Raw genomic sequence first — 144,179 nt, forward strand, 5'->3', positions numbered from 1 at the left:
ATTTTTTTTGTTTCATTTCAAACAAACTTACAATGAGGGAAAAATACAAAACTTATGGTGAAATGTAAACTCACCTGTTAAATGTCCTTTACTTGATTCCTGATAGACCAGTTCAGACATGTGGTTTTACACGTGCTGGTGGAGACAGAAAATGTCCTCTTTTTTTCTTTCTGATGTCAGCCTATCTATTCTGAGATAACAAGATATGGTGTCAGTAGCCTATTGTCCTAGCTTTCTTTCCCTCAAATGCTATACATTGTTCTCCTTTATTTGCTATATTTAGTATTCAGAATAAAAAATAGACAATAATAAGAAAGAGAAAGGAAACTATAAATGTTCAAATACTTATCCTGATCATGAACATGTTCTTTTCTTCTTCCTTATCTGGTATACCCCTTGTTTCTTTATCTGTGAAAAAAGTGTAAATCTACCCTCTCTCTTTCATTTTAACCACCCTCCTTTTTTTTATTAACTTCAGTGCCGAAATAAATTTAGCAGTGAGAGAAGAACACCTTCCCACTATATGTTAATTAACTTCTCCTCCCTCTCTAATTACAATAATAAGTGTAAAAAAAAAAAAGGGGGGGGGGGGATTCTAGACTGGTCTGTCAGGACTCAAGAAAAGGAAATTAAAAAGTAAGTTTAAATTTCACCTTTCTCTTCATTCTACCAGACCAGTCTAGACAAGTGGGATGTGCCCAAGCAGTGCAGAAGAAAAGAAGACTCAATGGTCCAAAAGTCTTCTTACCAACATACACATCCTCTCATTTGCATGTCCAGTCTATAATGCTTTTCAAATGAATATGAAGAGGACCATGAAACTGCTCTACAGATATCCTGTGGAGACACTAGCTTGTGTTCTGCCCATGATGAGGCCTGGTATCTCATCAAATGGGCCTTTAAATTGGGTGGCATCTGTCTTCCCCAATGTAAGCCACTATAATCATTTCCTTGATCCATTTTGCAATGGATGCTTTGTAGGGATGTGCTCTGAATTTTTTTTAGTGACACTTTCATTTTGTTTTGTTATCCATTTGATTTTGTATTTAAAATGGTTCAGGGGTGTTTATTTTGGGTTTCCCTAATTTCAGAGTTGGCATGCACTAACAGTACTTAGTGCGTGCTAACTGAAAATGTTAAAATAAGTTAAAAAGGGTCAATTGGGGAGCAGTTCATTAGCTAGAAGTATGGTTCTACATTCACATTGGCTGTCTCCTTAGTTACTTGTTTGTGTTACCAAGATTGCAAGGTGGTGTTTGTGGGGGGATGGCCAGTGACTAGTAACATGTGTAAACAAACAAGTGATGTAATAAATAAAAGAATCAAGTTCTAGTTAGCAAAGGCAAAAGCAAGTAATGCAAATGCATATTTTAAATTTTCCAATCTCTTTGTATTTTAGGAAAGGGGCCTTGGCATTTTGGGACATGCATACTTTGAATTCCCCTGGTATGTGTCTATGTGTTTGGGTGGAGTGTGACTGGCAACTGGGATTAATACAAGGAGTGACAAGTGGGATAGAGTCTGAATGGAGTGGTGACTGGAGAGAGAGAGAGAGTGAGAGAGAGAGAGAGAGAGAGGGAGGCAGCCTGGTGTTTGTGGTGGGTCACCTGTCACCCCATACAGTTACCCTAGTTACCTCCACACATATGAGGCTGCATCTCTCCCCTACACGTCACCCCATAGTCACCAATACTTCCCCTCTCACCTGTCACCCCTCCACAAACAAGCTAGGCAGAGAGTGTAGCAAGTAAAGATGAATTAAAGATAGCTATGTATTTATTTATTTATTTTGACATTTTCTATAACGTCATTCTATGTATAGATCACAATGGTTTACAAAGTGACATTCATAGTTATAAATCAATAAACAAACAAAGATTGGTTATAAAGTTAGTATTCATAGGCAGGCATTAATATCTATCAGGTAAAATGTTCTAGTACATATTAAAATTGATCTAGTATATAAGGCAAAGAGTGTGGATAATTAAAATGAAATGACAGTTTTTACATCTTAGTCAGTGGGTTGTTTTGAGAATCTTGCATGCTCTCATTTGATTTATTCTTCATGATTCTATTATTATCTTTTGTCCTTCTTGACCTTGTGGTTCTGTATATTCTGATGTTTTAAAGTTAAATTATATGCATTTTTGAATAGCCATGTTTTTAATTTACATTTAAATCTCTTTCTGTCTTACAGTGTCTTTAAATGTCTATAGATAGATAAGTATAGTTAGTTCCCTTTTATCTCTGTTTATGTATTTCTCCTTTATAGTAAATGTCACTAGTGTCTGGCTGTACCTAGGCTGTTGTGTGAGTGCAAACTTAGCTGTATGATGCGGGGTGCGTTGTCTCTGATGCTCAAATAGGTGCTGGCAGCGATCTTTAGAATTGCTGATTGAGAGCGATGAACTCCTGGCTTGGTTCCTCTGATCTTCTTCTCTTTGGTTCTTTCCAGGAACTTTAGAAATAAACTAACTAATGGCTGACTATAATCATCAAAATCTGCCTCTCACGGTATATCTTCTGAAATCTACAATATGGCCCTAGTATGTGTGCAGCAGGAACCTACCATGTACTGATATTCTAGCTAATGAAATAAAAGAATAAGCAATTGTCCTTAACTATTGTTGTCTTTTATGGTTACAGAATTTTTTTTCAAAATGTTCCACTCTTTCCTTGTATAGAGAGGAGTTTTTCTCAATTTGGAACCTTCTTTAGAATTTTTCTAGGCTTGGTCAAAAAAATCAATTTAATTGACCAGCTTAATGCCTTTGACTTTTCACCAAACAATAATAACACTGGTTCAAAACATTGTCTCTCTTATTTTTCTTAAGAGGAATTGCATCACAGTTTATGGAAAGAAAACTGGGGTGAAGTCACTTCTCCAATGATTCAGTTCAGCTTTCCCCCTTAGTCCCTCCTGGCAAGAGGTTTCACACTGTGTTGTAACTGGTTTCAGAACTATGCCTCTGTTATGATACTGAATTGTCCACTTCTGCTTGAAATCTTGTCTTTCCAGTTTTCCAGTCACACTTTAAATCACCGACAATAGCATGAATGAGAAGTTCTAAGGAAGTTGTGCTAAATGAGGTATATGCAAACAAAGGTTGTGGTTTTAGTAGTGTTTGCTTCTCTGATTGAGGTGAGTCAATTGCTTTGATAACATTAAGAGAGAACCGCCAGAGTATATCAGCATTGCTTTGATAACACTCGGAGAGAACTGCCAGAGTATATCAGCTGACAGCTGAAAGAAATTCTTTTTGGCGCGAATTCCTTGCAAATCTCGCGAGAATCACTATAAGTACTGGGCTTGACGGCGTCTCTGTTTGACACTAGCAGAAGGAATGTCAGAGTGTTTTGCAGGTACGTGATCTCTCTGAAGCGCAATCAGTTAAGTATTTGGCTGTGATTCCTACGTTTGATGCAGATACTATGGCTTTGTTTTATTGAGAAGCAACAGCACAAACTGTCCTTCAATTTGGAATGACCTTTTTATATATTTTTTTTAAAAGTAAATTGGCAAAAGGTTTGTCCTAGTCATATATTTTTATACAATTAATATTATGATGATAACTTATGGTTAATGTGCTATAGACTACTGGCTGTGCAATTCTCAATAGTTTTGAATATATATATATATTTTTTTTTTAATATTTTTTTTAAATTAATAGTAAGAACTTCATTTATTATTTTACTTATTTTTAAACATTGCTAGAATTATATAACAGATGAATGGTTTGTTTAAAATCTATATGTTGTTGTTTCTATTTAGACACTAATGATATTGTGACATTGTGACAGTGTGACAGCAGCCCTGCAGGCATATTTTAAGTCCTGCTAATTGAAGTAAGCACTAACTATGATTACATTGACTCCACTATATCCTCTGATTAAGAATTACATTCATAGAAAGTCTGCCTCTCCAGTTCTATTGAATCATTCATTCTTTGTTTTCTGTCTGCACCATGTTGATGTCCAAATGCAATTTTAATTTGTTTGGATTCCATGAGTTTATATAGCTATACATGTATCAAGCACTTTTTGTTTGTATTCACACATTAATACATGTATTTTATTTTTAATTATTTAATTGTGTTATTTTAATTTTTATCTGAACACCTATACATGTATTTTATTTTATGATTTAAGTACGTACATCTATACATGTATTTTATGTCCTTATTGTTTTGAATTATTTAATTGTGTTGTTTTAAGGTTTTATATTTATTTGTTTAATTTTAGTTGCCCCTGAGGCAGCTCTATGAGCGAAACTCGGCCAGAGTCGGGCATTGAAATAAAGGGCTTCTTCTGATCGTCCGATTCTCATTGTCTTTACTGTATCACAGCCAACTGGATCGGCTTCCGATTTGTTTTTTGGGTCCACCATTACTGTAGCCATTTCACCATTGTTCTGGCTACATATCCCCACAATCTACTACCTGCAGAGAAAACCTGACTAACTCAAGGACTTATTTAGGAGAGATTCTATCTTCTAGTCCTTTGTGTCTTTGAGGGCTGTGCACCCACCTACCAGATTCATGGCTTTACTCGTCACTGCTGTGACTGAAACATCCACTTTTTGAACTTTAAACAAATGTTTTATCATCTTTTCTTTCAGCATTGGCATCAAGAGGAGGAACCCTATGTAACTTAAAGCAAAATCCTTAGGAAAAGGGTTTAAAAGGGGAATATATTACCCCAAGTCAATCCCATGCTCCTTTCCACCAGCCAGGTAGCAGACCAGAAGCTCCCTGCCATGCATCTACATTAGAGATATGCAGGAAAATAGTGGGGTAATTTCATAGAAGTGTGAAGGATGGACAGTTTCTCTGTGAAATGCAGGAAAAATGTTGTATTCATCATAAGCATCTGATTCAAGATATTGGCACCCCTGCCCAGGGTCATCCCTATAGTAAATATTCCTGAGGAAAAGTTAGAGGGTTTCCCTGAGCAAGAGGGAATTGAAGCAGAGGATTAGCAGTTTGTGGATGGCTATAACCAGCAGGTGCAACTGAGACTGAAAACTCTGACAGAAAATAACACCTGCTTGAATAGCTTTGCAAGCCAGGAGGGAAAGGGGTTCTCGCCTTCCAGTCCCAACATCTCAAATATATAAATGAGAATATTGTGTTTGTGGCATGGTTGTGGACCCCTGGTTGTCATGGCAATGACTCCTCCCACGAGGAGAGGCCCCATGGGGAACCACAACAATAGGCTAAACTCTACAGTAAGCAAACACAAGGGAAGGAAGCTTTATTGTACAGCAATGTAGCACTGCCCGAGGAGCAGGCAGCTCTCTTCACCTCAGAGTAGTCTCTGTTGATAATGTTCAGTCCAGACTCTGGTGACACAAGTGCCGAGTTGATCTCACCCAAGGCTGGGAAGCGGAGGGTCTGATAGTGGTCCGCGGAGTGGGGTAGGCCAAGAACCCAGTCCCAGAGAACGTAGGCAATAAAGACAGATCCGGTAGTGGTCCGCAGGATGGAGTACGCGAGAATCTGGCAATAGTGAGATAAGGTAGAGAGACTGAAGAATGAGGTACTCACGACGCTGTTTGAATGCTGTCAAGGTAATAGCTTCTGCAGCTGTAAGGTAGTGAGGCTGGCCAAATGCTGATGCCATGGGCCGTGAGATGCAGGCAACCCAGGAAGATGCAGAAACGAGCAAGGCCCTCAAGGAGCGAGTACCTAGGTGTCCTTCTAGGCAGGGTACCTGGAGAGAATAGAAGAAGGCAAGACCCCTAAGGAGCGGGTGTCCTGAGTCAGTAGTAAGCGAGATAACCCAAAGGGCAAATAGGAGCGGCAGAGCCCCCGAGGAGCGGGAACCCAGAGCGTCAAGGAATCAGCGAACCCCGGAGGGTTGTAGGAGAAGGAGGTCTAAGCAGGCATCTCAGAAGTGGTCGAAAATAGCTGGACCAGAATCCTTGCTAACTCGTAGCAGTGTTGGAGATCGTAGGCTAAGTACCCAGAGATATTGACATCATGCGGTGGGGACATCCCCGAGGTTCCCGCCATGACGTATTCATAAGGAAGGGCAATGCGTGTGCGAGCGCCCTAGGAGGCCTCACGGAACATGGCAAATGCAATTGCCATGCCGGGCCGGGGACGCTGGAGCAATCGTCAAACTGAAGCAGAAGCAGCCATCTTTCCCAGAGGAGAGGATAGAGAGAAAAAAGTGGTAAGGCAGAGAGGGCGCAGCCGTCTGCGACCAACGGGCGCAACAGTATTCCCCTTCAAAGGGACCCATCCAGGCCTCCTTCCAGGGGGTTTGGGTTTCCAAGGATGCATCTGATGAAAACAACGGATTAGGTCCTTGTCGATGATGTTGACAAGTGGTTCCCATGAATTCTCCTCAGGTCCGTATGCCTCCCAGGAGATAAGATACTCCCAAGTCTTGCCTTTCCTCCGGACATCCAAGATGTCATCAACCTTGTATTCGATATCCTCTTCAGCATCCAGGTAAACTGTTTCCGGGGTCTTACTGGAAAACCCAGAGAGAACAAGGGGCTTGTATTTTCATGGATGGAGGTATTTTCATGGATGGAGGTATTTTCATGGATGGAGGTAGATTCAGGCTGTACATCAACTTCCCTAGTCATTGGAGGATGGTAAAGGGTCCAACGTAGCAAGGTGCAAAGCATGCCAAGGGTAGCTTGAGATGGAGAAATTTGGTACTCAATCAGACCTTGTCTCCAGGTTGAAATTGGGGTGCCTTCCTATGGTGCGCAGCATAGGTCTTCTTGGCTCTTTGGCCCACTTTAAGGAGCAGTTTCTTGGGTTGTTTCCAGAGCTGTTGTAACTCTGCTGCAGTGGTCTAAGCTGCTGGCGAGGCCACAGATAAAGATAGCGGCAGAGGAGGTAGTGGTTGATGGCCATAAACAACTTGGAAAGGAGTGGATCCTGTAGCTGTGGCAGGATGGGAATTTATAGCAAACTCTACCCAAGGGAGCAATTCTGCCCTGTCACTTTGTCTTGTGTTCACAAAAGAACATAAGAATTGTTTAAGCGTTCTGTTTATTCTTTCGGTTTGCCCATTAGATTGTGGGTGGTAAGCAGAGGTTAAGTGCAGTGAAATGTCAAATTTCTGACAAAGTGCTCTCCAGAATTTTGCGGTAAATTGGACACCTCTGTCGGGCAAGATGTGTTTGGGCATCCCATGGAGGCGAAAAATGGGCTTGACAAAATGCTTCTCTAGTACATCAGCAGACGGTAAACCTGGCAGAGCCACAAAGTGTGCCATTTTAGAGAAGCGATCAATGGTGATCCAAATTGTATTGTTTCCATCGGAGAGTGGCAAGTCTACTACAAAGTCAGTCGCAATATGCGTCCAAGGTTCTTATGGAACCGGCAGAGGTTGTAGACTGCCCCAGGGGCATCCAACATGAGGCTTTTGTCTGGCACACACAGGAAGACACATAGGCTTGTACATCTTCCTTCATTGTAGGCCACCAATAGTATTGTTGGAGCATGGCAAGTATATGGCTCTGCCCAGGATGGCCGGCCAAGCGGGAGTTGTGCGCCCATTTTAACAATTTCTACCTTAGGTATCGGGCCACTATCATCCTCCCAGGGAGAACTGCATGTGTAGCTGCGAGGACCACCCTCTCGGGATTGATGATGTGACGAGGTTCGTCGGGCACACCCTCTGGGGAAAAAGAGCATTAATGGGCGTCTGCTCGGACATTCTTGTCTCCTGGACAATATTTGAGTAAGAAATCAAACCTTTTGAAGAACAATGACCATCTAGCCTGTCGTTAGTTAAGCTGCTGCGCATGTCGAAGATACTCCAAGTTCTTGAGGTCGGTGTATACTAGAATTTGATGTTGAGGGCCTTCTAGCCAGGGGTGCCACTCTTCAAAAGCCAATTTTATAGCGAGTAGTTCCTTATCTCCAATTCCATAATTTTTTTCAGCTGGAGAAAAATGTCTCGAGAAGAAGGAACAAGGATGGAGAACATTGGAGTCGCTGTACTGACTTAAGACTGCTTCCAAGCCGACATCGGAGGTGTCGACCTTGATGATGAATGGCTGAAGCGGGTCTGGGTGGCGAAGACAGGGTTTCTTTTGGAAGGCTTCTTTGAGAGTCTGAAATGCTACTACTGCCTTGGGAGACCACTTGGAAGGGTTAGCTCCTTTCTTGGTCATGGCCATGAGTGGAACCATCAAAGAGGAATCGTTTTTAATAAATGAACAGTAGTAGTTCATGAAGCCCAGGAAGCGGCATAATGCCTTCAAGCCCGTGGGTTGGGGCCAATCTTGAATGCTTCTCATTTTCTGGGGGTCCATCTGAAAACACTCCTTGGAAACGATATAACCCAGGAAGGATACAGACTCTTGGTGAAACTCACACTTTTCAAGTTTCACATACGGATGATTCTCTCGTAAACTCCTCGGTACCTTCTTCACATCCTCTTGGTGTGTCTGCAGATCTTGAGAGAAGATCAAGATGTTGTCTAGGTGCACTACTATGCACTGATACAGAAGGTCACACAAGATGTCTTCATATTTTGAAACACCGCTGGTGCATTGCTCAAGCCGAAGGGCATGACGAGATACTCGAATTGTCCATCGCGGGTGATAAAGACTGTTTTCCACTCGTCTCCGGAATGGATGCGAACCAGGTTGTAGGCCCCCTTGAGATCTAATTTAGAGAAGATCTTGGCCCCCTGAAGCCTGTTGAATAGTTCTGATATTAGTGGTAGGGGATAACGATCCTTGATAGTGATTTCGTTGAGACCTCTGTAAACAATACATGGGCGAAGGGAGCCAACTTTCTTCCCAACGAAGAAAAATCCCACACCAGCCAGGGATTTTGAGGGTCTAATGAACCCCTTTTGGAGATTTTCTTGTATATAGGCCGACATAGCCTTAGTCTCTGCTGCAGAGAGATGGTATACCCTTCCCTTGGGAAGCTCTGAGTTGGGCTTCAGATTAATAGCACAATAAAACACTCTGTGAGGTGGTAACACGTCTGCTGCTTGTTTCAAAAACACATCCTGGATTGAAGCATATTGAGGTGGTAAGCCAGGCAATGATGGTTTAGTGAGCGTACAAGGCACAGGAGAAACCTTTGAAAGACATCTGTCATGACAGTCAGGTCCCTATCGTGATAGTCCAGCATTGCCCAGTTGAACTGTGGCATATGGTCCTGAAGCCAGGGTAGTCTGAACACCACCGGGTGCATGGCTTTCTCAAGTACAAGGAAATAGATGGTCTCCGAGTGTAGAGCCCGGTACACAGGCCTATGGGCTGTGTGGTAAGCAAGACCTCTCCTGGTTCTCCATGTATAGAAAATAGCAGCAACGGTGTGGCCATGGGTGTAGTAGGAATTTGCAGATGTTCCACCAAGCGTTTTAAAATAAAATTCCCTCCAGCCCCTGAGTCCACGAGGGCAAGTGTCTGAAATTCAAGACTTCCGCAGATGAGAGAGACAGGAAGTGCTAATAGAGTGGGTATATTTAGACATAGGAAGAGTCCTTCCGCGGATCCTAGGTCTACATGTTTCCCGGACAGATGGGACAAGTTTGGACAGCATGGCCAGACTGACCGCAGTAAATGCATAACCCCATGCATTTGCGGAAACGTCTCTCCTTCAAGGATAAATGGCTGTGGCCTAATTGCATAGGCTCATCCTCTTCACTGGGTGGAGTGGGTGCTATGTGCAAAAGCTTAGGTTGGGTACCTCCTGTGATGTGCTTCATGGGACTCTTAGCCGATCTCCAACACTGCTACGAGTTTTGCAAGTAGAATGAGACATACGAACAGCACAGTACACCTTGGTGAAGTTTTGTCGTCATTTGGACTGAGGAAAGTCTCATAAAGATGAAATTTGTTTTATGATGGACTCTATAACATGGTACCATCAAGCTTGGGTCAGAGAACATGGTACAAAATTTCATCTTTTTGAGACTTTCCTCACTCCAAATGATGCCAAATCTTTATCAGGTCAAACTGTGCTGGTTGTACATCTCACTCTAAAGGTGAAACTGGCCCCTAAATCCTATTCCACCACTAACAACTCATTTCGACCTATCAGGTGGCCCTCCTATAGAGATATAAATAGGTGCACACAGTGAGGTCCTCCCCAGGGCTCTCTCACTCTCACTTTCACTCCACTCCTTTCCCTCTCCCTTCTCCCTCCCACCCCAGGCCAGAAATGGCCAAAATGTAATTCCAAAAATGTATCACGAATTGCATTATGCCCTTTTCGCACATATCGCACAGCTTAATGCTACGGAAAAATGTGTAGTTATTTCCAGCATTAAAACCATGCAATATGGCCCTTAATTTTACAAATTTCTGCCCCTTACTCCTCCCCAATCCTGCCCACCCCAAAAGTTTGCATTCGCACTGTGCAGTACAGCATTTGTCACATGCAAAAATGCCATAATGCATTTTCATGCATTACCCTCCATAAGCCAGAAAAGAAAATTGTTTGAATTATGATCATGTTAGTTCCTCTTTATTTTCTTTTGAATAATGCTTACAAAAATTACACAACAAGTATAACTTTACATTATTTTCTTTAAACGTCTCTAGTACTGAGCAATGCAGCTTTGGCCAAGTTACTGTTTTATTTCTAATCCAGCTTTTTAACATCTCATCTATACTAATCAGTGGTGGGTCATTTCCTTTTCTATAGCTTTTTCATACATGATTCTCATTAGAAAAGTTTCATATACCTAGTGGTCAATTTTAAAAGCATTACACACCAAAACCAAGAGAGATGTCACAAACGCACACTAGGGTCACTACTGCTTAACTTTAAATCTGCTATGGATGTCAATAAAAAAAAAAAAATAGGGTAGTCAGCAGGGTTTTAGGGGTCGGGGTTAATAAGGTAAAAGGGAAGCAATTTAGCTAGGGGAGGTTAGAAAGTTCTCTCCTTTACTGAGGTGAACAAGGAATGAAGGAAAAGAGGTAATTGCATCATCGTGCATCTAGTAAAATCTCCCCCTACTTTCGTGAGCAAGGCAGAATTTGTGCAGACAATAATGCGCATGTCAATATGAAACATGCAGACATGTACGCATGAATAACCAATTTTAAAACACACGTATACCTTCATATATGTGCATATGTTTTAAAATCGGCATGTCCGTGTGCACAAGCTGTAAAATGAGTGCACAAGTGCGCCCATGCACGGGTCTTAAAATGTATCTCCTAATACGGATTTAGCTTGATTCAAGGGATATTTAGGGGTGAATTTTCAAAGACTCACATCTGTTTCTGCATATAAAATTGGCAGACATGTGATTAAATAGTCTTTGTGTGGGCCAAGTAGATTTTAAGAAGGCTGGTAGTATGCTTGGAAAGGTATGCGTGGACAAAGAAGGCATTTCAAGGATGTGTTGTATCTGTGGACTTGAGCTGAGGCAGGATTCACTCTACCTGCAGAGGGAAGCCCTGCAGATTCCCAACTTTGGCAGGTGGACCCAGGTGAGGCAGAGACCCATCAGAACTTTCACCTTTACCAGCCCTCATTCTCCATGGGAAGAGCCTTTAGGTGCCAGGGCCAGCAGGACTTAGGTGGCGTGTCTGCTGATGGCAGGGGTGAAGTTCAGTGATAAGTTAGGTCATAGGCAGGTGGGTATTCAGACATGTCCAGTGTCCAGGTAATGGTCAGAGGCAGGCAACAGTGAGTCATATACGAGGTCCAGACAATGGTTAGAGGCAGGCAGTGGTCAGACATGACTGAGGTCCAAGAAATGGTCAGTCGTATCCGAGATCCAGGTCCAAGGAGAAGAGGGATGGATAGACAGAATGGGCAGTGAGGACAGAAACAGACAGGCAACTTGATGGAAACTATTCTAAAGTTCAAAATCAGAGAGCATATAGAAAGACATGGTTTAATGGAACACAATCAGCATGGATTTACCCAAGGGAAGTCTTGCCACACAAAGCTGCTTCATTTTTTTGAAGGGGTTAATCAACATGTGGATAAAAGTGAACTGATAGATGTAGTGTATTTGGATTTTCAGAAGGCATTTGGCAAAGTCCCTCAAGAGAAGCTTCTTAGAAAACTAACAAATAAAAAGTCATGGAATAGGAGGTAATGTCCTCTTGGGATTACAAACTGGTTAAAAGACAAGAAACAGAGAATACGATAGAATGGTCAATTTTCTCAGTGGAAAAGGGTAAACAATGGAGTGCCTCAGGGATCTGTATTTGGACCAGTGCTTTTCAATATATTTATAAATGATCTAGAAAGGAACATGATGAATGAGATAATCAAATTTGCAGAAGATACAAAATTATTCAAAGTAGTTAAATCACAAGTGGATTGTGATAAATTGCAGGGAGGACAATGAGAGACTGAAAGCCTGGGCATCCAGATGGCAGATGAAATTTTATGTGGACAAGTGCAAGGGGATACATATAGGGAAAACTAACCCATTCTGTAGTTACATGATGTTAGTTTCCATATTAGGCGCTACCACCCAGGAAAAAGATCTAGGCATCATAGTGGATAATACATTGCAATCATTGCCTCAGTGTGCTGCGGCAGCCAAAAAAGGAAACAGAATGTTAGGAATTATTAGGAAGGGAATGGTGAATAAAACTGAAAATGTCATAATGCCTCTGTATCGCTCCATGGTGATCACCATATCTCAAAAAAGATATGGTGATCACTGGAATGAAATCTGATGACAAAGCTAGAAAGAAGACAGGAACACTGGGAAGCAACACACACTACTTACAAAGCAGTCGGACCTGTTGCTGAGGCAGTGAGACACAGCAAAGGCTTGAGTATGTGATGTCATCAGCGGGCACTGTGAGGGATTTCCTACTGCGGGCCTTTTAAATGGGATGATGTCGGGCGCGTGGCTTGGAGTCGGCAGCGTCTTGCTGTGATGAGCACTGGCATCTCTCTTCATTGGAACACTGCAACCTGCTGCGAGGAGGACAGGAAGGATCCCGGCAGCATCGGAAACCAGTGGGGCTGGCCAGGGCCGAGGTTAGTGCATCAGTCAGCGGAAGCAGCCCGAAGACTGTGAAATGCAACAGGATGTTGTGAGGGCATTCAAGGGTAAGTCAGAAAGTACAGGCACACTCATGAATATGTTATAAGTGGAATATGTGCAAACATCATAAAAAATGTGCTCATGCTATTACATCCGCTAGTCACGTCATGGAAATTAATTCTGGCTGCTTTTTTTCTGCAGTTTTAGGGTGGGGGATCTAGGGAAAGTGGTGGAGGATGGAGTGAACTGGTGGAGGATAGGGATGTGAATCGGGCTTCGGACGACTGAAAATATCGTACGATATTTTCAAAATTGTCAGAAATCGGGGGCTCCCCCAAAATGATAGGAAAACCCCACGAAATTGTTCGTGGGGGTTCTCTTATCATTTTGGGGGAGGGCGGGAAAAAAGGCACACGAAAATAACCCCTAAACCGACCCTGACCCTTTAAAACTAATCCCTTAGCTTCCCCCACCCTTCCGACCCCCAAAAAAACATTTTACAGGTACCTGGTGGTCCAGTGGGGGTCCCGGGAGCGATCTCCTGCTCCCGGGCCATCAGCTGCCACTAATCAAAATGGCACTGATGGCCCTTTGCCCTTACCATGTGATAGGGTATTCGTGCCATTGGCCAGCCCCTGTTACATGGAGGGAGCACTGGATGGCCGACACCATCTTTAAAAATGGCGCGGGCCGTCCAGTGCTCCTACCATGTGACAGGGGCCGGCCAATGGCACGGATACCCTGTCACATGGTAAGGGCAGAGGCCAAAGGCGCCATTTTTATTAGTGGCAGCCGATGGCCCGGGAGCGGGAGATCACTCCTGGGATCCCTACTGGACCACCAGGTACCTGTAAAAAGTTTTTTTTGGGGGGGGGGTCGGGAGGGTGGGGGAAGCTAAGGGATTAGTTTTAAAGGGTCAGGGTGGGGGTTTTTTTTTATCGGCTCGAGCGCAGCCAATAAACAAAACCGCGATCGGGCCGGACGAAAAAAAACACACGAGGTGAACCGGAATCAGAACCGATTCCGGTTCCGATTCACATCTCTAGTGGAGGATGTTGGTGAAGTGGTGGAGGTCTGGGTCAACTGATGGAGGTTTTGGCAAACTGGTATTTGGAAGTGTGCACACAAGCATTTTCATAAGTGAGATATGCACAAACACTTTAGAAAATGTGTTTGTGCATAGACTGAGGGTTAGTATGCACATATGGTATAATTATTTTGCACATAAAATATTCTTACTTACTTTTATAAAATAGGTGTACAAACTATATGGAACTTCCATAAAAAAGTACATGTACTGAAACATATGCACATACTTTTGGTGATGGAATACAACATATTTTATAAACTGTGTGACTGACTGTCATTTTTTCAAAAAATATGTTTATTGAATTTTTCAATTAACAATAATACCCAATAAACACTAATTACACTGTAAATCCAAAAGTCCCCTCTCATTCCATACAATACAGTCATCTCTCACTGGCCCGAAAACTTCACGCCACATAATTTATGTAAGCCAAGATAAATATATAGCATACAAATTTATACTTTTGAAGTATTAACCACAGGCTGTTTATGAAAATTTTAAATCTAGTTTATATATCTATTGGTAAAGTATGGATATTAGAATCCCATATTTGCACAAAACTTTTACGTAACCCCATAGGACTAGAACAATAGGTTTTGTATTCCAAATATAATAATTCCAGTAGCTCTGCTTTTCAAAAAACACTATCCAGTGCTACCAGATCTAGCCATGTAGATAAAATGCAATGTTAGGCTATCAAACAACAATTAAGAACAAATAAGAGCTTGCTTTTCCCCAGACCTTGTATTTCTCTAGGGATGCCTAAAACATAGAGGTGGGTATTATAGGAAGGAACATCAATGTATAGCACAGGAGCAACATGACCCATATAGTTTTCAAAAACTTCTAAATTCCCCCACAATCCCAAAAACATTGTAATAAGAATGCATTGGTTTCCTGACATTTATGACATTGTACAGAATATGTTAATCCTGCCCTAGGGAGAAAATATTATCCTATACATAATTCTTACTTGGAGCTCTCTTAATAAAACCTAGTCCATACGTTGGTATATCATTAAGTTCCTTTCCAACATGTCCTCCTCAGTAATTTCTTCAGGCAATTCATTACTCCATGAGACTGTCAAAGATTTCAAGACTGAGTATGACATGATAGAATGCAGGTATTTATAGAGAGCAGATAATGAATATTTGTCTACTCTAAAAAGATGAATTAGTCTTTGAAAACCTCCTGAGGCATACTGCCCTAAATTGAGTGTGAACATAGCATGAATAAAACTTCAGATTTGCAATAAAACATGTGTTCTTGCTGATTTAATCACAACCTTTCCACAAAATATTCAAAAGGAAAAAAATTGTTATGATCTTAAGTTAAAAAAAAAGCCACAAAAGTCTGATACCCTGACCTCGCCAATATATAATATACTGTGCAAGTATCTCCTTGAACAAATGAAGTTTCCCATCACTAACAATGTCTAAAAAAAGGGATCTTTCCAATGCAAACTCAATGGATTCCGTGTAATTGGGCATGACCATTTTTTCAGCATGTAAAATATACTTTTAAACCTAACGGCTTCACCTTCTCCTCCTCCACCTGGAGATCTAAGAAAATATTGTTGTTTGCCAACTCATCCCCTAGAGAATGCATTAGCAAGCGATAATAAAAAAAGAAAGGATCACACCTCACTTAAAGAAAAAAAATGATTATACAATAACAATATCACTATAAGGAAAATAAGAAACTAGGCACTAAACATATCATAACCATTAATCTCCAAAAGTAACAAATTGCTGAGAGAGAAAAAGTAGTAAAAAATTAGGAAGCTAGCTTAACATGAGATTCAAGCAGTGATACTTCTATATGGATCAGTAGCTAGACCTACTGGGTTCCAGGAGAGAAAGCTAAAACACTCCTGAAATTAATGAATGGGTTAATTTACTCAGGAAGGAAGAACACAAAGCAGTCATTAGGGATGTGCAGGGAAAAAAAAAAATAATTTTCATTTTCGGGTTTTTTTTTGGGGAGTTTTTTTTCCCCACAAATTTCAGTTTGTGGATTGTTTGATTTGTTTCATTTGTGAGAAAAAAACAAATAAAACAATTTAAAAAAACCAACCAAAAAAGCAAAAAAAATGAAAATGAGGCCTCCCACCTGAAAACATGCTGGGACTAGGATCACCTGCAGGCTCCTACTTACCCAGTCCAGTGGGGATAGGCAGGTGAAGCATAAGTGTAGGCTAAAGCATCAGCCTTGTGTAGGACAAGGTAACCACATGTTGCTACAATCTTGGCCTACTCAAGGCTAACTTCTCTGCCAGATCAGACACGCCTAAGCCTCAGCTTAGGCCAGAGCCTGGACCCAGGCCCAAAGCTGCAAACCAGCCTGGAGGGTTGGTCCCGACCCTGGGACCTTGACCTGGATCCAGGACCGATGCCACAACCTGAACCTGAGGCTGTATCCCTGTGCCTGGGCCTTGGCCTAGGCTGGTATCTGGACTCTGGCCTGAGGTTGCAACCTGGCCAGAGGCCAGGTCCCGATGCCGCAGTCTAGGCTCAAACCCAGGCCTGACACCATGGCCCAACCCGGAAGCCAGGTCCTGATTTTAGGGCTTCAGCCTAGGCCAGGGCCCGATGCAAGCCTGGCCACCACAAACCGACCTGGAGGCCAGGTCCTGATGTCAAGGCCTCAGACTAGGCCAGACCCCAAACCCAGGCTCAACGCCACGACCCGCACAATGCTGCAACCCGACATGGAGGCCAGGACCCGATTCCTGGCCCTGGGCCTAGGCTGGAGCCCAGACCCAGCTTTAATGCCACATCCCAGCCTAGAAATAGGGTCCTGATGCCCGAGCCTTGGCCTGGAAGCAGGCCCAACTCCACAATCTAAATCTGAGGCTGGGTCTTGATGCCTGGACCTCAGCCTAGACTGAAGCCCAGACCCAGGCCCATTGCCATGACCAGACTTGGAGGCCATGTTCTGATACCAGGGTCTTATCCCGGACCCAGGCCCAACACCTGGACAGCAGGCTCGGTCCAGAAGCCTTGGCCTGGAGCCCAGGTCTCACTGCTGATCCTATGTCATCTTCTTCTCTTCTGATGCTATTTTCTGGGGCTGTGCTGGAGGTAATTAATTAACTCTGGCACATTCAGCCCAGCAGATGACACCATTTTGATGTACAGCATTGTACATCATTGTTGTACATGAAAATAGCGCCACCCATTGGGGTGAATGCACCAGAGTTAATTAACTCCAGCACAACTCAAATGGATGACATCAGAGGAGAAGAGTATAATACAGGAGCAGCTGTGAGGCCCATGCATCGGGATTCAGCCTCCAGGCCAGGACCTGGTGTCGGGCCTGGGTCAGGGTCTAGGCCCTGGCATGAGGATCTGGCCTCCGGGCTGGGTTACAGTGATTAGCTTGGGTCCAGGCATTGGCCTAGGCCAAGGCCTAGGTATCAGACCTGGCCTCCAGGTCTGGTCACTGCGTCAGTCCTGGGTCTGGGCTGAGGCCAAGCCATGCCATTGGATACCCAATAGATCAGGTAGGATCTTTTTCAGGTCTTGATTGATGCATGGCTTTGGGATTGGTCTAGAATGAAACCCCGGCAATGTGCTCAGTCCTAGGCCATGGCCCCTACTTTGGGCCTCTGCTTATGCCCTAGGCAAGTCCCTGGCTATGGGCCTAGGGTTAGGCCAAGGTGCTGGTGTTGCCCTAGTGCATAAGTCATGGCCCCTGCTTTGGGCCTCAGCCTATGGCATAGGCTAAACCCCTGTCTTGGGCCTAGGCTTAGGCCTGATACATTCTTTTCAAATGAATGTATTGAATAACATCCATTTCAATCGGGAGCCCCAGATTCAGTTCAGGTCCCCCCCGAATGAAAAACTTGCTATACTGGGTCAGACCAAGGGTCCATCAAGCCCAGCATCCTGTTTCCAATAGTGGCCAATCCAGGCCATAAGAACCTGGCAAGTACCCAAAAACTAAGTCTATTCCATGTTACTGTTGCTAGTAATAGCAGTGGCTTTTTCTAACTCAACTTAATTAATAGCAGGTAATGGAATTCACCTCCAAGAACTTCTCCAATCCTTTTTTAAACTCAGCTATACTAACTGAACTAACCACGTCCTCTGGCAACAAATTCCAGAGGTTAATTGTGCGTTGGGTGAAGAAGAACTTTCTCCAATTAGTTTTAAATGTGCCCCATGCTAACTTCATGGAGTGCCCCCTAGTCTTTCTATTATCCGAAAGAGTAAATAACTGATTCACATCTACCTGTTCTAGACCTCTCATGATTTTAAACACCTCTATCATATCCCCCCTCAGCCGTCTCTTCTCCAAGCTGAAAAGTCCTAACCTCTTTAGTCTTTCCTCATAGGGAAGCTGTTCCATTCCCCTTATCATTTTAGTCGCCCTTTTCTGTACCTTCTCCATCGCAATTATATCTTTTTTGAGATGCGGCGACCAGAAATGTACACATTATTCAAGGTACGGTCTCACCATGGAGCGATACAGAGGCATTATGACATTTTCCGTATTATTCACCATTCCCTTCCTAATAATTCCTAACATTCTGTTTGCTTTTTTGACTGCTGCAGCACACTGAACCGACGATTTCAATGTGTTATCCACTATGATGCCTAGATCTCTTTCTTGGGTTGTAGCACCTAATATGGAACCCAACATTGTGTAATTATAGCATGGGTTTTTTTTCCCTATATGCATCTCCTTGCACTTATCCATATTAAATTTCATCTGCCATTTCGATCCCAATTTTCCAGTCTCACAAGGTCAATTTTCCAGTCTCACAAGGTCACAAGGTCAAACACTGCACATAGCGGCAGTAGCCACAGAGGCATTCACGGAGCGGGATGCCAGTGGCCAGTAGTTGGTGTTCCACCTTCACGGAACGGAAGGATGGAGGGCTGCTATTTCCAAAAAAAAAAAAAAATAAATAAAAACAAGGGTGGGTAAGAGTATGGGTCAAGGGGGTGGCCTGCTTGTTGCAGCGGTTGCTTCCCCCAATTGAGCTGGATGTCACTTGGATGCAGATTCAAAGCTGCTCTCTAAATTGGGTGGAGGGGAATTAGGGCTGGAGGGTACTGGAAGCCAATAGTAACAGGTGGGAGAGAGAAAAAGGGAAAACAAAAATGGATAAAGTGCGTAGCTTGCTGGGCAGACTTGATGGGCCATTTGGTCTTCTTCTGCCGTCATTTCTATGTTTCTATGTTTCTATGTCTTCCTGCAATTTACCACAATCTGCTTGTGATTTAACTACTCTGAACAGTTTTGTATCATCTGCAAATCTGATTACCTCACTCGTATTTCTTTCCAGATCATTTATAAATATATTTAAACGTAAGGGTCCCAATACAGATCCCTGAGGCACTCCACTGCCCACTCCCTTCCACCGAGAAAATTGTCCATTTAATCCTACTCTCTGTTTCCTGTCTTTTAGCCAGTTTGTAATCCACGACTTTTTACTTTTCCTAGAAGCCTCTCATGAGGAACTTTATCAAACGCTTTCTAAAAATCCAAGTACACTATATCTACCAGTTCACCTTTATCCACATGTTTATTAACTCCTTCAAAAAAGTGAAGCAGATTTGTGAGGCAAGACTTGCCTTGGGTAAAGCCATGCTGACTTTGTTCCATTAAACCATGTCTTTCTATATTTTCTGTGATTTTGATGCTTAGAACACTTTCCACTATTTTTCCTGGCACTGAAGTCAGGCTAACCAGTCTGTAGTTTCCCGGATCGCCCCTGGAGCCCTTTTTAAATATTGGGGTTACATTAGATATCCTCTAGTCTTCAGTACAATGGATGATTTTAATGATAGGTTACAAATTTTTACTAATATGTATGAAATTTCATTTTTTAGTTCCTTTAGAACCTTGGGGTGTATACCATCTGGTCCAGGTGATTTACTACTCTTCAGTTTATCAATCTGGCCTACCATATCTTCTAGGTTCAGTCCATCTGAATCATTACCCATGAAAACCTTCTCCGGAATGGGTATCTCCCCAACATACTCTTTAGTAAACACCGAAGCAAAAAAATCATTTAATCTTTCCGCGATGGCCTTATCTTCTCTAAGTGTCCCTTTAATCCCTCAATCATCTAACGGTCCAACTGACTCCCTCACAGGCTTTCTGCTTCGGATATATTTTAAAAAGTTTTTATTGTGAGTTTTTGCCTCCATGGCCAACTTATTTTCAAATTCTTTCTTAGCTTGTCTTATCAATGTCTTACATTTAACTTGCCAACACTTATGAATTATCCTATTTCTTCTGTTGGATCCTACTTCCAATTTGTGAATGAAGATCTTTTGGCTAAAATAGCTTCTTTCACCTCCCCTTTTAAGCATGCCGGTAATCGTTTTGCCTTCTTTCCACCTTTTTTAATGTGTGGAATACATTAGAGATGTGCTTCGTGGTTCGCCTGAAGTAGGAAATTGCCCGAAATTTCCTACTTCGGGTTTTTTTCGGAGGCCCGAAACCTGAAAAGAATTTTCCCCGACTTTCGGGGAAATTTCGGTTTTCGGGTTTGCCTGGGGGAGGGGCACACATTTTTTTTTTTAATTAAAACCCACCCCAAACCACCCCAAACATTTACCTTAACTATAGTTCACCACCACCCCCCATCCCGATCCCTCCCCAAGACTTACAAAGTAAATCCCTGGTGGTCCAGCGGGGTCCCGGGATCCATTTGCCCTCCTCCGTGCCCATGTTTCTGCAGCCATGCTCTTTAAAATGGTGACGCGCAGCCTCTGAACACCATGTCACAGGGGCTACCGGCACCATTGGTCAGCCCCTGTCACATGGCCATCGGCGCCATCTTGTGCTCCTGTCATGTGACTGGAGCTGACCAATGGCGCCGAAAGCCTCTGTGACATAATATGGGCAAAGGCTATCGGCGCCATTTTGATTACTGGCAGCTGACAACGAAATGGCTCCCGGACCTCCGCTGGACCCCCAGAGATTATTGGCAAGCCTTGGGGGGGGGGTCAGGAGCCCCCCTTCTGACCCCCCCAAGGCTTGCCAATAATCTCTGGGGGTCCAGCGGGGGTCCGGGAGCCATTTCGTTGTCGGCTGCCAGTAATCAAAATGGCGCCGATAGCCTTTGCCCATATTATGTCAGAGAGGCTTTCGGCGCCATTGGTCAGCTCCAGTCACATGACAGGAGCACAAGATGGCGCCGATGGCCATGTGACAGGGGCTGACCAATGGCGCCGGTAGCCCCTGTGACATGGTGTTCAGAGGCTGCGCGTCACCATTTTAAAGAGCACGGCTGCAGAAACATGGGCACGGAGGAGGGCAAATGGATCCCGGGACCCCGCTGGACTACCAGGGATCTACTTTGTAAGTCTTGGGGAGGGATCGGGATGGGGGGGGGTGGTAGTGATAGATATGTAAAAAAAGAATTTTAAATGCTTGGGGTGGATTTTTTTAAAGATTCCTTTGCCGTTTCGTTTTTTGGCCCGGTTTCGGGTTTCCTCATTTCGTTTTTTCGAAAAACGAGACGAGGAAACCCGAAATTTACCACGAAGTATCCGAGTCAAAAAACGACCCGGCAGGAAAAAACGAAGCACATCTCTAGAATACATCTGGACTGTGCTTCTAGACTGGTATTTTAACAATGACAATGCCTCTTGCACTTCAGTTAATCAGCCAGAGTGACTCACTGCTCTCTTGATTAACACATGTTGGTACCTAATGAAACCAAATCACACTACCTCAACACTTTTCCAAGGTGAGTAACTGAACTGAACTTTTCAACCTTTTTACTTAGATATACACTGCTCCTAGCTTATTTCTAGCTTCTGGCTACTTTTTTTTTTTAGTATACAAACACTCTAACTTCTGCTTACTAGCTGCCTTACAGACTGACTATTTAAAAATACAAACAGTCTAACGTCTGTTTATTTGCTGCCTTACTGACTATTAAAAGCGCAAACACACAAACACACTAAATAATATTACCAAATAGTTAACTTTGCCCCAATACTTTAAAAAAAGACAATGTCCCAAGCAAAACCTTACTGATTCCTTTCAGTCACTAGCAAGGTAATCCTCTCCTCTCAGGGATCCCCTGTGAAGATGGTCAGGTAGCAGCTAGAGGAGTCATCCAAAGTCAGTCCAAGATCAGAAGCCATAGGATCGCCGATAGCCAGTCCAAAATCAGAAGCCATAGAGTTGCAGATAGCCAGTCTGTGGTCGAAGCCAGAAGAATCACCATAAGCCAGTCCGAGGTCAGAAGCCAGAAGAATCACCATAAGCCAGTCTGAGGTCAGAAGCCAGAAGATCTGTCTACAGGAACCAAAGGAAGGGAGCTGGAGCAGGAACAGGGCTCAGAAGGCAGGAACAGGACTTGGAAGGCAGGAACAGGAAGCAAGACACCAATGAAGCTCTGAAGACTCACCTGAGTGAAGCAGACTCGTTGACATGTCATTGAATGTCCAGGGAAGCTTCCTTATGTAGCAGGTGAGGCTGAAGTAAGTTGCCCCAAAAAGGTAAAAAAAATTAAATTTAGGAGTTGGGGAGGAGAGGGGAAGGGAGGGTAGAGTAGAGGGTAGGGAAGCTCCCTCCTAGTCTGCTCCTTAGTTGGAGCGGACTGGGAGGGAATTGGAGAAGCCTGCGATGCATCGCTGCACAAATTTGCTCAATTTTACCCCCCTTGTGTGCGCGGCCCACTGATTTTATAACATGTGAGTGCCGGCATCCACATGTTACAATATTGGCACATCCATGTGTGCGCCTATATGTCTTACAAATATCATGGCTTGGCATCAGAAGAATGTGTCATATGAGATTTTTAAGAGTAAACTGCAAAATAAAAATCAAGACAGGCATACCTTTATAAAGAAAAGAAATTCATGCTGCATTGGTTGATGTAATCTCTGAAGCAGCTTGCTGAGCAAAACTGGGATGTTTCCCCTTAATGCTCACTTTAAGGCAAATTTTAAAAGGGCCGCGTGTTTCAAGATATATGTGTTTTATAATCCTCACACATATCTTACATGCACCTCTTTGCTACAGCTCCCTGATAGGCCCAGGAGTTGGTCAAGAGAGAGAAAGATAGGGCTCAGATTGACTCTCTATAAATGGACCATTGTAAGGGGGCACTTTGATTTGGTGTGAGATTTTGGGAGGAGGGTTGGGGTTAGGGAGGGAGGTGTTACAGGCACATTCAGAGGTATCCATTGTAAAATTGACATCATAAAAAAATGTTTGACCTTATAAGTGATGAAAAGGAGTTGACTCGTACAATGCAGCTGGCAGACACTGCAGTGTACAAAACAACTCCTCTTGTTAGAATTGTCATCACTTATTAGGTCAAAAATAATTTAATGATGTCAATTTTATAATGGATACCTCTGAATTTGTCTGTAACAACACCGTCCTAACCCCAACGCACCTCCCGAAAATTCATCCCGAATCAAAATGCCCCCTTACAATGGTCCATATCTAGTATATCAGAGTGAAGCCTATAAAGAGGCCCTCTCTAACATCGACTGGACTCCTGCACCCAACAAGGAGCCGTAGCAAAGTAGCACATGCAACATACATGCACCAGCTGAGGAAAATTTGGAGTTACTTGCATCAGTGCTGGCCCTACCTCAGCACCATCAATGCCCTGCTCCTTTTCCACTTACCCTTTCAGGGCACACATACCTCAATGTGCACCTGCCCTACCCAACCATTTAAAATTCCGACAACCCACATACACTAGGGATGTGAATCGTTTTTTGACGATTTAAAACAATCGTCCGATATATTTTAAATCGTCAAAAATCATTAGAGCCGTGATACAATAACAATTCCCCTGATTTATCGTCAAAAAATCGTAAATCGGGGGAGGGGGAGGGCGGGAAAACGGCACACCAAAACAACCCTAAAACCCACCCGACCCTTTAAAACAAATCCCCCACCCTCCCGAACCCCCCCAAAATGTTTTAAATTACCTGGGGTCAAGTGGGGGGGTCCCGGCGCGATCTCCCGTGATCTCCCGCTCTCGGGCCACGGCTGCGTTAATAGAAATGGCGCCGGTGGCCCTTTGCCCTTACCATATGACAGGGCAAAGGTAGCGCCGGCGCCATTTTGGTTCCTGTCACCCGACATCACGAGTGCAGGAGATCGCTCCCGGACCCCCGCTGGACCTCCAGGGACTTTTGGCCAGCTTGGGGGGAGGGCCTCCTGACCCCCACAAGACTTGCCAAAAGTCCAGTGGTGGTCCGGGAGTGACCTCCTGCACTCGCGTCGTATTGCCAATATTCAAAATGGCGCCGGCGCTACCTTTGCCCTCACTATGTCATACGACTTATATTGGCAATACGGCGCGAGTGCAGGAGGTCGCTCCCGGACCCGTATGACATAGTGAGGGCAAAAGTAGCGCCGGCGCCATTTTGAATATTGGCAATACAGCGCGAGTGCAGGAGGTTGCTCCCGGACCCCGCTGGACTTTTGGCAAGTCTTGTGGGGGTCAGGAGGCCCCCCCAAGCTGGCCAAAAGTCCCTGGGGGTCCAGCGGGGGTCCGGGAGTGATCTCCTGCACTCGTGACGTCGGGTGACAGGAACCAAAATGGCGCCTGCACTACCTTTGCCCTGTCATATGGTAAGGGCAAAGGGCCACGGCGCCATTTCTATTAACGCAGCCGTGGCCCGAGAGTGGGAGATCGAGCCGGGACCCCCCCCCCCCCCACTGGACCCCAGGTATTTAAAACATTTTGGGGGGGTTCGGGAGGGTGGGGGATTTGTTTTAAAGGGTTGGGGTGGGTTTTAGGGTTGTTTTGGTGTGCCGGTTTTCCCGCCCTCCCCCGATTTATGATTTTTTACGATTTTAAAAAAAAACAAAACATGACAATCAGATTTCCCTCCCCCCAGCCAAAATCGATCGTTAAGACGATCAATCACACGATTCACATCCCTAACATACACACATGTGACCATTTTTGCACACACAAGGCTTTTAAACCAGACAACCCCACACGCAGACAACGTTTCAGGACTCCAGCATCCACTCAACAACGCCTGACTCAACTACTCGACAACTGACTCATCCACTCAACAACTCTTGTCTCAGACAGCCTCTCAGACAACCCCACACGCAGACAACCTTTCAGGACTCCAGCATCCACTCAACAACGCCTGACTCAACTACTCGACAACTGACTCATCCACTCAACAACTCTTGTCTCAGACAGCCTCTCAGACAACCCCACACGCAGACAACGTTTCAGGACTCCAGCATCCACTCAACAACGCCTGACTCAACTACTCGACAACTGACTCATCCACTCAACAACTCTTGTCTCAGACAGCCTCTCAGACAACCCCACACGCAGACAACCTTTCAGGACTTCAGCATCCACGCAACAACGCCTGACTCAGACAAACAAACTCCTCAGACAACCCCACCATCTTCGCAAATGATGCCAACATTCAATACAAATCAAGCTTCCAATATGCATCCTACCTTCCCAATCCCAATCCTATATCACTGCCTCTCTCAGAAAAGAACACCAACCAGTCAAACATACCATCGTAACCTAAAATCTCTCACACCAATCCTAATCACTCCGATAACCCAGCTCCTAGGACTTACTCTATTTACCCTATCACTATTCAATGCGCAATCCTTAACCAAAAAATCACTAATCCTCAACGACTACCTCAATGACTCTAAGCCGGACATCTGCGCAATAACGGAAACCTGGCTGAAACCCTCAGACACCGCAATAATAAACCAACTTCCAACGCAAACGTACGACATATTCTCTCTTCCCAGACTGAAAAAGAGGGGAGGAGGAATCCTCCTTGCAACTAAAAAAGACCTCAGGTTCTCACACCATCCGGTCCACTCCGACACCAAGCTTGAAATCGGCTTCTTCACATCACACCAACTTCAAATCCTTCTCATCTATGCCCCCCCCAGGACTATTAGAATCTGATGTCTCACCCTTCATCGAAATAACCACTACACTCATCAACCTAGACACTCCAGCAATAATATTAGGAGATTTCAATCTCCATATAGACAACCCTTCTCCCTCACCAAGCTGCCAAACACTGCTCCTAGCCCTCTCAGCGATGGGCTTCACCCAAACGGTCAACAGTCCTACACATAAAGCAGGTCATATGCTGGACCTGATCTTTATCAACAAAGGCATAAAATCGTCCTCCCCGCCAAAAAATCTGAAGGTACCTTGGTCAGATCATTCCATGATCTCCACATCATTTCAGCTAGAAAATTCGAGTGCCCCTAATACCCCATCACCTTCCTTTCTCTACAGGAAAGCTTGCCAATCTGATGAACTCACCAAACAATTAACCAATCACCTCACAGATATAGTCCTCTCAGATCCCAACACGGCCCTACGCTCCTGGAATGCAATCACAGAAAACATAGCCAACAAACTTTGCCCTCTAACAACTAAAAAATCACACCCAAACTCCTCCAAAAAACAACCATGGTTCACTAACGAACTCAGAAGGCTCAAACTAAATTTAAGACAAAAGGAATCCAACTGGAGAAAAACCCCAAACGCCAACACACTCTCAACTTACAAATTCACACTTCATCAGTACAAGGCCTCCACATACAAATCAAAGAGAGACTTTTATGCTTCTAAAATCCACAACTTGGTCTTCGACGCCAAAGCCCTATTCAACTATGTATCCACCCTCACCCAAATACCCTCTCCAGAGTGCCCTAGTAACCAAGCTCAATCTAAAGCTGAAGAACTTGCACTATTTTTTCAAAATAAAATCACGAATCTTCTGACTCAACTTCCTTCCAAAATCGCCCCCCTTCCATCATCTCTACTGCCTCCCATCAAAAACAATCACCTCGTATTCTTTGAACCTACCACAGCTGCCGAAATCCAAACTATCCTTAGAAGAATGAAACCTTCTTCGCACCCAGCGGACCATATCCCTACCAAACTTCTTCTTTCAATCCCAGACACTATATCCAAAACACTGGCAGACATCATCAACTGTTCACTCTCTCAAGGTGCCTTCCCTGAAGACCTCAAACAGGCCTCTCTCAAACCACTCTTAAAAAAACCAAACTTGGAACCAAATGACCCTAACAATTACCGACCTATAGCCAATCTTCCTTTCATTGCCAAGATTATGGAAAGGCTGGTGAATTCCCAATTATCAGACTACATTGAAGATAACAAACTGCTATACGCCTCGCAATATGGATTCCGCAAGAACCTAGGCACAGAATCCCTCCTCACCTCCCTCACAGACCTCCTTACTCTTGGCATAGACAAAGGACAATCCTTCATATTGGTCCTTCTAGATCTTTCAGCAGCCTTTGATACCGTCAATCATTCTATTCTCTTAAACCAATTATCTACAATAGGAATTTCTGGATTGGCGCTCTCCTGGTTCAAATCGTTTCTCACTAACAGAGGTTATAAAGTTAAAATCCAAAATAAAGAATCATCACGTTTCGACTCGACCATTGGAGTCCCTCAAGGCTCCTCTTTATCCCCTACACTCTTTAACATTTACCTCATGCCTCTTTGTCAACTCCTCACCAACCTCAACTTAAATCACTTTCTTTATGCAGACGACATACAAATACTGATCCCCATCAAAGAATCTTACTCAAAAACACTTGATTTCTGGGAGTCCTGTCATCAAGAAATCAAAAACCTCCTCAACAGCCTAAATCTGGTTCTTAACTCCAATAAAACAGAACTATTACTCATTTCTCCGGAGAACAACAATCCTTCAACTTGTCTTCCAACCAACCTACAAACTACTCAAGTAAGAGATCTAGGTGTTCTAATTGACAATAAACTAAACTTCAAAGCCCACATAAACAAAACAACCAAAGACTGCTTCTATAAGCTGCATGTTTTAAAAAGAATAAGACCCCTCTTCCACACCAAAGACTTCAGAACCATCCTCCAAGCTCTCATATTCTCCAAATTAGACTATTGTAACTCTACGTTACTTGGCCTCCCCTCCTCCTACACCAAACCGCTCCAAATGGTCCAAAATGCAGCAGCCAGACTACTAACTAACACCAGGAAGAGAGACCATATCTCCCCAGTCCTAAAAGACCTCCACTGGTTACCAATTCATTTCAGAGTAATTTACAAATCTATCACCTTAATATACAAAATCATTCACCAACACACTACAATTGACCTACAAATTCCTTTACGTCCACACATATCCACAAGACCGACCAGAGAAGCTTACAAAGGATGCCTCATTGTTCCACCTACCAAAACCACTAACCACAGTACCTTAAGACACCGAGCCTTCTCCACAGCAGGCCCACAATTATGGAACACTATCCCACCAGATCTCAGAAGTGAGCCATGCCTCCTAACTTTTAGGAAAAGACTTAAGACATGGCTGTTTAGGCAAGCCTTCCCGAACTCCACTTAACACGCCAACCATTAAAGACTCCACTCAGCAACTATATATTTCGGATTATGTATATATACTGTACTATTGTATATAATTAACCTCCTCTCTCTCTCTCTATTTTTCCTCCTCCCAGTTTACAGCCCCTGTTAATTGTAACTGCATCTCTTCATCACGTTTAGTTATGTTCTTGGTTTGTTCTTCACACCCCTGTTTCATGTAAACCGGCATGATGTGAACGCTTTCATGAATGCCGGTATAGAAAAACCTTAAATAAATAAATAAAAATAAATAAAATCCACTTTTAAGGAAAAAAATATTCACATTCTGTTACTTGATGCATAAACGTTTCCTTTACTTGTTAAATCTAGCAAAAAAAAAAAAAAAAAAGTCAGTACAGAGCCTATATAGCAAACTGCCATATCAAACAAGCACTAATTCCCAGAAATCAAAGATCAACAACCCTATAATATAAAGGCAACATTATAAATATTCCACTACCTCAGAAAACATCAATGCACCTTCTAGTGGAGAAATAAAATAAGTTGACTGCTACAGATCTCTACACAAATGCACACTAGCGGAGTATCTAGCCTCTGTCAATCATGCAGAACAAGGATCCTAACCAAATATAGAATAAACAAGTATAAGTTAGTATTAAAAATATGAATTCTTCTTTGTTCTACTGTCCAGTTCAGCCTCACCACTATTCTCCTTTTGCCTACAGACAGGAAGGGAGAGGATCATAAAAAGAGGAGAGGTGCTGAATTAGGGAGCAGAAAGGAAATGCATTGTTCTGCAGGGCCTGCTCCTAGCTCCTCTCCTGTCCTTAACTAACAGGAGTGAAAGGACTGGATTAGAAAGAAGATTGGCTCTGTTTCGTTCAGATCTGTGGTCTGTGTGCTCCAAGCTCACCCTTTTTTTCCCGTTTCCTGCATGCTGCCTGGAAGGGGAGTGGCTGGAGCAGGAAGTAGAGGTTCCAGGAACTGGCCAATGGAGTCATCATGGAGGAATCTTGTGAGTTTATGCAATGGGCCCCAGCTGTGCAAAGGCCAGGAAAGCTGTCTCTTTTGCCAGTAGGTAAAAGTGGCTTTGAATGTCCTCTATTAGTTTTAAAACTTTTCATAAACTGAATTTCCAATAGCTTTGGCAGAAATGTCTACATACATTTCACTGGAAGTATCTACATATATTTCACGGGATACCTCCGGAATCTCCAAAATACATTTTCTCCGACTTCTATTTTTTCATCTTCAAAGTTTTCAGTTCATCAATGCTTTTATAGCAGTATCATGGTATCTTCTACCAAGAAAGTCCTTTCCTCCATTTCATCCATCTACTCTTTTTAAAAGAAAATTGTCTCAATGTTAATATCCTCGGTTACACCATAGTTTTCTGACATCAAAACCTTGGAGATTGCAACACTTTCATGAACAGCAGACATTTTTTGTGAATATGAAGGGTTTGGTTAGCACTTTTTGCCATTATGTTATGTTGCAAAACCAACTAGTATTTTACCTGATTTACCACTGACCATGACTATGGGGGTCATTTTCCAAGGAGTTACCGCAGGAGATAAATTCGCAAATCGCGCTAACATTCGTTAACGCGATTTGCGAATGCAAATTCTTAATTTCGTATTCAGGGGGACGGAGCATATGTAAAGTTATCGTGTGCGGCGAAACAGCCGCAGTGGTAGCACGGCTCCTAACGCGGCCAATAGCTACAACCATCGTGGTGCACGATATTTCCAGACAGCCTGTTTCAGGAGAGAGAGAGAGAGAGAGAGAACAGTGGTCTCTAGTGAAGATTTGCTGGCCGTCGGAGTGAGGGAACTCACTCCAAGAAGAGATTTGGGCAATATTCTCTCAACCTAGCTGGATGGACACTCTACCTGGGCAACAACAAGCTAGGGTGAGAGAACATTGGCCAAATCTCTTCTTGGAGTGAGTTTCCTCACTCCGACGGCCAGCAAATCCTCACTAGAGACCACTGTTCTTTCCGTACGTCTCATGTTGAATGTGATCGTGGCCCCCAACCCCCTACGCTCATACCTAATCCCCACCCCGAGTTACTAGGTGGCCCTCCCATAGGGATACAAATACCTGTTTAGGGCATAGGCACTATAGCAAGTCTCATTCTCTCTCTCTCTCTCTCTCTCTCCCTCTCCCTCTCTCCCCCCCCCCCCCCCAAACATCGTGTGATGCAATGTTTCCCCGCTGCACGAAAAATGCCTTATTTGCATGGGACATGCCCCCTCATGCGTTACCACTGTGATATTGGAAACTGAGGCCCTATATTCTTAGGATCATTATTTCACAAAAGCAGCAATATTAAATGTAGGCTTTACTGATTTATGGCTCTTTCCTTAGAGGTCAGATCTCTCACCCATCCATTTACCAGCAAACTATCTAGCACCCCCCATCATCTGTTTAAAGGCAAGAGATATGCATGATGCATAGATGCAGCACACATGCATTCTTATTGTGGAATGAAAGCTAAAAACTGAAGAGTTAGATTGAAAGAGAACATCATGGGGCAGATTTTAAAAGGCCTGCACACGTAAATCTCAAGGTTTATGCACATGGCCGGGCCTTGCGCGCACCACACAAACTTTCAAAGGGGTCTGGCCACGCGCGTGAACCCCAGTATGCGAACAAGTGCTGGGCCTCTTCTAAGGGGTGGGCCAGGGGGCAGGGAGGGTCAGGGCAGGGAGTGGACTGGGACAGCGCCATTGTATGCTGTCCTGATGACTCGTGTGCCGGCAGCCGGCTGGCACGCACAACTTACTTCAGCTCCGGCCCTGAAGTAAATTGTAAACCAAAAAAAAAACCCTGACAGATAGGTAGAGTTTAGGTGGTAGGGAGGAGAGGGGAAGAAGGAGAGAGTTTAGGGAAGGGGGTAGGGAAATTCCCTCTCAGTCCGCTCCTATACCCCTACCTAACCTAAATTGGAGTGGACTGAGAGGGAACTGGGGAAGACCGGATTGCATCGTAGCACGGAAATTGCAAAAGTTAACCCCCTTGCGGATGTCACACAACATGTGTGCGCGGATTGTAAAATCCGGCGCACATGTGCATGCTGTCACCCAATTTTATAACATGCGTGCATGTTATAAAATTGGTGCGACCATGTGTGTGCACCGAGAACTGCACTCACATGTTATAAAATCCACCCCATAATATGTAGGCCCCTTTTCCAGATTTACTCTTGTTAGATTCTTCTTTTTCTCTGAGTAACTTTATTTCTTCTACAGTTCAGAAATCAGTTTTCTCTTTAAGATATATTAGAAACTTTGTCCTTTATTGGAAACACAAGATTTGAAGTCATCAGTCCATGCTTTTGTGATATCAAAGATTGATTACTGTAATTCTGTATTCTTGGGAGTCTCTGATATTCAGTTGAAGCATTTGTAACTGGTGCAGAATACGACTGCCAGTCTGATTTTAGGCTTGCGCAAATATGACCATATTTCTCCAGCTTTTAAACAATTACAATGGCTGCCGGTTATTTACAGACTCCAGTTTAAATTGCTTTGCATTGTACCTCGTCCTCTTTCTTCTGGGTTTCATGTTTATTTTTCTAAATTGTTAATTCCCTATATTCCTTCAAGGATATTGCATTCTTCTCAGGCTTTGTTGCTTCACATCCCTTCTCCATTTGTTATTTGCCTAGAATCCACCAGAGAATCCACATTTAGCTTTCATGGAATATCTTACATACAATCTGACATTCGCTCAGTTTTGGATTACTTGAAATTTAGGAAAGCTGTGAAGTCCTGGTTCTTTAATAAGGCATTTGATAATATCTAATATGTTGCAGAGAAGAGCATTATGTTTTGTTTAAATTATGTTAATTTGGCTCTTAAGTATGGAACTGTGAATTTAATTTCTTATTTTAGTTTTATGTTTATTTTTAATTTTTTTTTTTATTCCACATTTTGCACTTCAAAGCGGATTACATTCAGGTACTGTATGTATTTCCCTATCCCCAGAGGGGATAAAATCTAAGGCCTGGATTTATCAAAATGCACTAAATATCGCATGTGATAGGAAAAGGGGTGTGTTTTATGGTAATAGGCTGTTTATTGCAACGTGTGCTTTGCATAAGTATTAGTGCAAACTATAATAACGTTTTTGCACTAAGTGCCAGAATTGTTGTAATTCCTAGAGAGAGAGAGAGAGAGAGAGAGAGAGAGAGAGAGAGAGACTACCTATAAAGGCCTCATACTTGGTAGGTATTTATACCTCTATATGAGGCCCACCTAGCTACTTGAGGTGAGGTTTAGGTATTAGTGTAGGGGTTAGGGGCAACTTTGACATTCAGAGTGCGATGTACGAACAGAACAGTGCACTCTTGTGAAGATTTGATGACCTTCAGGTGAGGAAACTCACCAAAAGATGAGATTTGTGCAATGTTTTTTCAATCTAACTTGATGAACTCTCTACCTGGGTAACATCAAGCTAGGTAGAGAGAACCTACCTACTAGGGATGTGAATCGTGTCCTCGATCGTCTTAACGATCGATTTCGGCTGGGAGGGGGAGGGAATCGTATTGTTGCCGTTTGGGGGGGTAAAATATCGTGAAAAATCGTGAAAAATCGTTAAAAAATCGAAAAAATCGAAAAATCGAAAAACCGGCACATTAAAACCCCCTAAAACCCACCCCCAACCCTTTAAATTAAATCCCCCACCCCCAAATAACTTAAATAACCTGCGGGTCCAGCGGCGGTCCGGAACGGCAGCGGTCCGGAACGGGCTCCTGCTCCTGCATCTTGTCGTCTTCGGCCGGCGCCATTTTCCAAAATGGCGCCGAAAAATGGCGGCGGCCATAGACGAAAAAGATTGGACGGCAGGAGGTCCTTCCGGACCCCCGCTGGACTTTTGGCAAGTCTCGTGGGGGTCAGGAGGCCCCCCACAAGCTGGCCAAAAGTTCCTGGAGGTCCAGCGGGGGTCAGGGAGCGATTTCCCGCCGCAAATCGTTTTCGTACGGAAAATGGCGCCGGCCATACGCGTATGGCCGGCGCCATTTTCCGTACGGAAAATGGCGCCGGCAGGAGATCGACTGCAGGAGGTCGTTCAGCGAGGCGCCGGAACCCTCGCTGAACGACCTCCTGCAGTCGATCTCCTGCCGGCGCCATTTTCCGTACGAAAACGATTCGCGGCGGGAAATCGCTCCCTGACCCCCGCTGGACCTCCAGGAACTTTTGGCCAGCTTGTGGGGGGCCTCCTGACCCCCACGAGACTTGCCAAAAGTCCAGCGGGGGTCCGGAAGGACCTCCTGCCGTCCAATCTTTTTCGTCTATGGCCGCCGCCATTTTTCGGCGCCATTTTGGAAAATGGCGCCGGCCGAAGACAACAAGATGCAGGAGCAGGAGCCCGTTCCGGACCGCTGCCGTTCCGGACCGCCGCTGGACCCGCAGGTTATTTAAGTTATTTGGGGGGGGTTCGGGAGGGTGGGGGATTTAATTTAAAGGGTCGGGGGTGGGTTTTAGGGGGTTTTAGTGTGCCGGCTCACGATTCTAACGATTTATAACGATAAATCGTTAGAATCTGTATTGTATTGTGTTCCATAACGGTTTAAGACGATATTAAAATTATCGGACGATAATTTTAATCGTCCTAAAACGATTCACATCCCTACTACCTACCGAGTATGAGGGTATTATGGCTAGTCTCTCTCTCTCTCTCGCTCTCCCACCCCCTTCCCCATGCTGCTAGGCTAGGTTCTCTCTCCCCTAGCAGCTGAAAACATTACAAAGTCATATCACACGGCTTAACGCAAATAAAAAAGGTGTAGTTAAAATCCACATTAAAGCTGTGTGATATGGCTTTGCAAATTGTGATGTAGGCTTACTTGGCCAGAACATCTCCCCTTTTCCATCACACCCTTTTCCATCACACCCTTTTCCATCACACCCTTTTCTCATGCAAAAACACCTTAACACATGCAAAAACACCATATAGCACTTTGATAAATGACCCCCTAAGTTTGTACATGAGGCAATGGCGGGTAAAGTGACTTGCTCTAGGTCACAAGCAGTGACAGTGGTACTTAAACCCTAGTTTCCTGGTTCATAGCCCACTGCTCTAACCACCAGGCAACTCCTCCACTCCATCTAGGTCGTTGCTGCTATATTTATTTAGGATTATTTTGCTCATTTTGGGGATGTTTTTAAAAGGAGCGCATGCCCACATGCACACGGTTTGGCGCACAACGGAGTTTACGCACGTGGCCAGGCCCTTCCAAAAATGCGTGCGGTGTACGCAAGGCCCAGCTACACGTGTAAACACACACCCCCCCCCCTGTTTTCACACACGTGGCCCTTTTAAAATCAGTCCATACGATTGTATTGTTTATTTGAACTACTGCTTGGGTAACATGTTTCATCAAACAGGATATTACGTTTTAATAAATGAAATGAAACAAAAGGCACATATTTCATGAACTGCTGAGGCCAAGAACATTCACGACAGTTCTTCCAAAAAGGGGGGAAGCAGCATGCTTCTGTACTCGAAAGGATCCCACAGAAACTCAAATAAAAGGCTTCACACTTAAGTGTTGTATCTGTAAATAAAGAGTTTACTAAGCAGGTAGTAAAATGGTATAAGACAGCAACATCGTTTTCAGAATTATAGTTGATTTAGGAATACAATCCAGCCAAAATACAAAAAAAACCAAAACAAACCCTTATCCTGTAATGAATATCCTTTCTTGTCTTCAAGATTTCCAGAACCAATGTAAGTTCTACTTTTCCAAATACAAATTTCCCCATCAACACCTGTAATCTCTGCATCCTCTATGGATGGTTCTTCTTTCCTTTCACTGGTTTGGAGACCCTGCAACTGTTAAGAGACTTCTCTAACAATGCAAATAGTAATGTCTTCTCCTCTACAAAAAAAAAATAAAATAAAATGGGTTACAGTCAAATAGCTGGAGATTTTTAAGTATACTATTATATAATCCCTTTTCACCAGAAACAATGATTTGTCCAATAACTTTCTCCCCTTGGTGTCAAACTCTCCCAATCCCCAAATTTAGTAGGAAAACAAGAGAATAAGCCCTGCATGTTTCTTATTTGATAAGACACTGGAAACAGCGGGAAGTAACAGAACATCTCCAAATAACAGACCCGCAACTCCACTGCCTCCTCCTAGAATTTCTGCTCACAACTCACTGCCGCTCCCCCTAGAGCTTCTATCTTTAATTGAATTTAAAATAAGTTATGGCCTGTTCTTTCCCAATGAAAAATTGCAGGAAAGCACATTAAGCACATCGCAGAAAGGCCAATGAACAGCAAGAACATGACAACAATTAAATATCTTATAGAGTGGTGTGAAGTTATATCCTAATGGTTAGAGTAGTAAGCTGTGAACTGGGGAAACCGCTTGACTAGAGAAGCAGGCTGCGACCAGGGGCAAGTCACTTTATCTTCCACTTCCTCGGGTACAAACTTGAGCCTGATTTACTAAAGGCTTTTTCCCCAATCTGTGTCTATGTGAAAATAAAAATACTGTATTTTATTTTTATTCTTATTTATTTTATATATTTTTTTAATCTTACGTATATTCCAAATGTACCATGTCCCAAACTTGTTTGGAGGAGTGGGTAAGAAATGGCATTAAACAAATACATAGATAAATACTTATTAAAGGAATGTAAGCCCTCTGGGGATAAAGAATATCCACAGTACCTGAATATAATGTACTTTGAAGTGCCAAAAGGCAGAATTTAAATAAAATAGAATTAAGGGAAACCTTTCAAGGGCTAGAATAGGTAAATTAATAAAGTGAGAAATTATTGGAGTCCTTAAATTTAATTTTACTTCTCTCTCTCTTGCCTCATCTGTGTCGACTGGAGCAGGTAGGTGCATAACAAACATACTACTGGGTCTTAACCAACCAATATCAAATTGGAGGAAAGAAAGGAATGCAACACAAAATATTTTATATTCTCTTTTCCTTTAATTATCATTTATTGTAAAGTATAGTGAACTACTGTTTTCTTTCATGGAAAACAGACTGTGCAAGCAGAAACATTGGTAGCTAACAAACTGTTACTTTAAACCTGGACCTTTGAAGGTAAAAGATCAAAGCAATAACCTCAATCACCACTATCTGCTTCCCTCAAAGAATCTTAAAAATTGCAAAGGACTCCAGTCTGTATTCTTAACAGATAAAGTTGTAAAGTGAAAACTAATTTATCTCTGTACACTTTATCCTTATAATCTCTGTAGTGAGAGGAAATTTGAGATACAGAATGAGAAAAAGAGAACGAGAAATATATAGTACTAGGCAAAATTGAAAAGGGAACAAGAGAAAAAGAGGGAATGATACAATATTACAGTTATCTAATCTAGGTGCAAATAGTATTAAGTAAAGCTGATGGATTATGTGAAGAACTGTAGCTTAAAAATTGCCAGTAAGGGCATTTTTTCAGCATTTTCATCATTTCTTTCTAATGAATTTACCATCCTGGCAGATCTGTGATCAGTAACACTTTTTTTTTTACTGAACAAGACTCCATTTAATTCTCAGAAGCCACCCTTGGTTCTCCAGGATCCTTCATGTAGATCTTCATAGCATGAACTTGTAGCACAGAACAAAATGAAACTAGATCTAAAATTCTATGCTTTAAAGAAAGACAGTGTTCAAATGTTGTCTTTTTGTGGATTGCAGTAAGATCTAAGTGGGCACGCCTGAACAGAGTCAACAGGATAAGGCGTGATCTAAGCTTGAGGAGTAGTCAAATACTCGGTGGGTTGCAGAAACCCAAAGGAGCTGTAGATAAAAGGAGGCAAGAGGCTGATGTGCACAAATTGGGAGAGAGACCACAGCGTTATACTGTCGGATGATCTGAAGGTAGCAAAGTAATGTGAAAAGGTGGTAACTAACTAGGACTAGAGTGATTCGAGTCTGTATAGAGACAAGCAAAAGTATCAGGAAAAAAGAGATGATAATGCCCCTGTAGAGATCATTGGCAAGGTCTCACCTGGAATATCATGTTGAGTAGCAAAGACTGTGTCTCAAAAAGGATAGAGGTCACTTAGAAGCAGCCCAGGGAAAGGCAATCAAAATGGTGCAGGGTCTGCATCAAAAGCCAATATGCGATGAGACTGAAGGATCTAAATATGTATACCCTAGGGGAGAGGAGAGATTGGGAGCATACAAAATAAACTTTTAAATACCTAAAAGGTATTAATAATAATAATTCATTTAGTCTTTCCACAATGGCCTTATTTTCCTAAATGCCCCTTTAAACCCTCAATCATCTAACAGTCCATTCTACTCCCTCTCAGGATTCCTGCTTTGGATATATTTTAAAACATTTTTATTATGAGTTTTTGCCTCTATGGTCATCTTCCTTTCAAATTCTCTCTTAGCTTGTCTTATAAATGTTTTACATTTAACTTAACTTGCCAGTGCTTATGCTTTTTACAGTTTTCTTCAGATGGATCCTTCTTCCAGTTTTTGAAGTAAGTTCTTTCATAAAATATCCTAAACCTTTCCAATGAGTTAAATATGTCGATTAAAAGTCCCTGAGCATAACAAGAGGCAGGGTTAAGGAATATGGAACTTGCTGAGTCATGAAATCATGGTAGCTTTGACTGAAGACAGGGTAAGAGCAGATCCTCAAGAGCCTCTGGTGGTTAGGAGCCTGCATAACATGCACACCAAAGGGTTCAATTACTTGCAAAACATTTTTAGCTGGTTAATATTTTACTTTTATCTCATATATGCTAATAAGGCTATTATAAACATACTAATAAAATAATATTTCAAAACAGCTGGTGAATGGAAGATCCAATAATTAAAGACTCAAACAATTTGTTTTAAATTTTTCAAACACCAATAAAATATTTCAAAACAGCAGACACATCAAGCAGCATCCAGAAGTTAAAACCAATAAGGATAAAATAATTCACACTCTCCATACCTGGAAACGTTTGATTTCTAGTCACTCAGATTGTCGTGGAATAGTGAGAAAGAGATGCATAAACTTTCTCCTTTTTCTCTCTCTCTCACAGATTTGTATCTATACATACACATACATACATACATATGTTCTCTCCCTTATACACACACAAGTTCCCTCTTACATAAACATGCTCACATGCACATGCTTCCTCCCTCTCACACTCATTCTCACTCATACATGTGCTCACAGATCCTCCCTCCTACATATACATGTTCACACATTCACACAGATGTTCCCTCTTACATACACATACACACACCCAAGGCCCCTCTCTTTCTCACATATACATGCTCAGCACAAACACATGCTCACAAATGCACTCATGCTCAGTCACACAGGAAGAGACACCCCTTGCTTCAATACCTCAACCTTTCCTGTTATAAAATGAAGAATTTACTGTTCCAAAAGTACTAATATTTAGACCTCTTATTCTATCATCCCTAGAGCTTGCATTTATCTCAGTGTGCTCTCTCTCATACACACTCACACATATGCTCCCTAATTGAAGAGCTGACTCTGCCTGAAAACCTGATAGGCTTGTGGCCTAAGATCTCAGAACTTCACATTACTGTCATTAATAGGGCACACTGAAATATAACAGTATTTACTTGACTATTTACAGCATACCTTTGTGAAATTCTTGTCTCTGTTTTGATAGAGGTTGCTGTATAATCAGGCCCCTTTGAACCTCTCCTGGTAGGTATCTGGTGATGAAGCTAAATTATAGGCCAAATTTTAAAACCCAGCCACACGTATATCTAAGTGGCAGGTTCCTAAAAAGGAGTGGGCTGGGGAAGGCCAGGGGCAGGATCTGGGCAGGGCAGGGGTGGGTTTGACACCAGCCAGGACAGCACCATTGGGTGCTGTCCAGGTGAAGTGCCCACTGGCAGCCACTCAGGGCACAGAACTTACTTCTGCTTGTGAGAGCAGGTAAGTTCAGAAATAAAAAAATGTAGGTGAATTGGGGGGGGGGTTAGGGGTTGGGACAGGGCAGCCTCGGAGGGAACAGAGGCAGCCTGCGTGGCTCGGCACGCGCAAGTTGCACAATTGTGCACCCTCTTGCATGCGCCGACCCTGGATTTTATAACATGCACGTGGCAGCACGCACATGTTATAAAATCGGGCGTAGATTTGTTTGCGCCATATGTTGGGGAGATACCCATACCGGAGAAGGTTTTCATGGGTAATAAATCACCTGGACCAGATGGTATACACCCCAGGGTTCTAAAGGAACTAAAAAATGAAATTTCAGACCTATTAGTAAAAATTTGTAACCTATCATTAAAATCATCCATTGTATCTGAAGACTGGAGAATAGCTAATGTAACCCCAATATTTTAAAAGGGCTCCAGGGGCAATCCGGGAAACTACAGACCGGTTAGCCTGACTTCAGTGCCAGGAAAAATAGTGGAAAGTGTTCTAAGCATCAAAATCACAAAACATATAGAAAGATGTGGTTTAATGGAACAAAGTCAGCATGGATTTACCCAAGGCAAGTCTTGCCTCACAAATATGCTTCACTTTTTTGAAGGAGTTAATAAACATGTGGATAAAGGTGAACTGGTAGATGTAGTGTACTTGGATTTTCAGAAGGCGTTTGATAAAGTTCCTCATGAGAGGCTTCTAGGAAAAGTAAAAAGTCATGGGATAGGTGGCGATGTCCTTTCATGGATTGCAAACTGGCTAAAAGACAGGAAACAGAGAGTAGGATTAAATGGACAATTTTCTCAGTGGAAGGGAGAGGGCAGTGGAGTGGCTCAGGGATCTGTATTGGGACCCTGACTTTTCAATATATTTATAAATGTTCTGGAAAGAAATACGACAAGTGAGACAATCAAAATTGCAGATGATACAAAATTGTTCAGAGTAGTTAAATCACAAGCAGATTGTGATAAATTGCAGGAAGACCTTGTGAGACTGGAAAATTGGGCATCAAAATGGCAGATGAAATTTAATGTGGATAAGTGCAAGATGATGCATAATAGGGAAAAATAACCCATAGTTACACAATGTTAGGTTCCATATTAGGTGCTACAACCGAAGAAAGAGATCTAGGCGTCATAGTGGATAACACATTGAAATCGTCGGTTCAGTGTGCTGCGGCAGTCAAAAAAGCAAACAGAATGTTGGGAATTATTAGAAAGAGAATAGTGAATAAAATGGAAAATGTCATAACGCCTCTGTTAGTATGACGTGCATTACAGTAACACAGGAAATAACTACACCTTTTTGGAGAGAGAGAGAGAGACTCTGTGAGGGCCAATATGTCAGTTAACTATTAGAGAGGTGTTCTGCTTCTTTGTTTTTGATTAGTTAACTATTTATACCATTGTATACCTAGCTTGATGCACTCTCTACATAGCTGCAATCAACTAGGTAGAGAGTACATTGTAGAAACCTACTCTTCTTTTACTTTTCATTACTCAAAATCACATAAAATATTCACTGATGGCAACTGTGCTGTTTGTACCTATGACTGTGCATGTAAATCTGCCCCCTAAACCCTACCCCCACCCCTAAAACCTCACCATGTGTTTCTAGTGCTCCCTCTTAATGGTATAAATAGTTAACTTATATGTGAGGCTCTACAGAGGTTCTCTCTCTCTCTCTATCCAGCAGCATGAGCTACCATTCTTGATAAAAAAACCTTTTCAGTCAGTAACATGCCTGCAGTGGATTACACAGTGTGCGATACAGAAATAACATGGGGTGCGATAAATGTGTTGCAGTAAATACAGATGCGGTAGCAGGAAAATTAGCCTAACCATGCCACCTTTTTTATTGCGGGCGCTGTTTCCGTGATATTTATAGCAATTTGATAAATCTAGGTCTGAGGCAGATGACAAAAAAAGATTACCAAAAATGAGGAAGGAAGGGTGGATAAAACATCTGTCACTCCAAATCAAAAAGGATAAAACTTGGTATTATTAAATTGGTGAAATGCATCCCTTTCTCCAGTTCCATACCCAGGTTTTCTTCCTACAGGCCCAAAGGCCCTTTCCCAAAAATAAATACAACAGAACCAGGAGCAGAGACATCCTGCTCCCTTTAAGGGATAACCAAAATCCACACTGCAAAATAGTGGCACTGGATTTTATAATCTGGGGATTCCAGCACATGGAGCTTCCCACATGGGGATGCTAAATCCCAACAAACTACTACTTCATTCCCCCTCTTAACATGGGACAATCCTCTTGGTAGAGACCCAATAGGGCACTCTACATGTAAAAGTACATGCTCCGTCATCCAGGGCATATTCATGTAGCTGTGTTCTTGGGCGGGGGGAATAATGAAACTCCATTTTTATGTGGTTGAGCACATGTTTTCCTGTGTGAAATCTTTTGATTTCACCTTTGAGTGACAGACTAGTTCATGCATCAGAATGACAAAAGCATATTCAGTTTTAATTTCATTCAGTTCTATCATTTGTAGATTTCTACACTCATTGTAGATATCATGGTGACAGCAGGTTTAGGGTCTGGTGCAGTCTGTCCTTCCTAAAGTGTTAAAGAGAGAAGAGACTCATAACAGCATTGTTTTATTATCCTTTATCGGTAACATCAGTAGCATCGCTTGATTTATTGTACTGCCTGAGATTGGTGGACGGTGTATTAATCATTACTAATGATACATTTCTTACAGCCTTCAAACATAACTCCTTGTATTTTGATCCCATGAGGTCTCGGAAGATGAACAGGTTTAGGCCCATTTTGTACTGGGATGGGTGGCCTCCAAGGAAATATGAAAACTGGAACGTTCATCCTAGTATCATTGCAAAATAACAACACAGTCTGTACAACATAGACTGGCAAAGCAGCTCCTGTGGTAAGAAACAAACTTAGGGCCTCATTTACCAAGCATTTTTCTCCTTGACACAGAATTGGAGAAAAGCCTCAGCAAATCAGGCCCTTCGACAGGAACCAAAAAAGAATTCTATCTCATTCTTCAGAATGTGTCCCCTTATAAAATCATGTATACAGACATTTGATAAAGGAGTTCTAACAATGAAATAACTTAAAAAATGCATTTCTTTGTACCTGATAATATATTCAAAGCAAAGTCTGCTAAAACAAAAAGAAGGAAGAGAGTAAACAAGATAATAATTTCCTGCATGAAAGCCTTTTTTTGTGGTATTATATAGTTGGCAAAACATACTTACTGCTGTTTGAGATAACGGTACACTGTAGAGGACATCACAACACCACCTGTTACTAGGAAAGAGAAACAACAGTAAGACAATCATTTCTTATTAATTTTAACTTCCCAGTGGTCCTCAAAGATTTTAATCTTAGGATGAGCAGTTGATCTAAGAAACTGCATGATTATTTTTTACTCTGTATTATGTAAAAAAAGCTGGGAGGCCAAGACTGATCGTGTTGTAGCTGCAGTAAAAAGGCGGGGAAAAGACAAGAAACCTCAAATGTGTTCAAAAAAGGGTGGCCCTAGCTTTTACAATTATGTGGTGCCTCTTAACCCCTGGCTGTTTGGAGTAGAGTTGGGTTTGTTTTTCTACCTATTCCTGCATTGGAACAGTTAGGCAATGACAATCCCTGCGTTGCTTTCTTAGTTGAACACTAGAGAGGTTTGACAGTGCCTTCTGTAGCCCACAGCACCTGGTCATCTCTGGATCCCCTCTATCCAGGGCCGGCAGAAGCACTAGGCGAGCTAGGCCTGGGTCTAGTGCACCGATTATTAGGGGGCATGAGCCATGTTAGCCATGAGCGGAGGTGGCAAAGTGGAGTGGGCATTCGAATCTCCACTCCTCTTTGCCGCCGCCGCTCGTGAGAAGTAGGAGTCGGGGCTGCGACTGGGGGAGGGAGGGGTGTCGGCATGACCGAGAGGACAGGGCAAGGCAAAAGGTGCCTAGGGCACCTAATCCCCTTGGATAGGCCCTGCCTCTATCCAGGTACTGTGAGGGTGAAGGCTGCTTAGCTTCTAAGACTTAAGGAGTTTGAGATCTCCCAGGCCGGTTTTGCTGGGGATTGAATTTTACAAATTGTCAAAATGCCCAGAACCTACAATTTCAAATGATGAAACTGCATATATTAAAGTTTTTTTTAAAAACCTCATTCAGCTACACTCATGGCATATTGAATTCAATGAAAAGCTAGTGAAATATATTGCTTAGTATTGTGTGACTTCTTTCATTACTATGGTAATGAAATCGTCATTCCATTAGGGAACAATTAGTTTAGAAAGACATAATTGTATCTATATTGCACTAGCAACCTTAACAAAAGTGCAACAGTTACAAATTAGAAATACAAGAATTCATTTTAAAACAGACCACATTCCTTGTAATGGGAAAAGCAAGAGTGAAAGAGAAATGGAAAGAGAGACCAGGTAAAAAAAAAAAGACATTAATCTAATATGCCAACTACATGGAAACATTTTGAATAGAGACAGAGATGGAGATGGGACATGCTCGATGTCCTGAAGAAGCGATTCCTTAGATAAAGGCTCAGCATGAAAAATAATGCTAAGTTACACTTGAACATGAGGAAAAATAGTCAGACTGTAGTACCTGAGAAGCAACATGCTGGAACATAAAGGGAAATAAAAGTAGACACTTTTAAAAAAGTGAGGAAGATGCCAGCCCTAATTAATCTCTGGTTTGGGGATCCAGGAAGGGGATCTCGAGTCCATACTGGCCAGCTTTCTCCTGGGGCCAAGGAAGAGAGTTCATGTGCACATGCTGACCCGTATCTCCTCCTCAGACCCATGCAGGCTAAAATTTAGCCAGATTATGTAGGGGCATTCCGGGAGTGTTCTGTGGCAGAGTTAAGGTAACTGGATAAGTTATCCAGCTAACTGATATTAGAGTTAACTAGGATCCTGCCATAGAGTAATCCTAAAGTTAGCCAGATATAATTAACTGGCTAATGTAGGACTGGATTTTCCTACGGCGCACAGGTTTTTGAATCCCAGTGCTAATGGGGGCGGGGGGCAAAGCGGGGGGGAGGGCGGGCCTATGAAAGCCGGCAGCGATAGCACTTCCGCGGTGTTATCACTGCTGGCTTTCGCACCCAATAGCACTATCGTAAAAGGTGGTGCTATTGGGCATGCTACTGGCAGCGATAAGGGGTCTTACCTTATCGCTGCCAGCAAAATCGTCGCGGAGTTTGCCCCGACGCCGCCCCCAACTCCTCCCCTTCCGGTGCGGACTCCACCCCGATTTAGTTATCGCATTCTAAAAGGGCCTTTTCGCATGCGATCCTGTTACAAAACGACCCCCTTAGTTGGATATATTTAATGGTCTGGCTACACTGTTGAATAGCACACAAAGTTGGCTAGATATGTGAATCTGGATGACTTTGCAAGCCAACTAGTGATTGAATATTACCCCATAGTAAATGACAAATAACAGCCAGTTCTATTTTTTTTTTTATATTTAATAATGATTGGCTTATAAATCATTGACATCAAGGATAAAAAGGCAATCATGAACATGCAGATGAAATGTTAAGGAAAAACGTCCTAAAGGGAGACATAAAAAAGGAAAAGGATTGTTGGATGAATTCTGTACTGTGAGTTTAGAAGCCTTCATGCTCTTTGAGATCAGAAAATAAATGTATGCTTGAGATCCCATCAATAAAAGTTGCACGCCTTGAAATTACAACTGGGGGGGGGGGGGGTCCTTTCTCTGCTGCTGGACCTTTATTTTGGAATTCTTTACCGGATCAGGCAATAACTACTGAGTGTCACAGCGCTTCCAAAAAATGTTAAAGACATGTCTGTTTAATTTGGCCTTTAATCATGACTCTCGCATAGAAGTCTTTGGTTTGAGCTGTTCTACAGCTCCTGGCTGTCACCTCTGCAGCTTCCTGGGCATGCGTTTAGGTGTTTTCCCTTGTCTTTTTTCATTGCATGCTTTTAATTTTATGTTTGTGCTACGTTTTTGTAATCTGCTGTGCCAATGCAGATAGAAATTTAAATACATTTGAAATTCTTTTCATAACCAGTCCACATTAAAGTGAAAAAAAGGGGGTGGGGGGGGAAGCAAACAAAGGAAATAAAATAAAGAATAGGCAAAAATGTTCAACAATTGATCTACAAAGATCCACTTAATGTAATGAACTTGGTGTTGGTGGGGGCCCTTAGAGCTGTGGCGTCATTGACTCAGGCTAGTGGGCGAACTGGCTAGGCCCACGCTGACAGCTGGCAGACGGGCATTGGTGGCAGGCAGGACTTAGGTGAGTTCCTGAGGCAGTCAGGCAGCAGACAGGAGATACCAGAGACAGGCCAGGGCATGCAATGAACAAAGGGTACCAGAGAGAGTCCGGAAGTTGGGACAGGCACCAGATAAGGTTGCGGTCAGGTGCAGGCAGCAATCAAGGATGGTCAAGGGAAGAAGCAAGGATCAAAACTAGAAGATCAAGCCAAGGGGAGACAAGGAAAGACAAAACTGGACGAAGGGAGGGACCGAAGCAAGGCTGGGCAAGGCAAGAAGAAGACAAGGCAGGGCAAGGACGAGGCAGGAACACAAGACTGGAATGCAGGAACACAAGCAACACACACTGAAGGCCCAAGGCGCTACGGAAGACCCATTGCTGAGGCATCTCTAAGCTCTCAGAAGGAGACTTATATATTGGAGTGTCAGTAATGTCATCAGAGAGTACCACAGCTGCCTTCTTTCTTAAGAGTCTGAACTAAAGTGAGTCTGAGGAATGATGCCATCGCAGCATCTTGTGCTGCATTTGGTGGTGTTTGATTGCTGGTGGGCATCCTCGTCACATGGAAAAGTTGACAGCAGTGGGGGTGAGTGAGAAACTTGGGAGGAAGAAGCATATCTAACCTGCCCTCTAAATCATTTACAACCTTCTTAAATTTGGGAATATGATACCCATTTATCAAGGGCAGGTATCATCAGTTGGAATATTAAAGAAGTTATAAAATAACTTTTACACTAAAAGAAGTTTTGTCATAGAAAAATTTAACAAATGTCACGGATGTGGTTGACATAGCCTAGTAAGCAAACCTATTAGTCCCATGCAGAGAGCTGGCAGACTCGTTCCTACTGGGACTGGAGCTAGATATTCAGCTATACCAGCCCCGTTTCCCCACAGCTTAAGCCTTTGGGTTCCAGGGGCCAGCGGGGCTTAGGCAAGTGTCCATTAAGGACCAATCAGAGAGAGTCCAGGTATGGGCAGTGATCAAGGCTGGCAGTGAGGAGGCAGGATCCTGCTGCAAGCCGAGGTTGGGGCAGGCAGAATTCAAGGAGCAGCCAGTGTCTGTGGCAGAGGTCAGTACTAGGTAGCAGGCAAGAGAGTACCCCAGGTTCATAGCAGAGGTCAGTACCAGGTGACAGGCGTAGATGGACGGACAGAGCAAGACACGGGACCAAAACACAGGCAGAGCAGACAGACAAGGCAATCCAAGGCAGGTCAAGGTAAAGCAGGACAAGGCAAAGAAGCAATAAGGAGACAAGGAGCAAGGGCAGAACGAGAAGGCAAGGAGGCAAGGCACAGGATACAAAAGCAAACATGCACAGCAAGGCAAGGAGACCTGTTGCTGAGGCGTTGAGCTAGAGCGTCGCTGGGGTTTCATTGTTGTGCACCACTTTGGAAAACTTGTTTAGTTGGGAAGGCGGTTTATAATTCATTTAAAATAAATAAAGTTAATAAAATACCTAGCAACTTCAACATCATCTGGGAGAGATGAAAGGGTTTTCCCGCTGTAGGGCCTTGAAATGCGGAAGAAGCATGCATGTGCACACCTAGGGAGATGTGCGGTGAGAGCTGCAAGGCAGAAAATGGCAGGGTTCGTGCCACTCGGGAATCCTGGCAGCGCCCAGGAGTCTTGGCGGTGTTGGGGGTAGGTGCGGCCAGTCGCAGGGCCTTCCTGTGGCCAGCCGGACTTTAATTTGAGTTACTCTTGAGGACTGATCCTAGAATAGATATTGCCTTCACTTGACTTAAGTGATTTACAAGGTCCCTCACACTTTAGACTCTGCTCCTTGAGTAAAAATCATAGAATTGAGAAAAAGAATGAGAAAGTGTCTTCTCCATTTGTGTGACCACCTTGCGTACATCGATGAGAGAAATGTTTGCAGGCAAACGAGTTCTGTTTAGGGTTGTAACCACCATTCCATCGTATTCCTAGAAGCACAAAGCAGTCATTTCATTACCATTATGGGCTGAACCGCCGCTCCAGGCAGGTTATCCAATGCTTCATTACCATCCTCTGTTTCTAGGTATCCTCTGGGTTTTCCCCCACTATTTTTTTAAATGTTGTTCCCATTTTTGTCTCCACTGCCTCCTCTAGAAAGGCGATCGAGGCATTGGCCACCCTCCTTGTGAAAAAAAAAAATAGTTCCAGACATTCTGAGTCCACTCTCTTGGAGTTTCACATTATGCACACCCCCCCCCCCCCCCCCCCCAGAATTTCAGTGTCATTCATTACTTTATAAGATCTGAGAAATCACTTTTCAATATAATAAAGTGATGTACATCTTAAAATTAATCATAACTAACCAAAACTTAATCATTGCAAAAATAAAGAATGCAACAAATATATAAGGCAAATATTTTGCAATAAATATCACAAAAATAGAGACAATACAAATTGGAACCCTAAAATATTTAATTGTCTCTTACCTCAGTTCAGTGTGCTGCGGCAGTCAAAAAAGCAATCCTCTACCAAAATACTTTATGGATGGATGATTTTGCAGCACAGGAGAGCATTTGATTATACATTCCTTTAAGTAAGTGTGTGGAGAGAGAGAGTCTGAATTTCTAAGAAGAAGATTCTAAAAGGGATAATTTCCCTCCTTCTTTTCTTCCTTCCCAAATTTCTGATCTCCCCACCCTTGCTCTCCACCCATCTTCCATCGCCATTCCTCTCACTTTCTCCTCTCCCTATTCCAGGTCCTCCTCCTTTCCTCTCCCAATCCCTAGTTCTCATAACATCTCCGTCTCCTCTCTCCACCCCTGAGATCTCCTCTCTATACTGGTATGTGAGATCCCTTTTCGTCACCCATGGGTACTTGCCAGGTTCTTGTGGCCTGGTTTGGCCTCTTTTGGAAACAGGATGCTGGGCTTGATGGACCCTTGGTCTAACCCAGCATGGCAATTTCTTATGATCTTATGTTCTTAAAATGTAATTTAAAAGGTGGAAATGTTTGTCAATGTTCTTCAGAATTTTCACATTTTTCCCTGAGCTGCAGCAGGAAACTCTTCCCATATTGGGGAAGGGGGGTAAAGGTGCAACAGCATCATCAGAGCGGCAAAATCATAAATCCATCACTGACTCTAATGTGCAAATGCCTGGCTTATCAAGGGTCATGCTAGAAGTTTTGTTTCTGTTATGTTGATTCTTAGAACTTTTGGACCTCTAATGGTGTGGCTGCTATCTTGATTTTGGATCTGTGTATCCAACTCTGTTAACATTTCTGCAGTTAGGATCCTGTGACTTTTATAGGATTCTGTATTTTGCTGCTGATGCCCCCAGAAAATAAAATAAAGTCACTGTCAGGAAGTCTATAAGAAACTCCCTCAGACCACCTTAAGGGACCAGATACAGCTGTCTCGCCCATTCTTCCTTAAGATCCATGCAAGAAGTCCTGGGTGAAAGGAGGAGCCCCTCACCAGTGTACAAGAACTCATGTCCTAGAAGGATTAGAGAGGCCCAGTGGAGCAGACAGGAATCTATTCTATGTGAATATCTGTTATGTGAGATGTCTGTGTGCTACCTAAACTTAAGGTGATCTGCATTTGTTTGTTTGACTTTTCTTTCACTGTAACTAAATTGTGCATAAAGGAAACAGCCAGAGTCTGCCTCTTTATTCCTTCAGGCTGTTTCCCAAGCCACCATAGCCAATTTTGCACACTCGCCAAGTTGCAACCTTAATAATACAGTGTCAGACTTCCTTTGTGAATTCTAAGGTTGTGGATTCGATAAATAAGAGGCCTTCTTAAGAAGATCGTAAAAGAACTGTTAATGTTTCACTTTGGGGAAGGTAGTTAGATAATCACAGAGGGGAAAAGTGTGAAGTTTTATTTTTAACCAATCTTTTAGGAAATTCCCACTCCCTCATTCCCTCTGAACCCAGTCCAAGTCCACATCTTATCCAATGAATTTTGAATCCACAGAGCTGGTGTCAAGATAAAAAAAATCCTGACACTATGGGGCAGATTTTAAAAGGCGCGCAAATAGCCTACTTTTGTTTGCGCTCCAGGCGCAAACAAAAGTACGCTGGAGTTTAGTAGATACGCGCGGAGCCGCGCGTATCTGCTAAAAACCTGGATCGGCGCGCGCAAGGCTATGGATTTTGTATAGCCGGTGCGCGCCGAGCCGCGCAGCCTACCCCCGTTCCCTCCGAGGCCGCTCCGAAATCGGAGCGGCCTCGGAGGGAACTTTCCTTTGCCCTCCCCTCACCTTCCCCTCCCTTCCCCTACCTAACCCACCCGCCCGGCCCTGTCTAAACCCCCCCCTTACCTTTGTCGGGGGATTTACGCCTCCCGGAGAGAGGCGTAAATCCCCGCGTGCCAGCGGGCCTCCTGCGCGCTGGGCCGCGACCTGGGGGCGGGTACGGATGGTGAGGCCACGCCCCTGGACCGCCCCGGGCCGTAGCCACGCCCCCGTACCCGCCCCCAAAACACTGCCGACACGCCCTCGAAACGCCGCAACGACCGGGCCCGCCCCCGACACGCCCCCGACACGCCCCCTCGGAGAACCCCGGGACTTACGCGAGTTCCGGGGCTCTGCGCGCGCCGGGAGGCCTATGTAAAATAGGCTTCCCGGCGCGCAGGGCCCTGCTCGCGTAAATCCACCTGGTTTTGGGCGGATTTACGCGAGCAGGGCTCTGAAAATCCACCCCTATGGTTCTATCTTATGTAACCCTAGCAAAGTTTAGATACATATTGAAGTTTTTTAGTCTCATCAGGTAAGGTTTTAGTGCAGACTCCACACCATTTTAATTGTCTTTTTTTTTTTTTATCCTTTCTGAGATATGGCCTCCAAATGTCATAGATCAATGGCGTAGCCATACCATGAGTATTGTGTGAAATTCTTGTCACTCCATCTGAAAAAAGGATACAGTGGGACTTGAAAAGGTGGCAACAAAGGCAGAATAAATGGTTAAGGGATTGAAATAGCTCCCCTATGAAGTAAGGCTAAACAGGTTGGGGCTTTTCAGCTTGAAGAAGAGACAAATTAGGGGACGTATGATTTAAATCTACAAAATCATGAGTGAAGTAGAACAGAGAGAGAATATTACCATTGTAAATAATACTAGGATAGGGTCACTTCTTTAAGGTAATAGATAGAAGAATTAAAACATGAAGGGGGGTCATTTTCAAAAGCGATCGCATGTGAAAAGGGACTAAATTGGGGCGGAGTCGGCTCTGGAAGAGGAGGAATTGGGGCGCCACCGGGGCCGACATTGCGAGGACATCACTGGCGGCGAAAGGTAAGGACCCTTATCGCCGCCAGTTTCATGTGAAAGCCGGAAGCCAGTGCACCATAGTGGTGCGATGGCTGCCGGCTTTCGCAGGCCTGCCCCCCCCCCCACCCCCCCAGTTATCAACGGATTTTCTAATGTCTGCGACCTTAGAAAATCCAGGCCTAAGTTCACTAGCAAGCTGTGAAATGTGTTGCCAGAGAATGTGGTCAAGGCACGTAGCATAAGTGGGTTTAAAAAGGATTTGGACAAGTTCATAGGAGAAAAGCCCATAAATAGGTGTTAACCAGGTGACTCAGAAAGACCCACCACTTGTCATAGAGAGTGAGCAGGAAGAAACTGGATCTTCTTTTATGGATTTGCCACTCTCGGAGACAGGATGATGGGTTCAATGGATCTTTGGTCTGACCCAACATGGAACTTCTTCTGTTCTTAGAACTATACAAACTACTCTTGGTGTGGCCTCATCAATGATTCATAAAGAAGCATTATCACCACCTTTTCTGTTGGTTATCTCTCTCTCCATGCACTGAAGTATTCCTCTGGCTCTGGACACTACTTTGGCTCACTGTTTCACTAACCTGGGATCATCAGACACATCACCCCAAGATCCTGATCACGGCACATCAGCTCTTCACCACAAACTGCATACAACTCCCACAAATTTGTGCACCCCAAGTCCATGACTCTGCAATTTTTGGCAATGAACTGACTCTTAATTTTCTGTCTTCTCCATCAAGATGTCCACATTGTTGCAGATCTTTGTGTCCTTTGCAAAAAGGCTAACTTTTCCCTCTAACTCACATGGTACTCAGAAATGCTGTGACTGTGTGCAATAATACATTTTTAAATTACATTGGAATTCACTAGGCAAAATCGCCACAGTTTTGAGTTCTTATAGCAGAGCACATTTTTTCTCATTGCTCAAGAAGTTACTAGTGGCTCTGTTAGTCATCCTTGGCAGTCCCAGCTGCTTTTGCCAACAGTAAATCCATAGGATATCAGTTTTATAGCTTTTATAACACAATCACAAAAGAAATCTGTCTGTGGCATGCTTTAAGCATGCAGAAATTATTAATATATAACCATAGTTTAGATTACATAAATATTAACATTGATTGAAGTTATTATTGTGTGGTATATATGACCATCTATAATATGCTAAAATAAATAAATTCATGACATATTTATTATAGCAAAACTGTCAAACTAAAATAGCCATTATTTACTTAAATAATATTGCCAAGCAGTATTGTCACAGGGTAATGTGGTTTCCTATGTATTTTAGAATTTAGCTGTGAGTCTTATACTGTAAATAGAGTGCAGAAAATTAACTGTAATTCATTTTCACATTATTTTACTGTAGCTAGATGGAGTATTTTCTCTGTCATATTTATGATATATTATGGAAAGATGAACTGTGCCTGGAGGAGAGGATTTGATAGTCATCGCTTGGTATATGTTAGGGATTCCATTTTGGCTCATTATCTCTATATTTTCTCCATTATGAAACAAACAGGATATTCCAGGTGGTATACACCCTTTTTGTATATAGAAAATACATTTCTGAAATATGTAATTTACTCAATAATATATCATTATATAAACAAGCAATTGAGTACAAACTGGTATACAGTAACATCTCTATTCTGTGGAATTTAGAGCTGTGTGAAAAATTACGCAAGCAGAATATATCTTCAAGGACAAAGTCGCACATTTCCCAAGTCAATACAAATATATATGTAAGAGGGTCCCAATGCCCCCTTACTAGTGTGGCATTAGGTGTCAATGGCCTCTATAAGGAGAGATATCAGAGAAGATGCAGTAGGTAGTAGGCACTTCTCAGTGGAAAGTGTCGCAGTTTAAAAAAGCGCCTATGTCTCCATAAGTACAGGGGAGCCGTTTTTTGAGAGAGTGATTCTTTTGGTCTCTTCACCAGAGGGGAGATGTCATAGTGGGAAAGTGTCTTTTTGAACAAAGAAGTATTGATGATGTATCTAGTCCTAGGAGGTGACAGAGATCCAAGGTCAGGGTTCTCATGTCTCTGAGATGAGAGAGGAGTTTTCTACAGAGGAGTCCAAGAGGATTCATGTGTTTCCTGAAAATCCAAATTCAGTAACAATACTTTGGATTGGAAGAGAGTGGCTGCCATTAAGCAAAATGGCGGTGACCCTTTACCCTTATCATGTGACAGGAGCTACTGGTGCCATTGGGTAGCCCCTGCCACATGGTAGGGGCAATGGATGACCGTTGCCATTTTAAATAATGTCAGTAGCAGGAGATTGCTACCAGGCCCTCAATTGGTCCACCACAGACTTTGGGTGAGCCTTGGGGGGGGGGGGGGGTCTGAAGTGTGGGAGGCTTCATATTTAAATAAATTAGAAGGGTTGGGTGGACTTTGGGGTGGTTTTTTTTGTTTTTTTAGGTGCATTTTTTAACCACTCCCCCCCCAAAATGCTAGGACAACCACACAAAATTTTGTGGGTTTTCCTATTGTTATTTTTTACTTTCTGAAATACAATGAAACAGAAAATATCAACTGTATTTCCTATTTCATTGCAAACAACTGTATATTCACAAGCCGCCACGAGCACATTGCTCCAGCACTTCAGTCTGCACTGGCTATCCGTGGCTTCCAGGATAATATATAAATCTATGACGCTGATACATAAAGCCATTCAAAACAGAGATATGCACTGGTTCACCGATCATCTACAATTCAAAACTTCATCCCGCCCAACGAGATTCCAGCATTTAGCCAAACTAAAGATCCCAGCTCCCAATCTGACCAAACTTTCTAGTACAAAAGAACAATCATTCATCATTGCTGGATCAACAATATGGAACACCATGCCCTCTGAATTATGCCAGGAACTTTGTCACAAAAAATTTAAACAAAACCTTAAAACCTGGTTATTTAAAAAAGCCTACTATTAATGATCTGAGTCCTCTACTATTCTTCACAATTTCCACAGTCTCTCATATATTGATTATATTCTATTAATACAAAGTTATACATGGTATTGTATTCGTTCAGTTACTATGTTATATTCTAAAGCGCAATGCTGAATTATTGTTTGAATGTAAACCGAGGTGATGTTACTTATGTACCCCGGTATATAAAAATCCGAAATAAATAAATAAATAAATAAATATTCCTAGTATCTCCCACTAACAGACCGATGCAATAAGGACACGCTAAAAATGTGCTTCCATTCTGGGAGCCCACTGTTTCACCGCATGCACAACTACTTCTCCTGGGTGCGCTATCAAGTATTCAAATGAAACACAAATGACAATGGCGCCAAAAAAGCGTGCGGTGGTCAAAAATGAGCATTCATAGAACTTCCCATTTTATTGTATTGTACATCCATATAGCATCACGCTTGGGCATGTGGACACGCTAAAGATCTTTCAAAAGGGAATTCATCTGTCAGATGGAATATGAGAAAAATAAATTTGCAATGTATTTCCAATTTGTTCATTTTCAAATTTATCATTGCTCCCCCAATGTGACGTCATGCTATGTATTATAATCCTATCTGGGAGGGATATAAATCGCTGCTGGAAGTTCAACGGTCCTTTTGTATTCAGTTCAAATTCAATCTGTATTCTATACAGACTGCTGTAACCTGGTGCCTGGCATTCATATTCGTTACCGCATGAATATCAAGATCAAGATCAGCATTGCTTTATTTTGAACAGGTAAGAGGTATTTCTTTCTGTTTTTTTCTATGTGAACAGCATGGGTGCCCAAATCATGGATGTCCAGGAAAAGAGCAGGTCATCCATGATTTGTACTCAGTCGTTCTGCTCCTTTTCTGGACTCTCATGACTTGGGCGAGTACAGGCCAGTAATGAATGGTGAAATCATGGACATCCAGAAAAGGAGCAGGATATCCATGAATTTTACTCAGTCACCCTGCTCCTTTCATGGATACTCATGTCTTGGGTGACAAGTACAGGCACGTAATGGATGGTCTAATCATGGACATCCAGGAAAGGAGCAGGACGTTCATGATTTCTACTTGGTCGCCCTGCTCATTTCCTGGCTGCTCATGACTTGGGTGACCGAGTACAGGCCCATAACAGACCCTCAAGTCCTGTTCCTTTTCCGAACATCCAGGTCATGGCTATCCATTATGTGCCATGATATGTGTGCCTGAGCTTGAGACCAACATGGAGTTGGAAACTGACCCAGAATCCTCTGCTATCGTAGCCTTTCTGGCTATGTGAACTTTAAATGCCCTACTGAGCCTTACCTGGGGGAATTCCAAGGACACCTGGACAGCAGTTGAAGTTGGCGACAATTTGTGATGCCTAATTATAGGGTCAAAAGAGCAGAAGGCAATGGTTAGAACCTCAGTCTAGAATGTCATTACAGGGGCAACTGTAACAGGTGCATCTGTAAACACAGCACACAGCCTAAGATATAATGATTGCCCTGAACAGCAAGATTTTAACAAAACAAAGGATTATCTAAAGAGTGATGGTAAATGGGCCCCTACTTGGAGAACTGGTCAGGGTAGTTTAGGGATACTCTATCATGCTGTTGACATGACAACCTAATGTGAATGATACTCCAGGTGGTCACGCAACAAGAATTTCTGGCCTATTACTATATTGTATTTTACCTATAAAAGAAGGATCAATTCATGTATACGATGAGATGCTGGTGGTCAGTTTGTCAGAGAAGTGGCATCCAGCATCTCCCAAGAATACTTATATTGCTCAATAAAAAATTATACTTTCTATAAAATCTAAGTGTTCTTGTATCCATGAAGAAGCGTCATAAGTGTGTTTGGCACATAACAGCCTGTAGTTGGTCACCCAAGTCCTGCTCCTTCCATTAATTGTATGCATTATCTCTGAATGCTAGTCATGTGGCCTTTTTCTTTCTTCTTCCATTACTTATAAGTGGAAAGTTATATTGACATCAATTAGTGGACATTTGATATTCCAACTTGTTATCTTGTATTGAAATGTATTGTTTATTAACTGAATTATGCGCTATTTTTATTTCCATTCATAGTCCCGACGAGCAGAGACAGATTGTCATGGCTGCAAAAGAAACCTTTTCTCAGATGGCGAGAGAGGCTGGAGATCTGGAAGAGCAGGCAGGCCCTAGTGGTTGCCAAGCACCAAAGAAACAAAATGTGATGCTCGCTATACAGACAGAGCGAAGAACCTACTGTGCTGGGCTGTGTGAAAGAACTACAAAGTTCTCTTCAGACCAAACGCTTCTGCTTCTATGAAGAAATGGATTTGCTCTCACCAGATGCTGTGACAGACTCTGGTGAGAGCAAGTCATCATTGATGATAATGACCTTCTCGGCCTGCATGGATGGTGGGGTGGAAAAAATGGGTAATGGGGGGGGGGGTGGTGGTGGTGGCATTGCCGCCTGCGTCTCAGGGGGTGGTTGAGGAGGTGGTGGTGATGGTGGCACCTCGCCATCCTCTTCCTGTTCCTTCTCAGATGTACTGGAGGTATCTGAAATGAGAAATATCAAAGCGTTACTAAGATTCAATGGCAGGGAAAGGGTTCTGAAGGCTGGGCTGGAGGGAATTATTTGTCGATATTTATCAATTGTACACAGTTTATATAAGCCAACACAATTTCAGGCAAACATTTAATAGCTGTGAGTGATTATTATTTATAATTTACATTATTAAACTTCATACAATTATTAAGCTTCATATAATATAGTTTTCAATGTGCTTTGCATAACCATTAAACTGTAATCACTTTTTGTCTCATGTTTCCTACTTTGATTTGAAACCAACAACACAAAACTTCCTGTGGCCCACACTGGGCATGTAGGGCCTGGAGGTAGTCCTGGTCCTCCAGTTGGGGCCTTTGGGCCCTCTTCTTTAAAGCCTCCACCTGGTGGGTGAAGACTTAAAAGAAGAGTACTCCACCTGGTGGGTACCAAAAAAAATAATAAAACATTCAACTATGCATGAAACTGATGTGCGGCCTGCAGCTCACACACTGTTCATTAACTCGCCCTGCAAGTTTTACCAAAAAAGCATCAGCATTGAACAAATGTGATACAATTTATTTTCCGCACTATTGCTATTATTATTGTTAGCCCCCTGAACAATTTTGAAATTCCTGGAGCAAAACAACAAATTCCTGGAGCAAAAGTTCTTAATCCACAGATGGCCATATTGATATTGAAAAATCAACAGGCCTCTATCAAACATTGGTGACCATGCAGCAGCGATCAAGAAAAAACAAAAGAGGAATGGGTCCTATTATTTTCTTCCCCACCTCCCAACTTACCTCTCTGGGGAAGGAAGCCTGGGCATTTAAGCTCATTCTGAGAGCCAGACAGGCGTCATCCACCCAATCTTGGTCCCACCAGCACCAAGGGCAAAAATGCAGGCACCTTTCATCTGTAATCAGCAGCTCTGCAAGGAGTCAGACATCTCCTTCTTTAAAATTTGGGAGCCTCCTGCATGGCATTTCATTTCTTATAAGTTCTGGGAAGGAAAATATTCAACACAGAAATTTAAGGTCATAGTCAAAAGATTAGCTATCTCCAAGCTGTCTCAATTACCAAAGGCACCACACAAAATGGACATCTGGGTGTGGCTACAGGGGATGAACAACCATGATCATGTGCACAAAGGACCATTTCTGCATGGATGTCCATTATCTGCATCATAGCCCTAAAGGGACATATAAATCCCGGATTTGTGCCCTTCAGAGTCCAATGTGTGTCTGTTATCTAGGTCAACTGCTAACAAGCAGAAAATTAGTCTATAAACTTTCTACAACAAACATTTATTAATAAAATTACGGGAAATGGTATCAGATTATGAAAGTGCTCCCAGTCTCATGGGCTCTTGCCCTTACAGGGCTACAACCCCTCTCTTGTCTTTAGCACTATTAAATCACGTCATCTACCTTTTCCACGTAAGATTTTTCTTTTTTCTCCGTGTTGATTGTGAAAAAATTATAATCCACTACCTAATAAAATTGCTTATTTAAAAATCGTGTATGTGAAACCCTCTACTTAATAACTTATCTTTTTTATGGTGCATATACTGCTTAATTCTCCAACTAGTTTTTTAATCCGCCTCCTTGCTCTCAGCTGTTCTGCCGTCCAGCTGTTCTTCCGTCCGACATTGACAATGTTTCGGCGCGCCACTCGCGCCTGCTTCAGGGGCTTACAACCAAATGCCTATAATAGAAGCAAATGTATGTGACTTAATACAACACATCTTTTTTTGATTATGGCAAGGTTCACGTGCCAGCCACTGCATGCCTCCATCCCAGGTGGCTGTCTAGAACCCTCGCCCATAGTAAATGTTACTTACCAAGCAGCCAGCCATTACCATATCTCCCCTTGGAAATGGGTTCCAAGTGATAAATGTGGAAGAATGTAGGAATCATGGCAACTCCAGGAAACCTTGCTACTATATTAAGGATTCAAAGATGCACATTACATACAACTTGCACATTCATCAAATAAAATTGCTTTCAGTTATGGAACAAACTTTCCTCTTCTTACTTTGGAGTCAATGCAATATGGGTGCAGTCTATTGTGTCTAATATATTCATCATTCCAGCAATTGCCATGAACCCACAGTGGATCTCCAGAAGTTGCACTGGGTCCTCAGGAAACCCGATGCACTTCATCATTCGATTCATCATTGCCCTTAAAACCTGTGAGAAGAAGTGCCTTGACACTGGGGACTGATTCATCCCCGCAATGATACCAACCAGATTTTGAAAATTTCCTGTGGCGAAAAAATGTAAAGCACAGAGAAGTTTCATCAACTCAGCCACAGCATGGTTGCGATAGGCCAGAGGGACAAGGTCACTGCGTAGGTCTTCTTAAAGGGTTAAAATTGCCCGTAAGTTGAGCCAGTATCTTTGCACTACATCATGCTCTGGCAGCTCAAGGTGGTTGTCAGTGGGCGAATGATACATTGCTGGCATAGTCTATGGATGGCTCTGGACTGTATCAAAAACAAAAGAATATAAGACATATCATATTGGGTATGACCAAGGGTCCATCAAGCACAGAAAGTCACAAGAATTTTGCAATTCAAGATAGCATGAATGAAGGAATAGTTACTGTTTACTAATCCATGGAAGGACAAAGGACCAGGCTATAGCCAGCATAAATTGATTGGATGTCCAGGAACAGGCCCATGGGGACACACTTCATAGATGACTGTTGGCAACCTTCATGGATGCCCTGAATTTGGAATTGGCCTTTGGCATCCATTGTGGGCCCTTCAGATGTCCAGAATGGGTGTTCATAATCTACGTTGCATGGATGTCCACATGGATGCCTTGGAAAGTCTAAGACCTCAGACATCCATTATAGGCCCTTCAGATATCCAGAATGGGCGTATGTTATCTATATCACATGGATACCCAAAGCATGGATGCCTTGGAAATTCCAAGGCCTTGGGCGTCCATTATCTAGGATGCTCAGACTCTTTACAGATGCCCAAAGCATGGACGCCTTGGGAAGACCAAGGCCTTGCACATTCGTTATGACCCTTCAGATGTCCAGAATGGGTGTCCATTATCTACATCACACAGACATCCAAAGCATGGATACCTTGGAAAGGCCAAGGCCTTGGGAGTCATTATGAGCTCTTCAAGGACACCCATAATGGACTCCCAATTCTTTAATGAGCTATTTGCTTTCCTGTTTTTGTACTGCCACTGGGTTCCCTTGTCTTTTGTTTGTCTGGATAATTTCCCTCCTTCACCTGGCATTCCTTATTCTTGCTTGCACATGCAAGAGAAAGGTCAGTAGGACAAAAAAGTGCAGAAAATCAATTTGATATGGTAGGAATCACACAAAAGCTTTCCTGATATATCAGCTATCAATAGCATCACCACACTAATGCCAGGGACAGGGTAGGTGCTAAAATGTATACGTAAAAAAACTCATTATGGATGCACTAGTTTTGGGCATATATTACTGGATCGGGGGTACTAGCTAATCTAGTCATTAACATGCAATTTACATGCAATCAGCACTATTGCGTACATACTGGTTAACATGCGTTCTGGGTGTGCTAATATATGAATTGCATAGGGTGTCCATCTAGTGTGTTCAAAAATGTTCATCCAAAGCACGTAGAATGGCACACTGGATAGAGCACCCAACATTAAGTGGTAGCCCGGAACTGGTGAAGTTATTGGAAAACATTTGGTTACATAGCCTTTAATTGTTTTGTATCTGATTACAGATCCTCGGAAGTGGAGGGGTCCACTAAGGTTAAGTTGTTTACTAATTGGAATCCTGGGAGGTGGAGAGGTCCCCTAAAGATTGGAGGAGTAGCCTAGTGATTAGAGCAGCAAGCTATAAACCAGGGAAGCCCGCGTTCAAATCCCACTGTTGTTCCTTTTGACTTTGGGCAAGTCCCTTCACTCTCTTTTGCCTCAGATTGTGAGCCTTCTGGGGACAGGGAAATACCTACTGTACCTGAAAATAATCTGCTTTGAAGTGAGCGAAAGATGGAATCTAACAGTAAATTTAAAAAAAAATACAATTATAGCTAATTATCCTGCAAATAATTTTGGGGTAATAGGAATTCAAAATTTGAGATTAGGCTTCAGATTTGTATTCCCTGAGTTTATTCACCTTATGCTTAGAATGTCATGTTTTCAAATGTTGTCTAGGAAAGAAGGGAAAATTAACGAGCAACAACTGGAGAGAATAATGATAAAAAACAATCTATCTTCCAACAAGCAATTAAGGAAGAAGATAATTTTTAAACTTGCAAAGTAAGAGAAAGAATATGCAATTTATTAAATTTACAGAATGACATTTATACTGTGTGGCTTTTGTTCAGTAAAAGAGAGGAAGGGCAGTTTCTGCTATGTTCGGTGACATTATTAGCTTTATACTGTAATAATTACACAGGTAAATGGTTTAAAATGCACATTTTATATTGTTTATTGTCTGCTAATAAATCTTGGGTGCATTCTTACCTATCTGTGCCTGATAGTGTATCTTTGCCAGTAGCTTACACTGCTGCACCCTTGAAGACATGTGATCATTTCTATAACAGTTGGCAGTGTCCTGATTGCAGCTGAGCCAGCAATAGCAGATGGAATGGGGATCTGTAAAGGACATTCTAACATCAGCAAGTGCAGGCTTTAAACAAACCCATTACAAGCTTTTTGGTCTTAAATTTCTTCATTTCTTCTTTCTTTTTCCTTACTTTTTTCCTTTAGAACTGAAATGCTATATTGAAGGGCTTCAGAGAAAGAGATAAAATTGCAGAGACAGAAAAACTAGATCAAAGAAAAAAGGCCAAGAAAATCTTAAACTGGAAGAACATCCGTTTAGTTGCTTAGATAAAGAAAGACTGATGGGCTCACAAGGCTGTGTGCACATGTGGGAAATCCTGTGCATGCTCAATAAAGACATGTTCTGAGCTATCAGATGTGAGTCCATGTTGGCACCATCAGATGACATCATCCATGCATTATAGTGGATTCTTGACAGCAGAGAAACTTTGAAACATGACAACAGAAAACTACTATATGGCTTGGAATGGTAGGAAAAGATCCTATGGGTAGTTCCTGACTTCATGGAGATATGTTATCTTTTCATACCAAGAATGTATCTTCAGGAGTGTATCCCCAGATGGGTAGAGTTAGGACTTATACTACTGGCAATTTGAACATTAGTAATATAGATTGCTAGATGGCCTGATTGCCATGAGTATTGCATGATAACTTGCCTGCCTGTATTAAAGTAGCAGATCTCAAACATCCCCTCCATGAAATTATAAAGAGTGCTGGGGAAGATCCTGCTGTTGTGTTACATGGAGCAATGAGTACGGTGATACAATTTGCAGATGACACTAAATTATTCAAAGTAGTTAAAACACAAGTATACTGAGGAATTGCAGGAGCAATTTCTGAGACTGCAATAGAGCTTCTAAATGAAGGATACAGATTTGATAAGGACAAATTAAAAGTAAAATAGTTTGAAAATTATTTACATGTGTAAAAAATAGTTTTACCTGGTTAATCAGTTGTCAGCAAACTGCCCTTTCTGTATGCATCTAAAAATGTATGCATTTTTCATCAACTTGCATACTGTTAGAAGCATGAAGAGGAGGCATTATAGATCAGGGGAGAAAAAATATGTGAGTAGATTATATTTTTATATCTTTATACTTTTTTTTCCAAAACAAATTACAAGCTAAAAATGGAGATGTAGATGACCAAATATTTGTTGTACCCCCAGGCAACTTTCAAAAGGAAAGTGTGTGTGTGTGCTTCTGTTTTGAAAATTGGTGCAAAGCATACAGTTAAAAAGTATGCATGGTCTTTGTCTCAAAGTAGACATTTTGAAAATTGTCCCCCTAATTGTACCTAATGCTGGATTCCACATTAAGAGTTACTGTTACCAGTAGCATGTACTTTTTGATTAGGTAAGTATTCTAATACATATATCAGCTCCAAAGGGACCTGAGTCTATGTTTGCTTATGTTGCTTCCCACTGAAAATTGTCTACAAGGTCTGTTAGTACAAAAGTGCTACTGTACTTTGTAGCAAGATGGAATGCTGAAAATTGACCTTATAGGGATCTGGACAATCTTATGTAACATGGCTGTGAAATTAGAGTTCATAAAATTGGTCATTTTCAATGTATTATTTCTTCTCTCAATAGTATCACTTATTTAGCCATAGGACTCAATATCTTGGAGAACAGCATTGATCCATGCCTTTTTTTTTTTCATTTTTCTCTGGGCCTTTTTGCCTTTTCCTTCATTTCCAGTACCATCCTTTTGATGTAACATTGATACCACATGTAGAAGCCACATCAGTCCCCTGCACTTCATCATCTTTGTGATCTCAGCCACCTTCAACCTTTTCACAACTTCTTTGTTCATGACCTTGTTGCTTTCTGTCACCCTGAATATTCAGCATAGCATTTTCTTCTGTACCATACCCATTGCTTGCTTCAACATTACAGTTATGCATTTGATTAGTTCCAGCCTTTTGACCATCTTTTACATCTTTCCATTCTCCAGACTTAGATTCCCTTATCACAGGTAACATCATTCACTTCTTGCCAATTTAAGCATCTGGCCATCACCTTCACTTTGGTCTCTATGGCAAGGATCCATTTATATTTGTTGTTGCTTGTAGATACCTAAACTCATTGACTCTACAATTTATTCTCTCCAATTCTACTTTCCATTTTCTCACTTTCATCACTAAATTTTCTTCAATTTGTAACAGGGGTACTTAAAGAAAAGGAAAAAAAAATGATTACCTGGGTCCTGCGGCCTGACTGTAAGTCCCAGAAGAACTGAAAAGCAGGCAGATATTAGGGGTGTGCATTCGTTTTGAACTTATAGGTAAAACGCAACTTATTTTTGTTTTTTAACTTAAAAAAACGATGAGGCGAAAACGATCGGATTTCCAACTTATTCAACATAGCTATGTTCCAACTTATTCAACATAGCTATTCAACATAGGATCAACAATCGCGATTTCCAACATATTCAACATAGCTATGTTGAATATGTTGGAAATCGCGATTGTTGATCCTAAATAAAAATTTAAACCCCTCACCCTCCTTAATCCCCCCCCCCAAGACTTACCAAAACTCCCTGGTGGTCGAGCGGGAAGTCAGGACGCCATTTGTGAACTCCTTTGCGAGGAGCACGTGATGTCGGCGTCACGTCGGAGTGACGCGGCGTCACGTGATTCCCCGCGGGTTCGCTCCGGGACCCTCGTTCGACCCAAAAGGAACTTTTGGCCAGCTTGGGGGGGTCAGGAGGCCCCCCCAAGCTGGCCGGCACCATCTTGTGCTCCTACCATGTGACAGGGGCCGACCAATGGCACCAGTAGCCCCTGTGACATAGTAAGGGCAAAGGCTATCGGCACCATTTTGAATACTGGCAGCCGACGGCCCAAGTGCAGGAGAATGCTCCAGGACCCCCGCTGGACCACCAGGGACTTTTGGAAAGTCTTTGGGGGGTGTCAGGAGGGTGGGGGGCATAGTTAATTACATTTAAAGGGTTGGGATGTTTTTTTTTTAACTTTAATGGGAAACGAATACCATATGTAACTAATGGATGAATCTGGGTCCCCCGAAAATGGATGTAATGGATTTGGGTCCTGACGAATACGAATATCGAATCAAATGTATCCATCCCTGCTGCACATCCCTAAATGTCAGTATAGGAAAGTTACTGGTAATAGAAAACCTACAACACATAGTTATTGGAAGGAAGATTAGCAAAGTCTAAGTGTATGCCATTGACAAAGATTATGATGTGTTCAGGGAACAAGTTTGTCAAGTATGAACTGACATACGCTAATGCTATGCTCAAGTCTAACAGTTTAATGAATAATAATGTCCCACAGTATTCATTAGCATTCTGACTGGTTTACCTTGCTTGTTACAGAAGGTAACAAAATTAAAAACAAATAAATAATATAAAACTCATACAGTGTCAAAGTAGTGAACATGAAAGAATGTCAGACCTTGAATCAACAGCACAGTTCTTTCATTTTTCCCCTTTATCTAGGGCTATTTAATTATCATTTATTTTAATTAGTTAGACACAATTTACAATAAGACGTTGGAGAAATATACTGAGGGAACTCACTTACATAATAGTCTGCGGAAGATTTGCCGGTATAGAGAGATAGACTTTCTTATTGAGTTTTTTATAGATATGTAGTAGAAGAATCGAGGAAGAAAAACAAAGAGTGAGGAAGAAGAGTTCAACATAGGAGAGATAAGTATGTGTACACACCAGCACTAGTGGTGCCACCAACACCAGCACCAGCCATAACAAGGGAGAATAAAGAGACATAAAATAAAGAAAAAATTAACAATAAAGGAAAAGGAGACAAAAATATATAACAAACAAAACAGACAAGGAAAGAAAACAATAAAAAAAACTTGTGAGTGCACCCAATCCTTTGCTGATCTGGAGAACCTGAAAAAACATAAAGTAAACACAAATAATCTATTCTTTGAAATACATAGAGTGAATTTTTTGCATGAAAAAATAATTTCTGTAAAGAATTTATACTTATCTGACAGAAAGAGTTTTGAACAGAGGCTAGGCTCTTGAACACATTCTATTTGGACTCCTTAAGGTGAAAATATCTGAAATAATAACGAAAAGACAAATACAGTCATACTTACATACATATGAATGTTATTTTAAATAAGATAAAGGATAGGTTTCCTTAAGTGTATAGAGTAAGATACTTGTTTTATTTATACATTTATGCAAAATATATTTATTAATATTTGATTTTTTAAAAATAAATCTTAAATAATTGTATTCAGGTGTTTCCATCTAATTACTTTTATATCAAAATCTCTGCCTTTTCCCTCTACCTCCAAGCGACTGCTCAGGTGGGTAAATTCCCCTTTAGTCCTGGTAAGGTGCCTCGACTGAAAGGCGAGAATTCCTCTTAGCTGCCCCCTTTGTGATAACATCTAGTGATGCCCACTTGAAACAACTGAAAACCTTTTATTATTATTGCACCTCAGCCACTGACAGCGGGAGGGTTATCATACCACAAAGGAGAGGGGGGGGGGTTTACAAATTGTAACCCCCCCCCTTTCTAACTCTTTGTCTACTTGTTCCTTGCTCTCTGCACTTAGAACAATGTCACCAGCAAATAACATGTACCATGAGAGCTCTTACTGAAGAATATCACTTGCCAGTATATGATCCAGTATAAATAAGAAGAGGTATGAACTCAAAGTTGACTCTTGCCTTATGCCCACTTCGACTCAAAAGGTTGCTGTTGTATCTCACTTAGATCTTGCTAGGCATGGTACATATCCTTCACCAGCTGTATGTAAATCTCAGGTATACCTCTCTTTAACATGTGCCACCAAATCAATTCTGTGGGTACCCTGTCATTTGCCCTTTGAAGATCAGCAGGTCCTCTTTCAGCAATACTTCTCCCAAAAGATCTTCAATGTGAAAATCTCCTAAAATATAATATTGCAACCTGTAGATTGTGGGAAATATTGCCAGCATTACAACAAAAATAATTCAGCAATTTGATGACATTTTGTACAACTATTCCAAAAAAGTTGTACTTTAGAGATCATAAAACCTTAGGTGTTGGTTAATATACTTTCAGCCTCTGAGGACATAAATCATCAAAAAGTGTGTATCTGGATTGGAAGCACATCATTTACAGCAACCACCCTGCAGCGGTTCTCCATTAACACTTCTCAGAAGCTGATCTTGGATATGTCAAAGCATAAAGAGGATATTAAGCAATACATTTGATCTGTCCATCAGAAGCCTTTGCTGCATCACAGCAGCAATGTTATGCATCCATTTCAAAGCAGAAAGATAACATTTAAAAAATTATCATAGCATGGTGTCAAAAGTGTAAAAACCTAATGAGCCTTAATGATAATTATCAGCAAAACAATAGAATTCCAGTGAAAATAATTAGCACACTGTTCACAAATTGTATTTTTTTTTAAATACTTAAATGGCATTATTGAGAGAAAGTGGCATTACTAAAATGAGATGGCTAATTTTATAAACTCAAATAATAACCTAGATCCCAGGATCATGTTAGAAATGATTGTCAAAGTTCCTATTGAAGAGGTGGGATCAATTTTCAGCACCCCACATTGTTATAATGTACACAGGTATTTTTATACCCCCAGGTATTTCAGCTAATTTTAAAAGGGAAACTACACAGGGAGTTTCTCTTTGAAAATTGCACACAAGGTATGCAGGCATAAAAGTGCCCATGTACTCTTCACCTGCTTTTTACTTGTGGATGGTGGAATGAAGACAAAACACCATGCACACATTTCCAATTCCAAATTTGCATCCAAAGTAATCCCAATCAAAACCTACCTCAACCTAAAGACATGCTTGTGATCATCTGTTTGTAACCCAACTAGAAGTGGGCATGTTGTGAAAGTGTACACAGTTCTAGCCATGTCAATGGGGGGCAATTTTCCCCCAGGTCAGCCATAAATTACTCATAAAATCCCTTTCAAAATTTTCCACTCCATTAACACAGTAGAATAATATAGAGTGGTCAATCTGAACTTGTGAATCATTTGGGAAAATAATGTATTGCATATTACAGAGAAGATCCCTTGCCCTCCCAAGAAGTGAATATACGAATATAAGATGTGCCATGCTGGGTCAGACCAAGGTCCATTGTGACAAACTTCCTGTCTCTGACAATGGTCAGTCCCAGGCCAGAAGTATTTCGAAAATCCCAAATAAATAGTGATCTATTTCACTTTCAGTGATGATGTGTGTCTCAAATCCCTTACTACACAATTTTGTTGATCTAATAAAAAAGTATCACATTCGTACCTGGAATTTTTCTGTCCCTAAGTTTTGGGAGTGAGTTTCTGCTTCATATAATAATACCAGAAATTACCATACATGCAATTATAAAAAGAATATTAAAACAATTTTGAACATATTTAACATACCGATGACCGATGATTGCAAAGTATAACTGGCTAAATAAGGTTGAAATTGTCACTTGTCTTGTGCTAGTTTATGAAGGTCTAGCCATAATATATATTGACCTTATATTTCAATTATAAAATAATGGTGAATGCTGATTAAGGTATAACATTACATGGGCCATAATCACCCATTTGTTGAATTATGATGAATGGAAAATTATGTTGAACAGAAAATATATCCGAGCTGAAGCATGGATGAAGAGAGAAACAATATGAAATCAATGTGAACAATTCTGGATTTATATCTTAAGCACAGTCCACCCACTAGGTTTGAATGTGAAAGTGGAATGATAGTCAATTTCACAGTGATGCTAACTATGATTGATTTATTTGATCAGACCATATTTAAGAATCACAATCAGGTTTCTTTAACCTATTAGAAACAAATATGTGGCAGCCTATTGTAGGCTCTAATTATTTTAAATAGCATGCCTGTCTGTCCATTGTTTTTATAGAGACACTAGTTTTGGAAATAGAGGTGAACAGTCCCCCTGAAGTAGGAAAACCTTAAATTCCAAATCATGGAGCATGTCAGAGGATTTCAGGATATGTCTGTTCCAAGCATTCCTTTATCTGCAAAATAAAAGTATGATGAAAAGAGTTCAGAGTTAATTATGGACCTGCGATTATAATTCTGGCAGTATTCAGAGCAAATGTGTTGTTCCAGCCATTTTGGTGACTGGGCCTTGAGTATGAAGTCCATCCTCTCAAATAAATAAATTAATATAGGGTCAGCATTCTTCTTCAAGTCATGCATTCCTAATATTTCAGAGAGGTTGTGTTTCAAGTATTAAGTTTATTAATTAATTCCTCTTATTCATCAAACACCCAAAACACTTGTGATTACAAAATAGTGCCATTTTGAGACCTTATTACTGCCTTATCACCAGCCTTCCACATTCTTTGGCACAATTTGCAAGGTCGCCGTTTTGTCCCCAAAATTCTCAGAGGGCATTACTCCCCTGGTATTCTTACACCAGCATGTGCAATTTTATTTTTTTTTTCTTCTGTCCACACTCTGACTTCTCTGTCTGCTGTCCTTACTTTCCCCATGCCTAAGGACTTGAAGCAATGCATATTCTATCACAATGTGTAACAAAAAGAAGACTCTGCACCAACAGACAAAGCCATTGGTCTCGTATGAAAAATTGCTTACACCCATTTTAGGTAGTTCTGCCAATATCTGGGAAAATCTAGGACATTTTCCAAAAAATTCTAACTGTTCATGGTTTCAAAACATGTTCTGAGAGTTCATTTATGATGGTGCTCCAGTCTAAAAAAAATAGCAATGGTAGTCTCAGAGTTAATAGACATTTCCAAAATCTGTCATCAGAATAGCTATATACAGCTATTTATTAAAAAAAGTTAAGATATTTCATTAATCATTTTTATCACTTTGTTCAATCACAATATTTTTTTTATTTTGATCTTGTGGTGGTAGTACCTCTAGTCTCTATACCAGGAGCACATGGGACACATGCCTCAAGTCCAAACATCAGTGCCCCGAGTCTCAAACATGGCTCCTACTAATTTTTTTTTTCCATTCCCTGACTTTCCCTGCCTGCAGGCAACCACACAATCCATTGTTACTGTGCTGCTATGTTCTGAAATCAGGGATAGTCTGATGAGTTAAGGCTGCTTCTGCTCTGCTGGGTTCCTACTTCCTGCTGATGGAAGAGAGAAAGCTGCTGCATATCCTTGGCCCAGACCACTTTATTGGGTAAGCCTATGAGGCCCTAGAAGGCTGTAGCTATGTTGACCGGACCTGCATGGTGAAAGGAAGAAGAGGCTGTAGCTGTGTTGGTCAGACCTGCACAGGGAAAGGAGGAGGCTGCTGTGTCATTGGGGTCTGTGAAGTCTGGGCAGCCCAAAGAAGGAGGGTAGCCCTTGCTGATGTCAGTGAGGTATCCCTCCAGCCACTCAGTAAATCCTTTCGGATTGGGTGTAGACAATGTGGAGCCCTGTGTAGAATGGTAGCCAAAAGTGCTGCAAAGGAAAGCTGAAGTGTCTACCTTGTCCACAGGCAGAGAGTCAAGTGAATCAGGCAGAAAGCAACAGAGTCCGATAGAAGATCCAGGGTCAGGACAGGCAGCAGGCAAGCAAAATCTAATACAATCCAGGGTCAAGGCAGGTGGCAAGAAGGTAGGATCCAGAACAGTCTGAGGTCAAAATGGGCCTCAGGCAGGCAGAAGCAGTGCCCAGAACCAGGCATAAAATAAGCAAGGTAGGAACCAGGAACAGGCCAAAGAATCTGTTGCCAAGGCAAGGAGTCCAGGTCCAGGAAGGATAAGGACTCCTGAGCAAATGACATCATCATTGGGGTGATCACCCAACTCTTCTGGCAGAATGTGCAGAATCGTGCACACTGATGCTCACGCATGTACTATGTGTCTCTTCACTGGGTCCTAGTAACACGTGTCAGAGCGGGCAATGACATCTCCCTGCCGCTCAGTGAGCATCCAAAACCAAGGAGTCTGGGAAGGTAGCTGGATTCTAATAGCACCATGCTCGCTCTGGAGAGAGAGAGAGAATATATGCATATGTGTGAGAAACAGGAAGCGTGTGTGTATATGTATGTGTGTTAATGTGTGTGTGTGTGTGTGAGACATAGAGTATGGGTGTGTATATGAGCATGGGTGTGTATGTGTATGTGTGAGAGACATGTTGCACAAGCCAAAGAGGTGGTTGCCTGTATATTCCAGGGACAGAGAGAGTATGTGAAGGAGAATGTAAGAAAGTGTGTGTATGTATATGTGTGTGTGTGTATATGTGAAGGGGAGATAAATAGAGAGCATGAGTTTGTGAATATAAATAAAATAAAATAATAAAGTATGTGTATATGTGTGTGTGTGTCTGTGTGTGAGAGAGCAAAGGTCTGTGAGGGAGAGACGCTGCACAGTAGAGATGTGAATTGGAACCGGAATCTGATCCGTTCCGGTTCCGATTCAAATCTTAAAATTTTTATCGTCCAGCTCGATTTTTTTTTTGTTATCGGCTGCACCTGATCCGATAACAAACCCTCCGCCACCCTCCCGACCCCCCCAAAACCTTTTAAAATTACCTGGTGGTCCAGTGGGGGCACGGGGAGCGATCTCCCGCTCTCAGGCCATCGGCTGCCACTAATAAAAATGGCGCCGATGGCCCTTTGCCCTTACCATGTGACAGGGAAGCCGTGCCATTGGCCTTTAGAGAGTAATCGTGGTGGGGCCGCTTGGCAATAGTGAACATAATATGATCTAACTAGAATTAATGCCTGGAAGGGGGACTAAGCAGAGCATAGTTAAGCTCTGGAATTCATTGCCAGAGGACGTGGTTACGGCAGTTAGTGTAACTGGGTTTAAAAAAAGGTTTGGATAAGTTCCTAGAGGAAAACTCCATAAACTGCTATTAATTCATATGTAATAATAGCTTGAGATCTATTTAATTTTTGGATACTTGCCAGATACTTGTGACTTGGATTGGCCACTTTTGGAAACAGGATGCTGTTTCCAAAACCCAGTATAGCATATATTATGTTCTTATGCACTTATGATCATTGTTGCACTCATACAAAGTCTGGCTTGTTGCGGTTTCAAATTGAGTTTTGCTGCATGTTTCTATTTATATTTTATGTTCTCTTCAGTCTTTGCTTGGTGAGTGTTTGTGTTTTGCATGCATGACCAAGATGAGATATTCTGCTAGCATTTAGTTTCTGTGTAGGATTCTATAACAACTTGGTTTGTTCTATTTTCCTGACACGAGGTGTACTGGTATTTTACTGCCTAGAGTAATATTTGTAGTGTTGCCTTTTCATAGGTATGGTTGTTAGTTTTTGAATGTGGCAGTTAGGGATCTTTTAATATAGAAGGTTTACTACATTGTAATTATAATTCACTTTTCTTTCAGAGGTTTCATTGTTAATTTGTTTTTCAGCATCAAATTAAATTAAGTCAATTTTTTAAATCTCTTCAGCAGTCTAAGCTAAAGTTTGTGTCCTGTGCTGTGCTGTGTTATGCTGTGTCTGGGTGCCTCAGCCAGCTCTGAGTGCACCTTAAGAAGAGATTGATGAAGGGAATAGATGATTGATGCACTCATATTTTCATAACATTGGCAAAATTTGAACAATGCACCCATAATACACATGTGCATACACATTTAATGGAATGCTTGCATCTAAGCAGATTATGCTCCATCATTCTTAAGGTGTTTCAGGTAGATTCACGAGTGCATCACTCACCATTGATAGCCCTGTTAGCTCTGTTGATCCATTGGTAGATTTCCCATTGTCACTGTCCAGGGAATGCTAGACTAGGAGAAAGAGAGGGGTGAGAGAGAGAAAGCATGTTCAGAAGCAGTGGTGACACAATTGTGTCTCTCCCCTCCCTCTGGTCCTCAAGTGTCCAGTGCTGGTCTGTTGAAAATTTGGCAACTCTGGGGGTGGGGCGGAATAAGGAAAGGTCCTATGGGCCTGTGCTCCAGATCTTTGAAGTGCCAAGCAATGCTCCTTCTCAATTCTTAGATACAAATTGATTCCCGTACAGGCTTCATGTTTTTCATTTACTTGAAAAAGTTTTATTATTAGCTTTTGTCTTTTGGCAAGTAAGTCTCTCTTCAAATTCTCTCTTGGCCTGTGTTATTAATTTGTTACTTCTAATTTGTCACAGCTTATGTTCATTCCTATTTTCATTTAGCCTGCTTTCCATTTTTAGAGTGATGATCTCTCTTTCTCTCTATATATATATTTTTTTACTTATATGGCTTCTTTCTTAGTAACAGTTATGCTGGCAGATATTTGGTCTTCTTTCAAGCTTTTTTATCTTGTGGAATATGTATCAGGAGGGCATAGGGCTGAAATCTGTGTGCTGAAAGTGCACAAGAACTTTAGGCCTTATTTTCAAAGTGAACTTATGCATCTCTTTAAAGTAAAAGTTCTCTTTTAAGTGCACAAAACAGTATGCATGATAACGTTTCCTTGCACAAGCCCAGGGCAATTTTCAAAAAAAGTCAAATTAAGGGCATAAAAAAGTGCATTTTATGCAGTGAAATGCTATTGAAAATGAATCCTTCCAAGATGTTAATTTTTAAACAATTCACATGCCTTCTGCAGACTTCTAAACCTTGAAATGCATCTTTTAGTTTTCTTCCTAATACTTTCCTCATTTGATCACAGACTCCCTTCTTAAAGTGAGAATTTACTGCAGTAGTTTTACTTCGTATTCTTCTTCCAGTATTAATATGAAATTTGACTTGTATTGTGATCATATGTTATCAAGTGGCTCTACCATCGCTACCTTGTGTGCCTGGTCCTGCATTCCACTGAGAAGTAGATCTCAAATAGCTCCCCCTCTAGTCAGTTGCAGGATTTGCTGTGCCATGAAGAAGTCACAGCAGCTAGAAACTTAATCTTGCTAGCATGCCCTGATGAGGCACTCCCTCAGCTAATATTGGGGCATTGAAATTTCTCATTATTATTGTTTTCTCAGTTTCTTAGTTTACTGAGTCCCAATTAGTTTGTAGGTCAAAAAACTGGGAGTTCAGCTTGATCTTAATTAGTCATTGCTGGGGTATAGTCATTTGATTTGTTCCACTGGTTTTGCTTCATTACGCTTATTTAAGCAAGCAAGACCTTTTCTTGAGAAGGACCAGCTGCGCACATTAATTTTCATCTTTATTTTTTACAAAACTAAATTACTGTAAAAGCCGTTTGGTAGATTTTCCTAAATGTAATCTTAATTGTCTACATTTGGTTCAGAATGCAACTGAAAGGGTCATTATGGGCATTGAGTATAAGGATCATATTACTTTGCTTTTCAAGCCTTTCATTGTCTTCTGATAAAATATCAGATTAAAGTTAAAAAAATGCATTTAAAGCTATATATAGATTGGGTCCCATGTATCTGTCATCCTGTTATCAGTCTTTTTACCTCAATTCCATTCTTCTCAGGCTACTTTATTTTCTATCCCATGTTGATGAGTGGCCTGTTTGTCAGAAACTCATTCCTGTTTGCTGATTATAGCAGTTCCAACCATATGAAACAATATTCCTTTGGAGATGAGACAATGTAAAGAAGGTCATAACATCTTTGCTCTTTCAGTAGGCTTTTGAGCTGGTAGGATAAATGACATCAGTGCATGATATGTTAAATGCTGTATTGTTATGATTTTGTATAGATTTGGTGGAGGGGTGGAAGGGAGTTTGGGCCGGAGGGTGCTGGAAGCCAATAGTGATGGGTGGGAGGAAGAAAAAGGGTGGAGGGAGAAAAAGGGTAGGAAAAAAAAAGGGAAAAAAAAGGGTGGAGGGAGGAAAAGGGTGGGAAAAATAAATAAATAAATAAATAAATAAATGGATGAACTGCGTGGCTTGCTGGGCAGACTGGATGGGCCGTTTGGTCTTCTTCTGCTGTCATTTCTATGTTTCTATGATTGTTGTATATCATGGGGCCGATATTCAGTCACAATCCAGCTGCACAAACTAGCCAGATAAACTTATGCGATAAGGCCCTAACGCACGCGATAAGGGCCTTATCGCGGCAGTAGCATTTAAGTTAGGTGGAGGGGAGGAGTCAGGGAGGAGTTAGGGAGGTGATTAGGGATATAGGCCGGCGGCGCTGACGCCGGTGATAATGTTTAGAACATTATCGCTGGCAGTAGGGCGGGAAATAGCACCACCTTTTATGGTGGTGCTATGCCCGCGATAGTGTGCAGCACTGCCACTCCGCCGTGGTGTGGATGGCTGCAGGATATCGCTGGACCGCCCCATTCTTTGCCCCCTGCCCCCCTTTACCACCACATTCAGCATTCTGCAAGGAATGATGAATCCTGGCCTAAGCGGTATAACGCTGAATATCAGTGGTTATATAGCAAAGTTAGAAGGAGCAGTGCCCCTACCCCAGAATGCCCCTAACCCACCACTCACACAACCGATTAAAATGTTAGCTAGGTAACTGGCAGCTGCCGAACATGAGCAGATATTCAAAAAGCACCACTTAGCTGACTAAGTCTGAACTTAAGTGGCTATGTGGTGCAGAATATAAGGCAAGTATCAAAAAAGAACAAGGACAATTTCCGCAACAACAAACTATCTTCAAAAAGGAAATGTCATATCAAAGAACTTCTATTGAACGCCCAATTCCCCAAAATAATCAAACATCTTTTTATAGTTGTTTTAACCGCATCATCAAGCCTGTCAGCGTGTTCTCGATCAACTCAACAGGAGAACCGCCCGGACCTCTAATCATCTGCGGTAGCGTTATATCTATATTTAGTCGTGTTTTCTTGCAATTTTACAATATTTTTGTATTCTTTGTTGTTTTTAATCTTCCAATGAATAGCACTGCTAGTATAAAAATTAATGCGATTTAAATCCAGCTCAACATACGGCCGAGGTTTCGCAGCACAAGCTGCTTCATCAGGAGCTATGATGCAAGTGCAGATTCTTTATGAACAAAATGTCTCTGTCAAATAAATTCCTGTATATGAAACACATTCAAGTACTAATTAGTGTCTTATGTATATCAGAATTAGTAAAATCACTTATCTGGGATCGGACAGTAAGCGAACCTTCAAGTAGGACGAACAGCGTCTCACCACAGCTTCTAACAAGAGAAACAGAGACCATTTACACGTCAGACGCGAGCTTATGAACAAACAGCATCCAATCCAAACTGCACACGTCATTGATCGGTGTGACGTCAGTATCAGGTTTTCTGTCACAAGAAAACTTGAAGCTCTAATTCAGCATTCAGTCCATTTGGGTGGAGGGTGTCTAAAAAATGTATCCATCTTTGTTCTGCCTTCAACAGTTTTTTGTTTATGTCACCCCCACGCCAATGAGGTAGAATTTGTTCCAACACACAAACTCGCAGTTCATTGAAATTATGATCTTTTGCCAGGCAATGAGACACAATGGGTGCAGTCAGGCGTTGCGTAGCTAGACTTGAACGGTGTTCTATTATGCGGGTCCGAAGTTGTCTGATGGTTTTGCCAACATATGTCATCTGACATGGACACTGGATAATATAGATGACACCAGCAGATTTGCATGTGGTGTGCTGTTTCAGTTGTACTGTAATCCGTGGATACTCAAATTGAATGTTGGTAGTGGCAAGCATGTTGTTACATACAGAACAGGTTCTGCATGCTTTATGTGAGCCAATGTTCTGTTTGGGTGGAAAAATCGTGGAATCTGATTGTACAAGTTGGTCCTTCAAATTAGAACCTCTCGTATATGTAAATCTGGGTCGTGAATCAAATTCATTGTGGTGTTGTAATATGGACCAATTTTGATGAATAAGTTGTTTAAATGTAGATGCTATAGGGGAAAAAGGTACAACACAAGTTAGTAGTTCTTCGGCTGTTTTATCTCTTGGTAAAAACAACCAATTTCTGTTGGTATATTTGGCTCGAAGAAACGCCCGCCTTACGCATCTTTTAGGGTAACCCCTCTTAATGAACCGATCACTTAGGGATTTCGCCTGTTTTACAAAATCATCTTGGGAGGAACAGAGGCGACAAATTCTGAAGAACTGTCCTATAGGTAGATTTTCTTTTTGACTCCGAGGGTGAGCACTGCTGAAGTGCAAAAAAGTATTACTACTTACTAGAGATGTGAATCGTGTCCTCGATCGTCTTAACGATCAATTTCGGCTGGGAGGGGGAGGGAATCCTATCGTCTCCGTTTGGGTGTTTAGATTATCATGAAAAATCATTAAAATCGTGAACACACACTAAAACCCCCTAAAACCCACCCCCGACCCTTTAAATTAAATCCCCCACCCTTCTGAACCCCCCCAAATGCCTTAAATTACCTGGGGGTCCAGCGGCACACTAAAACCCCCTAAAACCCACCCCCGGCACACTAAAACCCACCCCGACCCTTTAAATTAAATCCCCCATCCCAAATGCCTTAAATTACCTGGGGGTCCGTAGCGGCGGTCCGTAGCTTAAATTACCCCCGGGTCCGTAGCTAAATTGGGGAAAGGGGGAGAGCAGGAAATCCGGCACAGTAAATCGTGGTGTCTTCAGCCAGCGCCATTTTGCAAAATGGCCGCCGCAAAATGGCGGCGGCCATAGACCAATAAGATTCGACGCAGGAGGTCGTTCCGGACCCCCGCTGGACTTTTGGCAAGTCTTGTGGGGGTCAGGAGGCCCCCCCAAGCTGGCCAAAAGTTCCTGGGGGTCCAGCGGGGGCCCCTGGAGCGATCTCCTGCCGAGAATCGTTTCCGTACGGAAACTGGCGCCGGCAGGAGATCAACTGCAGGAGGTCGTTCAGCGGCGGTCTGGAACCCTCGATTTAGCTACAGACCCGGGGGTAATTTAAGCTACGGACCGCCGCTACGGACCCCCAGGTAATTTAAGGCATTTGGGGTGGGGGATTTAATTTAAAGGGTCGGGGTGGGTTTTAGGGGGTTTTAGTGTGCTGGGGGTGGGTTTTAGGGGGTTTAAGTGTGCCGCTGGACCCCCGGGTAATTTAAGGCATTTGGGGGGGGGGTTTCGGGAGGGTGGGGGATTTAATTTAAAGGGTCGGGGGTGGGTTTTAGGGGGTTTTAGTGTGCCGGTTTTCCTGCCCTCCCTCTTCCCCCGATTTACGATTTTTTGACGATAAATCGGGGGATTGGTATTGTATCATGGCCCTAATGATTTTTGATGATTTAAAATATATCGGACGATATTTTAAATCGTCAAAAAACGATTCACATCCCTACTACTTACTGGCTTACGATACACTGAAGTTGAAAAACCCATTGGTGTCTTCACAATAGTAATATCCAAAAAGGTAATTGAATTTGTCTGAAATGAGGCTGTAAAATGAAGGCTAGTATTACATGAATTTAACCATAACAGAAATTCTTCAAATAACGCTGAAGTCCCATGCCATAGAATCAGAATGTCATCTATATACCTCTTCCAAGCAAAAATATACTGGAAGAAAGGTTGATTAGGAGCAATCCATTTCTGCTCAAATTCCCCCATATACAAATTGGCCAAATCTGGCGCCATTGTGGCACCCATCGCGGTGCCACAAATTTGTTGAAAATAATTATTTTCATACGCAAAGTATTCCTTGTTAGTGCAATCTGTAATAATGACTGTAGAAATTCAGAAGGAACACGTTGTGGACGTGTTCTAGATTGAAAATACATCATGGCAATCTCCATCATTTCATTCTGAGGTATAGAGGTATAGAGGGACTCAACGTCCAAAGTGACCAAATGTAAGTCACTAGTATCACAGTGAATGTTCTCTAGAAAGACAATAACTTCTTGGGAATCTTTAACAAAGGATGGTAATTCAGACACAAAAGGAGCCAGAAATGCATCAACAAACTTAGACAGGGGCTCTAGTAGAGAATCTCTACTAGAGACAATTGGTCTCCCAGGTGGATTCTGGAGATCTTTATGAATCTTTGGTAATAAATAAAAAATGGGGACCACAGAGTGTTTTTTTATCAAAAAAAAAATGTTCTTTCAGTGTAAGGAACCCTCGTTTTTCTCCTTCCTGTACAAGATTTTCTATTTCCTCCAGTAAAGACATCGTCGGATCTTCTTGCAGAGGAAGATAAAATGTCCTATTTGATAACTGACGATTCACTTCGTTAGAGTATTGAGTCCTATCCATCACAACAATTTTCCCACCTTTATCAGCCGGTTTGATGATCAAATCTGAATTAGCTCTCAAATCTTGTATGGCTCGAAATTCTTCTGACGTCAGATTGCAAAAATGATTGTTGTCAGTAAATTGATGACGTAATTGTCTCAACACCAGTTGATGGAAAGAAAAAATAATTGGATCTGGAGGACCTGGTGGAATCCAAATTGAAGGAGTTTTCAAAATCGAAATATCAATAGTATCAGGTTGGTCAGCAAAAAAATGTTTTATATATAATTTCCTCACAAATTTGTATAAGGCCACTTCTAAATCAAATAATTTAGGTTTTGGAGTAGGCACAAAGGTTAAACCTTTGTTCAGTACATTCATTTGTGCGGTTGAGAGGATGCTTCTGGAGAGATTCAGAACTAAGCATTCCTGTTTGTTTGAGATCGAGTTTGTCTCGAATGAGTTGTTGTTTTCTTCCTCCAGGACCTGCCTCTGCCTCGATATGGGTGGCGACCTGATCGTCCTCGCGACGGTAAAAAACGCTGATCTTGATTTTGAGGTGCCGATTCACTTCTCGACCTTACATCAGGTTCATCATCTGAGGAAACGTTAAACCTCCGTCTTTGTTGATAACGTGGTTGAATTTCATCGCCGGAGGAACCATCACTGTTGGTATCAAAAGTGACTTTGCGTCCATCAATCTTCTCTTTGACTTTATCTTCTATCATCCAAGGGTATACGTATCCCTTGGTGTAATCACATTCATCACGATTAAATTTTCCTATCTTCATTTTTTTAATTTCCCCACGTAATTTTTCACTTGATTCTTGAACTGCCACCAGCTGATCGTTATATACAGTAGTATCCTCTGTTGCTGCCAAAGTTTCTTTAACTGTATTAATTTCTTGTTGAATTTCTGTGTCACATTTTTGTGCTGTTCTGATGATTAGGATCATCAGATCCAGGCTACATTTATTTAGGATAGCATTCCAGTTATCCACAAACTCAGGGTCCTCTCTATACAAATGTGGTGCTTTAATCACCCGGAGTCCCCTTGGAATCCATTGACAACGGCAATATTCTAATAATGTGTCTGCATGTAAAATTGTACGGACCGATCGTTGCATTAGTTTTCGCAGAATGTCCCATTTATTTTCTTCAGGAACAGTTTGAGTAAGAAAATTTGATGGTCTAGTTAAAAGAGCTTGCAAATCAGTGTCTGTGAAGCTTAAAGTCTTCAATGGTTCCGTTCCCGCCATGTTCACGTTAATTGACAAGTATCAAAAAAGAACAAGGACAATTTCCACAACAACAAACTATTTTCAAAAAGGAAATGTCATATCAAAGAACTTCTATTGAACGCCCAATTCCCCAAAATAATCAAACGTGTATTTATAGTTGTTTTAACCGCATCATCAAGCCTGTCAGCGTGTTCTCGATCAACTCAACAGGAGAACCGCCCGGACCTCTAATCATCTGCGGTAGCGTTATATCTATATTTAGTCGTGTTTTCTTGCAATATCTTGCAATATCTTGCAATATCTTTTTGGATATTACTATTGTGAAGACACTAATGGGTTTTTCAACTTCAGTGTATCGTAAGCCAGTAAGTAGTAATACTTTTTAGCACTTCAGCAGTGCTCACCCTCGGAGTCAAAAAGAAAATCTACCTATAGAACAGTTCTTCAGAATTTGTCGCCTCTGTTCCTCCCAAGATGATTTTGTAAAACAGGCGAAATCCCTAAGTGATCGGTTCATTAAGAGGGGTTACCCTAAAAGATGCGTGAGGCGGGCGTTTCTTCGAGCCAAATATACCAACAGAAATTGGTTGTTTTACCAAGAGATAAAACAGCCGAAGAACTACTAACTTGTGTTGTACCTTTTTCCCCTATGGCATCTACATTTAAACAACTTATTCATCAAAATTGGTCCATATTACAACACCACAATGAATTTGATTCACGACCCAGATTTACATATACGAGAGGTTCTAATTTGAAGGACCAACTTGTACATTCAGATTCCACGATTTTTCCACCCAAACAGAACATTGGCTCACATAAAGCATGTGGAACCTGTTCTGTATGTAACAACATGCTTGCCACTACCAACATTCAATTTGAGTATCCACGGATTACAGTACAACTGAAACAGCACACCACATGCAAATCTGCTGGTGTCATCTATATTATCCAGTGTCCATGTCAGATGACATATGTTGGCAAAACCATCAGACAACTTCGGACCCGCATAATAGAACACCGTTCAAGTCTAGCTACGCAACGCCTGACTGCACCCATTGTGTCTCATTGCCTGGCAAAAGATCATAATTTCAATGAACTGCGAGTTTGTGTGTTGGAACAAATTCTACCTCATTGGCGTGGGGGTGACATAAACAAAAAACTGTTGAAGGCAGAACAAAGATGGATACATTTTTTAGACACCCTCCACCCAAATGGACTGAATGCTGAATTAGAGCTTCAAGTTTTCTTGTGACAGAAAACCTGATACTGACGTCACACCGATCAATGACGTGTGCAGTTTGGATTGGATGCTGTTTGTTCAATAAGCTCGCGTCTGACGTGTAAATGGTCTCTGTTTCTCTTGTTAGAAGCTGTGGTGAGACGCTGTTCGTCCTACTTGAAGGTTCGCTTACTGTCCGATCCCAGATAAGTGATTTTACTAATTCTGATATACATAAGACACTAATTAGTACTTGAATGTGTTTCATATACAGGAATTTATTTGACAGAGACATTTTGTTCATAAAGAATCTGCACTTGCATCATAGCTCCTGATGAAGCAGCTTGTGCTGCGAAACCTCGGCCGTATGTTGAGCTGGATTTAAATCGCATTAATTTTTATACTAGCAGTGCTATTCATTGGAAGATTAAAAACAACAAAGAATACAAAAATATTGTAAAATTGCAAGAAAACACGACTAAATATAGATATAATGCTACCGCAGATGATTAGAGGTCCTGGCGGTTCTCCTGTTGAGTTGATCGAGAACACGCTGACAGGCTTGATGATGCGGTTAAAACAACTATAAATACATGTTTGATTATTTTGGGGAATTGGGCGTTCAATAGAAGTTCTTTGATATGACATTTCCTTTTTGAAGATAGCAGAATATAAGGCCCCATGTATTTTGTTGTTCTCCTCGAGTACAATTCTTTTCATGATATTTCTCGCCAAGAGGGTCTCAGCCCTAGCAAGTGGGTAAAAAATAGAATAAATAACTAAATCAATCCTTTTTCGTAAATCTCTGTCAGCATTTCACAGTCTGTGGTAATCATCCATTGGTGAGAATTCTTCCTCCACTGCTATAGTTTTTTCCATCAAACATGGAATTTCTATCCATAAAGATTCCAAGTGAAGATTATGTCCTTCAGATTTTTTATTCTGCTTGATTTTATGCTACCTTAACATAGAGTGCCAGCCCACCACCAGTATACCGCATTGGCTATGCTCTTTCCATTAGGTCTCAGAGATTGAGCTATCTCAGGGGGTCATTTATCAAAGTGTTATATGGTGTTTTTGCATGCGTTAAGCACCTTTATGAGGCCCACCTAGTTACTCGAGGTGAGGTTTAAGTATTAGTGTAGGGGTTAGGGCCACTTTGACATTCAGAGTGCGACGTACAAACAGAACAGTGCACTCTTGTGAAGATTTGATGACCTTCGGAGTGAGGAAACTCACCCAAAGATGAGATTTGTGCAATGTTCTCTCAACCTAATTTGATGGATTCTCTACCTGGGTAACATCAAGCAAGGTTGAGAGAACATTGCACAAATCTCAGCTTTGGGTGAGTTTCCTAATTCCGAAGGTCATCAAATCTTCACAAGAGTGCACTGTTCTGTTCGTACATCTCACTTTGAATGTCAAAGTGGCCCCTAACCCCTACACTAATACCTAAACATCACCTCAAGTAACTAGGTGGGCCTCATAAAGAGGTATAAATACCTACCTAGTATGAGGGCATTATGGCTAGTCTCTCTCTCTCCATCTCTCTCTCTCTCTCTCTCTCATATGAGGGCCCTGATAGCTAGGCTGGCTCTCCAGCAGCTTAAAATGATCCCAATAGTGGTTGACATAGGAAATGCAACAATTCTGGCACTTATCACAAAGTGCAAAAAAGTTATTACAGTTTGCACTATTATCTATGCGAAGCACTAAGATAGCATACTTTGCAATAAACTGCCTAATACCATAAAACACACCCCTTTTCCTATTGCGTTTATTTAAAAACTTTTCTATACCGTCGTTAAGTTAAATCACCATCACAACGATTTACAAAAAGGCAAAAAGTAAATGGAGATTAATACTTGGTTCAGGTCTAGTGTTAATATGTATTTTGTGATGTTAAAGAAGAAACTGATTAATGGTGCTTACTTATTATCGCATGCGATATTTAGTACATTTTGATAAATCCAGCCTTAGTCTTTATATATGCATTCTACCAGAATACACTGCTTTTTCTATTTTTTTTTAGTATTATTTGAAAATATTTCACCCATGCATTCCCGAATGACAGCTGGCTTTTCCTCACATTCTAGTTTAAAGAGTGTTCTATCTCCTTTATAATTGTTAGCATCAGCACTCACTTTCTATTCTGATTATGGTGAAGTTCATGCCATCCTTTCCCCAAAGATTCACTGTTTTTTAATGTATCTAAAACCCTCTTTTCTACATTGCCCAGCCTGTTTTTGGGGACCTGCACATAGATCTGGAAACATTTCTGAGGATTCTAGTCTGAAGGTTCCAGATTTCAGTCTCCTACCTAGAAACCTAAATGTGACATCAAGAACCTTCCTCCTGCACCATCCTATGCAATTGGCACTGCATCTACCATGATAACTGCCTCAACACCAGCATTTTTTTTAATTCTTTCTAGATAATGGATCAGGTCTGCTACCGTTGCACCAGGCAAGAAGTCACCCAGTGATCCTCACAGCCATCAGCCACCCAGCTATTTACATTTCTAGTGTTCAAATCATTGATAATAATCCTATCTCTTCCCTCTTAGACACACAGCCATGAAGATTAATACTTGGTGCAAGAGGTTAAGATCAACTGGAAGGCAGGTCCAGCTACAAGATCATTTCCTGCCACTCCAAGATGCATTCCTCATGACCTTGCTTCTCCAAAATAGGATTGGGGCTGCCAGAGAGGAGGTAGGGTCACTCTACTATGTCTCTGAAAGTATCCTCTATATACCTCTGTCTGCCTCAGTTTCTTCAGATATGATACTCTAATCTCTAGAGATCATACTCATTGCTGAAAACTAAGAACTTTTTGCGTTAAGTGAACACGTGGAACCTCTTCCTAACAGGCAAATAATTGTATATTTGGAATTCATTGCTAAAGACTGGATAGCTCCCATCCTACTTCTGGACTGCTCTATGCAATTTTGTTTTAACGTTGCTAAAGGACAGAGTTAACATTTAAGGATTTTAAGTCCCTTAAACTGCTAAACTGTGTGGCTGTATAGATTAAATTTGGAATTTGCTAGAAGATATTTAATATAACTAGCCTTTCAATGGTTTGATATCATTTAGGTTGTAGTGCCTGTGACTAATCCTCTGATACTAGGGTTGCCAATTGGTTCCAGATTTTCAGGCCAGGTTGATCCAGTCCTGGTTTTACTCTCCTGCATGTAGGTATTATAATCTTTCTTTTCTTAAGGAATGCTATAGGGAAATCAAAATTAGTCCCAGCATGCAATGGGGTAAAACTAGGACTGGATCAACTTGGCCTGAAAATCTGGAGCCAGTTGGCAACTCTATCTGATACCCCTTCTCTTGTGGCCTAACTCTCACAGTAATGCAAAACTCAGTTTGCTAGGACAGGAACATAGTAAATGATGGCAGATAAAAATAAAAATGGTCAGCAAGTGGCTTAGGGGTAGATTTTCAAAGGGTTACGCACGTAAGATACGCGCATAACCCCCGAAAAGCTGCCCCTTCTACCCCCTGCACATGCCGAGCCTATCTTGCATAGGCTTGGTGGCATGTGCAAGCCCCGGGATGCGCGTAAGTCCCAGGGTTTTCCTGGGGGGGGGGAGGCGTGTCGGTGGGTGTGTCGCGGCCGGCACGTCATCGGGGTGCGGTTCCGGGGGAGGGGCTGCGGGCATAGTTCCAGCCCAGGGGCGTACTGTGGGCATGGCCACAGCCTCTGGACCAGCCCACAGACCGGAACATGGTGCACCGGCAGCCGGCCGGCGCGCGCAAGTTATGCCTGCCTCGGGCAGGCATAACTTGTACAATAAAGATAGGGGGGAATTAGTTAGGGTAGGGTGGTGGGTTAGATAGGGGATGGGAGGAGAAGGGAGGGGAAAGTGTGGGGGGGGGCCGGAAGGAAAGTTCCCTCCGAGGCCGCTCCGATTTCGGAGCGGCCTCGGAGGGAAAGGAGGATGGCTTCCGAGTTTGCGCAGCCTTGCGCACGCTGACTCTGTATTTTATAACATGCGCGCGGTAGCGCGCGCATGTTATAAAATCGGGTGTAGATTTGTTTGTGCCGGGTTGCGCGAACAAATCTACTCCAGCGCGCACCTTTTAAAATCTAACCCTTAGGCTGGTAACTGCCCCCCCCATACAGGTTACCCCCATGTCTTCTGTTAAGCATAGTAACTGCTGCTCCATGCAAATTATACCCATGCAGAAATGTAACATCCAATGTTGTTAAGACAGGTTCCCTTAGTTCTTCATCTCCATCCTATAGCCATTCAGAATCCTTTGTGTTTATCCCATGCCCTTATGAATTCTATTACGATTCTTGTCTTCACAACTTCTTACAGGAGGGAATTCCATTCATCCACCACCCTTTCTCTGAAGAAATATTTCCTCACTTTGCTCCCAATCTACTCCTTGGAGTTTCATATCATGAATCCTAGTTCTACAGTTTCCTTTCATTTGGAAAATGTTTGATTCTTGTGCATCATTAATTTCTTTCAAGGATATGAAGGTCTGCATCATATCTCTCCTGTTCCTTCTCTCCTCCAGGGTTTACATATTTTGGTTCTCAAGTCTCTTTTCATTGATCTTTTAGTGCATTTTGGTTGCCTTACACTATAAATCTTCCATCCTGTCTTTGTCTATTTTGAGATTATGGTCTCCAGAACTGAACACAGTGCTCCAGGTGAGGTTATTGTTGATGATACATTGAAATCTTCTGCTCAGTGTACAGCAGCAACCAAGAAAGAAAATAGAATGCTAGGAATTAATAGAAAAGGAATGGAGAATAAAATAGAGGATATCATAATGCTTCTGTATTGTTCCATGGTGTGACCTCATCTTGAATGCTGTATGCAATTCTGGTCACCTCAAAAAAGATATAGCAGAATTAAAAAAGGTACAGAATGGTGACCAAAATGATAAAGGGGATGGTTTGAGCCCCCTATGAGGAAAGGCTAAAGAGGTTAGGACTCTTCAGCTTGGAGAAGAGATGGCTGAAGGGAGAAATGATAGAGGTCTACAAAATAAGTTAACTTTAATCAATTGTTTATTTTTTCAAAGAATACAAAGACTACGGGACACACAATGAAGTTACTAGATAATACACTTAAAACTAATAAGAGAAAATATTTTTTTACTCAATGCACAATGAAGCTCTGGAATTTATTGCCTGAGGATGTAGTGAAAGCTTTTAGTGTAGCTGCATTTAAAAAACAAGGTTTGGATAAGATTCTGGAGTAAAAATCCATAAACCATATTAAATTGGAGTTGCAGAAATCCACTTCTTAATCATGTAGCAGGGAATCATTGGGATCCTGCCAAGTACTTGTGACCTGGATTGGCCACTATTGGAAACAGGATACTGGGCTTGATGGACCTTTGAACCGAACCAGCATGGCAAGTCTTAAGATCTCACCAAGGAACTTTATAGGGGCATTATCATCTAATGTTTCCTGCTGGTGATGTCTATGCAATCCAGCATCCCTCAGACTTTAGTCACCACCTTCTCACATTACTTTGCTACTTCAAATCATCAGACATTATCACCCTGAGGTCTTTCTCCTGGTCTATGCACATTACTGTTATGCCCCCTCCCTTTGGATCACTGCACCCCAGATCCATGACTCTGTACTTCTTGCCATTGAATCCCAGCTGCCAAAACTATGACCTCAAGCTTTCTTAGATCACTTCTCATTCTCTCTACTCCTTCATGTGCAGTCATTCTTTTGTAGATCTTAGTAGCATCTGTGAAAAAGATACATTTTCCTTCTAACCCCTCCACAATATCGCTTACTAAGATATTGTACAGAACTAATCCTGAGTTACTCCTCTTATCACCATTCTGTCTTCACAGTATGTTCCATTTACCTCTACTCACTGGCATTGTCAGTCAGCCAATCTGTAATCCATTCCACCATCTTGGGACCCACTTCCAAGGAGATTTCAATTAATATTACCTGCTAAGCCTGCAGCCTTTTATTTTATGTGGGATAAGATAATCCCTTTGTAACATTTTACCTAGGCAGAGCTGTATTGTTTAAATAATTAGTCACATATAATACCTAGTTGATTAAATAGCCCCTTTGAAATCTCTTACCTGGCTGAGTATATTGGATAATTAATCAGCCCCACAAAATAAAAGTTTATTTTTTTTTTGTTTCATTTCCATTTAATTTCACTTTATACCTTTTCACAATCATTTGTTTTGATTTTCTATCATTTTTTAAAATAGCACACACTAAATCCTTTTAATGCATGCTGTTTTCAAACTGCACATGTCAAATGACAGAAAAGGGAAAACTGAATTTTCATTTTTTTCTATCATTTGATTTCAAAAACATGAAATGACTGCACATCTCTAAAAAAAATACCCAAAGCAAACTTAACCAGTGGCTCTTTCTCTGCTGAACCAGGCTAGAAGTAATGATACAAAGCCATTGCCCATTTAACCTATATTGGACTTCTAAGATTTAAATAGCTCTTTGTAGGCAATTAAAAAAAAATCAACTTAATCAATTGATTTTAATAATAGCTTATATAAATTCAGTGGGGTGCGGGCAGGGCCTTCAAGGGATTCAGTGAATCCCCATCCCTAACCGATTTCCTTTGTTTAAATGTATTTTGTTTTTTTGCTTGCATTCTTTTCCAAGTCAGGCAGAAAAAGCAAAAACTCCTGCCTGAGCCAATACTGCAGTCAACTCTGTGATCCACTTCATTGACCTTCAGCTGGCAGCTGGAGTCACATTTAAGTGCACGTCATCTCCTGCTGCTGTGGGGCTGATCGCACAGCCCCTATCACGAGATCAGCCCCGCAGCAGCAGCAGGAGAAGACATTGCATCAACACAGCACCTGGTACAGTCCATGCCACAAAAGCCATGTGATCCAGCAATCTGCTACAGAGCCCATCCTGTGATGGCTGAAGAGAGAGAGAGATCCCACGACTGCCAGTGAAGCCCATCTTGTTGGCGGCTGAAGATGGAGCTCGGCAGGCCGCTGCAGATCTGAAAAAGAAAAGGTCCATGACCCAGCAGAGGCCATGAGCCTGAGTGAGTGAAAGAGAGAGAGAGAGTGGGTATGTGAGGGCAAATAAGCCACTAAATGGGAGAGCAGGCCTGTGTCTATTTCTCTATGTGTGGAGAGATCCACTGAATGTGAATGCCTGTGTTTGTGTTTGTGCGAGGGAGAGAGAGCCACTATATGTGAGAGAGAGTGCCTATGTCTGTGTTCAAGGAAGAACGAATTACTGAATGTGGGAGACAGAGCCATTGAGTGGGAGAGAGTGCCTTATTTTTGTGAGAGTGTCTATGGGGTAGATTTTCTAAAAGTGCGCCCGCGCGTACATTTGTTCGCGCACCAGGCGCAAAAAAAGTACGCTGGATTTTATAAGATACGCGCGTAGCCGCACATATCTTATAAAATCTGGGGTCGGCGTGCGCAAGGGGGTGCACATTTGTGCAACTTGCGCGCGCCAAGCCCTGCGCACGCTGCCCGTTCCCTCAAACCCCCCACCCCGCACCTTCCCCTCCCTTCCCCTACCTAACCCACCCCCCCGGCCCTATCTAACCCCACCCTCCCTTACTGTTGTTGGAAAAGTTACGCCTGCCTCTGGCAGGTGTAACTCGCGCGCGCCAGCGGGCCGCTGGTGCATCATCTCCCGACCCGGCGGCTGTTCTGAAGGCCTCGGCCCTGCCCCAGAACACCCCCGGGCCGGCACCATGCCCCCTGACACGCCCCCCTGAATGCCCCGAACGTTGCGCCGCCCACCCGACACGCCCCCCTAGCGAAGCCCCGGGACATATGCACGTCCCGGGGCTTGCGCGCCGCCGAGCCTATGCAAAATAGGCTCGGCGCACGCATGGGCGTTTTAAAAGGGTTACGCGCATAACCCTTTTAAAATCTACCCCTATGTGTGTGAGAGCCACTGAGTGAGAAAGTATGCCTTTATTCAATTCAGGGAAAGAGATACGCTGATTTTGAGAGTGCTTGGGTGTATGTGTGTGTGAAGGAGAGAGAGCAACTGAGTGGGAGAAAGTGCCTATATGTGTATGTAAGGGAGAGAGAGCCACTGCTTGTGAGAGTGGGAGAGTGGGAGAGAGTGACTGTAAGTGTTTGAGGGGCAGAGAGCCACTGAATGTGAGAGAGTGCCTAGGTCTGTGAGAGAGCGAAAGCATCTGCATACAAGAGCGTGCCTCTATGTGTGAGAGTGAGGGACAGAAAGGCACTGTGAAAGAGTGCATGTGTGTGAGGGAGAGAGTGCCACATTTGTGTGAGAGCCACTGAGTGTGAGAGAATGTCTGGTGTGAGAGGGAGAGTGATCCACTGTGTGAGAGTCCTTGTGTGTGTGTGTGTAAAAGGGACAGCCACTAAGTTTGAGAGGGTACCCTTGTGTATATGAGTGTGTGAAGTAGAGAGAGCACTGAGTGTGAGAGAGTGCCTGTGTGTCTGTGTGTGTGTGTGTATGTAAAAGAGAAGTAATGTGTGTTAGTATGTGCATGGGGAAGAGAAAGAGGTTAAAGTCTGTGCAACCTATCCCCCACTTCACCAGGGTAATCTAAAGGTCACTGGAAATCAAATGTTCCCAGGTATGGAGAGCAGATGATTATTTTTGTATCCCTATTAGTTTAATTGTTGGATGTTATTTGATATGTCTGCTGTTTTAAAATATTTTAATTATGTAATATTTGTAGAGCTGCTCTTTCCTGGGTAGGGTGGTTGATATTTGTGTCCTGGGAGTTAGTGTTGTTTTGATATGGCCGATTTGTCTTTTGGGGTAAATTGCATTCTTAGCAGGCTGTGATAGCTTTTATTGGGCTGTGTATTATCCCAAAATATTGTACATGAACTTGGGCAAGATGGCCGCCACTAAAGACGCACGCTGAAGTGTTCTCTCTCTGGATCACATTTCTATTTTACTATTTCCTTCTATCAGAATGCCTCACTTGAAATGTAAAGCGAAACTAAGGAAGATTGCCTCTTTTTCTCCCTTATTGGAGTGCCATCAGTCATGGATTGAGACCTTTTTCACAGCTCCACCAAATATTTCACTAGATGTGGGGGTTGCTGCAGACACTGACACAGAGTGGTGTCAGCGCTGCTGGCCTAAGGAATATCATTAAGTCCTGGCACCCTGAAAACTCCTTCCACTCCCTATGCTGCCTCACCGCTTGGTCAGGCAGAACAGTTTATACATCTTTATGAGGGAACCAAGAGGCAACAGATGGAAGAGCTTGGAATGAAAGGCTCAGAAGGAGATAAATTGTTGCCATCGTTGTTGGGGCCTATTAGTCCTATTCGATCTAAGGATGCCACTGCTGCAACCGGAGTCCTTAAATCTAAGGCAAGTATTATCAGTCATATGGAAGCAGGCGATGTAGATTCTAGGGGTGTGCATTCGGATTGACCGCATTAGTAAAACGCAACTCATATTTTTTTTTTACTTAAAAAATTGATTCGACATAAACGATCGGATTTCCCACATATCGAACATAGATATGTTCGATATGTGGGAAATCGCGATTGTTGAGCCAAAATAAAAATATAAACCCCCTCACCCTCCTTAATCCCCCCCCCCGACTTACCACAACTCCCTGGTGATGGAGCGAGGAGTGAGGACGCCATTTCTGCAATCCTTGGCGAGAAGCATGTGACGTCGGCGGCACGTCGAGTGACGCTGGCATCACGTGATTCCCGGCTCGTTCGCGCCGGACGGCTCGTTCGGCCCAAAAAGAACTTTTGGCCAGCTTGGGGGGTAAGTCTGGGGGGGGGATTAAGGAGGGTGAGGGGGTTTAAATTTTTTTTTTGCACATATGTACATATACCCAACTCATTGGATTTTTTTTATGTCCATATTGGCCGCAAGTGGGACCCCCTTTCGGACATAAAAAATATGAACATAAAATTTTGCTCTGCACATCCCTAGTAGATTCCAAGGTATGTTCGGCTTCCACTTCCTTTTGGTAAAGCCTGCTGTGATAACAATGGACTCTATATGGAACGTTCTAACTTCACTTGAATCTGCTATATCTAATCTAACTAAAATTGCTCTGGACACTAATCATTGCGTGTTGGCAACTGAAAGTGCAGTTACTTCTCATACTCTTAAATTGGAATAGTTGGAGTCCCATGTAACAACTGTAGAGACTTACCAAAACAAGCTAATCCAATAAGAAGTAGTATACTCTAAGAAAGTGGAGAATCTTGAGAATGCTTTGAGATCTTTGAATTTAAGAATTCTTAATTTTCCATACATTAAGTTGATATCACCATAAGAGATGTTTGTCTTATCTCTCTCAAACTTTGAAAATGTCAACTGAAGTTCTGCCAGTAATTTCAAAGATCTATTGTCTTCCATTTAACATCAGATACCTGATGCATCATTAAATTTGATGAAAATTTTGAATTGTCAGAGACTAATATTTCAAAGAGAGCAACTTTGTTGATTTCATTTGCATTTCCTTCTGATAAAAATTCTGTATTACGGCTTTTTCTTCATAATCATTTGCTCTTATTTCATGGTCAAAAATATGGATGTATCCAGATATTTCTAGAATTTCTCAAGAGTGTAGGAAGAAGTTTCTTACCATGTGATCAGAGGTATTGTCGAGGGGGGCTAAGTTTATATTGAGATATCCTTGTAAATGTATGGTAAACATTTGAATTCTATGTGCTTTTTGAACCTTCCCAACTCCGAACATTCCTGGCTTTCATGCCTAAGAGCCTCCCATATTAGGTTCGGGTGCTTAGATGTTTTTTTTTGGTGGATATCTCTAGGTTTCTTTTTACGTTTTCTTGTATTAATCGCTCTTTATACACATGCCTCCTATGTTGCCTTTAAAGTGGTGATAAACTGTATTATGGTTATTAGTACCTTTATTTTCTTGTTATTGGAAATATTTGTATAAGCTTATCTCCTTTTTTCTGTACAAGAGGATTATTGTATTTATATTTAAAAATGTATTAAAAATAAATTTAAAAAATATGGGGCAGATTTTAAAAGGGTTACGTATGTATATTACGTGCATAACCGCGAATACCAGCTCCTGCACGTGCCGAGCCTATTTTGCAGAGGCCCGGCAATACACGCAAGCCCCGGGATTCGCGTATGTCCCGGGGCTTGAAAAAAGGGGCGGGGAGTAGGCGGTCTGGAGCCTACTCCCCGCCCAGAGGCGATCCCCCGGCCCAGAGGCCTCCCTAGGGCCTCTAGGCCGGGGGATCGCTTGCCGGTACTCGGCCGGTGCGTGCAATCTACGCCTGCCTGGAGACAGGTGCAACTTCTTTAACAAAGGTGAGGGGGGGTTAGGTAGGGCTGGGGTGGGTTAGGTAGGGGAAGGGAGGGGAAGGTAGGGGGCGGAAGGAAAGTTCCCTCTGAGGCTGCTCCGATTTTGGAGCGGCCTCGGAGGGAACGGGCAAAGCCATCTGGGTTTCCCTAGGGCTTGGCACGTGCAAGGTGCTCAAGTGTGCACCCCCCGACCCCAGATTTTATAACATGCGCACGGCTGCGCACGCATGTTATAAAATTGGGCGTAGATTTGTGCGCACCAGGTTGCACGCACAAATCTATGCCCGCGTATAACTCTTAAAATCCGGCCCTATAATATTTATTTTATATGAACTATTTAGACAATAGAGGACATGTCTTTAGATGTGAATGTCTCTGATCTGATATCTGATGAAAGAGCTTATGTAGTTTTACAAGCTTTTGTACAATATTTTTAGGTACAGGTTTTTTTTTTTATTTTGTAGATATTTTTAGATAGCCTGGCTTGTATTGTTTACCTAATAATTAGTAAATTGGAGTTTTAGGGCCTGATGTAATATTTGCATTGTTGCCTTTTTATATGTAAGGTTGTTACTGTTTGTGTGCTGGAAGTTAGTGCTATTTTGGTATGGTAAGTTACTATATTGTAATTGTTTATTCATGGCTTTCTGAGGTCCAAGCCCTTACCCAATGCATTTTACAAAAGGCTTAGGCCTTGATTTATCAAAATGCACTAAATATTGCATGCGATAGGAAAAGGAGTGTGTTTTAAGGTAATAGGCTGTTTATCACATAGGTATTAGCACAAACTGTGATAACTTTTTCACACTTTGCAATAAGTGCCAGAATTGTTGTATTTCCTACCTACAACCACTGAGTGGGGGGAGAGAGATAGAGAACATAAGAACATTCTATACTGGGTGTTCTTTCAACCTAACTTGATGGACTCTCTACCTGGGTAACATCAAGATAGGTTGAGAGAACATTGCACAAATCTCATCTTTGGGTGAGTTTCCTCACTCTGAAGTTCATCAAATCTTCACAAGAGTACACTGTTCTGTTCGTACGTTGCACTCTGAATGTCAAAGTAGCCCCTAACCTCTACACTAATACTTAAACCTCACCTCAAGTAGCTAGGTAGCCCTCTCTCTCTCTCCATGAGGCTAGGTTCTCTCTCCCCTAGCAATTGAAAATTCTATTTGCAAAAACATCACAAAGTGTGATAAAGTCATATTGCATGGCTTTGAAAGTACTCCCCTTTTCCTAATTTGCATCTCACCATGCGGTTTTGCATGTGTTAAAGTTGCTTTTCGCATACGAAAATGCCATATAGCACTTTGATAAATGACCCCCTTAATGCCATATGGGTTCCAATTATCTTTTGTATGTTGGGGAAAGGGGTCAGAGGGAGCAAGACTGATGAAGACTTGTGGGGAGGGAGATGCAAATGGGAGGGGGCTGAGAGAGCAAGACTGAATCCCATATTATAAATGTCATTGCATGCCACTGTATAAATTGCTTATGCGGTGTATTGACTACCCGAAGCCAAATCACAATGTATCTTAGCATATAAAATTATCAACAACCAACTCCATATTTGCTGTGGCAAAAATCAATGTGTTTCTTAGTACTCAAACATTGAAAGCTTGAAAACACATTTTTGCATGACTACTACTACTAAACATTTTATAGTGCAGCTAGGCTTCTGCAATGCTGTACAGTTACCTAAAAGAGATTGTAGGCTCTATAGAACAGGGACTATCTAGTTGAGATAAACAAACAAGACACATAATGGTAGATTTTATAAATTTGCACGAGCGCATGCTTTTGTTCGCGCCGGTGGCCTATGCAAAATAGGCGTGCCGGCGCACGAGTGCCCTGCGTGCGTAAATCCGGCCGGATTTACGCGCGCAGGGCTTTTAAAATCCGGCCCATACTGTTCTAGTAATCACTTAAGTGTTCCAGTAAAACATGTTTAACATGAGAGGGTCAAGATCAGAAAGAGTCAGGGCATTTGGATTTAAAAGCAATCTCAAAGAGATCAGTTTTAAGCATGGCTTGAATACAGCCAGAGATGAAGCAGTATGCACCAACTCAGGAAGGTCATTCCAGGTGCATGGTGCCTCAGAAAACAAGTGTGGAGTCTGAAATTAACAATGGAGGAATAAGGCATAAGTGAATTCTGAATGCAAAATCGTTATGTGACTACAAATTAACAATGTCAAATTTTGTTAGTTTGCAGTCAGGGTTGGTTTATGATATAGTTATCATTTTGTTTGCAGAAAGAAACTGTAAGTCACTGTACTTTGGGGATATTGTTAAAAAATGTGCAGGTGACAATGCCTGGCCTAAAAGGACAAAGGTGTGAAACCATTTCTGATGTTCTCTGCTAAGAAAAAAATAAATAAAAGGGAACGCATCCAGCATAGGATTTTGCCCCAGATGTTTTTTTTTGTTTTTGAGGGTTGTTAGCTAGGAGTTAAAATTAATCTCAAAATTGAAAATGAAGACAAGAAATTCCAATAAAGCAAATTAACAAAAATCAAAAAGGGTAAGGCTATACTGCTGACCTCACTTGGCCCCCATTTGCTGGTAATTACTAGAAGATCAATACTCCTTATGCATAACTACGGACAAAAACAGTCAATGGAAAGTGATAAAAAAAAAAGAATCGATAAACATTACGGCCTCTGAGTGCTGAATTATCTAGGAAAGCAAATATTCTACTTTAATATGTATCTGTTCAGATAAAAAATGGAAATTGATGTATACATTTGCTTTCTATAGCATAACATCTACTAGGAAAACTTGTACCTTATAACTTTCAGAAGTGAAAACTTTTAAACAAATAAAGCCTAGCAAAATGCTTATGGTGTACCTCGCAAAAAATGAACTTAGCAATATACCTCTGAGACAGAAAACCTTGCAAAGTGCAAACTGCTGCTATTGCAGACTCCCTCTAGTAAAGTACAATGCAATAAAAGGTTACATAATTTATAATTCTATCCCCTCTCTCTTTTTCATGCATGGCTTGTTTAGAAAAAAAACTTTAAAAACTTTGATTTATGTGTAAGCTTTTGGGGGATATGGGTCAGTTAATATCAAAGGCTGTTTTCTATAAGTGCTCTAAGATTAATCATTAGCAGCGATTGGTAAGACAGAGGATCATGTAATAATGGAGGTTTTCTAATGAGAACTTAAGACTGGATTTTTGAATGTCATTCCCTAGAATAAGGCTGCATTTATTGATCTTTATCTTTTTTGATTATAGGTATCTCAAGGCAAATATCTGACTAGGTCAGCTTCTATTTTAGGAGGGTTAGTTAGTTTTACTACTATGCAATTATTTCTATTATTGTTTGCTTTTTTCATATTTTTGTTTTTATATATTTTATGATTGATTTTCATAACCCACCAAGAAGTCAACAAGCATGTAATAAATATTTTACATAAATAAAAAATAAAAGGTGAATTGTCAAAGCTCAGTGCGTGCATCAATTAGGGGATGCGCGAAGATGTTGGGCCAGCACGTGCCTAGTAGGTTTTACAAGCTGCCAGAATAAGTGTGTACATGCTGCCGCATGCAGAAATGAAAATTTTCCAAAACGAGGCGTGGAGTGGGAGTGGTCCGGGCGGGGCATGAGGGTTTCAGGTTTTAACATGAAATTTGTGCACAAGCATTAATACGCACCGGTGCACATCAAGATCCACTGCCACGTAACTTTACTTCTGCTGTGGATGAAGTGTAACTTATAAAACAAAAAAATCTAAGCAGATCAGTGGGATATTAAAGGTCGGGGCTAATATAGGGAAGGGAGGCTATTAAGCTTGGGGGGTATAGAAGAAGTCATATCCTTTAACTGGGCAAACTGGGAAAATTGGCAAGGGCATCCACATGCATGCCTTTTAACATCCCCCCCCTTATGTGGTAGAGAGTGGCATTTGCCCGCACAGATGTGCGCCCACTTAATATTGAGTGCAGTCAGGCTATTTTATAATGTGCACGTATATATGTGGGTACATTATAAAATATTTGCGTCCCTGGAACAGGCCAACGGATGTGTGTGCTGCTTTAAAAGTTACCATCTCTGGTTTTTTATTGACCAATCAGAGGAACATCAAACTATTTTGAGTTCAAATCATTAGCAATCACCAATTATGGAAATCTTGTTACCTCAGAAACATTTTTTGTTTGTTTATTTGAGAGAATGTGAAGCAGAAACAATCCTGTACTGTTTTTCTTTCATGAATCTTGGCAATGATCTATTTTGACAATACCAGGTGCTAGGCAAAGCTGGAACTTACTTATACACTATCAGAGCTTGAGACTTCCAAAGAGATATGATCTACTAGATGGGGAATTTTGATGCAAGAACATTTTCATGTGGCATGACAGCAAATTAACCCATTTCACTAGTTTTACATGGCAGTAATACCCTGCCTGTACTGAGCATACAACCATTCCTAGCCATGTGAGAACTGGTGAAAACAATAGGCTTCAAATTTATGGGACATATAAACTCATCTAAATGGAACTAAAGAAACTTTCAATGGTGATATAATAACATAAACAATGAGTAAAATATAACATTGTACACAATAAGAAGAGAACATCCTCCCTGATTCAGTATGGCTATGTCTCAGAGGAAGTCGAAATGCTTCCTTAATGGAAAATCCTGCACCACTCCTTTCTGTAATGTAATCAGAGTTTCCTGTACTGCCACAGTTGGAACTAGGGTGAGTTATTTTAACAAAGAAGGTGATTCATCTTTGTATAGGACTGGAAAGATTAAAAAATGCCAGTCCATATATCTACAGACCTGAAAATCAGCACCTATGGCCACAAGGGATCTGAAAGACAATAAGTGGATGACTCTGGCAGGAAGACCTGTGAGCCAGAGATAGGTCCTCCAGTGAAACTACTACAGAATGCCTTCATGATATGGACAACAGAAGATAGTCCTGTAAATGGATTTGAAATGGTGAGAGTGTTGAAACAGGAGACCCTTCATATAAGAGATTAAAGTTTAATATCAAAAAGCAGGAGAAAACTCCTTCTGAAGAGGGACCCAGTCATCAGAGCAATTGACTGGGGTTAGTGGATTGGAGAGAGATAAGAAGGTACTATGACCACAGTGATCCTCAGCTAGCCAGGATATAAACCACATTCTTAGTATTGCTAAAAAAGAAATAAAGGAAGGCAAGGTTGATGTCAATGTCCATTTGGGGAGAAATGACCTGGCTAGAAACCAAGTCAGTGTAGGACAGGAGAAGATCAAGAAATTAGGGAATGCTAGCCACCGGGCAAGGATAGTGGTGTATTCTAAAGTATTAGCCAAGTAAGTATGGCATGGGGGAGAAGAATATTCACTGCATGACTAAAAATCTTGTGAAAAGAGGGTGGTTTTGGACTTCTTGGGGTCAGGACAGTACTTAGAAGGACATAAGACTATACCATTAGTGATGACTTGCATCTCTCTATGGGGAAAGTAAGATCCTAGGTGAACGTTTGAGATCATACATTAATAGGAATTAAAAGTAGATTAAACTCTGGAATTTGTTGCCAGAGAATGTGGTTCGTGCAGTTAGTATAGCTGTGTTTAAAAAAGGATTGGATAAGTTCTTGGAGGAGAAGTCCATTACCTGCTATTAAGTTCACTTAGAGAATAGCCACTGCCATTAGCAATGGTTACATGGAATAGACTTAGTTTTTGGGTACTTGCCAGGTTCTTATGGCCTGGATTGGCCACTGTTGGAAACAGGATGCTGGGCTTGAATGACCCTTGGTCTGACCCAGTATGGCATTTTCTTATGTTCTTAAGGGAATAGCAGACAAAAACTGATGGAAAAATGAGGTTAGTGGAGAAACATGAGGTTAGTGGAGAAACATACAAAAGTGTAGGCTCACTTTACTATCTGTAAACAACTGGTGAGGACAAAAAAGAGCAGATATACAGTAAGGGCCTGATTTTAAAAGCCCTACACGCGTAAATCCAGAGGGTTTTGAAAATGCAAACCTTCCCCCAACTTAGCTGCATGGAAACGTTTGCTCACTATGCTCTGCTTATCTACATACAGGACATGCATACATGCAGAGGATTTATGCGCGTAGGGGGGTTACGTGCGCCGGGCCTATTTTATAAAGGCCCGGCGATGCGCGTAAAGCCACAAGACGCGTCTAAGTCCCAGGGTTTTACAAAAGAGGCAGTCTGGGGGTGGGGCGGTTCAGGGGTGGGACGGGGCAGGGCCAGAGGCCTCCGGCACAGTGGCCATTTGCCGCTGTGTCAGAGGATCGCGTGCTGGCAAGCTGCCAGCATATGCAACTTGTGCCTGCCCAGAGGCAGGCGCAAAAGGTAAGACAGAGGTCGGGGGGGGGGGGGGGTTAGAGTAGGACTGGGGGGAAAGGTTAGGGGAAGGGGTGGGAAGATTAGAATAGGGGGAAGGGAAGTTCCCTCCCAGGCCACTCCTGGGAGGGAACAGGGGAAGGCTGCAGGCGTCGGCACGCGCAAGATGCACTAGTGTGCATCCCCTTGCGCGCACCGACCCCCGATTTTATAACATGCGTGTGACTGCGCATGCATGTTATGAAATCGGGCATACATGTGTGCGCGCCGAGTAGCGCTGAGTATGCCCACGTGTAGGTTTGAAAATTTACCCCTAAGGCTATAGGGAGAGAAGATGAGGTGAGGAAAAATATCCTGAAAATTCGGAGTATAGTTTGGCTTATTTGATTAATTGCCTTTCCTTGTTCCTCAGGGTGTTTACAATTCAGCATAAAGGCAGAGAGGGGTCAAACAGACGTCATGTTCTTAGATTTAGGAAAGATCATTTTCAGAGGCTTTTTCATGGCTAAAATGGTCACTTACCTAAGATAATGGCCTGTCATAAACCTGCAGTGAGCAGAAGTGAATCTGAGGGTGTGGCCGGGTAGTGGTTTGCACATTTAGTACAAATGCTCATAGTATCCATGTAATAAAATACTAGACTTGCAAGCTGCAATGCCAGAGATAGTTTTATATATTGTTACAGAGACTTGGTTCTTACTAGAAATAGGATGCAATCATGCAGAACTGAAGTATCACTTTAAAGACTAATATTACAGCTACTTAGATGTAGTGGCTATTGGGAAAGGGAGGAAGAACTGTTGAAAATCTTGTAAAGGAGAGTTGGCACTTAATCCTCGCCAGTTTCATCAACAGATCTCTGGCACATGCAAAGTAGCTAGGTAGAGATCTTGTCAGACATACGTAAAATGATATTGAAGGGAAGGTGATGCTAGTGAGAGGTTTTAGTCTATTGGATGCTGATTGGAGCATCTTATTTGCCATATTGTTTAGAAGCAATGCAGTTCTGACCTCGCTTCAAGGGGCACTTCTCAGACAAATAGTAAAGAAAACCATGCGAGAAAAGGCAATACTGCACCAGGGACAGGCAAACAGTAAAGTGTTTTTTTAAATTTCACTTTAGGTGGTCACCTGAGCTCCAGCAATTCTCCAATAGTGTAGTTTCATAGAAGAATAAATCCAGAGAGGGGTTACACAAGGATCAGTTTCTGAACTTAAGGAAGGTAATTTTTAAAACGCTGCTTTACCCATGGAAATGGCCTATTAAAAAAGTGTTTGCCTGATATGCAGGTGAACTTAGTGCATGTATGCATGTCCTGAATGTAGATAAGCAGAGCATAGTGAGCAGAAGTTTTCATGCAGCTAAGTTGGGGCAAGGTTTGCATTTTCAAAACCCACACACACTTCCTTTTGAAAACTGGTATAAAGTTTGTGGGTAATTGATTTAAAATCTATCTGGGCTATTACAAAATTAACCACCAGGTGTACAAACTATGCTAAAATGGAGAGGTACCTTGAGGAGCTGCTGCCAGCAGGGTGTACAATTCTTTGTGAAGTAAAACTAAATCAAACTCAAATGAGCCAACTTAAAATGAACCACTGTTAAGGGAAACTGTTCTTTGTTAGGAGGGTAAGTAAGCATGTGGTCCCATTGGGATCCCTACTAAGGAGTGTGGTCTAGTAGCAAGGATGTACAGCACAAAGTAGAGGATATACCATTTCTGCCATGACGGTTCTATTCAAAGTTGTTGCAAATGTTTATTCCTGGCTCTACAGAATGGAGAGATTCCTAGTGTCTGTGTGGATTTTTTAGTTTAGAGCTGAAAGTTAGAATCTCTTCCTTTAAGTTCCTTAAAAGGCCCAGTGCCTTAGCAACTCAGTCAGTGGATGATTATTAAGCTCTCCTTTTGAGTGTTTACGCTATGATTTTTGTTAGGAGGACATTTTGCTCACCCTTCCTACTCAAGAGAGAGAACAGAGTGAAGTTTTGCGGTTTTTTTCAAGTCATCTAGGGATCCTTCAGTCCGAGGGATGTGTTTGCCAATCTGACAATTAGTTGAAGAAGAAGTAGATACCTAGATGGACCCATAACCGAGAATATAAAGGAGGAACTGAGCCAGTACATGGTGCCCCTTAAAGCAAACAGCTCAGGAAGTGCCTGTAAGATATTTGAAGAGGTAAGTAATTTAGACAGGTCATAAGTAATGAATGAATAAATAGTATTTCATAGAAATCTTTAAGGGGATAGACCCTTTCCAGTTTGTCCAGGGCAGCATCACATCCCATCCAAAGAGAAAGAAGGGACCTGAAGGAAGGATTAATGGACCAGGGTCAGATTCACAGATTTACAGCCTTTAGTTGCATTATCGTGATGATAGATATAAAGAGGAAGATATTGGCATCAAGTGCAATATTATTCGCACTGAACTACTACTTCAATAGAGGTTTATGTTGGGACACCATCTCCAGATTCTTTATTGGCATTTGAAAGTTCAAAATATACCAAATACCCAGGGTTTTGAAGGTTTATCCTCCCCCCCCCCTCCCCAATAGAGGACCTGCACTTGGGCAGATAAAGAGAAGATTATTAGCCCCGGTATTGAGTGTGTGCCCCTCAAACCTGGGACATGACCGAGATGGGGTTACACATGAAGAAATGGTCAATATGGCTTTCAAAGAAAATGGCTGAAAAAGTAAAGGAAAATTATTAGCATGCAAAAGAGAAGAATATCTGTGAAAACTGAGAAAATCAGGGATTGTAGTCAGGATAGCAAAGGTGCAAGTGGAAAAAAAATGACTAAGGGAAATCCAGGTGACATGAATTTTTTTCAGGTATGTCTGTGAAAGGAGAAAGTGCAGAGGTTTGGATTGTAGCCTGAGAGGCGAGAAGGAGGAATTTGTGGTGCCATGCTATTTAGAGAAGAGAGGTTTGCACAGAACTAACAAATCTGAGTGTGAACAAAGCAATGGGACCAAAGCAATAGGATATTAAGGGAGCCCAGAGAGGTTGGCAGGTGCACTGACAGAGCTGTTCAATCAATCTTTGGAAATGAGAATTATTCTGATGGAGTGGAGAAGGATGGGAATCATCCTCTTCATAACCCGAAAACCAAAAAATATTTGAGGTGCAAGGACTCAACAGTCACATAACATAACTTATTTATTTTTACTCAAAAGTTATTTTTACTAACGAAGGGAAACGGTATCAGAATAGTAGGTATATACGTTTTAATCCACTCTCTTCCCCGCAATGGGCTTCAAACAGTATCAGTGTGTCGATCACCTTAAATTCAAATAATGTACTGTAATTCCTGTAATCAATCAGAAAAAAAATTTTATTCCCAAAAAACAAAATCATGTAAAAAATATGGGGTAGATTTTTAAACAGATGCGCCGATTTTCTAACATACGCTTGCCGGCGCACGCATGTTATAAAATCTGGGGAGGCGCACACAAGGGGGAAGAGAATTATGCAATTTCTGCATGGTGACACAACCCGGCCTTCCCCCGTTCTGTCCCAGGCCGCTCCAATTAAAGAGTGGGCTGGGAGGGAACTTCCCTACCCCCCCTGCCCATACTCCCTCCCCTTTCCCTGATCCCTTAAAAGGTCATACCTTTTTTTTATTTTCCTTTGTTAAACAATTAATGGCACAGTTAATGGCCAGCTCCTGATCCCCTGGCATAGCAGCAAATGGCCGCTGTACCGGCCGCTTCCAGCTCCGCTCCACTCGTCCCCTGAATCGCCCCTTTTGTGAGGCCCGGCTCTTCTGCATGTTACAGGGGTTACGCTCGCAGCCGGGCCCCTTCTAAAATGCGCATGGCGTTTGCAAGGCCTGGCCATATGTGTAACCCCTGGATTTTATGAGCAAGGGTGATTTAAAATTCATCCCTATGTGTATCACTAACTGTCTATTATGGCACATGAGGAATTTCTAACCATTTTATTTTTAACAATACTTTATATATATACTTTATCTCAAAAATAGAAAATCTATCATTTCAAACAAAAATAAACTAGTCTCCATCATTTAACAGAATTGCACTCACATCAATAGGATAGTCATATTTCTTTAAAAAAAAGATTTAACACATTTAAAAAAGATTTAGCAGTGTGGCCATATTGGCTGTGTCAGCTAGCTCAGCTGCAAAAACTCCACTAGTAACAATTCATCAACTCAACATGGCCATGTTTCAGCATGAAAAGAATGCCTTCCTCAGGAGTTCATTATGATCATATCTACAACAACAACAAGCATATACAAATTATACACACACGTCGAGGATGCGCACTCAAGCATCACAGACCACTTGCAAATTGATGGAGTGGAAGAGCTTTCTGATGCGTTAGATCTCCTTCCTGTGATGGGGTGGGAAGATGGCTACCTAAGTGCAGTCAATAGCTCCCAGAATATTTGGAAAGTTGGCAATGGCATAAAATTCTTTCTTGAATTCCATAAAGTCCTGTCTTTCATGAGGGAATGTTATGTATTGATTAATGTGGCCACATACAGCGGTTATGAGCTGGCCCAGACAGTGGGGAAAAGATGTTTGAGACATTCCACCAATTGAGTGTTGTTTGAAAGGAACCAGATGCCAGGAAATGTGGGGTGCACAATAGTTTGCGGATATTATTAGGAAGCATTAATGGCTTATTTTGAGCAAGTTTGCCACTTTGAGTTAGGCATTCCATCAATATACTGGTAAGTGTGTGTGTGCTTTTTAAATTTTAAATTTGTATTTATATGTTTTCTTAAGTGTGTGTATAATTTGTATATGCTTGTTGTTGTTGTAGATATGATCATAATTAACTCCTGAGGAAGGCATTCTTTTCATGCTGAAACATGGCCATGTTGAGTTGATGAATTGTTACTAGTGGAAAAGGGGAGGGAGTATGGGCAGGGGGGGTAGGGAAGTTCCCTCCCAGCCCACTCTTTAATTGGAGCGGCCTGGGAGAGAACGGGGGAAGGCCGGGTTGTGTCACCATGCAGAAATTGCATAATTCTCTTCCCCCTTGTGTGCGCCTCCCCAGATTTTATAACATGCGTGCGCCGGCAAGCGTATGTTAGAAAATTGGCGCATCTGTTTAAAAATCTACCCCATATTTTTTACATGATTTTGTTTTTTGGGAATAAAATTTTTTTTCTGATTGATTACAGGAATTACAATACATTATTTGAATTTAAAGTGATTGACACACTGATGCTGTTTGAAGCCTGAGAGCTGAGGTGATACCTGGTAACCATATGTTCCTTTGGCATGCCCAGCAATGTGGTTTGTGGATGATAGTTGTGTTCCCTATATCGCCATTTTCCCCTCCTGGGTGGAAAGGCCTGCCATTCACCTGGATGCGCTACTAAGAACATAAGAACATGCCATGCTGGGTCAGACCAAGGGTCCATCAAGCCCAGCATCCTGTTTCCTCAGTGGCCAATACACACCATAAGAACCTGGCAAGTACCCAAAAACTAAGTCCATTCCATGTTACGGCTGCTAGTAATAGCAGTGTCTATGTTCTAAGTCAACTTAATTAATAGCAGGTAATGGACTTTTCCTTCAAGAACTTGTCCAATCCTTTTTTAAACCTAGCTATGCTAACTGCACTAACCACATCCACTGGCAACAAATTCCAGAGTTTAATTGTGCATTGAGTGAAAAAGAACTTTCTCCAATTAGTTTTAAATGTGCCACATGCTAACTTCATGGAGTGCCCCCTAGTCTTTCTATTATCTGAAAGAGTAAATAACCGATTCACATCTACCCGATCTAGACCCCTCATGATTTTAAACACCTCTATCATATCCCCCCTCAGACGTCTCTTCTCCAAACTGAAAAGTCCTAAACTCTTTAGTATTTCCTCATAGGGGAGCTGTTCCATTCTCCTTATCATTTTGGTCACCCTTCTCTGTACCTTCTCCACCGCAACTATATCTTTTTGGAGATGTGGTGACCAGAATTGTACACAGTATTCAAGGTGCAGTCTCACCATGGAGCGATACAGAGGCATTATGACATTTTCCGTTTCATTCACCATTACATTTCTAATAATTCCCAACATTACAAACTGGCTAAAAGACAGGAAACAGAGAGAAGGATTAAATGGACAATTTCCTCAGTGGAAGGGAGTGGGCAGTGCAGTGCCTCAAGGATCTGTATTGAGACCCTTACATTTCAATATATTTTAGCCAGTTTGTAATCTACGAAAGGACATCGCAACCTATCACATGACTTTTTACTTTTCCTAGAAGCCTCTCATGAGGAACTTTGTCAAACACCTTCTGAAAATCCAAGTACACTATATCTACCAGTTCACCTTTATCCACATGTTTATTAACTCCTTCAAAAATGTGAAGCATATTTGTGAGGCAAGACAGGTGGAGGTAATGGCTCTGGCTCTAGTACAGGGACTTCCCTAGGAAGAGTTTGAACTTTCCTTGCCTGTTCTTGTAATTCTTGTTGTCATCGTCGCCAAGCAACCTGAAGAAGCAGGTATCCCTCTACTAGTAAACATCCCCCTAACATTGTATCTTTAGAAAGACAGGGCAAGTAAGAAAAAGTGCTTTTATTGGCCCAGGAGGGCTTTGTAGGTGTTGAGAGAAGGCCTTATTTTATTGTGCGCAATAATATCCGCAATATGCAATAATGGCTGTTGTTGCGCAATTAAACTTTTAAACCCCTATACTGCCAAATAAGGTGTTGTTATTTGGCATGTTAAAACCCATGTTATTGCACGTTATTTCACCACAAAATGTAGAAGGAGACCCCAATTTGCATAATTTTTTAGCTTTTGCATACTTGTTATCATATTTGCATATTAATGCATAATGCGATAAATATCATACATTTATTGTGTGTTAAACCCCATTTAATTCACGTTAGGGCCCTAACGCAATTTGATGAATGACCCTGTTTATTTGCTAATTGTGTCTTGTACTCTACCAGAATTGAAGCAGGACTTCTTTTGTAAATGAAAACATTACTGAAAAGTAGGAATGTACAATCATTTAGGACGAATGAGGCAATTTCAACAAAATTGCCTCATTCGTCCAGGTTCGGGGAACCCGAAAACCGAACCAAATTTTTCAGAATTTGGAAAGCACAGTTGGAAGTTGGCAATGGAGTAAAAAAGTACAATTTGATTTGGCTGTTTTTGTGTGTATTCTATGAAAATGAAGATTAAAGTACATTTTCTACTGCAGTATAAAGTGTTACAGGTACTCAGAGTTCATTTCAGGGTCTGGATTGTTTTAATTTTCCCATCGGTAACCACTTACCAACTTCTCATGAGAAAAACAGAGAGAGGAAGCCACAGTTATTTGTTTTAACCAAAAATAGAACTGTGCTAATTCAACTTACATTTAGAAAAGAAAGTTGTTTCTTTATCAACCATTAAAATAATATCAAATTTTTATTTTATTTATTTTTATTTAAAATTTTTATATACCGACATTCATCCAGGATATCACATCGGTTCACAGTGTAACGCAAATATACGCCATGCATGGCGCTTTACATGGAACAGATAAAACATGTTAACAAGGGAATAAAGGGGTAAGAGAACATGGGATAAATTGCATTAAATATTAAACAAGAATTGCAATTATATACATATGTACAATGTTGAGAGAACTGAGAGAAAAGGGATTTGGGAATATTAGGGGGGGAGGGGGGAGTGGAGAGCAGAGGGGGGAGAAGAGGGGAGAAGGGGGCGGAAAGAAGAAGGATGGGGCAAAAGCGGGGTACCGAAAGGGGGGCAGTGGAAAATCAAGTATTCATTAAAAGAATGCAAATGATGATTTTTCTACAGTTTTCTTTCAGATTTTTTTGTAATGTGAAAAAACAAACATAATTTCCTAATTGTCCAGTCCCTTTCCTTAGAGTAACTTTGATACTTGTAAATTTCTCTCTCGTTAGGAATCCAGTTCCTGGAGTAATCTTCTTCTTTAGGAGTATTCTTCTTGCTCCATTCCTCCATCTGAAAGGAACATTTCCACAACCTGAGTCCTGCAACCCACAGAGATTTGTACTGGAACTTTGACCTTCAACTCTCCTGCTGGTAGCACAGGTCTGCTGCCTCCTGCTGGTTCTATGCATTTATTCCACATGCAGTTTCTCCAACTACTGAGCAGGTGTACTGCCCTTAAACATGGCTGCTGTCAAGCAACAGCATCCAACTGAGCATGCTCTATTCCCTTCTTTCTCTCAAGGCGTCTTAAAGAGAAACTCAGTGTGTAAATACAGTCAGCGGGGGTTACAAAAGCACATTCCATGTCACTTAGAAAGCATCGTCATTAGACTATAATTTTCCTTGAGCTTGCCAATAACAAGATTCAATCAAAACATTAACCCAGATCTTGATTTAGGAATTAGGACCAGATCATGTTGGAGTTTTGCCATCGTTAATATTGTTGCTTATGGAATGTGACTATAGTAAATCAGTATGACTAGATTTGGCATTAGTGATTCCACTTTTGCTTGCTTTTTCATGTTTTATTAACCATAACAAAGAGCCAGCTTACATCTGGATATGAAGCTCAAGTGTCACCCGTTTATGAATCAATGTACCCTTGGGCACTGGTATCAATCTGTTTCACCATTACCCTCATTATCTAAATTACTTGAATATGTTTGCATGCTGTTAATGGACTGCATTACAAGGGATAATGTTCTCAGTTGTACTTTAATATGTTGGTAGGCCATCTCATTGTGAAATAAATATTTCAATAACATTTGCAGAAACTTTGCTTTTCTCTTTAGATGTGACTCAGCTGGCAACAGAATTTTAATCTACCATATCTGAGCTTACATTTACTCTCCCACATTGTCTGGAGAACAGCAGAGATTAATTTATGTTTGACAGCTCATGTTATTATACCTGATTTGAGTTATGCATCTAAGAATTTGACATGACTGATTTATAATGAGCTTTCTCTCATTGTGTACCGCTGTAAAATACTTTTTATGCTAATTCAGCTGAAAAGTTAGGGACTGATGTTCACAAAAAGAAGCGCGCCTAAATTTAGATCGCTAAGGTCTTAGCTGTTAAACAGGAGCGCGGGTGCAAATGTGTGCACATTTGCTGGCTCGCATCCAGAGACCACTCCATTTTACTACGTGCACATATAAGCGCACATGTTATAAAATAGCCTGGATGCATGCACATGTGCAAGCAGTCTTAAATAGATGCGCACAAATGCTGCTTCTACCATGTAAGTGAGGAAATTTTATAAGGGATGTATGCCAACGTCATTCACCATTTTCCCATTATTATTATAATGGTTCATTCCCAGTTCACCCAGTTTAGGGATAGGACTTGCAGTCCTCCCTAATTTAATAGCTACATTCTCCCTGTTAGCCCCAGCCCTTAAAACCCCACTGCATTTCCTATATTTTTTGTTTTACCTCTTACCCCCCAGCCATAGCAGAAGTAAACTTATGCGGCAAGGAACCCCAGTGCGTGGAAGGATGTGCACGTATGACATGCACATCTCTTGGCCAGGCCTCGAATTGCTCACTCTCCACCCAGACCACATCCATGCTCTGCCCCTTTTAGGAAACTTTGTATTTGTGCTCGCAGCGGGAGATATGCATGCCCATGGCGGCTTTTAAAATAAGCTCAGCACACACCAGCCCAACTTATGTGCGTATCTCCTGATTTAAAATTCACCTTTTAAGTTAGGTGCCTATTTTCAGCCAACCTCAAGAGTGTAACAGGTGAATTTTCAAAGGGACTTACAAATATTAATGTAACATACTATTGTAGCAATTTTCAAAAACCATTTACGCTTGTAAAGTGCATTTATGCGAACAAATGGTATGGACAATTCAATTGCATATATTGTAGCAATTTTCAAAAGCTCACTTACTTCAGTAAAGTGCATTTACTTGAGTAAAACCCAGTTTTACACATGTAAATGCTTTTTCAAATCAGGCCCTAAGTTTTCAGTTGAATATTTGCATACATATTTGGAATCCCTAAGGGGTTGATTTTCAAAGGAGCGCACGCGTCCATGTGCAAATGTGCAGCGGATTTTAAAATCCTCGCGCACATGTGCGGACGGCGCACGCTAGAGGGCAAATTTTCGATTAATTTGTGTGGTGACGCAATCGAGCCTTCCCCAGGTCCCTCCCAGTCCATTCCAATTAAGGAACAGACTGGGAAGCAACTTTCCTACCTCTCTATCTAACCTTCCTCCCTCTTCCTTCTCCTCCCTGACCCCTAACCCCTTCCTACCTACTTACTTATTTTTTTGGTTTCATTACTTACTGTTCCTCTGGAGCAGAAGTAATCTACGTGCACCGGCTGGCTGCCGGTGCGTGCTTCCCCAGGACAGGTTAGAATGGCGCTGACCCGGTCCACCCCACCCCCGGCCCCTCCCCACCCAGGCCCCACCCCCCCCAGCCCACCCCTTTGGAGAAGCCTGGCAGTTGTGCGTGTACCGAGGTTTACGCACGTGGTCAAGCCCATTTTTAAATGTTCACGGTGCGCGCAAGGCCTGGCCATGCACGTAAACCCCGGTGTTTATGCACGCGGGCCTTTGAAAATCCGGGTTTAAATGTTAGCCTCCTAAATGTAGGCCTGCTATTTATTTGCCTAGAATTCATGTCCTAAATTAGGTTCCTAAAATCACTGCTAAGCTCCTAACTGTGTTTCCCTACCAAAACTCCACCCTCTTAGCCACCTACTTTCTAGTATTCTAAATTTAGAAGCCTAATAAAACTAGGAAGCCAATATTCAAAAATAGGGAAAACAAATAACCCATCTGGCCAAAATAGGCCAGATAAGTTGTCTGTGATATTCAGTGGGATAAACGTCCCATTGAAGATCCCCGATTGAAGTTTTCCAGCTGACCATAGCCAGATAACTTTAAACATAATTAGATATTCTTTTGAATATCACCAGCTTTGTATAATGAATACCTTTAGACTGAGCTCAAAAGGTTCATCCTGTCAGTGCCCAGCCAGCTGTCTCTTCCTCAATGCACCTGACATGCGAATAATAAAAAAATATACAGGTTGGGGGAGGGGGGTGTTAGTGCAGTCACTCCCTCTCCTCTCCCCCAAATCTCAGGTCCCCAATCTATTTTATCACATCTCTTTCTCTCCAGGCTTGCCCGTCCTTCCCTCCTATCCAAACACTTCCCCTCCCCCTCCATCTTTTCTGTATGTTAAATTTAAATTTTAGGCCAGATTGCGGTAGCATCCTATTGTGATCTGGCCCTGGTACTTCTGCCATTGCTAGGCAACTGCGATGGAAGTGCAGGCTTCCAGCATCGTCTTTTTTTTTTGTTATCATTTCTTTATTAAATTTTGCATTGTATAACAAACAGTAAAACTTTACATCAACATTCGAATGGGATTCAACTGAAAAACCGAGTAAAGTCTTTCTACTTGCAACCCCTCCCTCCCCAGCCGGCCATAGCGGGATTCTCAGCACAGCCTTAAGTCTATGGTGTCGTTCGAGAAGCTGCTGGGTACTTAGTATTAGTAAATCGCGCGATTAAGTCTTTCGGGGACTGTGAAAGTGTCAGTCAATATCTCCTCCAGATTGCCTCACAAAGGCTTTGCGCTTTCAGTGCTTTAGTACCTGCTATCATATATTCAAATTGCAGCAATGTAGTCAACCGGTTCTTCCAATGAGCCCTCGGCGGTCTATCGACTGAAATCCAACCCGCCATAATTGGCAGAAGCACCAGGCCTAGATCACAGTAGGATGTTCCCATGATTTAGACTGACGACAAACCTAAATGCAAGATACACTGAGGAGAGAGGTTAAGGGTCGGGATGAGGGGAAGGAGAGGTCCCTGGAAACAAACCGATTTAAAAAAATGGGGACTAGGAGCAGGAGGTGGGGGTAGGGGAAAAGCTGGCATAATCCCCCATCCCAATATATATTTATTTATTTATTATTCAGATAGCAGACATTTTGGGGAGGAGCTGGCAGGCTTGGTCCAGCAGAACCAAGCCTTTGAAGCTTGGGTGGGAGGGAGGAGGTGGACTGGTTAGGGCCTGTAGACCAGTGATCTGTTCTTTTATTACCTCAGCAAGTTGCCACTTAACCAGCTGTATTATTTTGAATATAGCCAGTTAAGTCTAAAGTGAACCGGGAACACTTTCCCGGATCACTTTAGACCAGTTCTCAGGTACATCTAGATTTAGCCAAATAACTTATCCGGCTAGCTCCAAATACCATAGTTAGCCGAATAAGTTATTCTTCTATCTCAACCCCACCTGGAATAACCCCAACATGCTCCTTTCTTATTTGGCTAAGTCTTAACTGGATAAAGACTGATCTGGCTAACTTTAACAGGATAACAAGAGAAATATTCAAAACTAGTCATTTAGATGGATAAATTGTGAGGTATCTGTCTAAATAGCTTTCACTTTTGATCTCTAGAAACCTAACTTTAGGCCCTTAGCCGTAATACATTTAAAAAATTGCCAATTTAGGTACCTAACTTCAAAACGTAGGAGCTTTCAGTCTTTGAAAATTGGGCCCTTGTGCCCCTAACTTCAGATGAAAATAGGTGCCTAACTTAGGAACCTAAGGCCTGGATTCATCATTCCTCGCAGAATGATGAATCCAGAGAAAAAGGGGCAAGGGGCCGAAGGGGGGGGGGGGGGGGGGGCGAGCCTGTGAAAGCCCGCAGCCTTCACACCACGGCGGTGCGCCGGCTGCCGGCTTTCGCACCGAATAGCACCACCGTGGTAACATTATCGCCGGCAGCGAAGACACCACCCACTCCACCCCCTCCCCGCCACGACTCCTCCCCTCCCCCTAATTTGCATTCTATCCCATGCAAAAAGGTTAGGGAAATGGACGCTCAGTTAACAAGCGTCTGTTTTCCAAACCCATGGCTGTGCGCCGGTTAGGAAAATGGAGGCCAATAAATTCAGTGTCCATTTTCTCAACAGTCGACCTCTCTTGGGCGCCCGCTGCCAAGGAGGCGCTAGGTGCGCGCAATCAACCCTAGCGCCTCCCCTAATTTAAATATTGCATGGCGCCCCCAGGAGATGTGCCTGGGCACACGTTAGGAAAGCAGGCGCTGAACACTGAGCACCCGCTTTCGGTGCACTTTTATTGCATCGGCCCCTTAGTTATCACTTCAAATACTGAAGAGACATCATAAGAGCATAAGAACATGCCATACTGGGTCAGACCAAGCCCAGCACCCTGTCTCCAACTGTGGCCAATCCAGGCCATAAGAACCTGGCGAGTACCCAAAAACTAAGTCTATTCCATGTTACCGTTGCTAGTAATAACAGTGGCTATTTTCTAAGGCAACTTAATTAATAGCAGGTAATGGACTTCTCCTCCAAGAACTTATCCAGTTCTCTTTTAAACACAGCTACACTAACTGCACTAACCTCAGGTCCCTCCAGTCCCACTCTGTAGTATCCCAAATATAAACAGCAAGGCCTTTTAAGGTATAATGAAGTTCCCAGAGATCCCAGGCTAGAGCAACAGAAGTTTAGTTTTTCCTCACTAATATCTTCAGTTCGGCCAAGGTAGTACAATTCAGCAAGGCTTTCAAAGTCAGACAAAACCTTTCCCTTCCCTGAGAGTGTCTGCCCATGCTACAGCTTCATTCTCTCTAAAGACATTATTTAATTCAGTCCATAAAGTCTGAACAGACAGAAACTGCTGCGCCCTTCCCTAAACACGGCAGTCCCAGATAGCTGTGGTGGCACCAGTGATGCAGAAAATTAAGTCCCAAAGTACACACAAACAACTGCTGCTTTCCCACACTACAGCCCTGGTTTGCTGAAGTGGCACTGTGTAACACAATTTATTAAGTCCCAAGGCACCCCAAAACGTATGCAGCTTCAATGACACAGCTCTAGTTTGCCGAGGCTTCACTGTTTGTTTGGCTCGGTTTATAAAACTCCCAAAGCATCAGGAGGTTGCCTCATCCCTCCCCCATCCTGCGGTTTGGGTTTGTCCTGAAGCTACTCTTTACCACATTCTATAATGTCCTCAGCAAAAGAAATCTCATGTCCCCCGTTTCTCCGCTGCAGGAATGAATAATTACAGTATCCCTGCCCCACTTTACAGACAGTTCATAAAGTTCCTTGGGACCTACCTTAAAATTCATTCTGTGCTCCTTTGAGACCTGCTTGCTTCATAGTTGTTGGAATAGGGTAGGCTACCAGGGCCCTAGCCTCAACAAATCTCTCCTAGAAGTGCAGGTTCCATGATTGTCCGCATGTTTCTTGCTGGTCTCGTGAGACATGCAAATCGGCGCGAGAATACCGGCACCCTTGGGCCCAAATATCTGCATGTCCCGCGGGCCCAGCATGAGACATGCAGATATTTGTGCAGTATTGCCTGAAGCAGCACTTTCCCAATAGAGAGACAGTCGGCCTGCAGGAAGATAAGGGACTGGCTTGCTAGGGAAGGGGAGTCAGAGGCTGTAGGCTTTCTGGGGAAAGGGGGACTCTGAAGCTGGAGGCTTGGGTTTGAAGAGGGTTCTCAGTTGGAGGCTGGAAGCTTGCTGGGGAAGGGGGTCTGAGAATGCGAACTGCGGTATACTATGAAAAGGGGGTGTGAGGCTGAGGGCTCGCTGGGTGGTGTTGAGGTCTGGAATGAGGACTTCTGAAGCTGGAATTTGATGTACTTTATGGGATTAGATCAACTTTATGGATTATAGCAGGCAATTGTGACCTGGATTGGCCACTGTCAGGATTCTGGGCTCACTGGACCTGGGTCTGACCCAGCACGGCAATTCTTCTAATGGAGGCTGCCTGGTTGGGAGGGGGGGGGTCTTAAGCTGGAGGCTGACTAGAAGGTAGGTCATCCAGAGGTCAAACCTGAAGGCTGTCTGGGGGGAAGGGTCATCTGAGGCGAATTTGAAGGCTGGCTGGGTTAGGCCATTTAAAGCTGGAGGCTGAAGGCTGGCTGGTGGGGGAAGGCTGGATATGATAATGTGACTAGGGGTGGTTGAGGCTGACTGGCTCTGGGAGAAGCTCAAGGGTAGAGATTAACTGGCTGCTATACACATGAGAGAAAGAGGGAGCTGGGGAAATCTGGTGCTGGTCAAAATGATCGTGCTGGGCAAGATATTGGAGTTGACCTTAGGGAAGCAAAGTACACAAGGGGAAGAGGAAGAGGAATGGGAAGTGTTCTTTTGGGGCCACCAACCCTTTGTTCTTTTGGGTGGTGGTGGTGAGTTTTATGTAACAAAACACACCCATTCTCTGTAAAAACAATGGCAAAAGCTCAGCAATTCCACCATAACGTTCTCCATTCCTCACAAGAATAATGTGGGCTTGGCTTAAGTTTAAGACTAAATGAATTTTTGTGTCTAGTTTTCCAGTTTTGTACTGCATACAGAGTCTGGCTTCTTGGGGTTACCATTTCAGTTTTTGCCTGCAGATTTGTAATTTGTGGGCAACTATTCTGTAATTAGTGAAAATCTTTTTGTGTTCTACAAATGTGACCGAGCTGAGGTATTCTACAGGAATGTGCACACACCTTTTTTTTTTTTTGTCATCATTATGTTTTTTGGGGAGGGATTTTAGATTTTTTTGTTTGGTTTTTTTTTGGGGCGGGGGTTTCTGCTTTTCTTTTTTTGTTGGCACTATTAGTAAATATACTGCATAATATTTGGAAATGGAGCACATAATTTGTTAATAGTGCACATTATTTCCTGAAAACAAAAAAATTGACACATTGTTTCTTCTTTTTATAATTTCTTGGTTCATTTAAAATGAAACAAAAATGGGTTCATTCATTATGTTTTTTATTTTTGTTTCAATCAAATGCACATTCCTAGTATTCTGCTAACAAACAGGGATCTATTTGTGGAAAATAAAAAAATAATTGAATCTCCCTACACTAGCTATAGCACAGGGAAATTCAAAAACTTGGTGAGAGAAAAAAACACACTTGCCCTCTTTATCATGAGTATGTGTTGATGCTTGTAGCCCAGCAATAAACTCTCCTCCCTCTCTGATAACCTCTCCTGTGTTAATGTGGCCAGAACCTCTGCCCACTCACTCTCAGAGGCTCCTCCCTCAGAACATAAGAACATATGACGTTGCCATACTTCCTCTCAAAGTCCCATTCATCCTCACACTCTCTCAGCCTTTTCTAGGGAGTTGTAGTTTCACCTCGTGTTTCTGTTCCTATTGTTCTAGGGATCAATATTTCCCTCTCAGTGACCTTCATAATGAGCGCTGTGTCCTTTTAGGTTTCTCTGAGAATGGTGGAGTGCGAGCATCATCACGCTTGGGCATTGTTTCTACATTATTTATATATAATAAGTATATTTTATGAGCTCCATATTCAGTAGGGCAGGGAGAGGGAAATTACCCAGGTAAGTGCACCCAGAGAACATCAGACAAGAAATTCAGCTTGGGAAAGTCTGATGCTGGATATCATTTTTCTCAACCAGACTTCCCAGATAAATTTAGCTGTGTGGTGTTCAGTGTCAGCTTGACCCAGCTAAACTGAAGTCCTGCTCTCTGATTGCCCTCTTTTTTACCAGATACATTTTACATTTTAGCTGATAAAAGGGGGAGAAATGTTTAATTAAAGTTTCTCAAAGGGCAATTGAACAGTTACCCAGACAAAACTCTGTGGATATGGACTTCCATTTATGTATTTATTCAATTTTTATACTGCAATCCCAATCCAAACAGGTCACCCAAAGAGATGTGTTGTTTATGTTTCCCTTTCAGTATCCCATTTTCAGTGCTCAAATAAACAGCCTCAACATATTATACTTTCTTCTGTACCAGCTAGCAGCTAAGTTAGGTGAAAGAAGGCAAATTAGGAATCTACGGAAAAATGCAAAATTGTGATGGTTAAAATCTTACAGCTGTTCCAAACATTAAGAGGAGGGTGGGTTATAGTAGTCAGTCCATCAAGACACACGTTACTTGGAAAGGTCAAACTTCTGTAGAACACTGCTATAACTCACTAAGTACATCAGGCAGTAAAATTTTGTGATAACTCATTTTTCATGACAAAGCTTGTAATGAGAACAGAAAATAGGGAAAATGAATCTATTCACCTGACAAAGACAGTAACTAGAAGGGGAAATGGTATGAAATTAACCCCTTCTCAATACCGCTGTCGAGTTGCAGTCTCTATCCTGGGCTGGCTAGCAGGGTATTGGTTATAAATTTCACTGCTCTTCCATTAAGCACAGCAGAAGGCGTGAACACGAGTAGAGCATTTTCAATTGTATCTGTCGGTAGTAGGGATGTAAATCGTTTTTCAACGATTAAAATTATCGTCCGATAATGTTTATATCGTCTTAAATCGTTATAGAACACGATACAATAGAAATTCTAACGATTTATCGTTAAAAATTGTTAAATCGTGTTAGTGCGCACTAACTCGAGTTAGTGCGCACTAACTCCCCGTTAGTGCGCACTAACTCGATTTAGTGCGCACTAACTGAAAATGATACAAATAAACACTTTCCAGGTCACTGAAGGTCAGTTAGGAATGAATATGTGTTCCTATTGGCTGGCTGCCCTCTTATCTATTGATGTTACCAAGGTTACCACTGAGGTGATGGTTGGGGGGATGGGAAATGGAACTGGAAACTAACGAACACCAACAGAAAATGAAACAAAGTGTTCACACTTCCCAGGTCAGTAAAGGTCACTTAGGAATGAATATGTATGTATGTATTCCTATTGGCTGGCTGTGCTCTTATCTATTGATGTTACCAAGGCTAATACTGAGGTAATGGTTGGGGGGATGTGAAATGGAAACAGTTGGAAGCTTGACAAAAAAAGTAATGTAATGATCAGCACTCACGTGACTAGAACTTGTTTGTTTATTATTTTTGTTAGCAGGCACCTGAAATGCTAGTGCATGTTGAATTTGCCAATCACTGTGCATTTTAGAAAGGTGGTCCTGGCTGGAACTGTACACAGTTCAAATATATGTAATTGATTGTTGGTAAGTGTATTTTTTAAGTAGCCACACTGGCACAAGTATGTTTACTTTTCCTCCTACTTAACTCACTAGCTCAGCTTTGTAAGAAGGGCTTCTCTGCTTGTGTGTTGTTTTTGTTTGGTGTGAGGAGAGCAGAAACATCAGATCTTTATTCAATCTACTACAGTCATCTCTTACAGTGCCCTATCCCTATTAATACCAGGAGTGTTGTGATCTTCCTGCATACAGTGCCCTAACCCTGATACCAGTCTGAGACAGCTCCCTCCCTGCATTACTAGTGAGAGGCTGGCTTCACAGACAGGGGGGAGCTGCCTGACCCTCACTCCTGACTTCCCCCATGTCCCAGCTAGTGAATGGTGTGTGGGTGAGGGGGGGGGGGGAGGATGGTGAAGTCTGAGACAGCTCCCTCCCTGCATTACTAGTGAGAGGCTGGCTTCACAGACAGGGGGGAGCTGCCTGACCCTCACTCCTGACTTCCCCCATGTCCCAGCTAGTGAATGGTGTGTGGGTGAGGGGGGGGGGGAGGATGGTGAAGTCTGAGACAGCTCCCTCCCTGCATTACTAGTGAGAGGCTGGCTTCACAGACAGGGGGGAGCTGCCTGACCCTCACTCCTGACTTCCCCCATGTCCCAGCTAGTGAATGGTGTGTGGGTGAGGGGGGGGGGGGGGGAGGATGGTGAAGTCTGAGACAGCTCCCTCCCTGCATTACTAGTGAGAGGCTGGCTTCACAGACAGGGGGGAGCTGCCTGACCCTCACTCCTGACTTCCCCCATGTCCCAGCTAGTGAATGGTGTGTGGGTGAGGGGGGGGGGGGGAGGATGGTGAAGTCTGAGACAGCTCCCTCCCTGCATTACTAGTGAGAGGCTGGCTTCACAGACAGGGGGGAGCTGCCTGACCCTCACTCCTCCGGGGTATTGTGATCTTCCTGTACACAGTGCCCTATCCCTGATACCAGGGGTGTTGTGATCTTCCTGCATGCAGTGCCCTATCCCTATTAATACCAGGAGTGTTGTGATCTTCCTGCATGCAGTGCCCTATCCCTATTAATACCAGGAGTATTGTGATCTTCCTGCACGCAGTGCCCTATCCCTGATACCGGGATGTGTGCAAGAAGATCACAACACCCCCGGTATCAGGAATAGGGCACTGTGTGCAGGAAGATCACAACACCCCCAGTATCAGGAATAGGGCACTGTGTGCAGGAAGATCACAACACCCCTGGTATTAGGGATAGGGCACTGTGTGCAGGAAGATCACAACACTCCTGGTATTAATAGGGATAGGGCACTGTGTGCAGGAAGATCACAATACCCCTGGTATCAGGGTTAGGGCACAAGTTCTAGTCACATTGACTGATCACATTACTTGTTTTGTCAAGCTACCAACTGTTTCCATTTCCCATCCCCCATATACTGTCAGTAGGAAACTTGGTAACATGAATAAATAAGAGGGCAGCCAATAGGAATACATATTCCTTCCTAAACTGACCTTAACTGACCTGAAAAGTGTCAAATTGTATCATTTTCAGTTAGTGCGCACTAACTCCCAGTTAGTGCGCACTAACTCCTGTTAGTGCGCACTAACTCGAGTTAGTGCGCACTAATCGGAAAAAACGATTTTTAACGATTTTTTAACTAAAAAATCGTGCCTAAGACGATTTTCTTGCCCTGCCACACGATTTCTATCGTTAAGACGATATGGAAAACGATTCACATCCCTAGTCGGTAGTACCAGTCATCTGTTTCCAGAAACATAATGCCTCTTCAGGAGATATTAAATAATGGATATCAACAGAAGGCATTATTAATATTATTTGTTTCCAAACTATAGTCATATGTATGTGAACGCTTTTTAATCAGCATTCAAGAAAAAAAGAAAAAGCCTCACATGCATGAAGAAAACACAGGCAAAAGAAAGCTTTGAAAATATAGGGGCAGATTTTCTAACCTGCACACGCGGGGTACATTTGTGCGCCTTACCCGGCATGCACAAATGTACACCCGATTTTATAACATGCGCGCGCCAGAGGCCTCGGTCCCGCCCCCAGATGGCCCCCGGACCGGCACCCCACCCCCCTCCCTCCCCTTTTTCAAAGCCCCGGAACATACGCACATCCCGGGGCTTGCGCGCATCACCGAGCCTATGCAAAATAGGCTCGGTGCGTGAGGAGCAGGTTTTCGGGGTTACGTGCGTAACCCTTTGAAATTCTACCCCCTCCATGAATGAATCCCTGGATGCAATTTTTAACCTTAATCTTTGAATCACTGTAGTTTGAGTTGAACGCAGAACTGTCCATTGGCATGAAAGGGACCCAAATCAGATCAAATATTGAATCTCTGAATTGTTGCATACATCTAATTTACTGTAATTGCTCTCTCCATAAATAAGCACAAAAGATCTCTAGTGGTGAAGAAGTAAGGAGAAAGACCAAATGGCCAATGAAACTAGGCTCATGATGACTAGATGGCTCTCATGGTCCTTATCTGTCATCAAATCCTGTATTTCTATGCTATGCTATGTTTCTCTATACATAAATAAATAAATATATTGTAAATCATCACTGCCAATGCTAAATGGTAATTGGCTGTGCAAATCATCTTCAGGAAATAAAATAATCTTCCTTTACTGTTCCTAAACAATAGCTGTAATGATAGCCTTTTTCCTCACATCTGACTTCTCAGACCTTTTGTTGCCTTTTAATAAAGGCAGCGATGCAGCAGTGATTCTCCTTGTAACTCAGCCATCCCAGCGTATCATCTCTCACCTTTAACCAAAGGTTACAACTCCAAGAATGATGCCAAACACCAATTTATCGAAATGGAAAGACTACAACTTTATTATGATATGATACTCTCTTTAAGCAGGACCACCCAGGCCATATTCTCTACTACTGTTTTCATAAAGGACAATTAAGGATGTGCATGTCCTTGAAATAAAGGTATAAAACATGAAAAATGAGCCTGTTTCTGTTTCATTTAAACAAACTGCAAAATTAAAAAAGAAAAAGAAAAATGTTGACATTTTTTTATTTTAAGAAAATAGTGCACAGTATTAGCAAACAGTTTGCTAATAGTGTACCCTATTAGCATATAGTGCATGCTAGCAGCAAAATTATGCACCGTATATGCTAAAAGTGAACACCTTTGAGTTAATTTTCAAAGGGGTCACTTGTAAAAATGTCATATATGTGCATCTGTGTGAAACACATATTGTGGATTTTCCAAACAAGTGACCTATGTGTGCCTACTACCGTGAATGTGAACTATAGTATTGCATGAGCAAAGTGGGCATGTTTGGTGCATGTCAGGGTGTGGTTTGCAAGTTCATGTATACTTTGCTATATTATAAACCACGTATGTGCAAAGGTTATAAAAAATGCATGAATACTATTACACCAGCCATTTAATGTGCCAAATTCAAATTTCCTTTGCCTTTTTCAGCCTTGTGTTTTGCTGGCTGGCAGCAGGCTAGGGGGAGAGGGAGAGGAGGAAAAACTGTAAAATTGCAGTCCTTGCCTGTAAATTATTTTTGTCAGGTTTTTTTCCTTCTGCCTGATACAAGGTTGGCTTGCATTTTTTGGGGGGGTACCTTTCAGTGAGTGGCACAGTATTTCAGAGAGGGTGTGGATGTGTATGTTGATTGATGCATATTGGTGTACACTTGGGCAATTGATACTTATGGCACTGCAGCTGAAAAGGGATAGAGAATAGAGGAGGAAGAGAAGGAGGTACCCCTTACAGAGAGGATACAGGACCAGAGCACAGTTTTTGGATCCATCAGAAGCGTAAGTCATGCACAGGTTCAGATTCAAGAAGGAAATCATGCTATACATTTTCCAGCAGTTAGAACACAGACTACAACAGATGTGTGCTACAACAGGCCCTCCGACTGACCAGGGCAGTCAATGATAGAAACTTTGGCCTACTCAAAACACCATTCTACTGCATAGACAAATCAGGGGGCTGTCTTCTCTACAACTCAAGCTGAGACTTGTCTCTTCTAGAGGGACAAGAAGAACATCTTGAAGAGGAGAAGGAGTTACCATATGACATGATTGAGGAAGAATTGCAGGAGATACATCATTAGACTTACCAGTGGAATGTTCAGAAAAGGAACACTCTAATACAAGACATATTTTACGGTGGTGCATGTATATACATGACAATGGTGATATCTGTGTATATAAAACAATTATTTACTGCTTCCTAAGCCATTCTTTTTTGGAGATGACTCTGGTGCCTTGAATTGGTCCAGTCTGGTGCTCCTCCTCTGTGGTGTCTGGTCATTACTCCTAGTGCCTTCGGAGGGCATGGACACTAAAGGCAATGGCAGTGGCAGATGATAAGGGGCCTGCGGATGAATGCCTGCCAGCAATGATGTGCCTCTTCTCTTCAGCAGCAGCAGCACAAGATGAGTCCATCCTCATGTAAACAGAGGGGAATTTGTCACCTGTTCCCTCATAGAGAGGGGAGTCTTCCTCTTTGCAGATGGTGGAGATGTCGCTGGAGGATACATACATACAGGTAATGTAGCCAAAGCAAGAAGAGTTCCCATCATGGTGGTGGTGGATGTACTGGGAGAACTTCCCACTGGTCTGGTGGCACTACAGCAGATGGTGGAATGATCCAGGGTGGCGGTGATGCTGTTGGAGGCTGCATCCAGTGGCTCCTCTGGATCATTCCATGCAGGCTGTGGTTAGCATGATGCATCTAATCATCATCACCCTCCAGACTGCTGTCATGCCCTGCAGTAGTTACTTCAGTAGCAGCCTATCAAAGCTCTGCATCTCTTCTCTTACATCTGACAGTTATTCCCACACTACTTCCTTTAGGCCCTATTTTAAGTTTTTATGAATTTTATTTTTATTTTATTTTAAGGAAATATTGTAAACCGGTGTGAAGGCATATACCAACATCAGAATAGAAAAATAAATAAATAAATAAATAAATAAAAAATAGATGTCCTGCCTTAGGCCTCCTATCTGCTCCGCCACTGTCTTATTAAATAGCTGCATGTGACTCTCCGCTGGAGAGTCACGGCACCTCATCCTCTTCTCTACTTGAGATGCTGCCCTTTTCAAATTACCTTTTTTCCCCCTATGTTCAGCATGCCATAACTTCCAGAGTATCTGGCTGGATGTACGTGGGCCTGGGCTCCTCCTCCTCTAACAAAGCCCGGTTGTGCTCTGCTTCTGTATAACATCACCATCAGGTTCCTGTCGATCAGCACTAGAAATGTACTGGCCCCTGATCTTCATCATCCCTTTCTCCTTCCGATACTTCTTACAGCCCTCATGCTGAGCCCTTCCAAAGCCATTGGATACAGGTAATGTAGCCAAAGCAAGAAGAGTTCCCATCATGGTGGTGGTGGATGTACTGGGAGAACTTCCCACTGGTCTGGTATACTACAGCAGATGGTGGAATGATCCAGGGTGGCGGTGATGCTGTTGGAGGCTGCATCCAGTGGCTCCTCTGGATCATTCCATGCAGGCTGTGGTTGGCATGATGCATCTAATCATCATATTGCCTTCTGAAAATCCATGTTTCTTAGCCAGAGATGGACCTGGTTTTAGCCCATTGCATTCAATGGAGGTAAAACCAGAACCGGCTTAGCATGTTCCTGAAGACTGGGAGCTAGCTGCTAACCCTAGTCCATAAGCTTAATATTGGGTGTAAGGAAAGCAAGGCATGTGAGGAAGATTAACTAATTACATGTAGCCTTGTACTTTCTTTTATTGGCCTTAGATTGTTTTTTTTATTTTATCTATAGTAGCTATAACATCAGAGAAAGACAAAGAGAATGATCTCTTAGGCTACTATATGGATCCTAAGTATCACAAGACATTTGGGTGTTAGTTCCAACTGGGTGTCATTAGCAATTTTTGTCTTACATTCTTCATTTAGTATAGATTAAGTGTGATGGGAAGCAGCTGAGGGAACTGAGAGAGCTGACCCTCTACCAGGTGATTACTCTCAAGCTCCAAAGGCTTGCTTTGTCTTGGTCTTTAAAATGATTAATTTTGCTGGTGGAGAGGAGATGAGGTCATGGAAACAGCAAGGTGTCCCTGATGGATCACAGCTGGGAATGAATGCAAGACACCTCAAATATTCCATTTGCCTATGTCTAGTAGTAGTATAAGGTAGATCTGCATTGGCATTTGGATCTTTCAGAGTTATAAAAGTGGGCATGGTGATGCATGGATTTTCAGTTGGATGCAGGTAGGCCTTCATCATAGTGGGATAAGACCTTTTATCTTCATTGACATCACCAGCTTTTGACTGATTGAGGTGAAGGGTTGACTTTCACTTGGTCTTTGTTAGAATCCAGCTGCCTTCCCAGAATCCATGGTTTTGGATGTTCACTGCACAGCAGGGAACTGGTAGAGAGCGCCCTGATACATAAATGACTGAGACCAGATAGAGGAATGCACAGGCATACGTGTACATCAGCACACATGATTTTGCACACATTAGAAGGAGAGCTAGGTGTTCACCCCAATGATGATGTCACATGCTCCAGACTACTAAGCCTTGCCTGTAGCTGCACTCTTTGCTTTAGCAACAGGTTCTTTAGTCTGTTTCTGATCCTTTGCCTTGCTTGCTGCATGCCTTGACTCTGGACTGATTACTGGATTCTCCTTGCTTGCTGTCTCTCTCAACCATGGATTGTGTTGGTTCTCACTTGCCTACCATCTATTGGGCTCTGGACCTTCTGTTGGAATTGGCTGTGGTATTCTTCAGTTCAGCTTGGTTCCTGGGTTTGGATTGGCCTAGTTAAGAACATAAGAACATAAAAACATGCCATACTGGGTCAGACCAAGGGTCCATCAAGCCCAGCAAACTGTTTCCAACAGTGACCAATCCAGGCCATAAGAACCTGGCAAGTACCCAAAAACTAAGTCTATTCCATGTTAACGTTGCTAGTAATAGCAGTGGCTATTTTCTAAGTCAACTTAATTAATAGCAGGTAATGGACGTCTCTTCCAAGAACTTATCCAATCCTTTTATAAACACAGCTATACTAACCGCACTAACCACATCCTCCGGCAACAAGTTCCAGAGTTTAGTTGTGCATTGAGTAAAAACGAACTTTCTCCAATTAGTTTTAAATGTGCCACATGCTAACTTCATGGAGTGCCCCCTAGTCTTTCTATTATCCAAAAGAGTAAATAACTGATTCACATCTATCCGTTCTAGACCTCTCATGATTTTAAACACCTCTATAATATCCCCCCTCAGTCGTCTCTTCTCCAAGCTGAAAAGTCCTAACCTCTTTAGTCTTTCCTCATAGGGGAGCTGGCATTAGCATACAAAAATTTCACCGTTTATTTTTTGTTTGTATTTTCATTCTGCTTTTTAATTGATAGGGATAAGTTAGAATTTTTTAGCTCAGGTGAGTTTTTAGTTACAGGCAGTTCGACTACTTTTCTTATTATTGGAACCTCACTGTCGGGATGCCCTAATTCTAATGCATCATTAGTATCCTTTGAAGATACCTCTCTCCGAACCATGCGCTGCTGAGTGACTGTCGGCTTTCCCCTTTGTTCTAGTTTAAAAGCTGCTCTATCTCCTTTTTAAAGGTTAGCGCCAGCAGTCTGGTTCCACCCTGGTTAAGGTGGAGCCCATCCCTTCGGAAGAGACTCCCCCTTCCTCAAAAGGTTCCCCAGTTCCTAACAAAACTGAATCCCTCTTCCTTGCACCATCGTCTCATCCACGCATTGAGACTCCGGAGCTCTGCCTGCCTCTGGTGACCTGTGCGTGGAACAGGGAGCATTTCAGAGAATGCTACCCTGGAGGTTCTGGATTTAAGCTTTCTACCTAAGACTCTAAATTTGGCTTCCAGAACCTCCCTCCCACATTTTCCTATGTTGTTGGTGCCCACATGTACCACGACAGCCGGCTCCTCCCCAGCACTATCTAAAATCTGATCTTCAGTTCTGCTCCAGTTCAGCTATGCAATGTGCAAGCCTTCAGCCTTTTTATGTCATCAGTTTTGTCTGAAGCCATCAGCTTTGCCTTGGCTAGTTTTCTGGTTCAACTTGTCTTTGTCAAGCATTCAGCTATACGTCCTGCCTTTGTACCGATTTGTGGACTCTGTTTGGTCCATTTAAGGACATGCTCACCTTCCGTTGGAGCAGGCCTTGGGCCTTGCCTTGAGGTTGAGCCATGGCACAGAGGCTCACGCATTCCTGTTCATCAGTCCAATAGGGCTTCACAGTGGCCCTAGGAACCAGCAGAGGGCTCCCCAGCCCTGACAGTCTTGCAATCTTTGGTTTTGAGCTTTTTCTATTAGTGCAACTCATTATAGCTTCACCTTCCTGATAATGATATCCATCCTTTACAAATTATACAAAATTCAGCCACAAGGATTCTCACTGGAACAAGTTTCAGAGATTATATCACACCTGTATTATCTTCCCTTAACTGGTTTCAAATCATATGGTGCGTTCAATATAAGGTGTTGACCCTTATTTATTATATTCTTAATAATGACTTTTCTACATGGCTAAGTACTTCCCTCCATCTATACAAGCCTGAGAAGCACTTAAGCTCTTCAACTAACAACTTATTAGAAGTTCTAACTCCAAAATTGGCCAGATTGGACATTAGCAGAAGCAGAGATATACCTTTTGCTGGCCCTCATTTTTGGAACTCTATCCCAGAGCAGTTCCATAATGCCACCATTTTAAAGTCCATTAAAACGTATCTGTTTCATTAGCCTTTAGTTCTAACTCTGCGATCTCAGCACAACGAAAATGATTATATCCAAACATCTGCGAAGTTCTCCCTACTTAAAATGTTTACAGTCCTTAAATGGTATTGAATGTTTTTCTCCCATTCTTATTGTTCTTCTCTGTAATTTGTTTTCCTGCTTTTTTTAAATTATGTAGGTTGTGCTATGTAAACCACCTTGAATTCAATATAAAGTGTGGGTTATATATTTTTAAAAATAAATAATACAGACAGCTTCTGGTGAAAGGACCTTCTACTTCCACATATATATATGATGCCTCTTCTCTGCAGGAATGTTTGCTGTTGGTGAAAGGGCCACAAAATGTATGCTTACGGTTTCTCCATGCATTGTTGTTAGTTGTGGGGAAGCACTGGTATAGACTATTCCTGTGTTTGTGGCTTGGCTGCACTCACATCTCTGGCACTTTGAGAACGTAAGATCTAAGTGATAACTTACAGCTCAAATGCATTGTGCTCATTACAGCAAGGTCATTCAGGAATGCAGACCCAAATAGCTAGGAGTCAAACAAAGGCAGATGTAAGGGTAGATGAGTGGAGGACAGAAGTTAGAAGTCAGAGCTCCATGGCAAGCTATATGCATGCCAGTGTGAGGGTGGAACAGTGAGCTCAGTAGGCACTTCCAAAAGGGGCTAGACCCTGAGAGAACCTGGTCCTTAGAATGCATAAGAAAAAGATATTAGGGGTGTGCATTTGTTCCCTACGAATCAGGAATCAGCAATGTATAGGGCCCTATTTGTTGTATTCGTGGGGAAGTGAAACGTATCGCGATTCCTCACGAATCTTTGCCGAATTATTCAGCTGCCTAAAGGAGCCAATTTAAACAACCTCCCCCCCACCCTTCTGACCCCCCCAAGACTTACCAAAACTCCCTGGTGGTCCAGCGGGGGGTCCGGGAGCCATCCCCTGCACTCACACCCTCGGCTGCTGGTTTCAAAATGGCACCAATAGCCTTTGACCTACTATGTCACAGGGGCTACCGGTGCCATTGGTCAGCCCCTGTCACATGGCCATCGGTGCCATCTTGTGTTCCTACCATGTGACAGGGGCTGACCAATGGCACCGGTAGCCCCTGTGACATAGTAAGGGCAAAGGCTATCGGCGCCATTTTGATTACTGGCAGCCAACGGCCCGAGTGCAGGAGATTGCTCCCAGACCCCCGCTGGATCATCAGGGACTTTTGGAAAGTCTTGGGGGACCCTCCTGACCCCCACAAGACTTGCCAAAAGTCCAGCAGGGGTCCGGGAGCAACCTCCTGCCCTCCAGCCGTCGGATGCCAGTATTCAAAATGGCACCAATCGCCTTTGCCCTCACTATGTCACAGGGACTGATGGTCAGGATTACAGTGATATAGACACAATACCTTAATGGCAAGCCTTGATATGTCCACTTTCTAGGACAAGCCCTTTTAGTTTCCCTAATATTTTCTGAGGAATCTATGAAATATCTCATTCAAGTTCTCAGTTCATGAAAGATATTATGCTACAGGAAAATGCACTGTTATTGCCTGCAAGTGAGGTAGTACAGAGGTTCAGGATTTTAAAGTCCTGGGGCCTATAAAAAAAAGAAAGAATCCAGAAAGTGTATGAATTTAATATTTCTGCAACCGTATTAGCCATAGTCCAATAGACAAATGAGCTAAACAACTTGAAGCGTGTATACAAAATGGAATAGAACATAGGCATGTGTTTATGAAAAATAAAAAAACACCCTTTTTTTGGAAGCACAGTATGAGGATAATGGTAGAACCAGAAGAATTTAGAAAGTGGACATATCCAGGGTTGCCATTAAGGTATTGTGTCTACATCACTGTAATCCTGGCTAGAATCATCAAGTAGTTTTCTGAAGAGATCCTGCTCTCAGAATTAATCTAAAGGTCAGAGGGTTCTGCAGAGCTTTTGCAAAGAGAAATCTCCTTCCTGTTAAAGGAGGAAGTTGGGAAGGATTGTAGATGGTGTTGGTTAAGTGTGAGAGGTATCATTCCCCCAAAGGGAATGGAGTCAAGAGAGTTTATAAAAGGTATTCATACAAGCATGAGGGGATTAGTGGAGAGAGAGAGAGAGAGAGAGAGAGATAGAAGTTGAATCATGTTTAGAGATGAGATCAGTGACAGCCAACCAGAAAGAGGTTAGCCGTAGGATCAGGGGGTGAAGCCCTTACAAGGGAAGCTCAGAATGAAGATAATTTAAAGATTTGGGTTGGTTTTTTAAAATAAAAATGCTGCCCCAAAACTAAGGTTGATTTGTCTCTCTACTTAATGTTGCGCTTGAGGGTGGACCCTTGTCCTGTGGCAGTGGAGATGCGCCTCCTGGTATGGACCAGGAGGGAACTGCCCCCAGAGGGCGGAGACAGAAGCTAGGAAAAGCTTCAGTACTGGAAGCCCGAGGTCCCCCTGACAGGAGCCCGTAGTGACTTAGGTGGGCCTCGCAGGGTCTCCTGGGAGAGTGGAAGTCCGGCATGCCCACAGACAGGAGGAGAGCGCGGTCAGGTTCAAGACTGGAGGTCGAATGGAGCAAGGAGGATCAGAACAGCATAGGAGATGACAAGGCTAGGAACAGAGCCAGAATCTGGAGACGTGGTAAAACAGGCAGGGGTCAGAGTCCAGGAGTCAATCCGAGGAGTGGTCAACAAAGCAGAGTTCAAGTACCAGATTCAGGTGAGGTCACAGGCAGGCTGAGGTCAGGAGGCAGGCAGCAGTCAGACGAGTCGAGTAGCAGGCTGGAGTCAGGAGGCAGGCAGCAGGCAGGCAAGTCGAGGAACGAACTGGAGTCAGAAGGAAGGCAGCAGACAAGCAGGTCGAGGAACGGACTGGAAGAAGGCAGGCAGCAGACAGGCAGGTTGAGGTATGGTCTGGTGTCAGAAGGCAGGCAGGTAGACCAGTCAAGTAGCAAGCAGAGGTCAGTACCAATGAGTCAGTCTTGAGGTACTACCTGTGGAGATGAATAGACGAGCAGGAACAGGAGAACACTGGAACTAGGAAGCAGGAACAGAACTGGAACAAAAGGATCCTGTAACAAGACTTCGAACAAGACATGAGCAGGAACAAGCGCAGAAACAATCTAGCAACCGACCCGATTGTCAAGGCAAGGAAGTGCAGGCAAGGATTTCCTTATAACAGAGAATCAATCAGGGTGCGCCGCGGAGCTAAGACCCGCCCTTGACCCTACAAGAGGCCGGGCGGTTCATGCCGCATGCGTAGAGGCATGCCAGCAGTGCCGAAGACGCCGAGCTCCGGTGTGAGGCCTGGTTCGCAGTACAAGGACCGGCGACCAACGCTGTGGGACACCGGGGCCTGGAAGTACTAGCAGCTGCCACTAGGGAGGCCAACCCGGAACCTGCCGTGGAACCTTGAAGGTGAGCAGGCCCGTGCGTGGGACGGGAGTGGACGGGGCACGTAACACTTAAGAAGATTTTCGCTGACTGTGTCTTTTCTTGACTAATTGGACCATATCCAGCTATCTTTTTGAGATAATTATCTGGGAAGCATTTGAACCTGCTCTTGGAATTTCAATAAAATTCAGTTTTGAAACCAACATCACCCCCTAGATTTTTCAAAATGCTATACATATAGCAGAAATAGCACCTGTGATCAAAAAATGGCCATGGTTAGGCCAATTTCCTAACTTCTGCATCATGTAGGTAATTTCCACAATGTGTGTAACTTTACCACAACCTGTGATACCGTACCGTAAAGTGTAATGCGTCAGCGCATCACCTGGCATTAGCCACATAGTGCATCAATAGTGGTGGCTCACATTACTTTATGCACTGCATGCTATTTTATATCTATATCTATATATCTATATATATATCTATATCTATCTATCTATCTATCTATAAATATTTTTTTCTATATATATACCAGCCTCCTGCAGCTGCCACTTTGAGGGTGTGTCAGGAGTTTGGCAAGAGAGGAGGTAGGTAGGTTGGTTTATTGCTGAATAGGTGGAGATTTATTGTAGCAATTACTGAGTTGTCTTGTTTTGTGTTTTCTCTTCTCTTTCCTTTTTCCTTGATCACTTTTGTCTTGGTTGTGTGAAAGATTTTTGTATTGTGTCACATTTGTCTGTGTGTCTTTTTCTGTGAAAAAGTGAGGAAGATTGGTGGTGGTGGTGGTGTGGAGGAATGGAGGAGTGGAGGAGGAGTGGAAGAGTGGAGGAGGAGGAATGAAGGATTGTGGAGGAGTGGTGGCTGTTATAAGGAGGCATGAAGAGGAATGAGATGGAGTGATGGTAGTGGTGAGGAGAAGTGAGAATAAATGGTGTTAGTGGTGAGGAGGATTGAGAAGGAGTGGTGGTAGTGGTGAGGAGGCATGAGGAGGAGTGAAAAGGAGTGGTAGTAGTTGGGTTGAGACATGACTAGTGGTGGTTGTGGTCAGGAGGGTGGAGTGTGAGAGGCGTGGGGATAGAGGATAGCAGAGGCATGAAGACAGAAGGAGGAGGAGGGTGGAGAGGAGGGAGGATGAGGGCAGGAGAAGGAGGAGTAGGAGTAGTGACAGAGACAAGAGTAGAGATAGGCAGGAGGAAGACATAGAAGGAGATGGAAAGGGGGAAGGGGATAGGCTGGCAGAACGGAGGGAGGGAGGAGACAGCAGATTAGGGATAGAGAGAGAGGGCAGAGAAAAAGGGATTTTGTAGGACAGGAGTTGGGGGGAGAAGGGAGAGGAGCTGGGATGGGAGAGAGCATGAGGAAAGGGAGGACACCTCTCCAGAAGTGGAAGTGGTACCCCCTTCTGGCATTCAGGCAGCAGGACGCTCTCGCCTGAGGGCTCTCAAGTTCAGCATCCAGGACAATGAACTGATTATTGCTGGGGTCCTGGAGCATCACCTAATTTTTTGGAATCTGTGCCAGCCGGACCTCCAAGGCATTCAAGGGCCAGTTCCGGTGCACCAGTGCCCAGGCAATTTCATGGCAGAACAGTATCCAGCACAGTGCAGATCAGGTGGCTCACAGGCACCAGGACATCAAGTCCCAATTAAAGATGAAGTTATATCGCTGCAACAAGTACTTTCGGCAGACCAGTGAAGGAGCACCTTGCCTAATAATACTCTCGCCCATGGAGGAGTGCCTCATCTAGCAGCTGTGACTGGATGTGCTTGAGGACATGGCTGAGTGGCTAGATACCACATGAGCCAGAACCGGTAAGTTCACCTCACCTGTAAATGGCAAGGATGCTACTGCTGTGCACATCATTTGGCATAAGATCTCACATTCGTTGAGATGCAAAGTGCGCATATCATGCCAGATGTCCCATGTGTCTACCTCTTGGCTTTGTAACTTATATATTCTTCTTTGTTTCCACAGCTTTCGGCCAGGACTCTGCTTGTCCCAGGCAACAAGCCCCAGGAACCAGCAGTGAAGCCCCAAGGACCAGTGGCATAGCTCAACTTTTACATGGCCTCTTGCTTATGGATGACCTCAACCAGTTAAGTGAGGAGGAGGAGGAGGACGAGCATCAGCAGAAGCAGCACAGCCCACACCTGGGAAGCACTGGGCACAGCCAGCCCACTCAATGTCAATTTGAATATTTTGGTTGATGGAGAAACCCAGCCTGCAATGGCCTCACTACAGCACACCACATTGGCAGCATGAGGCAGCAGGCACTAAGCTGGACCAGCCCACTAGCCCCCTTGTGCCCCTTCTGAAGGCAGAACATGCATCTCACCACATGACAAGCACTGCACCAGCATGGCCACAGCACCAGCGCCATCTCTAGCACCACCACCAGTACCGTCACCACCACAGGCCACCATGCATGAGCTGCTGGACTGGCTGGAAAAGAGCCATCAGGTTCAGCTGCCCCTCATACAGGCAGAGCTAGTGTGCCTGAGGAGGGCTGTCAATGGGCAAATCCAGGCCCTGCATGCCCAGATGGCAGCACAAGCACAGACTCTCACAACAGTGGCAACATCAATAAATAATCTCACCATTGTCATGATGGAGATTTTACAACAAATGCCAGAGCCTGCGCCTATGCCTTCCCCAGCATCATGAGTCTCAATATCACGCAGCGGCCCCCAGCCTGAGAGATGAACCAGGGCTAGGTTCCTCCCTCAAGGACATGCCACCCTCAAATGGCAAGCCACAGGGTAGCAAAGGGCCATGAAGATCCCAAACCTGGCTTCTAATGGCAAAGAACCAGACTCGATGGACAAGTCTGGCCAGGCCTCTGTACAGAGTTCCTGTGCTAGCTAGATGGAATAAAGCTGCTGGGCCCATCCTGACTACAGAGTTCCTGTGCCTGCTGGATGGAGAAGCCTTAAAGCTGAGGCGATACCTGACTACCACATATTCTTCTGGCATGCCCAGCAAAGAGATTCAAGGAGGAAAGATATCTTTGTTTCTCCACCACCGTGGCCGCCTGCATGGGAAGCACTGTTTTGGGCCCTGACGCTCTCTCTGTGGAGCCAGTGGCTCAGGCACCAGTGCAGGGACTTCCTTAGGAGGGTTTGGGACTTTCCTGGCTTGTTCTGGTTCTTCTTCCAGTTTTTGGTTGTGGTGACCCTCCTCAGGCATCCAGTATCCCCTCACAAGTGCACTATCCACAAACATTATGGGTCTAAGAGGGCAGGCTAAGTAAGGACAGGTATTTTTATTGGCCTAGGAGTGCATGGTAGGTATTTTTGCTAGTATAGAAACATAGAAACATAGAAATGACGGCAGAAGAAGACCAAACGGCCCATCCAGTCTGCCCAGCAAGCTTCACATTTTTTTTCTCATACTTATCTGTTTCTCTTAGCTCTTTGGTTCTATTTCCCTTCCACCCCCACCATTAATGTAGAGAGCAGTGATGGAGCTGCAACCAAGTGAAATATCAAGCTTGATTAGTTATGGGTAGTAGGGGAAGTAACCGCCGCAATAAGCAAGCTACACCCATGCTTATTTGTTTTATCCAGACTGTGTTATTCAGCCCTTATTGGTTGTTTTTCTTCTCCCCTGCCGTTGAAGCAGGGAGCTATGCTGGATATGCGTGAAGTATCAGTTTTTCTTCTCCCCTGCCGTTGAAGCAGGATATGCATTGAAAGTGAAGTATCAGGCTTATTTGGTTTGGGGTAGTAACCGCCGTAACAAGCCAGCTACTCCCCGCTTTGTGAGTGCGAATCCTTTTTTCCACATTTCCTCTTGTTGTTGTAGCTTAGAGCGATGTTGGAGTCACAGTAACCATGTGTATGTTTATTGAATAAGGGTATTATCTCCAGGCAGTAGCCGTCATTCTGGCGAGCCACCCACTCTTTATTGACGGCCTCTTGATTTTAGTAGACCTCATTTTAACATACGAGATTATAGTTGCAATCTGCAGTGCAAGCGTGATAAAATCTTTTTTTATCCATACCGCCAAAACAAATAGGTGTAGTTATTTCTGACATTAAATCCTGCATTATTGTGTGTTACTCTAATGCCTTATGTGGTAGGAGACCCTATTTTGCATGTACTCCTCCCACTCTCCTCCCACTTGCGTACTTAATGTAATATTTGCATACACATTTGCATTATGATATTTTTTGTGCGTGTTACGGTCATATTGTGTGCGTTACGACCATATCGCGTACATTAGGGGCCTAACGCAAAATAAACAATGAGCCAGCAGATGTGAACCTTGAAGTCTGTGCCTGACTGGTAAGTCTTCCCAGAATGTTTCTGGTCCCCATTAGGCAATCCCCGGAGGACTCCAACTTCTCCCAGGGTTGCAACAGTGTTACTCGCCACCTCTGCAGCATCTGAAGGTGGTTCCTACATAAAGGGGGGGGGGGGGGGGGGCTTACATCACCTTAACATGGTAACGAATTTGATGAAAGAACTGTATTGCATTAAGCATCTTTCCAGCTGTAGAAAACCATTGATTGAACCCCTTTTGAGGCAGTTGCATAGTTAGAAATACATTTTTTGAAGGTCCCAAGATTAACATGGTGGTGAACTATGCTCAGCCCTGCTTCTGTCCCCACCCTTGCCCATGCCTTTTACCCCTATCCACTTTGGGTCTTCAAGGGGCAGGAGTAATCCTTAGTTGTTCCTGCCCCACCTTGGCTACTTCCTAAAAGAGTGAATGGCTGAACTGCGGCCGGCGCCATTTTAATTTTTGCCATACAGCAAAATGGGGCTGACTGACCAAAAGTCTGCTGCCATTTATTGTATGGAAAAAAATGGAAAATAATGCCAACCTGAAGACTTTTGGTGCTATTTTGAAAAACAGCATTAGTGGAGCAGGAGAAACGGGGGCTCACTCTCTCCTTCTGAAGACTCATGGTGGATGGGGTGAGAGTTGAGGCAACAAGACATGCATCTCATCACAAACTCGGAAGGAGTCTTCGTTTTTTTTTTTTTTTTAATTTAGAAGGCACTGTGGCTCTTTCTGGTTCTACTGGCAAGGTCTTTTCCTAGCAGCATCAGCATAGAAGAGCTTTGAGCTCTGGCCTCATCAGATTGGCTGCTAGTTGCAGACAGAAGTTGAAACTGTTGGTGGAGGAGAGAGCACTTGCAGGGGTGGGGTCTGAGTCACAATAAGGGGACACCAGCACCTGAGGTCTACCCATGGCTATGCACCTGCCTCTAGGAACCAGTTCCAGATTAACCTATATTTGCTGGGCTCCATTTCTGGAATAATGGGAAGCGGCAACATTGTTTTTTGGACTGAACGCTCCTGAAAAAAATCTGCCCACCTTACAGGAGATAAGAGCCATTATGTTAATCTATTCTGCTCAATTTTGGCACTGTCCATTCCTAGAATGCTCTACCCCAGAAGTAACACCCCCCTCCCAAAAAAAAAAACAAGTCAACAATCACTACTCCTGCCTCCTCCTTCTTTGTGTTCTTTATGGTTCTCCCCCTTCCATTCAAGAACTCCACAAGCAGGGACGCTTGAAAGGCCGTGCCATTTTTGCCCTGCCATGCTGCCTGTGTCTGGAAAGGCCTGCAGTTTTGCAGCCTCATTGCTCTGATTCATGGGCGCCCTATAGAAATTGGGCCATCTTCTTCTCAATTTGGCCATCTCCCAAGCCCTGATCTGGCCCCCAGGTGGCAGCTATGTATCTGCTTTCTGCTATAGCATTAGAGAGTGCCTGGGGTGCACAATGCATGCCAAAAGCAGAAATATTGTCTTCAGTACTGCTTGCAATGTGAGGCAAGGCAGGCTGCCAAAGAGACCAGGAGGAAATCATGGGAGAAATTAACACATAGGAGAGATAACGTAAAAAGACCTAAAGTCATTAGAGCAAGAAGCGGATTCTAGCATGTCCTCACAAGAGGAGGAGTTACAGTGGCTCATCCTGTTGCCCTTACGTTAAAATTCTTAGACAGTATTTACGCGCTGTTGCTAAGGATCCCACATTCTCCCCAGCCTGGAGCTCAGATTATACAATCTGAATGGGAGGAAAAGAGAAAGGGAGAGAGAGAAGCCAGAGACACTTGGGAAATCTACTCCAAAATTGGGTACTTGCCAGGTTCTTATGGCCTGGATTGGCCACTGTTGGAAACAGGATGCTGGGCTTGATAGACCCTTGGTCTGACCCAGTATGGCATGTTCTTATGTTCTTATGTTCTTATACACTTGCTCGAGAATCTGTAATAGTTAGAGGTTCCTGAGTTTATGCTGGGCTTTCTGATTCAATGCTGTGGTCATTTTAAAACTCAGATTTAGAGTCTTTAATAGCAGATTATGATTTCTGTAGTAGTCTGTAACACATGCTATGCCAAGTTTATTTTAAATTTAGTTTTAAACCTTAGATTTGTATCTCAGAGCATAAGCTAGAGACTAAGTTGCTGTCTTAAGCCTACTTGGATATGAAAAAATAAAAGTCAACAAATAAGCTGTAGGAGATACTTTTCTTATTAGCTTCTCAATATATTTCTGACAAAATTACAAAAATGATGCCCTCTTCATCAAGTTAGGGTAAAATGAGCTAAGCATGACGTTAGCTGAATGTTTACTCGTGTATTCAGCTAACGTCATGTTTCACGCAGTGGTACAAGTTCAATTGATTCACATCTGTTTAAAAAATGCCTTCAGACTTCACAGTATCTCAAGACAGAGTATGTATGAATTTTGATAATGCTAATGTCTTACAAGATTGACATTTATCTTCAGACTGTAAATGCACAGGGTTAAGGTGGTCCTGTCAATTCTTTCGAGCTCACATTGTGCAAGGGCTAGAAGGGGAAATGTGCCTTTCTGCAGATTATATGAAAATCTGCATTACAGCAATTATGCAGGGAATATATATATATAATATGAATGTTGAATTAAATTATGTAAGAATGATCATGATTTCAGCAACTGCCTGTTAATCTAAAGAAATTCAAAATCATACATTTAGGGTGCAGAAATACAAAGGGGTAGATTTTATAATGTGCGCGCGCAGGTCCATGTGCGCATGCTTCCTGGCACGCACACATGGACACACTGATTTTATAACATACACGGGCCAGCATGTGCATGTTATAAAATCAGTGCGTCCATGTGTGCGTGCCAGGAAGCATGCGCACATGGACCTGCGCGCGCACATTATAAAATCTACCCCTTTGTATTTCTGCACCCTAAATGTATGATTTTGAATTTCTTTAGATTAACAGGCAGTTGCTGAAATCATGATCATTCTTACATATATGCGCATGGATTTTTTAATCCATGCGCATATGTGTGGGTGGCGTACGCAAGGGGGAGGAGAAATTGTGCGAACTCTGGGTGGCGACGAGATCGGGCCTCTCCCAGTTCCCTCCCAGTCCGCTCCTTAATTGGAGGGAACATTTCAACCCACTTAACTGACCTTCCTCCCTCTTCACCTCTCCCCCCCCCCCGCCCCCTATCCCTATCCTATCTAACCCCACATTTTTTATTTTACCCCTTGCTCCTCTTTAGTTGCAGAAGCAACTTGCAAGTGTCGGTAGGCTGCCGGTGCGTGCTTCCCTGGCACAGCGGCAAATGGCCGCTGCACCGGCCTCCTCCAGCCCCGCCCCTCCCCTAGACCGTCCTTTCTCTGGACCCGGAACTTCTACACATAACGAGGTTACACACGTGGCTGGGCCCCTTTGAAAATGTGTGCAGTACATGCAAGGGGTAACCCTTGCATGCACACGCGTGTCACCCCCGTTTTTTTACGCGCATGATAGTTTTAAAATTCGGCCGAAAGATTACTTCACATTTAACAAGAAAAGAACCAGCAGTCACCAAACAGGAAAAAAGACTTACAGGTAGCCAATAAGTGTAATAGAGCAATGTGGAAGAACAATACTATGCTTAGATTCATTAAAAGAGAGATATAATTAGTGGGAAGAGGAAAATAATATTCTCCCTATGAAGACCTCTGGTGTGACGCTTCCCTGAGTACTGTGCACAGGTCTGGAGACCACTTCAAAAAAATGGCATTGAAAAAAAAAGAATTAATTATAACAAGAGTCACCCACAGATTTTGGGTGCTGTTTTGATAAAAAAAAGAAACAATTTGAAAAAGGGACACCAAAATGAGGCAAGGTTTGTTCTATAAATCTAACACTGAAAGATGTAAGCAGCTGAAGATGTACTCATTTGAATAAAAGAGGGAAAAGAGAGATATGCTATAAACATTTGAGAGGACAACATACAGCCACAGGCTGTCCGGGTATGGTTTCTGAATTGCTTAAACTAGATGTTCATTGACACCCCCTCCCACACACACACACGCTGAATATACCGAAGCAAAATCCATGTCATTCAGGTAAGTCTATCTGCGTAACTTTAAGACTGGTCTGCAGCACAACCAAACCGAGTTGGATTATGCTGAATATCAGTGTTATCTGACTAAATTATGCAGATAAGTAAGCCTGCCTCTGAAGGCCATTGGAATGCCTTCAAATTATCTGGGTTTAAACTTACCCAAATAAAGCAGCAGTGGTCTGTGTGGTGGGAGATGTAAATCCCGTGATTTATTCGCATATGAGCCAAACCATTCAAACAAACCATTTGACTGTAGACAGCTAAGTGTCTAGCAGACTCTTAAAGTATCACAGAGTTTGCATTTTGATAGAACTAGAAGCTCAAGGGCAAGAGGTGAACACTTGAAGATAACAGGAAAGGGATGAATGTGAGAAAATACATTAATCCTGAGAGGATGGTGGACATCTGGAACAGAGTTACAGCAGAAATAACAGGAGCCAAAGAGGTAACAGATTTTAAGCCTGCTTGGGACAGATAGAAAGGGACCTTAGTGGCAGGGGAAGGGATGCAGAAACATAGAAACATAGAAATGACGGCAGAAGAAGACCAAACGGCCCATCCAGTCTGCCCAGCAAGCTTCACACACAAGGTCAGAGATGGAGTAGAATCTGTGATACTAATACTATAGGCAGGTACACATGAGCAGAATGGGTGGATGAAGCTCATCTGCTGACATTTTCTATGTAAAGTCTCTTAAATTCAGATTCAATTCTCTTAATTTTGGAGCTGGACGAAATAATATGGAGTTAATCCATGCTGGTTTGCAAGACTGTGTTTATTTGATAATCTCTCTGTTTCACAGCTGAATGCTTAATCAAATATAATCCATACAGAACAACCAATTAAGCTTAAATATTTTGTATAAGCATTAAATTATCAAATGTTATATGCTTACTTTTGATCTACCAAATATGGGACCAGTACTCTTATACGAAATTCAAATTTTTCATAATATTTTCTGTCAGGGTTTTGATGGCATAATGCAATTAAATGTGAGTGAAAGTTATGGCATGATTATTAGTCATGCTTAATACAATTTAATTCTCTGTTACAGAATAATATGTGACACATTATATTAAATTGTCACTTTACATATGCCCCTCCTATACTCTATTTTCTGAAGAATGCAATAACTACATGAGACTAAGAAGTCAATTATGTTAATATGAATTATATTTTCAACTGGAGAATTCATGTCTGAAATATCTATTTTTATCAGTGTCACTGTACAACAAAATGCCATAATATGCTACAGCACTGGTACACAGGCTGCGATAATATTTGATTGTAATATGCACAAAATGATACCCTGGCTATGATGTGAAAATCCAAAAGTAAGAAAATATTAAAAAAAAAAGGTGTTCATTTTTAAAAAGCAACATTGGTGGTATGGGATGTTTTCCCAAAACAATCTGTGAACAAGTATAAAAAAAATACAGGTGGCCATCATATCACCTGAAACAGTCTAGTTGGGGAAACAAATAAAGTTCTAGAGCCTTCAGAAATATGGCACCAGATCTGTGGAACTCACTTCCTCCTTATCTGCAAGACATGAATGACTACTTGGTCTACTAGTGCCAATTAAAAACAGCTCTTTGGCCAGCAGATCAGCAACAAGGACTGCTTCATGGAGCAGCTACTACAAGAACCAAATGAGGGGGAAATTATTTTAGACCCAGTTCTTAGTGGAACACAGGATTTGGTGTGTGAGGTGTTGGAACCACTTGGCAACAGTGATCACATCAAGATCAAGTTTGACTTAACAACTGGAGGGAGTGCACTAAAGAAATCTACTGCAACAGCATCTATCTTTCAAAAAGGTGACTCTGATAAAATGAGGATGAAAACAATGAAGCTACTAGGTAATACATTTAAAACTAATAAGAGAAAATATTTTTTTTACTCAACGCATAATTAAGCTCTGGAATTTGTTGGCAAAGGTTGTGGTGAAAGCCATTAATGTGGCTGCATTTGAAAAAGGTTTGAGCAAGTTCTTGAAGGAAAAGTCCAATGACCATTATTAAGGTAGAGTTGCAGAAATCCACTGCTTATTCTTGGGATAAGCATCTTGGAATGTCCCCTTGGGATCCTGCCAGGTACTTGTGACCTGGATTGGCCACTGTTGGAAACAGGATACTGGGCTTGATGACCCCTTGGTCTGACTCAGTATAGCAAGACTTATGTTCTTATGTTAGTATTTCTAGGAAGCTGGCAACCTTGTCACACTCCCATGAACTCTATGACCTGCCTCTCATGTTTCCCCAGTGTTTGCACCCTAGAGAAGTGGGAGATGGGTGAATGGTAGTGGTTCTGTTTGTGGTCAAGTGTATTAGGCGCCCTAAGCAAATTTTTGTGCACCCTCCTTCTCAGCCCTTACCACACACAATTAAAAATTGTACATTTATAACTACAGTTTTTACATGAAAAAGGACATTCTTAGTCTTCTGAGGTATAAATATCACAGCAACAGGCACTGCTGTAGTGCCAACCAGAAAACCCTTCAACAAAGACCCTTGGATCTCATATAGTATTAGCCAAATAATTGTAAAGTGTGTTCAAAATAGGCTTAGCTATCGGAAAGCCATGAGTAAACTGAATTACAGTTACAATATAGTAAATCTCCTATATAAAAACACTAAATGCCAGCACTCAAACTGTAACAACCCTATCTATGAAAAGGCATCACTGCAAATAATACACTAGGCCCTAAAACACCAATACCCTCCTATTAGGAAAACAGAACAAGCCAGGTTTCTTCAGATGCCTACATAGAAACGGCATGCCAGCAGAATACTTCAGTCACACATAGAACATAGATGGACCCTCACCAAATAGAGAAAAATATGACCATAAAGTATAAACAAAAACATGCAGACAAAAACTGAACTGAAAACCATAGAAGCTGGAATCTGTATGAAGTACAACAATGAAAAAATAAAAATCCCATCGTTCTTCTTAAAATAATAATAAAATCAAGAAATATAACACATCAATCAATATATAACACATCAATCTTTCTATATTAATAGAAAGAATAAATATTTCAAAACAGATGAACAGAACTTCATTCAATAATTAATAAAGTCAAGAAAATTTCTCAAAAACCAATAACATATTTCAAAACAATAGATATACCAAACAACTAACAATTAAAACTAATATAAAAAGTCTCTGTTCTGATTACCTGGGATCTTTTAATTTCCAGTCACTCTGAGATTATCATGGATTGGGGAAGGGGCTGCACAAACTTTATCATTTCTCTCACACCCAGATACTTTTATACTCCCTCTCTCATATACATAACCATACTCTCACACCCACATACTTTTATACTCCCTCTCTCATATACATAACCATACTCTCACATACACTTCCTCCCTCACACATACACAGACTGTCTGACCCTCACACATACCCACCCACCCACACATACACTCTCACACTCTCTCACTCACAGTCACACACACGTAACACAGTCACACACACGCAACACAGTCACACACACGCTCTCTCATACTTCATCTCTCTCACACACAGTCTGTCACTCACACCCTTTCTCACACAGATACACACACAAACACACATACATAAGGGTTCTCTTAAACACCCTCCCTCTCACACAGGTATGTATACAGGCTCTCTGACAAACACACTTATACATGCACACAGGTTGTCTCTCACATTTGCATACAGGATCTCTCACAACACACACATACTGCCCCCTCACATATATACCGGTGCTCTCAAAGCACACACATACACACACATTCAAATGCATACAAGCTTTTCTCATAATACACACATATATATATACACACACACACACACACACACAGGCTCTCTTTCTCTTACACATAAACACACATTCTCTAAGGGCTACTCCTTCTCTTATTGGACTGTGGTGAGATTGGGTCCACCATGGCCTCATAGGGCCTTGCTGTTTGTTCTGCAGTGGGATGGAGTCTACTTGGGCCCCACTGGACCTCACCCTTCAGACCACAGCAGTATGGACTCTGATGAAGCCTTGCTGGGCCTCACTTTTTGCACCATGGAGGGATTGGGTTAAACCTTACTGACTTGCTAGAAAGCTCTTACTCTGTGCCTAAATCTACTTCAACCTTGTTAGTTACATTTGTTGTGGACTCTGATCGGGATCTTGTGATGAGATATTTTTTTCATAATAGAGTTACCCCTTTGCTAAATCATCAAGCAAATGTCTTTCCTGATGTAGCAAAAGTGACCTGTCTTAGAAGAAAGAGATTTCTGCTTTTAAGGCTGATATCTTACAACTCAGAGCTTTATTTTGGTTAAATTTTCCTTGTAAATGCGTGATTAAGTTGCAAGGAGTCAAATATATTTTTTAATCCATAACAATTAGTTAATTTTGTAGCTCAAAGAAAAATATCTGTTGCGTCGCCAGGTTTAATTTCTTCTATGTTATCTCCTCTATAAATATGGCTAAAATTATATTTTGCTGATACCAATTTCAGGCCTTCTTTATCTTCTACTTTTATTTAAATTTCTTCTCAGTATTGAATATTGCACCCCTTATTTAGTGAGCTAAGAAGTATTTTTTTTCCTTTATATGTATTCTCTGTTGAATAATTATATCTGTATTGTATTTCCATTTTCTGTATAAGATTTGTCTTGGTAATATTGTAAAAGCAATAAATAAATATAAAAAAAAAAAAAGGCAAGGCCAACTCAGGAGCCCATCCCCTTGGTGGTGAAGAAAGACCCACCGAAGCAAGGCCACCGCAGGAGCCCATCCCCATGGTGGCAAAGAAGAAGGCCTGCTGGAGTAAAGCTGTGGCGAGAGCCCATTCCTGCAGTGGTGGAAGAATGGATTTGGCGGTGAGGCCTAGTATATGCATGTGAGAATGGGACCCAGAGTGTAGGTTTTTGTGCATAAGAATGGGAGCCTGTCTGTGTGTATGTGTGTGTGTATGAGAATGGGAGCCTGAGTGTGTGTGTATATAGTATGTGCATGTGAGAATGGTAGCATGGATATATGTATGAGAATGGGAGCCTGGATGTGTGTATGTGTGTGTGTGTATGAGAATGGGAGCCTGAGTGTGTGTGTATATAGTATGTGCATGTGAGAATGGTAGCATGGATATATGTATGAGAATGGGAGCCTGGATGTGTGTATACGTGTATGTGTGAGAATGGGAGCCTGAGTGTTTTGTATTTGTATGTGAGAATAGGAGCCAGGGTGTGTGTATGCATGCAGTAACTTGATGGTGCAGTGGTTATTACCCTTAACCAATAAGCCTTGCTGCTGCTTCATTGCTTTCTGCTTCAATGGCAGGGGGAGAAGGGGAATTGGATTCATTCAGCAACCAAGGGCCCTGACTTTTTTGGACTGGGGAAACAAGTATGGGGGTAACTTGCTGATGCGGAGGTTACTACCCTTAAACAACAAGGCTGCTACTGTGATGCAACTCAAACATTGCTCTCTGCTTCATCAGCAAGGCATAACAGGGAACTGGATTCAACAGCAATCAACAAGGGCTAGTGTGGGAAACTGATAAGCACGGTGGGGGGGGGGGGGGGGTAATGGGGAATTGGATTTAAACAGTGACCAAGGACAGCCCTGAGTTTTATGGTCTGGGACACATATAAACATGGGGTAATAGGGATGTGAATCGTGTCCTCGATCGTCTTAACGATCGATTTCGGCTGGGAGGGGGAGGGAATCGTATTGTTGCCGTTTGGGGGGGTAAAATATCGTGAAAAATCGTGAAAAATCGTGAAAAATCTAAAAATCGCAAAACCGGCACATTAAAACCCCCTAAAACCCACCCCCGACCCTTTAAATTAAATCCCCCACCCTCCCGAACCCCCCCCCAAATGAGTTAAATAACCTGCGGGTCCAGCGGCGGTCTGGAACGGCAGCGGTCCGGAACGGGCTCCTGCTCCTAAATCTTGTTGTCTTCAGCCGGCGCCATTTTCCAAAATGGCGCCGAAAAATGGCGGCGGCCATAGACGAACACGATTGGATGGCAGGAGGTCCTTCCGGACCCCCGCTGGACTTTTGGCAAGTCTCGTGGGGGTCAGGAGGCCCCCCACAAGCTGGCCAAAAGTTCCTGGAGGTCCAGCGGGGGTCAGGGAGCGATTTCCCGCCGCGAATCGTTTTCGTACGGAAAATGGCGCAGGAGGTCGTTCAGCGAGGGTTCCGGCGCCTCGCTGAACGACCTCCTGCAGTCGATCTCCTGCCGGCGCCATTTCCGTACGAAAACGATTCGCGGCGGGAAATCGCTCCCTGACCCCCGCTGGACCTCCAGGAACTTTTGGCCAGCTTGTGGGGGGCCTCCTGACCCCCACGAGACTTGCCAAAAGTCCAGCGGGGGTCCGGAAGGACCTCCTGCCGTCCAATCGTGTTCGTCTATGGCCGCCGCCATTTTTCGGCGCCATTTTGGAAAATGGCGCCGGCTGAAGACAACAAGATTCAGGAGCAGGAGCCCGTTCCGGACCGCTGCCGTTCCGGACCGCCGCTGGACCCGCAGGTTATTTAACTCATTTGGGGGGGGTTCGGGAGGGTGGGGGATTTAATTTAAAGGGTCGGGGGTGGGTTTTAGGGGGTTTTAGTGTGCCAGCTCACGATTCTAATGATTTATAATGATAAATCGTTAGAATCTCTATTGTATTGTGTTCCATAACGGTTTAAGACGATATTAAAATTATCGGACGATAATTTTAATCGTCCTAAAACGATTCACATCCCTATGGGGTAATATACAGGTACTAGAGATGTGAATCGTGTGCCCGATCGTCTTAACGATCGGCTTTGGCTAGAGGGGGGAAAAATCTGATCATGGGTGATGTGGGTAATGTGAATCGGAATTGGTTCCGATTCACATCGTTATTTTTTTTTTTAGTGAGGCCCGACCCTTTAAAATTAACCCCTTACCTTCCCCCACCCTCCCGAATCCCCCCAAAACTTTTTACGATTACCTGGTGGTCCAATGGGGGCGCGGGGACCGATCTCCCGCTCTTGGGCCATCGGCGCTATTTTGGCTGCCACTCAAAAATGGCGCCGATGGCCCGATAAAAAAAAAACCCACCCGACCCTATAAAAACGACCCCTTAGCTTCCCCCACCCTCCCGAGCCCCCCAAAACATTTTAAAATTACCTGGTGATCTAGTGATGGTCCCGGGAGCGATCTCCCGTTCCCGGGCTGTCGGCTGCCACTCATAAAGATGGCGCCGATGGCCCTTTGCCCTTACCATGTGACAGGGTATCCATGCCATTGGCCGGCTCCTGTCACATGGTAGGAGCACTGGATGGCCGGCGCCATCTTTAAAGATGGCGGTGGCCATCTTTACGATGGCGGCGGCCTTCTTTAAATACGGTGGTGGCCATCTTTAAATACGGCAGCAGCCATCTTTACGATGGCAGCAGCCATCTTTAAAGATGGCGCCAGCCAGTCAGTGCTCCTACCATGTGACAGGGGCCGGACAATGGCATGGATACCCTGTCATATGGTAAGGGCAAAGGGCCATCGGCGCCATCTTTATGAGTGGCAGCCAACACCTTGAGAATGGGAGATCGCTCCCGGGACCACCACTAGACCACCAGGTAATTTTAAAATGTTTTTGGGGGATCGGGAGGGTGGGGGAAGCTAAGGGGTCATTTTTAAAGGGTCGGGTGGGTTGTTTTTTTATCGGGCCATCGGCGCCATTTTTGAGTAGCAGCCAAAATGGCGCCGATGGACCGAGAGCGGGAGATCGGTCCCCGCGCCCCCACTGGACCACCAGGTACTCGTAATAAGCTTGGGGGGGGGGGGGTTCGGGAGGGTGGGGGAAGGTAAGGGATTAGTTTTATAGGGTCGGGGTGGGTTTAGGGGCTTTTTTGGTGTGCCGGTTTTGCCTGCCCTCCCCCGATTTACGATTTTTGACGATA

General features: G+C 42.6%; 1 long non-coding RNA gene across 1 annotated transcript; it reads left to right on the forward strand.

The window, feature by feature from the left end:
• The first annotated feature begins 3,311 nt into the window (after positions 1-3,311).
• Positions 3,312-60,761, forward strand: LOC115078223. The gene is made up of 3 exons (XR_003853090.1): positions 3,312-3,363; positions 54,410-54,493; positions 55,821-60,761. It is a non-coding gene; the product is annotated as an uncharacterized LOC115078223 (long non-coding RNA).
• Positions 60,762-144,179: the final 83,418 nt, after the last annotated feature.

This window comes from Rhinatrema bivittatum, chromosome 1, assembly GCF_901001135.1.
Source record: "Rhinatrema bivittatum chromosome 1, aRhiBiv1.1, whole genome shotgun sequence".
In the NCBI taxonomy this organism is placed as follows: Eukaryota; Metazoa; Chordata; class Amphibia; order Gymnophiona; family Rhinatrematidae; genus Rhinatrema; species Rhinatrema bivittatum.